This window comes from Scyliorhinus torazame, chromosome 7, assembly GCF_047496885.1.
Source record: "Scyliorhinus torazame isolate Kashiwa2021f chromosome 7, sScyTor2.1, whole genome shotgun sequence".
NCBI classification, from domain to species: domain Eukaryota; kingdom Metazoa; phylum Chordata; class Chondrichthyes; order Carcharhiniformes; family Scyliorhinidae; genus Scyliorhinus; species Scyliorhinus torazame.
In genome coordinates, this window is record NC_092713.1 from 294,670,063 (window position 1) to 294,814,241 (window position 144,179).

Here is a 144,179-nt window from a genome sequence, read left to right on the forward strand (position 1 = left end):
TGCCAAGTGGGGTCCAGTCTGGGATATCTCACACATCTGCACACAGCTGCATCCAGGTGCCAAGTGGTGTCCTGTCTGGGATATCTCACACATCTGTACACAGCTGCATCCAGGTGCCAAGTGGGGTCCTATCTGGGATATCTCCACCATCTGCAAGCAGCTGCATTCAGGTGCCAAGTGGGGTCCTGTCTGGGATATCTCACACATCTGCCCACAAGTGCATCCAGGTGCCAAGTGGGGTCCTGTCTGGGATATCTCACACATCTGCACACAGGTGCATCCAGGTGCCAAGTGGAGTCCTGTCTGGGATATCTCACACATCTGCACACAGGTGCATCCAGGTGCCAAGTGGGGTCCTGTCTGGGATATCTCACAGATCTGCACACAGGTGCATCCAGGTGCCAAGTGGGGTCCTGTCTGGGATATCTCACACATCTGCACACAGGTGCATCCAGGTGCCAAGTGGGGACCTGTCTGGGATATCTCAAACATCTGCACACAGGTGCATCCAGGTGCCAAGTGGGGTCCTGTCTGGGATATCTCACACATCTGCACACAGTTGCATCCAGGTGCCAAGTGGAGTCCTGTCTGGGATATCTTACACATCTGGACACAGGTGCATCCAGGTCACAGGTGGGATCCTGTCTGGGATATCCCACACATCTGCACACAGGTGCATCCCGGTGCTAAGTGGCGTCCTGTCCAGGATATAGCACACATCTGCACACAGGTGCATTCAGGTGCCAAGTGGAGTCCTGTCTGGGATATCTTACACATCTGGACACAGGTGCATCCAGGTGCCAAGTGGGGTCCTGTCTGGGATATCTCACGCATCTGCACACAGGTGCATCCAGATGCCAAGTGGAGTCCTGTCTGGGATATCTCATACATCTGCACACAGGTGCATCCAGGTGCCAAGTGGGGTCCTGTCTGGGATATCTCACACATCTGCGCACAGGTGCATGCAGGTGCTAAGTGGGGTCCTGTCTGGGATATCTCACACATCTGTACACAGCTGCATCGAGGTGCCAAGTGGGGTCATATCTGGGATATCTCACACATCTGCACACAGCTGCATGCAGGTGCCAAGTGGGGTCCTGTCTGGGATATCTTACATATCTGTACCCAGCTGCATCCAGGTGCCAAGTGGGGTCCTATCTGGGATATCTCACCCATCTGCACGCAGCTGAATCCAGGTGCCAAGTGGGGTCCTGTCTGGGATATCTCACACATCTTCCCACAAGTGCATCCAGGTGCCAAGTGGGGTCCTGTCTGGGATATCTCATCAATCTGCACAAAGGTGCATCCAGGTGCCAAGTGGGGTCCTGTTTGGGATATCTCACACATCTGCACACAGGTGCATCCAGGTGCCAAGTGGGGCCCTGTCTGGGATATCTCACACATCTGCCCACAAGTGCATCCAGGTGCCAAGTGGGGTACTGTCTGGGATATCTCATAAAGCTGCACAAAGGTGCATCCAGGTGCCAAGTTGGGTCCTGTTTGGGATATCTCACACAACTGCACACAGGCGCATCCAGGTGCCAAGTGGGGTCCTGTCTGGGATAGCTCAGACATCTGCACACAGCTGCATCCAGGTGCCAAGTGGGGTCCTGTCTGGGATATCTCACATATCTGCCCACAAGTGCATCCAGGTGCCAAGTGGGGTCCTGTCTGGGGTATCTCACACATCTGCCCACATGTGCATCGAGGTGCCAAGTGGGGTCCTGTCTGGGATATCTCATAAATCTGCACACAGGTGCATCCAGGTGCCAAGTGGAGTCCTGTCTGGGATATCTCACACATCTGCACACAGGTGCATCCAGGTGCCAAGTGGGGCCCTTTCTGGATATCTCACACATCTGTACACAGGTGCATCTAGGTGCCAAGTGGGGTCCTGTCTGTGATATCTCACACATCTGCACACAGGTGCATCCAGGTGACAAGTGGGGTCCTGTCTGGGATATCTCAGACATTTGCACACAGCTGCATCGAGGTGCCAAGCGGGGACCTGTCTGGGACATCTCACACATCTGTACACAGCTGCATCCAGGTGCCAAGTGGGGTCCTGTCTGGGATATCTCACACATATGCATCCAGGTACCAAGTGGAGTCCTGTCTGGGATATCTCACACATCTGCACACAGGTGCATGCAGGTGCCAAGTGGGGTCCTGTCTGGGATATCTCACACATCTGCCCACAAGTGCATCCAGGTGCCAAGTGGGGTCCTGTCTGGGATATCTCACACATCTGTACACAGCTGCATCCAGGAGCCAAGTGGGGTACTATCTGGGATATCTCACCCATTTGCACGCAGCTGCATCCAGGTGCCAAGTGGGGTCCTGTCTGGGATATCTCACACATCTGCACACAGGTGCATCCAGGTGCCAAGTGAGGTCCTGTCTGGGATATCTCACACATCTCAAGTGGGGTCCTGTCTGGGATATCTCACACATCTGCACACAGGTGCATCCAGGTGCCAAGTGGGGTCCTGTCTGGGATATCTCGCACATCTCAAGTGGGCTCCTGTCTGGGATATCTCACACATCTCAAGTGGGGTCCTGTCTCGGATATCTCACACATCTCAAATGGGGACCTGTCTGGGATATCTCACACAACTGCACACAGGTGCATCCAGGTGCCAAATGGGGTCCTGTCTGGGATATCTCAGACATCTGCACACAGCTGCATCCAGGTGCCAAGTGGGGTTCTGTCTGGGATATCTCACACATCTGCGCACAAGTGCATCCAGGTGCCAAGTGGGGTCCTGTCTGGGATATCTCATAAATCTGCACAAAGGTGCATCCAGGTGCCAAGTGGGGTCCTGTCTGGGATATCTCACACATCTGCACACAGGTGCGTCCAGGTGCCAATTGGGGCCCTGTCTGGGATATCTCACACATCTGCACACAGGTGCATCCAGGTGCCAAGTGGGGTCCTGTCTGGGATATCTCACACATCTGCACACAGCTGCATCCAGGTGCCAATTGGAGTCCTGTCTGGGATATCTCACACATCTGCCCACATGTGCATCCAGGTGCCAAGTGGGGTCCTGTCTGGGATATCTCACACATCTGCCCACAAGTGCATCCAGGTGCCAAGTGGGGTCCTGTCTGGGATATCTCACACATCTGTACACAGATGCATCCAGGTGCCAAGTGGGGTACTATCTGGGATATCTCACCCATTTGCACGCAGCTGCATCCAGGTGCCAAGTGGGGTCCTGTCTGGGATATCTCACACATCTGCACACAGGTGCATCCAGGTGCCAAGTGAGGTCCTGTCTGGGATATCTCACACATCTCAAGTGGGGTCCTGTCTGGGATATCTCACACATCTGCACACAGGTGCATCCAGGTGCCAAGTGGGGTCCTGTCTGGGATATCTCGCACATCTCAAGTGGGCTCCTGTCTGGGATATCTCACACATCTCAAGTGGGGTCCTGTCTCGGATATCTCACACATCTCAAATGGGGACCTGTCTGGGATATCTCACACAACTGCACACAGGTGCATCCAGGTGCCAAGTGGGGTACTGTCTGGGATATCTCAGACATCTGCACACAGCTGCATCCAGGTGCCAAGTGGGGTTCTGTCTGGGATATCTCACACATCTGCGCACAAGTGCATCCAGGTGCCAAGTGGGGTCCTGTCTGGGATATCTCATAAATCTGCACAAAGGTGCATCCAGGTGCCAAGTGGGGTCCTGTCTGGGATATCTCACACATCTGCACACAGGTGCGTCCAGGTGCCAAGTTGGGCCCTGTCTGGGATATCTCACACATCTGCACACAGGTGCATCCAGGTGCCAAGTGGGGTCCTGTCTGGGATATCTCACACATCTGCACACAGCTGCATCCAGGTGCCAATTGGAGTCCTGTCTGGGATATCTCACACATCTGCCCACATGTGCATCCAGGTGCCAAGTGGGGTCCTGTCTGGGATATCTCATAAATTTGCACACAGGTGCATCCAGGTGCCAAGTGGGGTCTTGTCTGGGATATCTCAAAAATCTGCACAAAGGTGCATCCAGGTGCCAAGTGGGGTCCTGTCTGGGATATCTCATACATCGGCACACAGGTGCATCCAGGTGCCAAGTGGGGTCCGGTCTGGTATATCTCACACATCTGCACACAGGTGCATCCAGGTGCCAAGTGGGGTCCTGTCTGGGATATCTCACACATCTGCACACAGGTGCATCCAGGTGCCAAGTGGGGTCCTGTCCGGGATATCTCACACATCTGCACACAGGTGCAGTCCGGTGCCAAGTGGGATCCTGTCTGGGGTATCTCACACATCTGCACATAGGTGCATCCAGGTGCCAAGTCGGGTCCTGTCTGGGATATCTCACACATCTGCACACAGGTGCATCTAGGTGCCAAGTGGGGTCCTGTCTGGGATATCTCACACATCTGCACACAGGTGCATCCAGGTGCCAAGTGGAGTCCTGTCTGGGATATCTCACACATCTGCCCACAAGTGCATCCAGGTGCCAAGTGGGGTCCTGCCTGGGATATCTCATAAATCTGCACAAAGGTGCATCCAGGTGCCAAGTGGAGTCCTGTCTGGGATATGTCACACATCTGCACACAGGTGCGTCCAGGTGCCAAGTGGGGCCCTGTCTGGGATATCTCACACATCTGCACACAGGTGCATCCAGGTGCCAAGTGGGGTCCTGACTGGGATATCTCACACATCTGCACACAGCTGCATCCAGGTGCCAAGTGGGGTCCTGTCTGGGATATCTCACACATCTGCCCACAAGTGCATCCAGGTGCCAAGTGGGGTCCTATCTGGGATAGCGCATACATCTGCACACAGGTGCATCAAGGTGCCAAGTGGAGTCCTGTCTGGGATATCTCATACATCTGCACACAGGTGCATCCAGGTGCCAAGTGGGGTCCTGTCTGGTATATCTCACACATCTGCACACAGGTGCATCCAGGTGCCAAGTGGGGTCCTGTCTGGGATATCTCACACATCTGCACACAGGTGCATCCAGGTGCCAAGTAGGGTCCTGTCTGGGATATCTCACACATCTGTACACAGCTGCATCCAGGTGCCAAGTGGGGTACTATCTGGGATATCTCACCCATCTGTACACAGGTGAATCCAGGTGCCAAGTGAGGTCCTGTCTGGGATGTCTCACACATCTCAGGTGGGGTCCTGTCTGGGATATCTCACACATCTGCACACAGGTGCATCCAGGTGCCAAGTGGGGTCCTTTCTGGGATATCTCGCACATCTCAAGTCGGGTCCTGTCTGGGATATCTCACACATCTCAAATGGGGACCTGTCTGGGATATCTCACACAACTGCACACAGGTGCATCCAGGTGCCAAGTGGGGTCCTGTCTGGGATATCTCACACATCTGCACACAGGTGCATCCAGGTACCAAGTGGGGTCCTATCTGGGATATCTCACCTTTCTGCAAGCAGCTGCATCCAGGTGCCAAGTGGGGTCCTGTCTAGGATATCTCACGCATCTGCCCACAAGTGCATCCAAGTGCCATGTGGGGTCCTGTCTGGGATATCTCATAAATCTGCACAAAGGTGCATCCAGGTGCCAAGTGGAGTCCTGTCTGGGATATCTCACACATCTGCACATAGGTGCATCCAGGTGCCAAGTGGGGCCCTCTCTGGGATATCTCACACATCTGTACACAGGTGCATCTAGGTGCCAAGTGGGGTCCTGTCTGGGGTATATCACACATCTGCACACAGGTGCATCCAGGTGCCAAGTGGGGTCCTGTCTGGGATATCTCAGACATCTGCACACATCTGCATCCAGGTGCCAAGCGGGGACCTGTCTGGGATATCTCACACATCTGTAAACAGCTGCATCCAGGTGCCAAGTGGGGTCCTGTCTGGGATATCTCACACATCTGCACACAGCTGCAACCAGGTGTCAAGTGGGGTCCTGTCTGGGATATCTCACACATCTGCCCACAAGTACATCCAGGTGCCAAGTGGGGTCCTGTCTGGGATATCTCATACATCTGCACACAGGTGCATCCAGGTGCCAAGTGGAGTCCCGTCTGGAATATCTCATACATCTGCACACAGGTGCATCCAGGTGCCAAGTGGGGCCCTGTCTGGTATATCTCACACATCTGCACACAGGTGCATCCAGGTGCCAAGTGGGGTCCTGTCTGGGATATCTCACACATCTGCACACAGGTGCATCCATGTGCCAAGTTGGGTCCTGTCCGGGATATCTCACACATCTGCACACAGGTGCATTCAGGTGCCAAGTGGGGTCCTGTCTGGGATATCTCACACATCTGCACACAGGTGCATCCAGGTGCCAAGTGGAATTCTGTCTGGGATATCTCACACAACTGCACACAGGTGCATCCAGGTGCCAAGTGATGTCCTGTCTGGGATATCTCACAGATCTGCACACAGGTGCATCCAGATGCCAAGTGGGGTCCTGTCTCGGATATCTCACACATCTGTATACAGCTGCATTGAGGTGCCACGTGGGGTCCTATCTGGGATATCTCACAGATCTGCACACAGCTGCATCCAGGTGCCAAGTGGGGTCCTGTCTGGGATATCTCACACATCTGTACACAGCTGCATCCAGGTGCCAAGTGGGGTCCTATCTGGGATATCTCACCCATCTGCACACAGGTGCATTCAGGTGCCAAGTGGGATAATGTCTGGGGTATCTCACACATCTGCACACAGGTGCATCCAAGTGCCAAGTGGGGTCCAGTCTGGGATATCTCACACATCTGCACACAGGTTCATCCAGGTGCCAAGTGGGGTCCTGTCTTGGATATCTCACACATCTGCACTCAGGTGCATCCAGGTGCGAAGTGGGGTCCTGTCTGGGATATCACGCACATCTCAAGTGGGGTCCTGTCTGGGATATCTCACACATCTCAAGTGGGGTCCTGTCTGGGATATCTCACACATCTCAAATGGGGACCTGTCTGGGATATCTCACACAACTGCACACAGGTGCATCCAGGTGCCAAGTGGGGTCCTGTCTGGGATATCTCACACATCTGCACACAGGTGCATCTAGGTGCCAAGTGGGGTCCTGTCTGTGATATCTCACACATCTGCACACAGGTGCATCCAGGTAACAAGTGGAGTCCTGTCTGGGATATCTCATACATCTGCACACAGGTGCATCCAGGTGCCAAGTGGGGTCCTGTCTGGTATATCTCACACATCTGCACACAGGTGCATCCAGGTGCCAAGTGGGGTCCTGTCTGGTATATCTCACACATCTGCACACAGGTGCATTCAGGTGCCAAGTGGGGTCCTGTCCGGGATATCTCACACATCTGCACACAGGTGCACCCAGGTGCCAAGTGGAGTCCTGTCTTGGATATCTCATACATCGGCACACAGGTGCATCCAGGTGCCAAGTGGGGTCCTGTCTGGTATATCTCACACATCTGCACACAGGTGCATCCAGGTGCCAAGTGGGGTCCTGTCTGGGATATCTCACACATCTGCACACAGGTGCATCCAGGTGCCAAGTGGTGTCCTGTCCGGGATATCTCACACATCTGCACACAGGTGCCAAGTGGGATCCTGTTTGGGGTATCTCACACATCTGCACACAGGTGCATCCAGGTGCCAAGTGGGGCCCTGTCTGGGATATCTCACACATCTGCACACAGGTGCATCTAGGTGCCAAGTGGGATCCTGTCTGTGATATCTCACACATCTGCACACAGGTGCATCCAGGTGACAAGTGGAGTCCTGTCTGGGATATCTCATACATCTGCACACAGGTGCATCCAGGTGCCAAGTGGGGTCCTGTCTGTGATATCTCACACATCTGCACACAGGTGCATTCAGGTGCCAAGTGGGGTCCTGTCCGGGATATCTCACACATCTGCACACAGGTGCACCCAGGTGCCAAGTGGAGTCCTGTCTGGGATATCTCATACATCGGCACACAGGTGCATCCAGGTGCCAAGTGGGGTCCTGTCTGGTATATCTCACACATCTGCACACAGGTGCATCCAGGTGCCAAGTGGGGTCCTGTCTGGGATATCTCACACATCTGCACACAGGTGCATCCAGGTGCCAAGTGGTGTCCTGTCCGGGATATCTCACACATCTGCACACAGGTGCCAAGTGGGATCCTGTTTGGGGTATCTCACACATCTGCACACAGGTGCATCCAGGTGCCAAGTGGGGCCCTGTCTGGGATATCTCACACATCTGCACACAGGTGCATCCAGGTGCCAAGTGGAGTCCTGTCTGGGATATCTCACACATCTGCAAACAGGTGCATCCACGTGCCAAGTGGGGTCCTGTCTGGGATATCTCACACATCTGCACACAGCTGCATCCAGGTGCCAAGTGGGGTCCAGTCTGGGATATCTCACACATCAGCACACAGCTGCATCCAGGTGCCAAGTGGTGTCCTGTCTGGGATATCTCACACATCTGTACACAGCTGCATCCAGGTGCCAAGTGGGGTCCTATCTGGGATATCTCACCCATCTGCAAGCAGCTGCATCCAGGTGCAAAGTGGGGTCCTGTCTGGGATATCTCACACATCTGCCCACAAGTGCATCCAGGTGCCAAGTGGGGTCCTGTCTGGGATATCTCACACATCTGCACACAGGTGCATCCAGGTGCCAAGTGGAGTCCTGTCTGGGATATCTCACACATCTGCACACAGGTGCATCCAGGTGCCAAGTGGGGTCCTGTCTGGGATATCTCACACATCTGCACACAGGTGCATCCAGGTGCCAAGTGGGGACCTGTCTGGGATATCTCAAACATCTGCACACAGCTGCATCCAGGTGCCAAGTGGGGTCCTGTCTGGGATATCTCACACATCTGCACACAGTTGCATCCAGGTGCCAAGTGGAGTCCTGTCTGGGATATCTTACACATCTGGACACAGGTGCATCCAGGTGACAGGTGGGATCCTGTCTGGGATATCCCACACATCTGCACACAGGTGCATCCCGGTGCTAAGTGGGGTCCTGTCCAGGATATAGCACACATCTGCACACAGGTGCATTCAGGTGCCAAGTGGGATCCTGTCTGGGCTATCTAACACATCTGCACACAGGTGCATCCAGGTGCCAAGTGAGGTCCTGTCTGGGATGTCTCACACATCTCAGGTGGGGTCCTGTCTGGGATATCTCACACATCTGCACACAGGTGCATCCAGGTGCCAAGTGGGGTCCTTTCTGGGATATCTCGCACATCTCAAGTCGGGTCCTGTCTGGGATATCTCACACATCTCAAATGGGGACCTGTCTGGGATATCTCACACAACTGCACACAGGTGCATCCAGGTGCCAAGTGGGGTCCTGTCTGGGATATCTCACACATCTGCACACAGGTGCATCCAGGTACCAAGTGGGGTCCTATCTGGGATATCTCACCTTTCTGCAAGCAGCTGCATCCAGGTGCCAAGTGGGGTCCTGTCTAGGATATCTCACGCATCTGCCCACAAGTGCATCCAAGTGCCATGTGGGGTCCTGTCTGGGATATCTCATAAATCTGCACAAAGGTGCATCCAGGTGCCAAGTGGAGTCTTGTCTGGGATATCTCACACATCTGCACATAGGTGCATCCAGGTGCCAAGTGGGGCCCTCTCTGGGATATCTCACACATCTGTACACAGGTGCATCCAGGTGCCAAGTGGGGTCCTGTCTGGGATATCTCAGACATCTGCACACAGCTGCATCCAGGTGCCAAGCGGTGACCTGTCTGGGATATCTCACACATCTGTAAACAGCTGCATCCAGGTGCCAAGTGGGGTCCTGTCTGGGATATCTCACACATCTGCACACAGCTGCAACCAGGTGCCAAGTGGGGTCCTGTCTGGGATATCTCACACATCTGCCCACAAGTACATCCAGGTGCCAAGTGGGGTCCTGTCTGGGATATCTCATACATCTGCACACAGGTGCATCCAGGTGCCAAGTGGAGTCCCGTCTGGAATATCTCATACATCTGCACACAGGTGCATCCAGGTGCCAAGTGGGGCCCTGTCTGGTATATCTCACACATCTGCACACAGGTGCATCCAGGTGCCAAGTGGGGTCCTGTCTGGGATATCTCACACATCTGCACATAGGTGCATCCATGTGCCAAGTTGGGTCCTGTCCGGGATATCTCACACATCTGCACACAGGTGCATTCAGGTGCCAAGTGGGGTCCTGTCTGGGATATCTCACACATCTGCACACAGGTGCATCCAGGTGCCAAGTGGAATTCTGTCTGGGATATCTCACACAACTGCACACAGGTGCATCCAGGTGCCAAGTGAGGTCCTGTCTGGGATATCTCACAGATCTGCACACAGGTGCATCCAGATGCCAAGTGCGGTCCTGTCTCGGATATCTCACACATCTGTATACAGCTGCATTGAGGTGCCACGTGGGGTCCTATCTGGGATATCTCACAGATCTGCACACAGCTGCATCCAGGTGCCAAGTGGGGTCCTGTCTGGGATATCTCACACATCTGTACACAGCTGCATCCAGGTGCCAAGTGGGGTCCTATCTGGGATATCTCACCCATCTGCACACAGGTGCATTCAGGTGCCAAGTGGGATAATGTCTGGGGTATCTCACACATCTGCACACAGGTGCATCCAAGTGCCAAGTGGGGTCCAGTCTGGGATATCTCACACATCTGCACACAGGTTCATCCAGGTGCCAAGTGGGGTCCTGTCTTGGATATCTCACACATCTGCACTCAGGTGCATCCAGGTGCGAAGTGGGGTCCTGTCTGGGATATCACGCACATCTCAAGTGGGGTCCTGTCTGGGATATCTCACACATCTCAAGTGGGGTCCTGTCTGGGATATCTCACACATCTCAAATGGGGACCTGTCTGGGATATCTCACACAACTGCACACAGGTGCATCCAGGTGCCAAGTGGGGTCCTGTCTGGGATATCTCACACATCTGCACACAGGTGCATCTAGGTGCCAAGTGGGGTCCTGTCTGTGATATCTCACACATCTGCACACAGGTGCATCCAGGTGACAAGTGGAGTCCTGTCTGGGATATCTCATACATCTGCACACAGGTGCATCCAGGTGCCAAGTGGGGTCCTGTCTGGGATGTCTCACACATCTGCACACAGTTGCATCCAGGTGCCAAGTGGAGTCCTGTCTGGGATATCTTACACATCTGGACACAGGTGCATCCAGGTGACAGGTGGGATCCTGTCTGGGATATCCCACACATCTGCACACAGGTGCATCCCGGTGCTAAGTGGGGTCCTGTCCAGGATATAGCACACATCTGCACACAGGTGCATTCAGGTGCCAAGTGGGATCCTGTCTGGGCTATCTAACACATCAGCACACAGGTGCATCCAGGTGCCAAGTGAGGTCCTGTCTGGGATGTCTCACACATCTCAGGTGGGGTCCTGTCTGGGATATCTCACACATCTGAACACAGGTGCATCCAGGTGCCAAGTGGGGTCCTTTCTGGGATATCTCGCACATCTCAAGTCGGGTCCTGTCTGGGATATCTCACACATCTCAAATGGGGACCTGTCTGGGATATCTCACACAACTGCACACAGGTGCATCCAGGTGCCAAGTGGGGTCCTGTCTGGGATATCTCACACATCTGCACACAGGTGCATCCAGGTACCAAGTGGGGTCCTATCTGGGATATCTCACCTTTCTGCAAGCAGCTGCATCCAGGTGCCAAGTGGGGTCCTGTCTAGGATATCTCACGCATCTGCCCACAAGTGCATCCAAGTGCCATGTGGGGTCCTGTCTGGGATATCTCATAAATCTGCACAAAGGTGCATCCAGGTGCCAAGTGGAGTCCTGTCTGGGATATCTCACACATCTGCACATAGGTGCATCCAGGTGCCAAGTGGGGCCCTCTCTGGGATATCTCACACATCTGTACACAGGTGCATCCAGGTGCCAAGTGGGGTCCTGTCTGGGATATCTCAGACATCTGCACACAGCTGCATCCAGGTGCCAAGCGGGGACCTGTCTGGGATATCTCACACATCTGTAAACAGCTGCATCCAGGTGCCAAGTGGGGTCCTGTCTGGGATATCTCACACATCTGCACACAGCTGCAACCAGGTGCCAAGTGGGGTCCTGTCTGGGATATCTCACACATCTGCCCACAAGTACATCCAGGTGCCAAGTGGGGTCCTGTCTGGGATATCTCATACATCTGCACACAGGTGCATCCAGGTGCCAAGTGGAGTCCCGTCTGGAATATCACATACATCTGCACACAGGTGCATCCAGGTGCCAAGTGGGGCCCTGTCTGGTATATCTCACACATCTGCACACAGGTGCATCCAGGTGCCAAGTGGGGTCCTGTCTGGGATATCTCACACATCTGCACACAGGTGCATCCATGTGCCAAGTTGGGTCCTGTCCGGGATATCTCACACATCTGCACACAGGTGCATTCAGGTGCCAAGTGGGGTCCTGTCTGGGATATCTCACACATCTGCACACAGGTGCATCCAGGTGCCAAGTGGAATTCTGTCTGGGATATCTCACACAACTGCACACAGGTGCATCCAGGTGCCAAGTGAGGTCCTGTCTGGGATATCTCACAGATCTGCACACAGGTGCATCCAGATGCCAAGTGGGGTCCTGTCTCGGATATCTCACACATCTGTATACAGCTGCATTGAGGTGCCACGTGGGGTCCTATCTGGGATATCTCACAGATCTGCACACAGCTGCATCCAGGTGCCAAGTGGGGTCCTGTCTGGGATATCTCACACATCTGTACACAGCTGCATCCAGGTGCCAAGTGGGGTCCTATCTGGGATATCTCACCCATCTGCACACAGGTGCATTCAGGTGCCAAGTGGGATAATGCCTGGGGTATCTCACACATCTGCACACAGGTGCATCCAAGTGCCAAGTGGGGTCCAGTCTGGGATATCTCACACATCTGCACACAGGTTCATCCAGGTGCCAAGTGGGGTCCTGTCTTGGATATCTCACACATCTGCACTCAGGTGCATCCAGGTGCGAAGTGGGGTCCTGTCTGGGATATCACGCACATCTCAAGTGGGGTCCTGTCTGGGATATCTCACACATCTCAAGTGGGGTCCTGTCTGGGATATCTCACACATCTCAAATGGGGACCTGTCTGGGATATCTCACACAACTGCACACAGGTGAATCCAGGTGCCAAGTGGGGTCCTGTCTGGGATATCTCACACATCTGCACACAGGTGCATCTAGGTGCCAAGTGGGGTCCTGTCTGTGATATCTCACACATCTGCACACAGGTGCATCCAGGTGACAAGTGGAGTCCTGTCTGGGATATCTCATACATCTGCACACAGGTGCATCCAGGTGCCAAGTGGGGTCCTGTCTGGTATATCTCACACATCTGCACACAGGTGCATCCAGGTGCCAAGTGGGGTCCTGTCTGGTATATCTCACACATCTGCACACAGGTGCATTCAGGTGCCAAGTGGGGTCCTGTCCGGGATATCTCACACATCTGCACACAGGTGCACCCAGGTGCCAAGTGGAGTCCTGTCTTGGATATCTCATACATCGGCACACAGGTGCATCCAGGTGCCAAGTGGGGTCCTGTCTGGTATATCTCACACATCTGCACACAGGTGCATCCAGGTGCCAAGTGGGGTCCTGTCTGGGATATCTCACACATCTGCACACAGGTGCATCCAGGTGCCAAGTGGTGTCCTGTCCGGGATATCTCACACATCTGCACACAGGTGCCAAGTGGGATCCTGTTTGGGGTATCTCACACATCTGCACACAGGTGCATCCAGGTGCCAAGTGGGGCCCTGTCTGGGATATCTCACACATCTGCACACAGGTGCATCTAGGTGCCAAGTGGGGTCCTGTCTGTGATATCTCACACATCTGCACACAGGTGCATCCAGGTGACAAGTGGAGTCCTGTCTGGGATATCTCATACATCTGCACACAGGTGCATCCAGGTGCCAAGTGGGGTCCTGTCTGTGATATCTCACACATCTGCACACAGGTGCATTCAGGTGCCAAGTGGGGTCCTGTCCGGGATATCTCACACATCTGCACACAGGTGCACCCAGGTGCCAAGTGGAGTCCTGTCTGGGATATCTCATACATCGGCACACAGGTGCATCCAGGTGCCAAGTGGGGTCCTGTCTGGTATATCTCACACATCTGCACACAGGTGCATCCAGGTGCCAAGTGGGGTCCTGTCTGGGATATCTCACACATCTGCACACAGGTGCATCCAGGTGCCAAGTGGTGTCCTGTCCGGGATATCTCACACATCTGCACACAGGTGCCAAGTGGGATCCTGTTTGGGGTATCTCACACATCTGCACACAGGTGCATCCAGGTGCCAAGTGGGGCCCTGTCTGGGATATCTCACACATCTGCACACAGGTGCATCCAGGTGCCAAGTGGAGTCCTGTCTGGGATATCTCACACATCTGCAAACAGGTGCATCCACGTGCCAAGTGGGGTCCTGTCTGGGATATCTCACACATCTGCACACAGCTGCATCCAGGTGCCAAGTGGGGTCCAGTCTGGGATATCTCACACATCAGCACACAGCTGCATCCAGGTGCCAAGTGGTGTCCTGTCTGGGATATCTCACACATCTGTACACAGCTGCATCCAGGTGCCAAGTGGGGTCCTATCTGGGATATCTCACCCATCTGCAAGCAGCTGCATCCAGGTGCAAAGTGGGGTCCTGTCTGGGATATCTCACACATCTGCCCAAATGTGCATCCAGGTGCCAAGTGGGGTCCTGTCTGGGATATCTCACACATCTGCACACAGGTGCATCCAGGTGCCAAGTGGAGTCCTGTCTGGGATATCTCACACATCTGCACACAGGTGCATCCAGGTGCCAAGTGGGGTCCTGTCTGGGATATCTCACACATCTGCACACAGGTGCATCCAGGTGCCTAGTGGGGACCTGTCTGGGATATCTCAAACATCTGCACACAGCTGCATCCAGGTGCCAAGTGGGGTCCTGTCTGAGATATCTCACACATCTGCACACAGTTGCATCCAGGTGCCAAGTGGAGTCCTGTCTGGGATATCTTACACATCTGGACACAGGTGCATCCAGGTGACAGGTGGGATCCTGTCTGGGATATCCCACACATCTGCACACAGGTGCATCCCGGTGCTAAGTGGGGTCCTGTCCAGGATATAGCACACATCTGCACACAGGTGCATTCAGGTGCCAAGTGGGATCCTGTCTGGGCTATCTAACACATCTGCACACAGGTGCATCTAGGTGCCAAGTGGGGTCCTGTCTGGGATATCTCACGCATCTGCACACAGGTGCATCCAGATGCCAAGTGGAGTCCTGTCTGGGATATCTCATACATCTGCACACAGGTGCATCCAGGTGCCAAGTGGGGTCCTGTCTGGGATATCTCACACATCTGCGCACAGGTGCATGCAGGTGCTAAGTGGGGTCCTGTCTGGGATATCTCACACATCTGTACACAGCTGCATCGAGGTGCCAAATGGGGTCATATCTGGGATATCTCACACATCTGCACACAGCTGCATCCAGGTGCCAAGTGGGGTCCTGTCTGGGATATCTTACATATCTGTACCCAGCTGCATCCAGGTGCCAAGTGGGGTCCTATCTGGGATATCTCACCCATCTGCACGCAGCTGAATCCAGGTGCCAAGTGGGGTCCTGTCTGGGATATCTCACACATCTGCCCACAAGTGCATCCAGGTGCCAAGTGGGGTCCTGTCTGGGATATCTCATAAATCTGCACAAAGGTGCATCCAGGTGCCAAGTGGGGTCCTGTTTGGGATATCTCACACATCTGCACACAGGTGCATCCAGGTGCCAAGTGGGGCCCTGTCTGGGATATCTCACACATCTGCCCACAAGTGCATACAGGTGCCAAGTGGGGTACTGTCTGGGATATCTCATAAATCTGCACAAAGTGCATCCAGGTGCCAAGTTGGGTCCTGTTTGGGATATCTCACACAACTGCACACAGGTGCATCCAGGTGCCAAGTGGCGTCCTGTCTGGGATAGCTCAGACATCTGCACACAGCTGCATCCAGGTGCAAAGTGGGGTCCTGTCTGGGATATCTCACATATCTGCCCACAAGTGCATCCAGGTGCCAAGTGGGGTCCTGTCTGGGGTATCTCACACATCTGCCCACATGTGCATCGAGGTGCCAAGTGGGGTCCTGTCTGGGATATCTCATACATCTGCACACAGGTGCATCCAGGTGCCAAGTGGAGTCCTGTCTGGGATATCTCACACATCTGCACACAGGTGCATCCAGGTGCCAAGTGTGGCCCTGTCTGGGATATCTCACACATCTGTACACAGGTGCATCTAGGTGCCAAGTGGGGTCCTGTCTGTGATATCTCACACATCTGCACACAGGTGCATCCATGTGCCAAGTTGGGTCCTGTCCGGGATATCTCACACATCTGCACACAGGTGCATTCAGGTGCCAAGTGGGGTCCTGTCTGGGATATCTCACACATCTGTACACAGCTGCATCCAGGTGCCAAGTGGGGTCCTGTCTGGGATATCTCACACATCTGCACACAGCTGCATCCAGGTGCGAAGCGGGGTCCTGTCTGGGATATCTCACACATCTGCCCACAAGTGCATCCAGATGCCAAGTGGGGTCCTGTCTCGGATATCTCACACATCTGTATACAGCTGCATTGAGGTGCCACGTGGGGTCCTATCTGGGATATCTCACAGATCTGCACACAGCTGCATCCAGGTGCCAAGTGGGGTCCTGTCTGGGATATCTCACACATCTGTACACAGCTGCATCCAGGTGCCAAGTGGGGTCCTGTCTGGGATATCTCACCCATCTGCACACAGGTGCATTCAGGTGCCAAGTGGGATAATGTCTGGGGTATCTCACACATCTGCACACAGGTGCATCCAAGTGCCAAGTGGGGTCCAGTCTGGGATATCTCACACATCTGCACACAGGTTCATCCAGGTGCCAAGTGGGGTCCTGTCTTGGATATCTCACACATCTGCACTCAGGTGCATCCAGGTGCGAAGTGGGGTCCTGTCTGGGATATCACGCACATCTCAAGTGGGGTCCTGTCTGGGATATCTCACACATCTCAAGTGGGGTCCTGTCTGGGATATCTCACACATCTCAAATGGGGACCTGTCTGGGATATCTCACACAACTGCACACAGGTGAATCCAGGTGCCAAGTGGGGTCCTGTCTGGGATATCTCACACATCTGCACACAGGTGCATCTAGGTGCCAAGTGGGGTCCTGTCTGTGATATCTCACACATCTGCACACAGGTGCATCCAGGTGACAAGTGGAGTCCTGTCTGGGATATCTCACCCATCTGCAAGCAGCTGCATCCAGGTGCAAAGTGGGGTCCTGTCTGGGATATCTCACACATCTGCCCAAATGTGCATCCAGGTGCCAAGTGGGGTCCTGTCTGGGATATCTCACACATCTGCACACAGGTGCATCCAGGTGACAAGTGGAGTCCTGTCTGGGATATCTCACACATCTCAAGTGGGGTCCTGTCTGGGATATCTCACACATCTCAAATGGGGACCTGTCTGGGATATCTCACACAACTGCACACAGGTGAATCCAGGTGCCAAGTGGGGTCCTGTCTGGGATATCTCACACATCTGCACACAGGTGCATCTAGGTGCCAAGTGGGGTCCTGTCTGTGATATCTCACACATCTGCACACAGGTGCATCCAGGTGACAAGTGGGGTCCTATCTGGGATATCTCACCCATCTGCAAGCAGCTGCATCCAGGTGCAAAGTGGGGTCCTGTCTGGGATATCTCACACATCTGCCCAAATGTGCATCCAGGTGCCAAGTGGGGTCCTGTCTGGGATATCTCACACATCTGCACACAGGTGCATCCAGGTGACAAGTGGAGTCCTGTCTGGGATATCTCATACATCTGCACACAGGTGCATCCAGGTGCCAAGTGGGGTCCTGTCTGTGATATCTCACACATCTGCACACAGGTGCATTCAGGTGCCAAGTGGGGTCCTGTCCGGGATATCTCACACATCTGCACACAGGTGCACCCAGGTGCCAAGTGGAGTCCTGTCTGGGATATCTCATACATCGGCACACAGGTGCATCCAGGTGCCAAGTGGGGTCCTGTCTGGTATATCTCACACATCTGCACACAGGTGCATCCAGGTGCCAAGTGGGGTCCTGTCTGGGATATCTCACACATCTGCACACAGGTGCATCCAGGTGCCAAGTGGTGTCCTGTCCGGGATATCTCACACATCTGCACACAGGTGCCAAGTGGGATCCTGTTTGGGGTATCTCACACATCTGCACACAGGTGCATCCAGGTGCCAAGTGGGGCCCTGTCTGGGATATCTCACACATCTGCACACAGGTGCATCCAGGTGCCAAGTGGAGTCCTGTCTGGGATATCTCACACATCTGCAAACAGGTGCATCCACGTGCCAAGTGGGGTCCTGTCTGGGATATCTCACACATCTGCACACAGCTGCATCCAGGTGCCAAGTGGGGTCCAGTCTGGGATATCTCACACATCAGCACACAGCTGCATCCAGGTGCCAAGTGGTGTCCTGTCTGGGATATCTCACACATCTGTACACAGCTGCATCCAGGTGCCAAGTGGGGTCCTATCTGGGATATCTCACCCATCTGCAAGCAGCTGAATCCAGGTGCAAAGTGGGGTCCTGTCTGGGATATCTCACACATCTGCCCAAATGTGCATCCAGGTGCCAAGTGGGGTCCTGTCTGGGATATCTCACACATCTGCACACAGGTGCATCCAGGTGCCAAGTGGAGTCCTGTCTGGGATATCTCACACATCTGCACACAGGTGCATCCAGGTGCCAAGTGGGGTCCTGTCTGGGATATCTCACACATCTGCACACAGGTGCATCCAGGTGCCTAGTGGGGACCTGTCTGGGATATCTCAAACATCTGCACACAGCTGCATCCAGGTGCCAAGTGGGGTCCTGTCTGAGATATCTCACACATCTGCACACAGTTGCATCCAGGTGCCAAGTGGAGTCCTGTCTGGGATATCTTACACATCTGGACACAGGTGCATCCAGGTGACAGGTGGGATCCTGTCTGGGATATCCCACACATCTGCACACAGGTGCATCCCGGTGCTAAGTGGGGTCCTGTCCAGGATATAGCACACATCTGCACACAGGTGCATTCAGGTGCCAAGTGGGATCCTGTCTGGGCTATCTAACACATCTGCACACAGGTGCATCTAGGTGCCAAGTGGGGTCCTGTCTGGGATATCTCACGCATCTGCACACAGGAGCATCCAGATGCCAAGTGGAGTCCTGTCTGGGATATCTCATACATCTGCACACAGGTGCATCCAGGTGCCAAGTGGGGTCCTGTCTGGGATATCTCACACATCTGCGCACAGGTGCATGCAGGTGCTAAGTGGGGTCCTGTCTGGGATATCTCACACATCTGTACACAGCTGCATCGAGGTGCCAAATGGGGTCATATCTGGGATATCTCACACATCTGCACACAGCTGCATCCAGGTGCCAAGTGGGGTCCTGTCTGGGATATCTTACATATCTGTACCCAGCTGCATCCAGGTGCCAAGTGGGGTCCTATCTGGGATATCTCACCCATCTGCACGCAGCTGAATCCAGGTGCCAAGTGGGGTCCTGTCTGGGATATCTCACACATCTGCCCACAAGTGCATCCAGGTGCCAAGTGGGGTCCTGTCTGGGATATCTCATAAATCTGCACAAAGGTGCATCCAGGTGCCAAGTGGGGTCCTGTTTGGGATATCTCACACATCTGCACACAGGTGCATCCAGGTGCCAAGTGGGGCCCTGTCTGGGATATCTCACACATCTGCCCACAAGTGCATACAGGTGCCAAGTGGGGTACTGTCTGGGATATCTCATAAATCTGCACAAAGTGCATCCAGGTGCCAAGTTGGGTCCTGTTTGGGATATCTCACACAACTGCACACAGGTGCATCCAGGTGCCAAGTGGCGTCCTGTCTGGGATAGCTCAGACATCTGCACACAGCTGCATCCAGGTGCAAAGTGGGGTCCTGTCTGGGATATCTCACATTTCTGCCCACAAGTGCATCCAGGTGCCAAGTGGGGTCCTGTCTGGGGTATCTCACACATCTGCCCACATGTGCATCGAGGTGCCAAGTGGGGTCCTGTCTGGGATATCTCATACATCTGCACACAGGTGCATCCAGGTGCCAAGTGGAGTCCTGTCTGGGATATCTCACACATCTGCACACAGGTGCATCCAGGTGCCAAGTGTGGCCCTGTCTGGGATATCTCACACATCTGTACACAGGTGCATCTAGGTGCCAAGTGGGGTCCTGTCTGTGATATCTCACACATCTGCACACAGGTGCATCCATGTGCCAAGTTGGGTCCTGTCCGGGATATCTCACACATCTGCACACAGGTGCATTCAGGTGCCAAGTGGGGTCCTGTCTGGGATATCTCACACATCTGTACACAGCTGCATCCAGGTGCCAAGTGGGGTCCTGTCTGGGATATCTCACACATCTGCACACAGCTGCATCCAGGTGCGAAGCGGGGTCCTGTCTGGGATATCTCACACATCTGCCCACAAGTGCATCCAGATGCCAAGTGGGGTCCTGTCTCGGATATCTCACACATCTGTATACAGCTGCATTGAGGTGCCACGTGGGGTCCTATCTGGGATATCTCACAGATCTGCACACAGCTGCATCCAGGTGCCAAGTGGGGTCCTGTCTGGGATATCTCACACATCTGTACACAGCTGCATCCAGGTGCCAAGTGGGGTCCTGTCTGGGATATCTCACCCATCTGCACACAGGTGCATTCAGGTGCCAAGTGGGATAATGTCTGGGGTATCTCACACATCTGCACACAGGTGCATCCAAGTGCCAAGTGGGGTCCAGTCTGGGATATCTCACACATCTGCACACAGGTTCATCCAGGTGCCAAGTGGGGTCCTGTCTTGGATATCTCACACATCTGCACTCAGGTGCATCCAGGTGCGAAGTGGGGTCCTGTCTGGGATATCACGCACATCTCAAGTGGGGTCCTGTCTGGGATATCTCACACATCTCAAGTGGGGTCCTGTCTGGGATATCTCACACATCTCAAATGGGGACCTGTCTGGGATATCTCACACAACTGCACACAGGTGAATCCAGGTGCCAAGTGGGGTCCTGTCTGGGATATCTCACACATCTGCACACAGGTGCATCTAGGTGCCAAGTGGGGTCCTGTCTGTGATATCTCACACATCTGCACACAGGTGCATCCAGGTGACAAGTGGAGTCCTGTCTGGGATATCTCATACATCTGCACACAGGTGCATCCAGGTGCCAAGTGGGGTCCTGTCTGGTATATCTCACACATCTGCACACAGGTGCATCCAGGTGCCAAGTGGGGTCCTGTCTGGTATATCTCACACATCTGCACACAGGTGCATTCAGGTGCCAAGTGGGGTCCTGTCCGGGATATCTCACACATCTGCACACAGGTGCACCCAGGTGCCAAGTGGAGTCCTGTCTTGGATATCTCATACATCGGCACACAGGTGCATCCAGGTGCCAAGTGGGGTCCTGTCTGGTATATCTCACACATCTGCACACAGGTGCATCCAGGTGCCAAGTGGGGTCCTGTCTGGGATATCTCACACATCTGCACACAGGTGCATCCAGGTGCCAAGTGGTGTCCTGTCCGGGATATCTCACACATCTGCACACAGGTGCCAAGTGGGATCCTGTTTGGGGTATCTCACACATCTGCACACAGGTGCATCCAGGTGCCAAGTGGGGCCCTGTCTGGGATATCTCACACATCTGCACACAGGTGCATCTAGGTGCCAAGTGGGGTCCTGTCTGTGATATCTCACACATCTGCACACAGGTGCATCCAGGTGACAAGTGGAGTCCTGTCTGGGATATCTCATACATCTGCACACAGGTGCATCCAGGTGCCAAGTGGGGTCCTGTCTGTGATATCTCACACATCTGCACACAGGTGCATTCAGGTGCCAAGTGGGGTCCTGTCCGGGATATCTCACACATCTGCACACAGGTGCACCCAGGTGCCAAGTGGAGTCCTGTCTGGGATATCTCATACATCGGCACACAGGTGCATCCAGGTGCCAAGTGGGGTCCTGTCTGGTATATCTCACACATCTGCACACAGGTGCATCCAGGTGCCAAGTGGGGTCCTGTCTGGGATATCTCACACATCTGCACACAGGTGCATCCAGGTACCAAGTGGTGTCCTGTCCGGGATATCTCACACATCTGCACACAGGTGCCAAGTGGGATCCTGTTTGGGGTATCTCACACATCTGCACACAGGTGCATCCAGGTGCCAAGTGGGGCCCTGTCTGGGATATCTCACACATCTGCACACAGGTGCATCCAGGTGCCAAGTGGAGTCCTGTCTGGGATATCTCACACATCTGCAAACAGGTGCATCCACGTGCCAAGTGGGGTCCTGTCCGGGATATCTCACACATCTGCACACAGCTGCATCCAGGTGCCAAGTGGGGTCCAGTCTGGGATATCTCACACATCAGCACACAGCTGCATCCAGGTGCCAAGTGGTGTCCTGTCTGGGATATCTCACACATCTGTACACAGCTGCATCCAGGTGCCAAGTGGGGTCCTATCTGGGATATCTCACCCATCTGCAAGCAGCTGCATCCAGGTGCAAAGTGGGGTCCTGTCTGGGATATCTCACACATCTGCCCAAATGTGCATCCAGGTGCCAAGTGGGGTCCTGTCTGGGATATCTCACACATCTGCACACAGGTGCATCCAGGTGCCAAGTGGAGTCCTGTCTGGGATATCTCACACATCTGCACACAGGTGCATCCAGGTGCCAAGTGGGGTCCTGTCTGGGATATCTCACACATCTGCACACAGGTGCATCCAGGTGCCTAGTGGGGACCTGTCTGGGATATCTCAAACATCTGCACACAGCTGCATCCAGGTGCCAAGTGGGGTCCTGTCTGAGATATCTCACACATCTGCACACAGTTGCATCCAGGTGCCAAGTGGAGTCCTGTCTGGGATATCTTACACATCTGGACACAGGTGCATCCAGGTGACAGGTGGGATCCTGTCTGGGATATCCCACACATCTGCACACAGGTGCATCCCGGTGCTAAGTGGGGTCCTGTCCAGGATATAGCACACATCTGCACACAGGTGCATTCAGGTGCCAAGTGGGATCCTGTCTGGGCTATCTAACACATCTGCACACAGGTGCATCTAGGTGCCAAGTGGGGTCCTGTCTGGGATATCTCACGCATCTGCACACAGGTGCATCCAGATGCCAAGTGGAGTCCTGTCTGGGATATCTCATACATCTGCACACAGGTGCATCCAGGTGCCAAGTGGGGTCCTGTCTGGGATATCTCACACATCTGCGCACAGGTGCATGCAGGTGCTAAGTGGGGTCCTGTCTGGGATATCTCACACATCTGTACACAGCTGCATCGAGGTGCCAAATGGGGTCATATCTGGGATATCTCACACATCTGCACACAGCTGCATCCAGGTGCCAAGTGGGGTCCTGTCTGGGATATCTTACATATCTGTACCCAGCTGCATCCAGGTGCCAAGTGGGGTCCTGTCTGGGATATCTCTCACATCTGCACACAGTTGCATCCAGGTGCCAAGTGGAGTCCTGTCTGGGATATCTTACACATCTGGACACAGGTGCATCCAGGTGACAGGTGGGATCCTGTCTGGGATATCCCACACATCTGCACACAGGTGCATCCCGGTGCTAAGTGGGGTCCTCTCCAGGATATAGCACACATCTGCACACAGGTGCATTCAGGTGCCAAGTGGGATCCTGTCTGGGCTATCTCACACATCTGCACACAGGTGCATCTAGGTGCCAAGTGGGGTCCTGTCTGGGATATCTCACGCATCTGCACACAGGTGCATCCAGATGCCAAGTGGAGTCCTGTCTGGGATATCTCATACATCTGCACACAGGTGCATCCAGGTGCCAAGTGGGATCCTGTCTGGGATATCTCACACATCTGCGCACAGGTGCATGCAGGTGCTAAGTGGGGTCCTGTCTGGGATATCTCACACATCTGTACACAGCTGCATCGAGGTGCCAAATGGGGTCATATCTGGGATATCTCACACATCTGCACACAGCTGCATCCAGGTGCCAAGTGGGGTCCTGTCTGGGATATCTTACATATCTGTACCCAGCTGCATCCAGGTGCCAAGTGGGGTCCTATCTGGGATATCTCACCCATCTGCACGCAGCTGAATCCAGGTGCCAAGTGGGGTCCTGTCTGGGATATCTCACACATCTGCCCACAAGTGCATCCAGGTGCCAAGTGGGGTCCTGTCTGGGATATCTCATAAATCTGCACAAAGGTGCATCCAGGTGCCAAGTGGGGTCCTGTTTGGGATATCTCACACATCTGCACACAGGTGCATCCAGGTGCCAAGTGGGGCCCTGTCTGGGATATCTCACACATCTGCCCACAAGTGCATCCCGGTGCCAAGTGGGGTACTGTCTGGGATATCTCATAAATCTGCACAAAGTGCATCCAGGTGCCAAGTTGGGTCCTGTTTGGGATATCTCACACAACTGCACACAGGTGCATCCAGGTGCCAAGTGGCGTCCTGTCTGGGATAGCTCAGACATCTGCACACAGCTGCATCCAGGTGCCAAGTGGGGTCCTGTCTGGGATATCTCACATATCTGCCCACAAGTGCATCCAGGTGCCAAGTGGGGTCCTGTCTGGGGTATCTCACACATCTGCCCACATGTGCATCGAGGTGCCAAGTGGGGTCCTGTCTGGGATATCTCATAAATCTGCACACAGGTGCATCCAGGTGCCAAGTGGAGTCCTGTCTGGGATATCTCACACATCTGCACACAGGTGCATCCAGGTGCCAAGTGTGGCCCTGTCTGGGATATCTCACACATCTGTACACAGGTGCATCTAGGTGCCAAGTGGGGTCCTGTCTGTGATATCTCACACATCTGCACACAGGTGCATCCAGGTGACAAGTGGGGTCCTGTCTGGGATATCTCAGACATTTGCACACAGCTGCATCGAGGTGCCAAGCGGGGACCTGTCTGGGATATCTCACACATCTGTACACAGCTGCATCCAGGTGCCAAGTGGGGTCCTGTCTGGGATATCTCACACATCTGCACACAGCTGCATCCAGGTGCGAAGCGGGGTCCTGTCTGGGATATCTCACACATCTGCCCACAAGTGCATCCAGATGCCAAGTGGGGTCCTGTCTGGGATATCTCAGACATCTGCACACAGGTGCACCCAGGTGCCAAGTGGAGTCCTGTCTGGGATATCTCATACATCTGCACACAGGTGCATCCAGGTGCCAATTGGGGTCCTGTCTGCTATATCTCACACATCTGCACACAGGTGCATCCAGGTGCCAAGTGGGGTCCTGTTTGGGATATCTCACACATCTGCACACAGGTGCATTCAGGTGCCAAGTGGGGTCCTGTCCAGGATATCTCACACATCTGCACACAGGTGCATTCAGGTGCCAAGTGGCATCCTGTCTGGGCTATCTCACACATCTGCACACAGGTGCATCGAGGTGCCAAGTGGGGTCCTGTCTGGGATATCTCACACATCTGCACACAGGTGCATCCAGGTGCCAAGTGGAGTCCTGTCTGGGATATCTCACACATCTGCACAAAGATGCATCCAGGTGCCAAGTGTGGTCCTGTCTGGGATATCTCACACATCTGCACACAGGTGCATCCAGGTGCCAAGTGGGGTCCTGTCTGGGATATCTCACACATCTGTACACAGCTGCATCCAGGTGCCAAGTGGGGTCCTATCTGGGATATCTCACACATCTGCACACAGCTGCATCCAGGTGCCAAGTGGGTACCTGTCTGGGATATCTCACATATCTGTACACAGCTGCATCCAGGTGCCAAGTGGGGTCCTATCTGGGATATCTCACCCATCTGCACGCAGCTGCATCCAGGTGCCAAGTGGGGTCCTGTCTGGGATATCTCACACATCTGCCCACAAGTGCATCCAGGTGCCAAGTGGGGTCCTGTCTGGGATATCTCATAAATCTGCACACTGGTGCATCTAGGTGCCAAGTGGGGTCCTGTCTGGGATATCTCACACATCTGCACAAAGCTGCATCCAAGTGCCAAGTGGGGTCCTGTCTGGGATATCTCACACATCTGCCCACAAGTGCATCCAGGTGCCAAGTGGGGTCCTATCTGGGATATCTCACCCATCTGCACGCAGCTGCATCCAGGTGCCAAGTGGTGTCCTGTCTGGGATATCTCACACATCTGCCCACAAGTGCATCCAGGTGCCAAGTGGGGTCCTGTCTCGGATATCTCATAAATCTGCACAAAGGTGCATCCAGGTGCCAAGTGGAGTCCTGTCTGAGATATCTCACACATCTGCACACAGGTGCATCTAGGTGCCAAGTGGGGTCCTGTCTGGGATATCTCACACATCTGCACACAGGTGCATCTAGGTGCCAAGTGCGGTCCTGTCTGGGATATCTCACACATCTGCACACAGGTGCATCCAGGTGCCAAGTGGGGTCCTGTCTGGGATATCACAGACATCTGCACACAGGTGCATCCAGGTGCCAAGCGGGGACCTGTGTGGGATATCTCACACATCTGTACACAGCTGCATTCAGGTGCCAAGTGGGGTCCTGTCTGGGATATCTCATACATCTGCACACAGGTGCACCCAGGTGCCAAGTGGAGTCCTGTCTGGGATATCTCATACATCTGCACACAGGTGCATCCAGGTGCCAAGTGGGGTCCTGTCTGGTATATCTCACACATCTGCACAAAGGTGCATCCAGGTGCCAAGTGGGGTCCTGTCTGGGATATCTCACATATCTGCACACAGGTGCATCCAGGTGCCAAGTGGGGTCCTGTCCGGGATATCTCACACATCTGCACGCAGCTGAATCCAGGTGCCAAGTGGGGTCCTGTCTGGGATATCTCACATATCTGCCCACAAGTGCATCCAGGTGCCAAGTGGGGTCCTGTCTGGGATATCTCATAAATCTGCACAAAGGTGCATCCAGGTGCCAAGTGGGGTCCTGTTTGGGATATCTCACACATCTGCACACAGGTGCATCCAGGTGCTAAGTGGGGCCCTGTCTGGGATATCTCACACATCTGCCCACAAGTGCATCCAGGTGCCAAGTGGCGTCCTGTCTGGGATATCTCATAAATCTGCACACAGGTGCATCCAGGTGCCAAGTGTGGCCCTGTCTGGGATATCTCACACATCTGTACACAGGTGCATCTAGGTGCCAAGTGGGGTCCTGTCTGTGATATCTCACACATCTGCACACAGGTGCATCCAGGTGCCAAGTGGGGTCCTGTCTGGGATATCTCAGACATTTGCACACAGCTGCATCGAGGTGCCAAGCGGGGACCTGTCTGGGATATCTCACACATCTGTACACAGCTGCATCCAGGTGCCAAGTGGGGTCCTGTCTGGGATATCTCACACATCTGCACACAGCTGCATCCAGGTGTGAAGCGGGGTCCTGTCTGGGATATCTCACACATCTGCCCACAAGTGCATCCAGATGCCAAGTGGGGTCCTGTCTGGGATATCTCAGACATCTGCACACAGGTGCACCCAGGTGCCAAGTGGAGTCCTGTCTGGGATATCTCATACATCTGCACACAGGTGCATCCAGGTGCCAATTGGGGTCCTGTCTGCTATATCTCACACATCTGCACACAGGTGCATCCAGGTGCCAAGTGGGGTCCTGTTTAGGATATCTCACACATCTGCACACAGGTGCATTCAGGTGCCAAGTGGGGTCCTGTCCAGGATATCTCACACATCTGCACACAGGTGCATTCAGGTGCCAAGTGGCATCCTGTCTGGGCTATCTCACACATCTGCACACAGGTGCATCGAGGTGCCAAGTGGGGTCCTGTCTGGGATATCTCACACATCTGCACACAGGTGCATCCAGGTGCCAAGTGGAGTCCTGTCTGGGATATCTCACACATCTGCACAAAGGTGCATCCAGGTGCCAAGTGGGGTCCTGTCTGGGATATCTCACACATCTGCACACAGGTGCATCCAGGTGCCAAGTGGGGTCCTGTCTGGGATATCTCACACATCTGTACACAGCTGCATCCAGGTGCCAAGTGGGGTCCTATCTGGGATATCTCACACATCTGCACACAGCTGCATCCAGGTGCCAAGTGGGTACCTGTCTGGGATATCTCACATATCTGTACACAGCTGCATCCAGGTGCCAAGTGGGGTCCTATCTGGGATATCTCACCCATCTGCACGCAGCTGCATCCAGGTGCCAAGTGGGGTCCTGTCTGGGATATCTCACACATCTGCCCACAAGTGCATCCAGGTGCCAAGTGGGGTCCTGTCTGGGATATCTCATAAATCTGCACACTGGTGCATCTAGGTGCCAAGTGGGGTCCTGTCTGGGATATCTCACACATCTGCCCACAAGTGCATCCAGGTGCCAAGTGGGGTCCTATCTGGGATATCTCACCCATCTGCACGCAGCTGCATCCAGGTGCCAAGTGGTGTCCTGTCTGGGATATCTCACACATCTGCCCACAAGTGCATCCAGGTGCCAAGTGGGGTCCTGTCTCGGATATCTCATAAATCTGCACAAAGGTGCATCCAGGTGCCAAGTGGAGTCCTGTCTGAGATATCTCACACATCTGCACACAGGTGCATCTAGATGCCAAGTGGGGTCCTGTCTGGGATATCTCACACATCTGCACACAGGTGCATCTAGGTGCCAAGTGCGGTCCTGTCTGGGATATCTCACACATCTGCACACAGGTGCATCCAGGTGCCAAGTGGGGTCCTGTCTGGGATATCACAGACATCTGCACACAGGTGCATCCAGGTGCCAAGCGGGGACCTGTGTGGGATATCTCACACATCTGTACACAGCTGCATTCAGGTGCCAAGTGGGGTCCTGTCTGGGATATCTCATACATCTGCACACAGGTGCATCTAGGTGCCAAGTGCGGTCCTGTCTGGGATATCTCACACATCTGCACACAGGTGCATCTAGGTGCCAAGTGCGGTCCTGTCTGGGATATCTCACACATCTGCACACAGGTGCATCCAGGTGCCAAGTGGGGTCCTGTCTGGGATATCACAGACATCTGCACACAGGTGCATCCAGGTGCCAAGCGGGGACCTGTGTGGGATATCTCACACATCTGTACACAGCTGCATTCAGGTGCCAAGTGGGGTCCTGTCTGGGATATCTCATACATCTGCACACAGGTGCACCCAGGTGCCAAGTGGAGTCCTGTCTGGGATATCTCATACATCTGCACACAGGTGCATCCAGGTGCCAAGTGGGGTCCTGTCTGGTATATCTCACACATCTGCACAAAGGTGCATCCAGGTGCCAAGTGGGGTCCTGTCTGGGATATCTCACATATCTGCACACAGGTGCATCCAGGTGCCAAGTGGGGTCCTGTCCGGGATATCTCACACATCTGCACGCAGCTGAATCCAGGTGCCAAGTGGGGTCCTGTCTGGGATATCTCACACATCTGCCCACAAGTGCATCCAGGTGCCAAGTGGGGTCCTGTCTGGGATATCTCATAAATCTGCACAAAGGTGCATCCAGGTGCCAAGTGGGGTCCTGTTTGGGATATCTCACACATCTGCACACAGGTGCATCCAGGTGCCAAATGGGGCCCTGTCTGGGATATCTCACACATCTGCCCACAAGTGCATCCAGGTGCCAAGTGGCGTCCTGTCTGGGATATCTCATAAATCTGCACACAGGTGCATCCAGGTGCCAAGTGTGGCCCTGTCTGGGATATCTCACACATCTGTACACAGGTGCATCTAGGTGCCAAGTGGGGTCCTGTCTGTGATATCTCACACATCTGCACACAGGTGCATCCAGGTGACAAGTGGGGTCCTGTCTGGGATATCTCAGACATTTGCACACAGCTGCATCGAGGTGCCAAGCGGGGACCTGCCTGGGATATCTCACACATCTGTACACAGCTGCATCCAGGTGCCAAGTGGGGTCCTGTCTGGGATATCTCACACATCTGCACACAGCTGCATCCAGGTGCGAAGCGGGGTCCTGTCTGGGATATCTCACACATCTGCCCACAAGTGCATCCAGATGCCAAGTGGGGTCCTGTCTGGGATATCTCAGACATCTGCACACAGGTGCACCCAGGTGCCAAGTGGAGTCCTGTCTGGGATATCTCATACATCTGCACACAGGTGCATCCAGGTGCCAATTGGGGTCCTGTCTGCTATATCTCACACATCTGCACACAGGTGCATCCAGGTGCCAAGTGGGGTCCTGTTTGGGATATCTCACACATCTGCACACAGGTGCATTCAGGTGCCAAGTGGGGTCCTGTCCAGGATATCTCACACATCTGCACACAGGTGCATTCAGGTGCCAAGTGGCATCCTGTCTGGGCTATCTCACACATCTGCACACAGGTGCATCGAGGTGCCAAGTGGGGTCCTGTCTGGGATATCTCACACATCTGCACACAGGTGCATCCAGGTGCCAAGTGGAGTCCTGTCTGGGATATCTCATAAATCTGCACAAAGGTGCATCCAGGTGCCAAGTGGGGTCCTGTTTGGGATATCTCACACATCTGCACACAGGTGCATCCAGGTGCTAAGTGGGGCCCTGTCTGGGATATCTCACACATCTGCCCACAAGTGCATCCAGGTGCCAAGTGGCGTCCTGTCTGGGATATCTCATAAATCTGCACACAGGTGCATCCAGGTGCCAAGTGTGGCCCTGTCTGGGATATCTCACACATCTGTACACAGGTGCATCTAGGTGCCAAGTGGGGTCCTGTCTGTGATATCTCACACATCTGCACACAGGTGCATCCAGGTGCCAAGTGGGGTCCTGTCTGGGATATCTCAGACATTTGCACACAGCTGCATCGAGGTGCCAAGCGGGGACCTGTCTGGGATATCTCACACATCTGTACACAGCTGCATCCAGGTGCCAAGTGGGGTCCTGTCTGGGATATCTCACACATCTGCACACAGCTGCATCCAGGTGTGAAGCGGGGTCCTGTCTGGGATATCCCACACATCTGCCCACAAGTGCATCCAGATGCCAAGTGGGGTCCTGTCTGGGATATCTCAGACATCTGCACACAGGTGCACCCAGGTGCCAAGTGGAGTCCTGTCTGGGATATCTCATACATCTGCGCACAGGTGCATCCAGGTGCCAATTGGGGTCCTGTCTGCTATATCTCACACATCTGCACACAGGTGCATCCAGGTGCCAAGTGGGGTCCTGTTTGGGATATCTCACACATCTGCACACAGGTGCATTCAGGTGCCAAGTGGGGTCCTGTCCAGGATATCTCACACATCTGCACACAGGTGCATTCAGGTGCCAAGTGGCATCCTGTCTGGGCTATCTCACACATCTGCACACAGGTGCATCGAGGTGCCAAGTGGGGTCCTGTCTGGGATATCTCACACATCTGCACACCGGTGCATCCAGGTGCCAAGTGGAGTCCTGTCTGGGATATCTCACACATCTGCACAAAGGTGCATCCAGGTGCCAAGTGGGGTCCTGTCTGGGATATCTCACACATCTGCACACAGGTGCATCCAGGTGCCAAGTGGGGTCCTGTCTGGGATATCTCACACATCTGTACACAGCTGCATCCAGGTGCCAAGTGGGGTCCTATCTGGGATATCTCACACATCTGCACACAGCTGCATCCAGGTGCCAAGTGGGTACCTGTCTGGGATATCTCACATATCTGTACACAGCTGCATCCAGGTGCCAAGTGGGGTCCTATCTGGGATATCTCACCCATCTGCACGCAGCTGCATCCAGGTGCCAAGTGGGGTCCTGTCTGGGATATCTCACACATCTGCCCACAAGTGCATCCAGGTGCCAAGTGGGGTCCTGTCTGGGATATCTCATAAATCTGCACACTGGTGCATCTAGGTGCCAAGTGGGGTCCTGTCTGGGATATCTCACACATCTGCCCACAAGTGCATCCAGGTGCCAAGTGGGGTCCTATCTGGGATATCTCACCCATCTGCACGCAGCTGCATCCAGGTGCCAAGTGGTGTCCTGTCTGGGATATCTCACACATCTGCCCACAAGTGCATCCAGGTGCCAAGTGGGGTCCTGTCTCGGATATCTCATAAATCTGCACAAAGGTGCATCCAGGTGCCAAGTGGAGTCCTGTCTGAGATATCTCACACATCTGCACACAGGTGCATCTAGATGCCAAGTGGGGTCCTGTCTGGGATATCTCACACATCTGCACACAGGTGCATCTAGGTGCCAAGTGCGGTCCTGTCTGGGATATCTCACACATCTGCACACAGGTGCATCCAGGTGCCAAGTGGGGTCCTGTCTGGGATATCACAGACATCTGCACACAGGTGCATCCAGGTGCCAAGCGGGGACCTGTGTGGGATATCTCACACATCTGTACACAGCTGCATTCAGGTGCCAAGTGGGGTCCTGTCTGGGATATCTCATACATCTGCACACAGGTGCATCTAGGTGCCAAGTGCGGTCCTGTCTGGGATATCTCACACATCTGCACACAGGTGCATCTAGGTGCCAAGTGCGGTCCTGTCTGGGATATCTCACACATCTGCACACAGGTGCATCCAGGTGCCAAGTGGGGTCCTGTCTGGGATATCACAGACATCTGCACACAGGTGCATCCAGGTGCCAAGCGGGGACCTGTGTGGGATATCTCACACATCTGTACACAGCTGCATTCAGGTGCCAAGTGGGGTCCTGTCTGGGATATCTCATACATCTGCACACAGGTGCACCCAGGTGCCAAGTGGAGTCCTGTCTGGGATATCTCATACATCTGCACACAGGTGCATCCAGGTGCCAAGTGGGGTCCTGTCTGGTATATCTCACACATCTGCACAAAGGTGCATCCAGGTGCCAAGTGGGGTCCTGTCTGGGATATCTCACATATCTGCACACAGGTGCATCCAGGTGCCAAGTGGGGTCCTGTCCGGGATATCTCACACATCTGCACGCAGCTGAATCCAGGTGCCAAGTGGGGTCCTGTCTGGGATATCTCACACATCTGCCCACAAGTGCATCCAGGTGCCAAGTGGGGTCCTGTCTGGGATATCTCATAAATCTGCACAAAGGTGCATCCAGGTGCCAAGTGGGGTCCTGTTTGGGATATCTCACACATCTGCACACAGGTGCATCCAGGTGCCAAATGGGGCCCTGTCTGGGATATCTCACACATCTGCCCACAAGTGCATCCAGGTGCCAAGTGGCGTCCTGTCTGGGATATCTCATAAATCTGCACACAGGTGCATCCAGGTGCCAAGTGTGGCCCTGTCTGGGATATCTCACACATCTGTACACAGGTGCATCTAGGTGCCAAGTGGGGTCCTGTCTGTGATATCTCACACATCTGCACACAGGTGCATCCAGGTGACAAGTGGGGTCCTGTCTGGGATATCTCAGACATTTGCACACAGCTGCATCGAGGTGCCAAGCGGGGACCTGCCTGGGATATCTCACACATCTGTACACAGCTGCATCCAGGTGCCAAGTGGGGTCCTGTCTGGGATATCTCACACATCTGCACACAGCTGCATCCAGGTGCGAAGCGGGGTCCTGTCTGGGATATCTCACACATCTGCCCACAAGTGCATCCAGATGCCAAGTGGGGTCCTGTCTGGGATATCTCAGACATCTGCACACAGGTGCACCCAGGTGCCAAGTGGAGTCCTGTCTGGGATATCTCATACATCTGCACACAGGTGCATCCAGGTGCCAATTGGGGTCCTGTCTGCTATATCTCACACATCTGCACACAGGTGCATCCAGGTGCCAAGTGGGGTCCTGTTTGGGATATCTCACACATCTGCACACAGGTGCATTCAGGTGCCAAGTGGGGTCCTGTCCAGGATATCTCACACATCTGCACACAGGTGCATTCAGGTGCCAAGTGGCATCCTGTCTGGGCTATCTCACACATCTGCACACAGGTGCATCGAGGTGCCAAGTGGGGTCCTGTCTGGGATATCTCACACATCTGCACACAGGTGCATCCAGGTGCCAAGTGGAGTCCTGTCTGGGATATCTCACACATCTGCACAAAGGTGCATCCAGGTGCCAAGTGGGGTCCTGTCTGGGATATCTCACACATCTGCACACAGGTGCATCCAGGTGCCAAGTGGGGTCCTGTCTGGGATATCTCACACATCTGTACACAGCTGCATCCTGGTGCCAAGTGGGGTCCTATCTGGGATATCTCACACATCTGCACACAGCTGCATCCAGGTGCCAAGTGGGTACCTGTCTGGGATATCTCACATATCTGTACACAGCTGCATCCAGGTGCCAAGTGGGGTCCTATCTGGGATATCTCACCCATCTGCACGCAGCTGCATCCAGGTGCCAAGTGGGGTCCTGTCTGGGATATCTCACACATCTGCCCACAAGTGCATCCAGGTGCCAAGTGGGGTCCTGTCTGGGATATCTCATAAATCTGCACACTGGTGCATCTAGGTGCCAAGTGGGGTCCTGTCTGGGATATCTCACACATCTGCCCACAAGTGCATCCAGGTGCCAAGTGGGGTCCTATCTGGGATATCTCACCCATCTGCACGCAGCTGCATCCAGGTGCCAAGTGGTGTCCTGTCTGGGATATCTCACACATCTGCCCACAAGTGCATCCAGGTGCCAAGTGGGGTCCTGTCTCGGATATCTCATGAATCTGCACAAAGGTGCATCCAGGTGCCAAGTGGAGTCCTGTCTGAGATATCTCACACATCTGCACACAGGTGCATCTAGGTGCCAAGTGCGGTCCTGTCTGGGATATCTCACACATCTGCACACAGGTGCATCCAGGTGCCAAGTGGGGTCCTGTCTGGGATATCACAGACATCTGCACACAGGTGCATCCAGGTGCCAAGCGGGGACCTGTGTGGGATATCTCACACATCTGTACACAGCTGCATTCAGGTGCCAAGTGGGGTCCTGTCTGGGATATCTCATACATCTGCACACAGGTGCACCCAGGTGCCAAGTGGAGTCCTGTCTGGGATATCTCATACATCTGCACACAGGTGCATCCAGGTGCCAAGTGGGGTCCTGTCTGGTATATCTCACACATCTGCACAAAGGTGCATCCAGGTGCCAAGTGGGGTCCTGTCTGGGATATCTCACATATCTGCACACAGGTGCATCCAGGTGCCAAGTGGGGTCCTGTCCGGGATATCTCACACATCTGCACGCAGCTGAATCCAGGTGCCAAGTGGGGTCCTGTCTGGGATATCTCACACATCTGCCCACAAGTGCATCCAGGTGCCAAGTGGGGTCCTGTCTGGGATATCTCATAAATCTGCACAAAGGTGCATCCAGGTGCCAAGTGGGGTCCTGTTTGGGATATCTCACACATCTGCACACAGGTGCATCCAGGTGCCAAGTGGGGCCCTGTCTGGGATATCTCACACATCTGCCCACAAGTGCATCCAGGTGCCAAGTGGGGTCCTGTCTCGGATATCTCATAAATCTGCACAAAGGTGCATCCAGGTGCCAAGTGGAGTCCTGTCTGAGATATCTCACACATCTGCACACAGGTGCATCTAGGTGCCAAGTGGGGTCCTGTCTGGGATATCTCACACATCTGCACACAGGTGCATCTAGGTGCCAAGTGCGGTCCTGTCTGGGATATCTCACACATCTGCACACAGGTGCATCCAGGTGCCAAGTGGGGTCCTGTCTGGGATATCACAGACATCTGCACACAGGTGCATCCAGGTGCCAAGCGGGGACCTGTGTGGGATATCTCACACATCTGTACACAGCTGCATTCAGGTGCCAAGTGGGGTCCTGTCTGGGATATCTCATACATCTGCACACAGGTGCACCCAGGTGCCAAGTGGAGTCCTGTCTGGGATATCTCATACATCTGCACACAGGTGCATCCAGGTGCCAAGTGGGGTCCTGTCTGGTATATCTCACACATCTGCACAAAGGTGCATCCAGGTGCCAAGTGGGGTCCTGTCTGGGATATCTCACATATCTGCACACAGGTGCATCCAGGTGCCAAGTGGGGTCCTGTCCGGGATATCTCACACATCTGCACGCAGCTGAATCCAGGTGCCAAGTGGGGTCCTGTCTGGGATATCTCACACATCTGCCCACAAGTGCATCCAGGTGCCAAGTGGGGTCCTGTCTGGGATATCTCGTAAATCTGCACAAAGGTGCATCCAGGTGCCAAGTGGGGTCCTGTTTGGGATATCTCACACATCTGCACACAGGTGCATCCAGGTGCCAAGTGGGGCCATGTCTGGGATATCTCACACATCTGCCCACAAGTGCATCCAGGTGCCAAGTGGGGTACTGTCTGGGATATCTCATAAATCTGCACAAAGCTGCATCCAGGTGCCAAGTTGGGTCCTGTTTGGGATATCTCACACAACTGCACACAGGTGCATCCAGGTGCCAAGTGGCGTCCTGTCTGGGATATCTCACATATCTGCCCACAAGTGCATCCAGGTGCCAAGTGGGGTCCTGTCTGGGGTATCTCACACATCTGCCCACATGTGCATCGAGGTGCCAAGTGGGGTCCTGTCTGGGATATCTCATAAATCTGCACACAGGTGCATCCAGGTGCCAAGTGGAGTCCTGTCTGGGATATCTCACACATCTGCACACAGGTGCATCCAGGTGCCAAGTGTGGCCCTGTCTGGGATGTCTCACACATCTGTACACAGGTGCATCTAGGTGCCAAGTGGGGTCCTGTCTGTGATATCTCACACATCTGCACACAGGTGCATCCAGGTGACAAGTGGGGTCCTGTCTGGGATATCTCAGACATTTGCACACAGCTGCATCGAGGTGCCAAGCGGGGACCTGTCTGGGATATCTCACACATCTGTACACAGCTGCATCCAGGTGCCAAGTGGGGTCCTGTCTGGGATATCTCACACATCTGCACACAGCTGCATCCAGGTGCGAAGCGGGGTCCTGTCTGGGATATCTCACACATCTGCCCACAAGTGCATCCAGATGCCAAGTGGGGTCCTGTCTGGGATATCTCAGACATCTGCACACAGGTGCACCCAGGTGCCAAGTGGAGTCCTGTCTGGGATATCTCATACATCTGCACACAGGTGCATCCAGGTGCCAATTGGGGTCCTGCCTGCTATATCTCACACATCTGCACACAGGTGCATCCAGGTGCCAAGTGGGGTCCTGTCTGGGATATCTCACACATCTGCACACAGGTGCATTCAGGTGCCAAGTGGGATCCTGTCTGGGCTATCTCACACATCTGCACACAGGTGCATCGAGGTGCCAAGTGGGGTCCTGTCTGGGATATCTCACACATCTGCACACAGGTGCATCCAGGTGCCAAGTGGAGTCCTGTCTGGGATATCTCACACATCTGCACAAAGGTGCATCCAGGTGCCAAGTGGGGTCCTGTCTGGGATATCTCACACATCTGCACACAGGTGCATCCAGGTGCCAAGTGGGGTCCTGTCTGGGATATCTCACACATCTGTACACAGCTGCATCCAGGTGCCAAGTGGGGTCCTATCTGGGATATCTCACACATCTGCACACAGCTGCATCCAGGTGCCAAGTGGGTACCTGTCTGGGATATCTCACATATCTGTACACAGCTGCATCCAGGTGCCAAGTGGGGTCCTATCTGGGATATCTCACCCATCTGCACGCAGCTGCATCCAGGTGCCAAGTGGGGTCCTGTCTGGGATATCTCACTCATCTGCCCACAAGTGCATCCAGGTGCCAAGTGGGGTCCTGTCTGGGATATCTCATAAATCTGCACACAGGTGCATCCAGGTGCCAAGTGGAGTCCTGTCTGGGATATCTCACACATCTGCACACAGGTGCATCCAGGTGCCAAGTGTGGCCCTGTCTGGGATGTCTCACACATCTGTACACAGGTGCATCTAGGTGCCAACTGGGGTCCTGTCTGTGATATCTCACACATCTGCACACAGGTGCATCCAGGTGCCAAGTGGGGTCCTATCTGGGATATCTCACACATCTGCACACAGCTGCATCCAGGTGCCAAGTGGGGACCTGTCTGGGATATCTCACATATCTGTACACAGCTGCATCCAGGTGCCAAGTGGGGTCCTATCTGGGATATCTCACCCATCTGCACGCAGCTGCATCCAGGTGCCAAGTGGAGTCCTGTCTGGGATATCTCACTCATCTGCCCACAAGTGCATCCAGGTGCCAAGTGGGGTCCTGTCTGGGATATCTCATAAATCTGCACACAGGTGCATCCAGGTGCCAAGTGGAGTCCTGTCTGGGATATCTCACACATCTGCACACAGGTGCATCCAGGTGCCAAGTGTGGCCCTGTCTGGGATGTCTCACACATCTGTACACAGGTGCATCTAGGTGCCAACTGGGGTCCTGTCTGTGATATCTCACACATCTGCACACAGGTGCATCCAGGTGACAAGTGGGGTCCTGTCTGGGATATCTCAGACATTTGCACACAGCTGCATCGAGGTGCCAAGCGGGGACCTGTCTGGGATATCTCACACATCTGTACACAGCTGCATCCAGGTGCCAAGTAGGGTCCTGTCTGGGATATCTCACACATCTGCACACAGCTGCATCCAGGTGCGAAGCGGAGTCCTGTCTGGGATATCTCACACATCTGCCCACAAGTGCATCCAGATGCCAAGTGGGGTCCTGTCTGGGATATCTCAGACATCTGCACACAGGTGCACCCAGGTGCCAAGTGGAGTCCTGTCTGGGATATCTCATACATCTGCACACAGGTGCATCCAGGTGCCAATTGGGGTCCTGTCTGCTATATCTCACACATCTGCACACAGGTGCATCCAGGTGCCAAGTGGGGTCCTGTCTGGGATATCTCACACATCTGCACACAGCTGCATCCAGGTGCCAAGTGGGTACCTGTCTGGGATATCTCACATATCTGTACACAGCTGCATCCAGGTGCCAAGTGGGGTCCTATCTGGGATATCTCACCCATCTGCACGCAGCTGCATCCAGGTGCCAAGTGGGGTCCTGTCTGGGATATCTCACTCATCTGCCCACAAGTGCATCCAGGTGCCAAGTGGGGTCCTGTCTGGGATATCTCATAAATCTGCACACAGGTGCATCTTGGTGCCAAGTGGGGTCCTGTCTGGGATATCTCACACATCTGCACAAAGCTGCATCCAAGTGCCAAGTGGGGTCCTGTCTGGGATATCTCACACATCTGCCCACAAGTGCATCCAGGTGCCAAGTGGGGTCCTATCTGGGATATCTCACCCATCTGCACGCAGCTGCATCCAGGTGCCAAGTGGGGTCCTGTCTGGGATATCTCACACATCTGCCCACAAGTGCATCCAGGTGCCAAGTGGGGTCCTGTCTGGGATATCTCATAAATCTGCACAAAGGTGCATCCAGGTGCCAAGTGGAGTCCTGTCTGAGATATCTCACACATCTGCACACAGGTGCATCTAGGTGCCAAGTGGGGTCCTGTCTGGGATATCTCACACATCTGCACACAGGTGCATCTAGGTGCCAAGTGCGGTCCTGTCTGGGATATCTCACACATCTGCACACAGGTGCATCCAGGTGCCAAGTGGGGTCCTGTCTGGGATATCACAGACATCTGCACACAGGTGCATCCAGGTGCCAAGCGGGGACCTGTGTGGGATATCTCACACATCTGTACACAGCTGCATTCAGGTGCCAAGTGGGGTCCTGTCTGGTATATCTCACACATCTGCACAAAGGTGCATCCAGGTGCCAAGTGCGGTCCTGTCTGGGATATCTCACATATCTGCACACAGGTGCATCCAGGTGCCAAGTGGGGTCCTGTCCGGGATATCTCACACATCTGCACACATGTGCATTCAGGTGCCAAGTGGGATCCTGTCTGGGGTATCTCACACATCTGCACACAGGTGCATCCAGGTGCCAAGTGGGGTACTGTCTGGGATATCTCACACATCTGCACACAGGTGCATCCAGGTGCCAAGTGGAGTCCTGTCTGGGATATCTCACACATCTGCACACAGGTGCATCCAGGTGCCAAGTGGGGTCCTGTCTGGGATATCTCACAGATCTGCACACAGGTGCATCCAGGTGCCAAGTGGGGTCCTGTCTGCGATATCTCATACATCTGCACACAGGTGCATCCAGGTGACAGGTGGGATCCCTTCTGGGATATCCCACACATCTGCACACAGGTGCATCCCGGTGCCAAGTGGGGCCCTGTCTGGGATATCTCACACATCTGCACACAGGTGCATCTAGTTGCCAAGTGAGGTCCTGTCTGGGATATCTCACACATCTGCACACAGGTGCATCCAGGTGCCAAGTGGGGTCCTGTCTGGGATATCTCAGACATCTGCACACAGCTGCATTCAGGTGCCAAGCGGGGACATGTCTGGAATATCTCACACATCTGTACACAGCTGCATCCAGGTGCACAGTGAGGTCCTGTCTGGGGTAGCTCACACTTCTGCACACAGCTGCATCCAGGTGCCAAGTGAGGTCCTGTCTGGGATATCTCATACATCTGCACACAGGTGCATCCAGGTGCCAAGTGGGGTCCTGTCTGGGATATCTCACACATCTGCACACAGGTGCATCCAGGTGCCAAGTGGGGTCCTGTCTGGGATATCACAGACATCTGCACACAGCTGCATCCAGGTGCCAAGCGGGGACCTGTCTGGGATATCTCACACATCTGTACACAGCTGCATTCAGGTGCCAAGTGGGGTCCTGTTTGGGATATCTCACACATCTGCACACAGCTGCAACCAGGTGCCAAGTGGGGTCCTGTCTGGGATATCACACACATCTGCCCACAAGTGCATCCAGGTGCCAAGTGGGGTCCTGTCTGGGATATCTCATACATCTGCACACAGGTGCACCCAGGTGCCACGTGGAGTCCTGTCTGGGATATCTCATACATCTGCACACAGGTGCATCCAGGTGCCAAGTGGGGTCCTGTCTGGTATATCTCACACACCTGCACACAGCTGCATCCAGGTGCGAATCGGGGTCCTGTCTGGGATATCTCACACATCTGCCCACAAGTGCATCCAGATGCCAAGTGGGGTCCTGTCTGGGATATCTCAGACATCTGCACACAGGTGCACCCAGGTGCCAAGTGGAGTCCTGTCTGGGATATCTCATACATCTGCACACAGGTGCATCCAGGTGCCAATTGGGGTCCTGTCTGCTATATCTCACACATCTGCACACAGGTGCATCCAGGTGCCAAGTGGGGTCCTGTCTGGGATATCTCACACATCTGCACACAGCTGCATCCAGGTGCCAAGTGGGTACCTGTCTGGGATATCTCACATATCTGTACACAGCTGCATCCAGGTGCCAAGTGGGGTCCTATCTGGGATATCTCACCCATCTGCACGCAGCTGCATCCAGGTGCCAAGTGGGGTCCTGTCTGGGATATCTCACTCATCTGCCCACAAGTGCATCCAGGTGCCAAGTGGGGTCCTGTCTGGGATATCTCATAAATCTGCACACAGGTGCATCTTGGTGCCAAGTGGGGTCCTGTCTGGGATATCTCACACATCTGCACAAAGCTGCATCCAAGTGCCAAGTGGGGTCCTGTCTGGGATATCTCACACATCTGCCCACAAGTGCATCCAGGTGCCAAGTGGGGTCCTATCTGGGATATCTCACCCATCTGCACGCAGCTGCATCCAGGTGCCAAGTGGGGTCCTGTCTGGGATATCTCACACATCTGCCCACAAGTGCATCCAGGTGCCAAGTGGGGTCCTGTCTGGGATATCTCATAAATCTGCACAAAGGTGCAACCAGGTGCCAAGTGGAGTCCTGTCTGAGATATCTCACACATCTGCACACAGGTGCATCTAGATGCCAAGTGGGGTCCTGTCTGGGATATCTCACACATCTGCACACAGGTGCATCTAGGTGCCAAGTGCGGTCCTGTCTGGGATATCTCACACATCTGCACACAGGTGCATCCAGGTGCCAAGTGGGGTCCTGTCTGGGATATCACAGACATCTGCACACAGGTGCATCCAGGTGCCAAGCGGGGACCTGTGTGGGATATCTCACACATCTGTACACAGCTGCATTCAGGTGCCAAGTGGGGTCCTGTCTGGTATATCTCACACATCTGCACAAAGGTGCATCCAGGTGCCAAGTGGGGTCCTGTCTGGGATATCTCACATATCTGCACACAGGTGCATCCAGGTGCCAAGTGGGGTCCTGTCCGGGATATCTCACACATCTGCACACATGTGCATTCAGGTGCCAAGTGGGATCCTGTCTGGGGTATCTCACACATCTGCACACAGGTGCATCCAGGTGCCAAGTGGGGTACTGTCTGGGATATCTCACACATCTGCACACAGGTGCATCCAGGTGCCAAGTGGAGTCCTGTCTGGGATATCTCACACATCTGCACACAGGTGCATCCAGGTGCCAAGTGGGGTCCTGTCTGGGATATCTCACAGATCTGCACACAGGTGCATCCAGGTGCCAAGTGGGGTCCTGTCTGCGATATCTCATACATCTGCACACAGGTGCATCCAGGTGACAGGTGGGATCCCTTCTGGGATATCCCACACATCTGCACACAGGTGCATCCCGGTGCCAAGTGGGGCCCTGTCTGGGATATCTCACACATCTGCACACAGGTGCATCTAGGTGCCAAGTGAGGTCCTGTCTGGGATATCTCACACATCTGCACACAGGTGCATCCAGGTGCCAAGTGGGGTCCTGTCTGGGATATCTCAGACATCTGCACACAGCTGCATTCAGGTGCCAAGCGGGGACATGTCTGGAATATCTCACACATCTGTACACAGCTGCATCCAGGTGCACAGTGAGGTCCTGTCTGGGGTAGCTCACACTTCTGCACACAGCTGCATCCAGGTGCCAAGTGAGGTCCTGTCTGGGATATCTCATACATCTGCACACAGGTGCATCCAGGTGCCAAGTGGGGTCCTGTCTGGGATATCTCACACATCTGCACACAGGTGCATCCAGGTGCCAAGTGGGGTCCTGTCTGGGATATCACAGACATCTGCACACAGCTGCATCCAGGTGCCAAGCGGGGACCTGTCTGGGATATCTCACACATCTGTACACAGCTGCATTCAGGTGCCAAGTGGGGTCCTGTTTGGGATATCTCACACATCTGCACACAGCTGCAACCAGGTGCCAAGTGGGGTCCTGTCTGGGATATCACACACATCTGCCCACAAGTGCATCCAGGTGCCAAGTGGGGTCCTGTCTGGGATATCTCATACATCTGCACACAGGTGCACCCAGGTGCCACGTGGAGTCCTGTCTGGGATATCTCATACATCTGCACACAGGTGCATCCAGGTGCCAAGTGGGGTCCTGTCTGGTATATCTCACACATCTGCACACAGGTGCATCCAGGTGTTAAGTGGGGTCCTGTCTGGGATATCTCACACATCTGCACACATGTGCATCCGGGTGCCAAGCGGGGTCCTGTCATGGATATCTCACACATCTGCACACAGGTGCATTCAGGTGCCAAGTGGGATCCTGTCTGGGGTATATCACACATCTGCACACAGGTGCATCCAGGTGCCAAGTGGGGTACTGTCTGGGATATCTCACACATCTGCACACAGGTGCATCCAGGTGCCAAGTGGAGTCCTGTCTGGGATATCTCACACATCTGCACACAGGTGCATCCAGGTGCCAAGTGGGGTCCTGTCTGGGATATCTCACAGATCTGCACACAGGTGCATCCAGGTGCCAAGTGGAGACCTGTCTGGGATATCTCAAACATCTGCACACAGCTGCATCCAGGTGCCAAGTGGGGTCCTGTCTGGGATATCTCACACATCTGCACACAGTTGCATCCAGGTGCCAAGTGGAGTCCTGTCTGGGATATCTTACACATCTGGACACAGGTGCATCCAGGTGACAGGTGGGATCCTGTCTGGGATATCCCACACATCTGCACACAGGTGCATCCCGGTGCTAAGTGGGGTCCTGTCCAGGATATAGCACACATCTGCACACAGGTGCATTCAGGTGCCAAGTGGGATCCTGTCTGGGCTATCTCACACATCTGCACACAGGTGCATCTAGGTGCCAAGTGGGGTCCTGTCTGGGATATCTCACGCATCTGCACACAGGTGTATCCAGATGCCAAGTGGAGTCCTGTCTGGGATATCTCAAACATCTGCACACAGGTGCATCCAGGTGCCAAGTGGGGTCCTGTCTGGGATATCTCACACATCTGCGCACAGGTGCATGCAGGTGCTAAGTGGGGTCCTGTCTGGGATATCTCACACATCTGTACACAGCTGCATCAAGGTGCCAAGTGGGGTCATATCTGGGATATCTCACACATCTGCACACAGCTGCATCCAGGTGCCAAGCGGGGTCCTGTCTGGGATATCTTACATATCTGTACCCAGCTGCATCCAGGTGCCAAGTGGGGTCCTATCTGGGATATCTCACCCATCTGCACGCAGCTGAATCCAGGTGCCAAGTGGGGTCCTGTCTGGGATATCTCACACATCTGCCCACAAGTGCATCCAGGTGCCAAGTGGGGTCCTGTCTGGGATATCTCATAAATCTGCACAAAGGTGCATCCAGGTGCCAAGTGGGGTTCTGTTTGGGATATCTCACACATCTGCACACAGGTGCATCCAGGTGCCAAGTGGGGCACTGTCTGGGATATCTCACACATCTGCCCACAAGTGCATCCAGGTGCCAAGTGGGGTACTGTCTGGGATATCTCATAAATCTGCACAAAGGTGCATCCAGGTGCCAAGTTGGGTCCTGTTTGGGATATCTCACACATCTGCACACAGGTGCATCCAGGTGCCAAGTGGGGCCCTGTCTGGGATATCTCACACATCTGCACACAGGTGCATCTAGGTGCCAAGTGGGGTCCTGTCTGGGATATCTCACACATCTGCACACAGCTGCATCCAGGTGCCAAGTGGGGTCCTGTCTGGGGTATCTCACACATCTGCCCATGAGTGCATCCAGGTGCCAAGTGGGGTCCTATCTGGGATATCTCACCCATCTGCACGCAGCTGCATCCAGGTGCCAAGTGGGGTCCTGTCTGAGATATCTCACACATCTTCCCACAAGTGCATCCAGGTGCCAAGTGGGGTCCTGTCTGGGATATCTCATAAATCTGCACAAAGCTGCATCCAGGTGCCAAGTGGAGTCCTGTCTGAGATATCTCACACATCTGCACACAGGTGCATCTAGGTGCCAAGTTGGGTCCTGTCTGGGATATCTCACACATCTGCACACAGCTGCATCCAGGTGCCAAGTGGAGTCCTGTCTGGGATATCTTATGCATCTGGACACAGGTGCATCCAGGTGACAGGTGGGATCCTGTCTGGGATATCCCACACATCTGCACACAGGTGCATCCCGGTGCCAAGTGGGGCCCTGTCTGGGATATCTCGCACATCTGCACACATGTGCATCTAGGTGCCAAGTGAGGTCCTGTCTGGGATATCTCACACATCTGCACACATGTGCATCCAGGTGCCAAGTGGGGTCCTGTCTGGGATATCTCAGACATCTGCACACAGCTGCATTCAGGTGCCAAGCGGGGACCTGTCTGGAATATCTCACACATCTGTACACAGCTGCATCCAGGTGCACAGTGAGGTCCTGTCTGGGATATCTCACACTTCTGCACACAGCTGCATCCAGGTGCCAAGTGGGGTCCTGTCTGGGATATCTCATACATCTGCACACAGGTGCATCCAGGTGCCAAGTGGGGTCCTGCCTGGGATATCTCACACATCTGCACACAGGTGCATCCAGGTGCCAAGTGCGGTCCTGTCTGGGATATCACAGACATCTGCACACAGGTGCATCCAGGTGCCAAGTGGGGTCCTGTCTGGGATATCACAGACATCTGCACACAGGTGCATCCAGGTGCCAAGCGGGGACCTGTGTGGGATATCTCACACATCTGTACACAGCTGCATTCAGGTGCCAAGTGGGGTCCTGTCTGGGATATCTCATACATCTGCACACAGGTGCACCCAGGTGCCAAGTGGAGTCCTGTCTGGGATATCTCATACATCTGCACACAGGTGCATCCAGGTGCCAAGTGGGGTACTGTCTGGGATATCACACACATCTGCCCACAAGTGCATCCAGGTGCCAAGTGGGGTCCTGTCTGGGATATCTCATAGATCTGCACACAGGTGCACCCAGGTGCCACGTGGAGTCCTGTCTGGGATATCTCATACATCTGCACACAGGTGCATCCAGGTGCCAAGTGGGGTCCTGTCTGGTATATCTCACACATCTGCACACAGGTGCATCCAGGTGTTAAGTGGGGTCCTGTCTGGGATATCTCACACATCTGCACACATGTGCATCCGGGTGCCAAGCGGGGTCCTGTCATGGATATCTCACACATCTGCACACAGGTGCATTCAGGTGCCAAGTGGGATCCTGTCTGGGGTATATCACACATCTGCACACAGGTGCATCCAGGTGCCAAGTGGGGTACTGTCTGGGATATCTCACACATCTGCACACAGGTGCATCCAGGTGCCAAGTGGAGTCCTGTCTGGGATATCTCACACATCTGCACACAGGTGCATCCAGGTGCCAAGTGGGGTCCTGTCTGGGATATCTCACAGATCTGCACACAGGTGCATCCAGGTGCCAAGTGGGGACCTGTCTGGGATATCTCAAACATCTGCACACAGCTGCATCCAGGTGCCAAGTGGGGTCCTGTCTGGGATATCTCACACATCTGCACACAGTTGCATCCAGGTGCCAAGTGGAGTCCTGTCTGGGATATCTTACACATCTGGACACAGGTGCATCCAGGTGACAGGTGGGATCCTGTCTGGGATATCCCACACATCTGCACACAGGTGCATCCCGGTGCTAAGTGGGGTCCTGTCCAGGATATAGCACACATCTGCACACAGGTGCATTCAGGTGCCAAGTGGGATCCTGTCTGGGCTATCTCACACATCTGCACACAGGTGCATCTAGGTGCCAAGTGGGGTCCTGTCTGGGATATCTCACGCATCTGCACACAGGTGTATCCAGATGCCAAGTGGAGTCCTGTCTGGGATATCTCAAACATCTGCACACAGGTGCATCCAGGTGCCAAGTGGGGTCCTGTCTGGGATATCTCACACATCTGCGCACAGGTGCATGCAGGTGCTAAGTGGGGTCCTGTCTGGGATATCTCACACATCTGTACAAAGCTGCATCAAGGTGCCAAGTGGGGTCATATCTGGGATATCTCACACATCTGCACACAGCTGCATCCAGGTGCCAAGCGGGGTCCTGTCTGGGATATCTTACATATCTGTACCCAGCTGCATCCAGGTGCCAAGTGGGGTCCTATCTGGGATATCTCACCCATCTGCACGCAGCTGAATCCAGGTGCCAAGTGGGGTCCTGTCTGGGATATCTCACACATCTGCCCACAAGTGCATCCAGGTGCCAAGTGGGGTCCTGTCTGGGATATCTCATAAATCTGCACAAAGGTGCATCCAGGTGCCAAGTGGGGTTCTGTTTGGGATATCTCACACATCTGCACACAGGTGCATCCAGGTGCCAAGTGGGGCACTGTCTGGGATATCTCACACATCTGCCCACAAGTGCATCCAGGTGCCAAGTGGGGTACTGTCTGGGATATCTCATAAATCTGCACAAAGGTGCATCCAGGTGCCAAGTTGGGTCCTGTTTGGGATATCTCACACATCTGCACACAGGTGCATCCAGGTGCCAAGTGGGGCCCTGTCTGGGATATCTCACACATCTGCACACAGGTGCATCTAGGTGCCAAGTGGGGTCCTGTCTGGGATATCTCACACATCTGCACACAGCTGCATCCAGGTGCCAAGTGGGGTCCTGTCTGGGATATCTCACACATCTGCCCATGAGTGCATCCAGGTGCCAAGTGGGGTCCTATCTGGGATATCTCACCCATCTGCACGCAGCTGCATCCAGGTGCCAAGTGGGGTCCTGTCTGAGATATCTCACACATCTGCCCACAAGTGCATCCAGGTGCCAAGTGGGGTCCTGTCTGGGATATCTCATAAATCTGCACAAAGGTGCATCCAGGTGCCAAGTGGAGTCCTGTCTGAGATATCTCACACATCTGCACACAGGTGCATCTAGGTGCCAAGTTGGGTCCTGTCTGGGATATCTCACACATCTGCACACAGCTGCATCCAGGTGCCAAGTGGAGTCCTGTCTGGGATATCTTATGCATCTGGACACAGGTGCATCCAGGTGACAGGTGGGATCCTGTCTGGGATATCCCACACATCTGCACACAGGTGCATCCCGGTGCCAAGTGGGGCCCTGTCTGGGATATCTCGCACATCTGCACACATGTGCATCTAGGTGCCAAGTGAGGTCCTGTCTGGGATATCTCACACATCTGCACACATGTGCATCCAGGTGCCAAGTGGGGTCCTGTCTGGGATATCTCAGACATCTGCACACAGCTGCATTCAGGTGCCAAGCGGGGACCTGTCTGGAATATCTCACACATCTGTACACAGCTGCATCCAGGTGCACAGTGAGGTCCTGTCTGGGATATCTCACACTTCTGCACACAGCTGCATCCAGGTGCCAAGTGGGGTCCTGTCTGGGATATCTCATACATCTGCACACAGGTGCATCCAGGTGCCAAGTGGGGTCCTGTCTGGGATATCTCACACATCTGCACACAGGTGCATCCAGGTGCCAAGTGCGGTCCTGTCTGGGATATCACAGACATCTGCACACAGGTGCATCCAGGTGCCAAGTGGGGTCCTGTCTGGGATATCACAGACATCTGCACACAGGTGCATCCAGGTGCCAAGCGGGGGCCTGTGTGGGATATCTCACTCATCTGTACACAGCTGCATTCAGGTGCCAAGTGGGGTCCTGTCTGGGATATCTCATACATCTGCACACAGGTGCACCCAGGTGCCAAGTGGAGTCCTGTCTGGGATATCTCATACATCTGCACACAGGTGCATCCAGGTGCCAAGTGGGGTCCTGTCTGGTATATCTCACACATCTGCACAAAGGTGCATCCAGGTGCCAAGTGGGGTCCTGTCTGGGATATCTCACACATCTGCACACAGGTGCATCCAGGTGCCAAGTGGGGTCCTGTCCGGGATATCTCACACATCTGCACACATGTGCATTCAGGTGCCAAGTGGGATCCTGTCTGGGGTATCTCACACATCTGCACACAGGTGCATCCAGGTGCCAAGTGGGGTACTGTCTGGGATATCTCACACATCTGCACACAGGTGCATCCAGTTGCCAAGTGGAGTCCTGTCTGGGATATCTCACACATCTGCACACAGGTGCATCCAGGTGCCAAGTGGGGTCCTGTCTGGGATATCTCACAGATCTGCACACAGGTGCATCCAGGTGCCAAGTGGGGTCCTGTCTGCGATATCTCATACATCTGCACACAGGTGCATCCAGGTGCCAAGTGGGGACATGTCTGGGATATCTCAAACATCTGCACAAAGCTGCATCCAGGTGCCAAGTGGGGTCCTGTCTGGGATATCTCACACATCTGCACACAGGTGCATCCAGGTGCCAAGTGGAGTCCTGTCTGGGATATCTTACACATCTGGACACAGGTGCATCCAGGTGACAGGTGGGATCCCTTCTGGGATATCCCACACATCTGCACACAGGTGCATCCCGGTGCCAAGTGGGGCCCTGTCTGGGCTATCTCACACATCTGCACACAGGTGCATCTAGGTGCCAAGTGAGGTCCTGTCTGGGATATCTCACACATCTGCACACAGGTGCATCCAGGTGCCAAGTGGGGTCCTGTCTGGGATATCTCAGACATCTGCACACAGCTGCATTCAGGTGCCAAGCGGGGACCTGTCTGGAATATCTCACACATCTGTACACAGCTGCATCCAGGTGCACAGTGAGGTCCTGTCTGGGGTATCTCACACTTCTGCACACAGCTGCATCCAGGTGCCAAGTGGGGTCCTGTCTGGGATATCTCATACATCTGCACACAGGTGCATCCAGGTGCCAAGTGGGGTCCTGTCTGGGATATCTCAGACATCTGCACACAGGTGCATCCAGGTGCCAAGTGGGGTCCTGTCTGGGATATCCCAGACATCTGCACACAGCTGCATCCAGGTGCCAAGCGGGACCTGTCTGGGATATCTCACACATCTGTACACAGCTGCATTCAGGTGCCAAGTGGGGTCCTGTTTGGGATATCTCACACATCTGCACACAGCTGCAACCAGGTGCCAAGTGGGGTCCTGTCTGGGATATCACACACATCTGCCCACAAGTGCATCCAGGTGCCAAGTGGGGTCCTGTCTGGGATATCTCATACATCTGCACACAGGTGCACCCAGGTGCCACGTGGAGTCCTGTCTGGGATATCTCATACATCTGCACACAGGTGCATCCAGGTGCCAAGTGGGGTCCTGTCTGGTATATCTAACACATCTGCACACAGGTGCATCCAGGTGTTAAGTGGGGTCCTGTCTGGGATATCTCACACATCTGCACACAAGTGCATCCGGGTGCCAAGTGGGGTCCTGTCCGGGATATCTCACACATCTGCACACAGGTGCATTCAGGTGCCAAGTGGGATCCTGTCTGGGGTATCTCACACATCTGCACACAGGTGCATCCAGGTGCCAAGTGGGGTACTGTCTGGGATATCTCACACATCTGCACACAGGTGCATCCAGGTGCCAAGTGGGGTCCTGTCTGGGATATCTCACACATCTGCACACAGTTGCATCCAGGTGCCAAGTGGAGTCCTGTCTGGGATATCTTACACATCTGGACACAGGTGCATCCAGGTGACAGGTGGGATCCTGTCTGGGACATCCCACACGTCTGCACACAGGTGTATCCCGCTGCTAAGTGGGGTCCTGTCCAGGATATAGCACACATCTGCACACAGATGCATTCAGGTGCCAAGTGGGATCCTGTCTGGGCTATCTCACACATCTGCACACAGGTGCATCTAGGTGCCAAGTGGGGTCCTGTCTGGGATATCACACGCATCTGCACACAGGTGCATCCAGATGCCAAGTGGAGTCCTGTCTGGGATATCTCATACATCTGCACACAGGTGCATCCAGGTGCCAAGTGTGGTCCTGTCTGGGATATCTCACACATCTGCGCACAGGTGCATGCAGGTGCTAAGTGGGGTCCTGTCTGGGATATCTCACACATCTGTACACAGCTGCATCGAGGTGCCAAGTGGGGTCATATCTGGGATATCTCACACATCTGCACACAGCTGCATCCAGGTGCCAAGTGGGGTCCTGTCTGGGATATCTTACATATCTGTACCCAGCTGCATCCAGGTGCCAAGTGGGGTCCTATCTGGGATATCTCACCCATCTGCACGCAGCTGAATCCAGGTGCCAAGTGGGGTCCTGTCTGGGATATCTCACACATCTGCCCACAAGTGCATCCAGGTGCCAAGTGGGGTCCTGTCTGGGATATCTCATAAATCTGCACAAAGGTGCATCCAGGTGTCAAGTGGGGTCCTGTTTGGGATATCTCACACACCTGCACACAGGTGCATCCAGGTGCCAAGTGGGGCCCTGTCTGGGATATCTCACACATCTGCCCACAAGTGCACCCAGGTGCCAAGTGGGGTACTGTCTGGGATATCTCATAAATCTGCACAAAGGTGCATCCAGGTGCCAAGTTGGGTCCTGTTTGGGATATCTCACACATCTGCACACAGGTGCATCCAGGTGCCAAGTGGGGCCCTGTCTGGGATATCTCACACATCTGCACACAGGTGCATCTAGGTGCCAAGTGGGGTCCTGTCTGGGATATCTCACACATCTGCACGCAGCTGCATCCAGGTGCCAAGTGGGGTCCTGTCTGGGATATCTCACACATCTGCCCATGAGTGCATCCAGGTGCCAAGTGGGGTCCTATCTGGGATATCTCACCCATCTGCACGCAGCTGCATCCAGGTGCCAAGTGGGGTCCTGTCTGGGATATCTCACACATCTGCCCACAGGTGCATCTAGGTGCCAAGTTGGGTCCTGTCCGGGATATCTCACACATCTGCACACAGCTGCATCCAGGTGCCAAGTGGGGTCCAGTCTGGGATATCTCACACATCTGCGCACAGCTGCATCCAGGTGCCAAGTGGGGTCTTGTCTGGGATATCTCACACATCTGCACACAGGTGCATCCAGGTGCCAAGTGGAGTCCTGTCTGGGGTATCTTACGCATCTGGACACAGGTGCATCCAGGTGACAGGTGGGATCCTGTCTGGGATATCCCACACATCTGCACACAGGTGCATCCCGGTGCCAAGTGGGGCCCTGTCTGGGATATCTCACACATCTGCACACAGGTGCATCTAGGTGCCAAGTGAGGTCCTGTCTGGGATATCTCACACATCTGCACACATGTGCATCCAGGTGCCAAGTGGGGTCCTGTCTGGGATATCTCAGACATCTGCACACAGCTGCATTCAGGTGCCAAGCGGGGACCTGTCTGGAATATCTCACACATCTGTACACAGCTGCATCCAGGTGCACAGTGAGGTCCTGTCTGGGATATCTTACACTTCTGCACACAGCTGCATCCAGGTGCCAAGTGGGGTCCTGTCTGGTATATCTCATACATCTGCACACAGGTGCATCCAGGTGCCAAGTGGGGTCCTGTCTGGGATATCTCACACATCTGCACACAGGTGCATCCAGGTGACAGGTGGGATCCTGTCTGGGACATCCCACACGTCTGCACACAGGTGCATCCCGCTGCTAAGTGGGGTCCTGTCCAGGATATAGCACACATCTGCACACAGATGCATTCAGGTGCCAAGTGGGATCCTGTCTGGGCTATCTCACACATCTGCACACAGGTGCATCTAGGTGCCAAGTGGGGTCCTGTCTGGGATATCACACGCATCTGCACACAGGTGCATCCAGATGCCAAGTGGAGTCCTGTCTGGGATATCTCATACATCTGCACACAGGTGCATCCAGGTGCCAAGTGTGGTCCTGTCTGGGATATCTCACACATCTGCGCACAGGTGCATGCAGGTGCTAAGTGGGGTCCTGTCTGGGATATCTCACACATCTGTACACAGCTGCATCGAGGTGCCAAGTGGGGTCATATCTGGGATATCTCACACATCTGCACACAGCTGCATCCAGGTGCCAAGTGGGGTCCTGTCTGGGATATCTTACATATCTGTACCCAGCTGCATCCAGGTGCCAAGTGGGGTCCTATCTGGGATATCTCACCCATCTGCACGCAGCTGAATCCAGGTGCCAAGTGGGGTCCTGTCTGGGATATCTCACACATCTGCCCACAAGTGCATCCAGGTGCCAAGTGGGGTCCTGTCTGGGATATCTCATAAATCTGCACAAAGGTGCATCCAGGTGCCAAGTGGGGTCCTGTTTGGGATATCTCACACACCTGCACACAGGTGCATCCAGGTGCCAAGTGGGGCCCTGTCTGGGATATCTCACACATCTGCCCACAAGTGCACCCAGGTGCCAAGTGGGGTACTGTCTGGGATATCTCATAAATCTGCACAAAGGTGCATCCAGGTGCCAAGTTGGGTCCTGTTTGGGATATCTCACACATCTGCACACAGGTGCATCCAGGTGCCAAGTGGGGCCCTGTCTGGGATATCTCACACATCTGCACACAGGTGCATCTAGGTGCCAAGTGGGGTCCTGTCTGGGATATCTCACACATCTGCACGCAGCTGCATCCAGGTGCCAAGTGGGGTCCTGTCTGGGATATCTCACACATCTGCCCATGAGTGCATCCAGGTGCCAAGTGGGGTCCTATCTGGGATATCTCACCCATCTGCACGCAGCTGCATCCAGGTGCCAAGTGGGGTCCTGTCTGGGATATCTCACACATCTGCCCACAGGTGCATCTAGGTGCCAAGTTGGGTCCTGTCCGGGATATCTCACACATCTGCACAAAGCTGCATCCAGTGCCAAGTGGGGTCCAGTCTGGGATATCTCACACATCTGCGCACAGCTGCATCCAGGTGCCAAGTGGGGTCTTGTCTGGGATATCTCACACATCTGCACACAGGTGCATCCAGGTGCCAAGTGGAGTCCTGTCTGGGGTATCTTACGCATCTGGACACAGGTGCATCCAGGTGACAGGTGGGATCCTGTCTGGGATATCCCACACATCTGCACACAGGTGCATCCCGGTGCCAAGTGGGGCCCTGTCTGGGATATCTCACACATCTGCACACAGGTGCATCTAGGTGCCAAGTGAGGTCCTGTCTGGGATATCTCACACATCTGCACACATGTGCATCCAGGTGCCAAGTGGGGTCCTGTCTGAGATATCTCAGACATCTGCACACAGCTGCATTCAGGTGCCAAGCGGGGACCTGTCTGGAATATCTCACACATCTGTACACAGCTGCATCCAGGTGCACAGTGAGGTCCTGTCTGGGATATCTCACACTTCTGCACACAGCTGCATCCAGGTGCCAAGTGGGGTCCTGTCTGGTATATCTCATACATCTGCACACAGGTGCATCCAGGTGCCAAGTGGGGTCCTGTCTGGGATATCTCACACATCTGCACACAGGTGCATCCAGGTGCCTAGTGGGGTCCTGTCTGGGATATCACAGACATCTGCACACAGCTGCATCCCGGTGCCAAGCGGGGACCTGTCTGGGATATCTCACACATCTGTACACATCTGCATTCAGATGCCATGTGGGGTCCTGTTTGGGATATCTCACACATCTGAACACAGCTGCAACCAGGTGCCAAGTGGGGTCCTGTCTGGGATATCACACGCATCTGCCCACAAGTGCATCCAGGTGCCAAGTGGGGTCCTGTCTGGGATATCTCATACATCTGCACACAGGTGCACCCAGGTGCCACGTGGAGTCCTGTCTGGGATATCTCATACATCTGCACACAGATGCATCCAGGTGCCAAGTGGGGTCCTGTCTGGTATATCTCACACATCTGCACACAGGTGCATCCAGGTGCCAAGTGGGGTCCTGTCTGGGATATCTCACACATCTGCACACATGTGCATCCGGGTGCCAAGTGGGGTCCTGTCCGGGATATCTCACACGTCTGCACACAGGTGCATCCAGGTGCCAAGTGGGGTCCTGTCTGGGATATCTCACAGATCTGCACACAGGTGCATCCAGGTGCCAAGTGGGGTCCTGTCTGGGATATCTCACACATCTGCACACAGGTGCATCCAGGGGCCAAGTCGGGACCTGTCTGGGATACCTCAAACATCTGCACACAGCTGCCTCCAGGTGCCAAGTGGGGTCCTGTCTGGGATACCTCACACATCTGCACACAGGTGCATCCAGGTGCCAAGTGGAGTCCTGTCTGGGATATCTTACACATCTGGACACAGGTGCATCCAGGTGACAGGTGGGATCCTGTCTGGGATATCCCACACATCTGCACACAGGTGCATCCCTGTGCTAAGTGGGGTCCTGTCCAGGATATAGCACACATCTGCACACAGTTGCATTCAGGTGCCAAGTGGGACCCTGTCTGGGCTATCTCACACATCTGCACACAGGTGCATCTAGGTGCCAAGTGGGGTCCAGTCTGGGATATCTCACACATCTGCACATAGGTGCATCCAGATGCCAAGTGGAGTCCTGTCTGGGATATCTCATACATCTGCACACAGGTGCATCCAGGTGCCAAGTGGGGTCCTGTCTGGGATATCTCACACATCTGCGCACAGGTGCATGCAGGTGCTAAGTGGGGTCCTGTCTGGGATATCTCACACATCTGTACACAGCTGCATCGAGGTGCCAAGTGGGGTCATATCTGGGATATCTCACACATCTGCACACAGCTGCATCCAGGTGCCAAGTGGGGTCCTGTCTGGGATATCTTACATATCTGTACCCAGCTGCATCCAGGTGCCAAGTGGGGTCCTATCTGGGATATCTCACCCATCTGCACGCAGCTGCATCCAGGTGCCAAGTGGGGTCCTGTCTGGGATATCTCACACATCTGCCCACAAGTGCATCCAGGTGCCAAGTGGGGTCCTGTCTGGGATAACTCATAAATCTGCACAAAAGTGCATCCAGGTGCCAAGTGGGGTCCTGTTTGGGATATCTCACACATCTGCACCCAGGTGCATCCAGGTGCCAAGTGGGGCCCTGTCTGGGATATCTCACACATCTGCACACAGGTGCATCTAGGTGCCAAGTGGGGTCCTGTCTGGGATATCTCACACATCTGCACACAGCTGCATCCAGGTGCCAAGTGGGGTCCTCTCTGGGATATCTCACACATCTGCCCACAAGTGCATCCAGGTGCCAAGTGGGGTCCTATCTGGGATATCTCACCCATCTGCACGCAGCTGCATCCAGGTGCCAAGTGGGGTCCTGTCAGGGATATCTCACACATCTGCCCACAAGTGCATCCAGGTGCCAAGTGAGGTCCTGTCTGGGATATCTCATAAATCTGCACAAAGGTGCATCCAGGTGCCAAGTGGAGTCCTGTCTGAGATATCTCACACATCTGCACACAGGTGCATCTAGGTGCCAAGTTGGGTCCTCTCTGGGATATCTCACACATCTGCACACAGCTGCATCCAGGTGCCAAGTGGGGTCCAGTCTGGGATATCTCACACATCTGCACACAGGTGCATCCAGGTGCCAAGTGGGGTCCTGTCTGGGATATCTCACAGATCTGCACACAGGTGCATCCAGGTGCCAAATGGGGTCCTGTCTGGGATATCTCACACATCTGCACACAGGTGCATCCATGTGCCAAGTGGAGTCCTGTCTGGGATATCTTACACATCTGGACACAGGTGCATCCAGGTGACAGGTGGGATCCTGTCTGGGATATCCCACACATCTGCACACAGGTGCATCCCGGTGCCAAGTGGGGCCCTGTCTGGGATATCTCACACATCTGCACACAGGTGCATCTAGGTGCCAAGTGAGGTCCTGTCTGGGATATCTCACACATCTGCACACAGGTGCATCCAGGTGCCAAGTGGGGTCCTGTCTGGGCTATCTCAGACATCTGCACACAGCTGCATTCAAGTGCCAAGCGGGGACCTGTCTGGAATATCTCACACACCTGTACACAGCTGCATCCAGGAGCAAAGTGAGGTCCTGTCTGGGATATCTCACACATCTGCACACAGGTGCATCCAGGTGCCAAGTGGGGTCCTGTCTGGGATATCACAGACATCTGCACACAGCTGCATCCAGGTGCCAAGCGGGGACCTGTCTGGGATATCTCACACATCTGCACACAGCTGCATCCAGGTGCCAAGTGGGGTCCTGTCTGGGATATCTTACATATCTGTACCCAGTTGCATCCAGGTGCCAAGTGGGGTCCTATCTGGGATATCTCACCCATCTGCACGCAGCTGCATCCAGGTGACAAGTGGGGTCCTGTCTGGGATATCTCACACATCTGCCCACAAGTGCATCCAGGTGCCAAGTGGGGTCCTGTCTGGGATATCTCATAAATCTGCACAAAGGTGCATCCAGGTGCCAAGTGGGGTCCTGTTTGGGATATCTCACACATCTGCACCCAGGTGCATCCAGGTGCCAAGTGGGGCCCTGTCTGGGATATCTCACACATCTGCACACAGGTGCATCTAGGTGCCAAGTGGGGACCTGTCTGGGATATCTCACACATCTCCACACAGCTGCATCCAGGTGCCAAGTGGGGTCCTCTCTGGGATATCTCACACATCTGCCCACAAGTGCATCCAGATGCCAAGTGGGGTCGTTTCTGGGATATCTCACCCATCTGCACGCAGCTGCATCCAGGTGCCAAGTGGGGTCCTGTCAGGGATATCTCACACATCTGCCCACAAGTGCATCCAGGTGCCAAGTGAGGTCCTGTCTGGGATATCTCATAAATCTGCACAAAGGTGCATCCAGGTGCCAAGTGGAGTCCTGTCTGAGATATCTCACACATCTGCACACAGGTGCATCTAGGTGCCAAGTTGGGTCCTGTCTGGGATATCTCACACATCTGCACACAGCTGCATCCAGGTGCCAAGTGGGGTCCAGTCTGGGATATCTCACACATCTGCACACAGGTGCATCCAGGTGCCAAGTGGGGTCCTGTCTGGGATATCTCACAGATCTGCACACAGGTGCATCCAGGTGTCAAATGGGGTCCTGTCTGGGATATCTCACACAACTGCACACAGGTGCATCCATGTGCCAAGTGGAGTCCTGTCTGGGATATCTTACACATCTGGACACAGGTGCATCCAGGTGACAGGTGGGATCCTGTCTGGGATATCCCACACATCTGCACTCAGGTGCATCTAGGTGCCAAGTGAGGTCCTGTCTGGGATATCTCACACATCTGCACACAGGTGCATCCAGGTGCCAAGTGGGGTCCTGTCTGGGCTATCTCAGACATCTGCACACAGCTGCATTCAGGTGCCAAGCGGGGACCTGTCTGGAATATCTCACACACCTGTACACAGCTGCATCCAGGAGCAAAGTGAGGTCCTGTCTGGGATATCTCACACATCTGCACACAGCTGCATCCAGGTGCCAAGTGGGGTCCTGTCTGGGATATTTCATACATCTGCACACAGGCGCATCCTGGTGCCAAGTGGTGTCCTGTCTGGGATATCTCACACATCTGCACACAGGTGCATCCAGGTGCCAAGTGGGGTCCTGTCTGGGATATCACAGACATCTGCACACAGCTGCATTCAGGTGCCAAGTGGGGTCCTGTCTGGGATATCTCACACATCTGCACACAGCTGCAACCAGGTGCCAAGTGGGGTCCTGTCTGGGATATCACACACATCTGCCCACAAGTGCATCCAGGTGCCAAGTGGGGTCCTATCTGGGATATCTCATACATCTGCACACAGGTGCACCCAGGTGCCAAGTGGAGTCCTGTCTGGGATGTCTCATACATCTGCACACAGTTGCATCCAGGTGCCAAGTGGGGTCCTGTCTGGTATATCTCATACATCTGCACACAGGTGCATCCAGGTGCCAAGTGGGGTCCTGTCTGGGATATCTCACACATCTGCACACAGGTGCATCCAGGTGCCTAGTGGGGTCCTGTCTGGGATATCACAGACATCTGCACACAGCTGCATCCCGGTGCCAAGCGGGGACCTGTCTGGGATATCTCACACATCTGAACACAGCTGCAACCAGGTGCCAAGTGGGGTCCTGTCTGGGATATCACACGCATCTGCCCACAAGTGCATCCAGGTGCCAAGTGGGGTCCTGTCTGGGATATCTCATACATCTGCACACAGGTGCACCCAGGTGCCACGTGGAGTCCTGTCTGGGATATCTCATACATCTGCACACAGATGCATCCAGGTGCCAAGTGGGGTCCTGTCTGGTATATCTCACACATCTGCACACAGGTGCATCCAGGTGCCAAGTGGGGTCCTGTCTGGGATATCTCACACATCTGCACACATGTGCATCCGGGTGCCAAGTGGGGTCCTGTCCGGGATATCTCACACGTCTGCACACAGGTGCATCCAGGTGCCAAGTGGGGTCCTGTCTGGGATTTCTCACAGATCTGCACACAGGTGCATCCAGGTGCCAAGTGGGGTCCTGTCTGGGATATCTCACACATCTGCACACAGGTGCATCCAGGTGCCAAGTCGGGACCTGTCTGGGATACCTCAAACATCTGCACACAGCTGCCTCCAGGTGCCAAGTGGGGTCCTGTCTGGGATACCTCACACATCTGCACACAGGTGCATCCAGGTGCCAAGTGGAGTCCTGTCTGGGATATCTTACACATCTGGACACAGGTGCATCCAGGTGACAGGTGGGATCCTGTCTGGGATATCCCACACATCTGCACACAGGTGCATCCCGGTGCTAAGTGGGGTCCTGTCCAGGATATAGCACACATCTGCACACAGTTGCATTCAGGTGCCAAGTGGGATCCTGTCTGGGCTATCTCACACATCTGCACACAGGTGCATCTAGGTGCCAAGTGGGGTCCAGTCTGGGATATCTCACACATCTGCACATAGGTGCATCCAGATGCCAAGTGGAGTCCTGTCTGGGATATCTCATACATCTGCACACAGGTGCATCCAGGTGCCAAGTGGGGTCCTGTCTGGGATATCTCACACATCTGCGCACAGGTGCATGCAGGTGCTAAGTGGGGTCCTGTCTGGGATATCTCACACATCTGTACACAGCTGCATCGAGGTGCCAAGTGGGGTCATATCTGGGATATCTCACACATCTGCACACAGCTGCAACCAGGTGCCAAGTGGGGTCCTGTCTGGGATATCTTACATATCTGTACCCAGCTGCATCCAGGTGCCAAGTGGGGTCCTATCTGGGATATCTCACCCATCTGCACGCAGCTGCATCCAGGTGCCAAGTGGGGTCCTGTCTGGGATATCTCACACATCTGCCCACAAGTGCATCCAGGTGCCAAGTGGGGTCCTGTCTGGGATAACTCATAAATCTGCACAAAAGTGCATCCAGGTGCCAAGTGGGGTCCTGTTTGGGATATCTCACACATCTGCACCCAGGTGCATCCAGGTGCCAAGTGGGGCCCTGTCTGGGATATCTCACACATCTGCACACAGGTGCATCTAGGTGCCAAGTGGGGTCCTGTCTGGGATATCTCACACATCTGCACACAGCTGCATCCAGGTGCCAAGTGGGGTCCTCTCTGGGATATCTCACACATCTGCCCACAAGTGCATCCAGGTGCCAAGTGGGGTCCTATCTGGGATATCTCACCCATCTGCACGCAGCTGCATCCAGGTGCCAAGTGGGGTCCTGTCAGGGATATCTCACACATCTGCCCACAAGTGCATCCAGGTGCCAAGTGAGGTCCTGTCTGGGATATCTCATAAATCTGCACAAAGGTGCATCCAGGTGCCAAGTGGAGTCCTGTCTGAGATATCTCACACATCTGCACACAGGTGCATCTAGGTGCCAAGTTGGGTCCTCTCTGGGATATCTCACACATCTGCACACAGCTGCATCCAGGTGCCAAGTGGGGTCCAGTCTGGGATATCTCACACATCTGCACACAGGTGCATCCAGGTGCCAAGTGGGGTCCTGTCTGGGATATCTCACAGATCTGCACACAGGTGCATCCAGGTGCCAAATGGGGTCCTGTCTGGGATATCTCACACATCTGCACACAGGTGCATCCAGGTGCCAAGTGGGGTCCTGTCTGGGCTATCTCAGACATCTGCACACAGCTGCATTCAAGTGCCAAGCGGGGACCTGTCTGGAATATCTCACACACCTGTACACAGCTGCATCCAGGAGCAAAGTGAGGTCCTGTCTGGGATATCTCACACATCTGCACACAGGTGCATCCAGGTGCCAAGTGGGGTCCTGTCTGGGATATCACAGACATCTGCACACAGCTGCATCCAGGTGCCAAGCGGGGACCTATCTGGGATATCTCACCCATCTGCACGCAGCTGCATCCAGGTGACAAGTGGGGTCCTGTCTGGGATATCTCACACATCTGCCCACAAGTGCATCCAGGTGCCAAGTGGGGTCCTGTCTGGGATATCTCATAAATCTGCACAAAGGTGCATCCAGGTGCCAAGTGGGGTCCTGTTTGGGATATCACACATCTGCACCCAGGTGCATCCAGGTGCCAAGTGGGGCCCTGTCTGGGATATCTCACACATCTGCACACAGGTGCATCTAGGTGCCAAGTGGGGACCTGTCTGGGATATCTCACACATCTCCACACAGCTGCATCCAGGTGCCAAGTGGGGTCCTCTCTGGGATATCTCACACATCTGCCCACAAGTGCATCCAGGTGCCAAGTGGGGTCGTTTCTGGGATATCTCACCCATCTGCACGCAGCTGCATCCAGGTGCCAAGTGGGGTCCTGTCAGGGATATCTCACACATCTGCCCACAAGTGCATCCAGGTGCCAAGTGAGGTCCTGTCTGGGATATCTCATAAATCTGCACAAAGGTGCATCCAGGTGCCAAGTGGAGTCCTGTCTGAGATATCTCACACATCTGCACACAGGTGCATCTAGGTGCCAAGTTGGGTCCTGTCTGGGATATCTCACACATCTGCACACAGCTGCATCCAGGTGCCAAGTGGGGTCCAGTCTGGGATATCTCGCACATCTGCACACAGGTGCATCCAGGTGCCAAGTGGGGTCCTGTCTGGGATATCTCACAGATCTGCACACAGGTGCATCCAGGTGTCAAATGGGGTCCTGTCTGGGATATCTCACACAACTGCACACAGGTGCATCCATGTGCCAAGTGGAGTCCTGTCTGGGATATCTTACACATCTGGACACAGGTGCATCCAGGTGACAGGTGGGATCCTGTCTGGGATATCCCACACATCTGCACTCAGGTGCATCTAGGTGCCAAGTGAGGTCCTGTCTGGGATATCTCACACATCTGCACACAGGTGCATCCAGGTGCCAAGTGGGGTCCTGTCTGGGCTATCTCAGACATCTGCACACAGCTGCATTCAGGTGCCAAGCGGGGACCTGTCTGGAATATCTCACACACCTGTACACAGCTGCATCCAGGAGCAAAGTGAGGTCCTGTCTGGGATATCTCACACATCTGCACACAGCTGCATCCAGGTGCCAAGTGGGGTCCTGTCTGGGATATATCATACATCTGCACACAGGCGCATCCTGGTGCCAAGTGGTGTCCTGTCTGGGATATCTCACACATCTGCACACAGGTGCATCCAGGTGCCAAGTGGGGTCCTGTCTGGGATATCACAGACATCTGCACACAGCTGCATTCAGGTGCCAAGTGGGGTCCTGTCTGGGATATCTCACACATCTGCACACAGCTGCAACCAGGTGCCAAGTGGGGTCCTGTCTGGGATATCACACACATCTGCCCACAAGTGCATCCAGGTGCCAAGTGGGGTCCTGTCTGGGATATCTCATACATCTGCACACAGGTGCACCCAGGTGCCAAGTGGAGTCCTGTCTGGGATGTCTCATACATCTGCACACAGGTGCATCCAGGTGCCAAGTGGGGTCCTGTCTGGTATAAATCACACATCTGCACACAGGTGCATCCAGGTGCCAAGTGGGGTCCTGTCTGGGATATCTCACAGATCTGCACACAGGTGCATCCAGGTGCCAAGTGGGGTCCTGTCTGGGATATCTCACACATCTGCACACAGGTGCATCCAGGTGCCAAGTGGGGATTGTCTGGGATATCTCAAACATCTGCACACAGCTGCATCCAGGTGCCAAGTGGGGTCCTGTCTGGGATATATCATACATCTGCACACAGGTGCATCCAGGTGCCAAGTGGTGTCCTGTCTGGGATATCTCACACATCTGCACACAGGTGCATCCAGGTGCCAAGTGGGGTACTGTCTGGGATTTCACAGACATCTGCACACAGCTGCATCCAGTTGCCAAGCGGGGACCTGTCTGAGATATCTCACACATCTGTACACAGCTGCATTCAGGTGCCAAGTGGGGTCCTGTCTGGGATATCTCACACATCTGCACACAGCTGCAACCAGGTGCCAAGTGGGGTCCTGTCTGGGATATCACACACATCTGCCCACAAGTGCATCCAGGTGCCAAGTGGGGTCCTGTCTGGGATATCTCATACATCTGCACACATGTGCACCCAGGTGCCTGGTGGAGTCCTGTCTGGGATATCTCATACATCTGCACACAGGTGCATCCAGGTGCCAAGTGGGGTCCTGTCTGGTATATCTCACACATCTGCACACAGGTGCATCCAGGTGCCAAGTGGGGTCATGTCTGGGATATCTCACACATCTGCACACAGGTGCATCCAGGTGCCAAGTGGGCTCCTGTCCGGGATATCTCACACATCTGCACACAGGTGCATTCAGGTGCCAAGTGGGATCCTGTCAGGGGTATCTCACACATCTGCACACAGGTGCATCCAGGTGCCAAGTGGGGTACTGTCTGGGATATCTCACACATCTGCACACAGCTGCATCCAGGTGCCAAGTGGGGACCTGTCTGGGATATCTTACATATCTGTACCCAGCTGCATCCAGGTGCGAAGTGGGGTCCTGTCTGGGATATCTCACAGATCTGCACACAGGTGCATCCAGGTGCCAAATGGGGTCCTGTCTGGGATATCTCACACATCTGCACACAGGTGCATCCATGTGCCAAGTGGAGTCCTGTCTAGGATATCTTACACATCTGGACACAGGTGCATCCAGGTGACAGGTGGGATCCTGTCTGGGATATCCCACACATCTGCACACAGGTGCATCCCGGTGCCAAGTGGGGCCCTGTCTGGGATATCTCACACATCTGCACACAGGTGCATCTAGGTGCCAAGTGAGGTCCTGTCTGGGATATCTCACACATCTGCACACAGGTGCATCCAGGTGCCAAGTGGGGTCCTGTCTGGGCTATCTCAGACATCTGCACACAGCTGCATTCAAGTGCCAAGCGGGGACCTGTCTGGAATATCTCACACACCTGTACACAGCTGCATCCAGGAGCAAAGTGAGGTCCTGTCTGGGATATCTCACACATCTGCACACAGGTGCATCCAGGTGCCAAGTGGGGTCCTGTCTGGGATATCACAGACATCTGCACACAGCTGCATCCAGGTGCCAAGCGGGGACCTATCTGGGATATCTCACCCATCTGCACGCAGCTGCATCCAGGTGACAAGTGGGGTCCTGTCTGGGATATCTCACACATCTGCCCACAAGTGCATCCAGGTGCCAAGTGGGGTCCTGTCTGGGATATCTCATAAATCTGCTCAAAGGTGCATCCAGGTGCCAAGTGGGGTCCTGTTTGGGATATCACACATCTGCACCCAGGTGCATCCAGGTGCCAAGTGGGGCCCTGTCTGGGATATCTCACACATCTGCACACAGGTGCATCTAGGTGCCAAGTGGGGACCTGTCTGGGATATCTCACACATCTCCACACAGCTGCATCCAGGTGCCAAGTGGGGTCCTCTCTGGGATATCTCACACATCTGCCCACAAGTGCATCCAGGTGCCAAGTGGGGTCGTTTCTGGGATATCTCACCCATCTGCACGCAGCTGCATCCAGGTGCCAAGTGGGGTCCTGTCAGGGATATCTCACACATCTGCCCACAAGTGCATCCAGGTGCCAAGTGAGGTCCTGTCTGGGATATCTCATAAATCTGCACAAAGGTGCATCCAGGTGCCAAGTGGAGTCCTGTCTGAGATATCTCACACATCTGCACACAGGTGTATCTAGGTGCCAAGTTGGGTCCTGTCTGGGATATCTCACACATCTGCACACAGCTGCATCCAGGTGCCAAGTGGGGTCCAGTCTGGGATATCTCACACATCTGCACACAGGTGCATCCAGGTGCCAAGTGGGGTCCTGTCTGGGATATCTCACAGATCTGCACACAGGTGCATCCAGGTGTCAAATGGGGTCCTGTCTGGGATATCTCACACAACTGCACACAGGTGCATCCATGTGCCAAGTGGAGTCCTGTCTGGGATATCTTACACATCTGGACACAGGTGCATCCAGGTGACAGGTGGGATCCTGTCTGGGATATCCAACACATCTGCACTCAGGTGCATCTAGGTGCCAAGTGAGGTCCTGTCTGGGATATCTCACACATCTGCACACAGGTGCATCCAGGTGCCAAGTGGGGTCCTGTCTGGGCTATCTCAGACATCTGCACACAGCTGCATTCAGGTGCCAAGCGGGGACCTGTCTGGAATATCTCACACACCTGTACACAGCTGCATCCAGGAGCAAAGTGAGGTCCTGTCTGGGATATCTCACACATCTGCACACAGCTGCATCCAGGTGCCAAGTGGGGTCCTGTCTGGGATATATCATACATCTGCACACAGGCGCATCCTGGTGCCAAGTGGTGTCCTGTCTGGGATATCTCACACATCTGCACACAGGTGCATCCAGGTGCCAAGTGGGGTCCTGTCTAGGATATCACAGACATCTGCACACAGCTGCATTCAGGTGCCAAGTGGGGTCCTGTCTGGGATATCTCACACATCTGCACACAGCTGCAACCAGGTGCCAAGTGGGGTCCTGTCTGGGATATCACACACATCTGCCCACAAGTGCATCCAGGTGCCAAGTGGGGTCCTGTCTGGGATATCTCATACATCTGCACACAGGTGCACCCAGGTGCCAAGTGGAGTCCTGTCTGGGATGTCTCATACATTTGCACACAGGTGCATCCAGGTGCCAAGTGGGGTCCTGTCTGGTATAAATCACACATCTGCACACAGGTGCATCCAGGTGCCAAGTGGGGTCCTGTCTGGGATATCTCACAGATCTGCACACAGGTGCATCCAGGTGCCAAGTGGGGTCCTGTCTGGGATATCTCACACATCTGCACACAGGTGCATCCAGGTGCCAAGTGGGGATTGTCTGGGATATCTCAAACATCTGCACACAGCTGCATCCAGGTGCCAAGTGGGGTCCTGTCTGGGATATATCATACATCTGCACACAGGTGCATCCAGGTGCCAAGTGGTGTCCTGTCTGGGATATCTCACACATCTGCACACAGGTGCATCCAGGTGCCAAGTGGGGTCCTGTCTGGGATTTCACAGACATCTGCACACAGCTGCATCCAGTTGCCAAGCGGGGACCTGTCTGAGATATCTCACACATCTGTACACAGCTGCATTCAGGTGCCAAGTGGGGTCCTGTCTGGGATATCTCACACATCTGCACACAGCTGCAACCAGGTGCCAAGTGGGGTCCTGTCTGGGATATCACACACATCTGCACACAAGTGCATCCAGGTGCCAAGTGGGGTCCTGTCTGGGATATCTCATACATCTGCACACATGTGCACCCAGGTGCCAGGTGGAGTCCTGTCTGGAATATCTCATACATCTGCACACAGGTGCATCCAGGTGCCAAGTGGGGTCCTGTCTGGTATATCTCACACATCTGCACACAGGTGCATCCAGGTGCCAAGTGGGGTCATGTCTGGGATATCTCACACATCTGCACACAGGTGCATCCAGGTGCCAAGTGGGCTCCTGTCCGGGATATCTCACACATCTGCACACAGGTGCATTCAGGTGCCAAGTGGGATCCTGTCAGGGGTATCTCACACATCTGCACACAGGTGCATCCAGGTGCCAAGTGGGGTACTGTCTGGGATATCTCACACATCTGCACACAGCTGCATCCAGGTGCCAAGTGGGGACCTGTCTGGGATATCTTACATATCTGTACCCAGCTGCATCCAGGTGCCAAGTGGGGTCCTATCTGGGATATCTCACCAATCTGCACGCAGCTGCATCCAGGTGCCAAATGGGGTCCTGTCTGGGATATCTCACACATCTGCCCACAAGTGCATCCAGGTGCCAAGTGGGGTCCTGTCTGGGATATCTCATAAATCTGCACAAAGGTGCATCCAGGTGCCAAGTGGGGTCCTGTCTGGGATATCTCACACATCTGCACACAGGTGCATCTAGGTGCCAAGTGGGGTCCTGTCTGGGATATCTCACACATCTGCACACAGCTGCATCCAGGTGCCAAGTGGGGTCCTCTCTGGGATATCTCACACATCTGCCCACAAGTGCATCCAGGTGCCAAGTGGGGTCCTATCTGGGATATCTCACCCATCTGCACGCAGCTGCATCCAGGTGCCAAGTGGGGTCCTGTCAGGGATATCTCACACATCTGCCCACAAGTGCATCCAGGTGCCAAGTGAGGTCCTGTCTGGGATATCTCATAAATCTGCACAAAGGCGCATCCAGGTGCCAAGTGGAGTCCTGTCTGAGATATCTCACACATCTGCACACAGGTGCATCTAGGTGCCAAGTTGGGTCCTGTCTGGGATATCTCACACATCTGCACACAGCTGCATCCAGGTGCCAAGTGGGGTCCAGTCTGGGATATCTCACACATCTGCACACAGGTGCATCCAGGTGCCAAGTGGGGTCCTGTCTGGGATATCTCACAGATCTGCACAGGTGCATCCAGGTGCCAAATGGGGTCCTGTCTGGGATATCTCACACATCTGCACACAGGTGCATCCAGGTGCCAAGTGGGGTCCTGTCTGGGATATCTCACAGATCTGCACACAGGTGCATCCAGGTGTCAAATGGGGTCCTGTCTGGGATATCTCACACAACTGCACACAGGTGCATCCATGTGCCAAGTGGAGTCCTGTCTGGGATATCTTACACATCTGGACACAGGTGCATCCAGGTGACAGGTGGGATCCTGTCTGGGATATCCCACACATCTGCACTCAGGTGCATCTAGGTGCCAAGTGAGGTCCTGTCTGGGATATCTCACACATCTGCACACAGGTGCATCCAGGTGCCAAGTGGGGTCCTGTCTGGGCTATCTCAGACATCTGCACACAGCTGCATTCAGGTGCCAAGCGGGGACCTGTCTGGAATATCTCACACACCTGTACACAGCTGCATCCAGGAGCAAAGTGAGGTCCTGTCTGGGATATCTCACACATCTGCACACAGCTGCATCCAGGTGCCATGTGGGGTCCTGTCTGGGATATATCATACATCTGCACACAGGCGCATCCTGGTGCCAAGTGGTGTCCTGTCTGGGATATCTCACACATCTGCACACAGGTGCATCCAGGTGCCAAGTGGGGTCCTGTCTAGGATATCACAGACATCTGCACACAGCTGCATTCAGGTGCCAAGTGGGGTCCTGTCTGGGATATCTCACACATCTGCACACAGCTGCAACCAGGTGCCAAGTGGGGTCCTGTCTGGGATATCACACACATCTGCCCACAAGTGCATCCAGGTGCCAAGTGGGGTCCTGTCTGGGATATCTCATACATCTGCACACAGGTGCACCCAGGTGCCAAGTGGAGTCCTGTCTGGGTTGTCTCATACATCTGCACACAGGTGCATCCAGGTGCCAAGTGGGGTCCTGTCTGGTATAAATCACACATCTGCACACAGGTGCATCCAGGTGCCAAGTGGGGTCCTGTCTGGGATATCTCACAGATCTGCACACAGGTGCATCCAGGTGCCAAGTGGGGTCCTGTCTGGGATATCTCACACATCTGCACACAGGTGCATCCAGGTGCCAAGTGGGGATTGTCTGGGATATCTCAAACATCTGCACACAGCTGCATCCAGGTGCCAAGTGGGGTCCTGTCTGGGATATATCATACATCTGCACACAGGTGCATCCAGGTGCCAAGTGGTGTCCTGTCTGGGATATCTCACACATCTGCACACAGGTGCATCCAGGTGCCAAGTGGGGTCCTGTCTGGGATTTCACAGACATCTGCACACAGCTGCATCCAGTTGCCAAGCGGGGACCTGTCTGAGATATCTCACACATCTGTACACAGCTGCATTCAGGTGCCAAGTGGGGTCCTGTCTGGGATATCTCACACATCTGCACACAGCTGCAACCAGGTGCCAAGTGGGGTCCTGTCTGGGATATCACACACATCTGCCCACAAGTGCATCCAGGTGCCAAGTGGGGTCCTGTCTGGGATATCTCATACATCTGCACACATGTGCACCCAGGTGCCAGGTGGAGTCCTGTCTGGGATATCTCATACATCTGCACACAGGTGCATCCAGGTGCCAAGTGGGGTCCTGTCTGGTATATCTCACACATCTGCACACAGGTGCATCCAGGTGCCAAGTGGGGTCATGTCTGGGATATCTCACACATCTGCACACAGGTGCATCCAGGTGCCAAGTGGGCTCCTGTCCGGGATATCTCACACATCTGCACACAGGTGCATTCAGGTGCCAAGTGGGATCCTGTCAGGGGTATCTCACACATCTGCACACAGGTGCATCCAGGTGCCAAGTGGGGTACTGTCTGGGATATCTCACACATCTGCACACAGCTGCATCCAGGTGCCAAGTGGGGACCTGTCTGGGATATCTTACATATCTGTACCCAGCTGCATCCAGGTGCCAAGTGGGGTCCTATCTGGGATATCTCACCCATCTGCACGCAGCTGCATCCAGGTGCCAAATGGGGTCCTGTCTGGGATATCTCACACATCTGCCCACAAGTGCATCCAGGTGCCAAGTGGGGTCCTGTCTGGGATATCTCATAAATCTGCACAAAGGTGCATCCAGGTGCCAAGTGGGGTCCTGTCTGGGATATCTCACACATCTGCACACAGGTGCATCTAGGTGCCAAGTGGGGTCCTGTCTGGGATATCTCACACATCTGCACACAGCTGCATCCAGGTGCCAAGTGGGGTCCTCTCTGGGATATCTCACACATCTGCCCACAAGTGCATCCAGGTGCCAAGTGGGGTCCTATCTGGGATATCTCACCCATCTGCACGCAGCTGCATCCAGGTGCCAAGTGGGGTCCTGTCAGGGATATCTCACACATCTGCCCACAAGTGCATCCAGGTGCCAAGTGAGGTCCTGTCTGGGATATCTCATAAATCTGCACAAAGGCGCATCCAGGTGCCAAGTGGAGTCCTGTCTGAGATATCTCACACATCTGCACACAGGTGCATCTAGGTGCCAAGTTGGGTCCTGTCTGGGATATCTCACACATCTGCACACAGCTGCATCCAGGTGCCAAGTGGGGTCCAGTCTGGGATATCTCACACATCTGCACACAGGTGCATCCAGGTGCCAAGTGGGGTCCTGTCTGGGATATCTCACAGATCTGCACAGGTGCATCCAGGTGCCAAATGGGGTCCTGTCTGGGATATCTCACACATCTGCACACAGGTGCATCCATGTGCCAAGTGGAGTCCTGTCTGGGATATCTTACACATCTGGACACAGGTGCATCCAGGTGACAGGTGGGATCCTGTCTGGGATATCCCACACATCTGCACACAGGTGCATCCCGGTGCCAAGTGGGGCCCTGTCTGGGATATCTCACACATCTGCACACAGGTGCATCTAGGTGCCAAGTGAGGTCCTGTCTGGGATATCTCACACATCTGCACACAGGTGCATCCAGGTGCCAAGTGGGGTCCTGTCTGGGCTATCTCAGACATCTGCACACAGCTGCATTCAGGTGCCAAGCGGGGACCTGTCTGGAATATCTCACACACCTGTACACAGCTGCATCCAGGAGCAAAGTGGTGTCCTGTCTGGGATATCTCACACATCTGCACACAGGTGCATCCAGGTGCCAAGTGGGGTCCTGTCTGGGATATCACAGACATCTGCACACAGCTGCATCCAGGTGCCAAGCGGGGACCTGTCTGGGATATCTCTCACATCTGTACACAGCTGCATTCAGGTGCCAAGTGGGGTCCTGTCTCGGATATCTCACACATCTGCACACAGCTGCAACCAGGTACCAAGTGCGGTCCTGTCTGGGATATCACACACATCTGCCCACAAGTGCATCCAGGTGCCAAGTGGGGTCCTGTCTGGGATATCTCAGACATCTGCACACAGGTGCACCCAGGTGCCAAGTGGAGTCCTGTCTGGGATATCTCATACATCTGCACACAGGTGCATCCCGGTGCCAAGTGGGGTCCTGTCTGGTATATATCACACATCTGCACACAGGTGCATCCAGGGGCCAAGTGGGGTCCTGTCTGGGATATCTCACACATCTGCACACAGGTGCATCCAGGTGCCAAGTGGGGTCCTGTCCGGGATATCTCACACATCTGCACACAGGTGCATTCTGGTGCCAAGTGGGATCCTGTCTGGGGTATCTCACACATCTGCACACAGGTGCATCCAGGTGCCAAGTGGGGTACTGTCTGGGATATCTCACACATCTGCACACAGGTGCATCCAGGTGCCAAGTGGAGTCCTGTCTGGAATATCTCACACAGCTGCACACAGGTGCATCCAGGTGCCAAGTGGGGTCCTGTCTGGGATATCTCACAGATCTGCACACAGGTGCATCCAGGTGCCAAGTGGGGTCCTGTCTGGGATATCTCACACATCTGCACACAGGTGCATCCAGGTGCCAAGTGGGGATTGTCTGGGATATCTCAAACATCTGCACACAAGTGCATCCAGGTGCCAAGCGGGGACCTGTCTGGAATATCTCACACACCTGTACACAGCTGCATCCAGGAGCAAAGTGAGGTCCTGTCTGGGATATCTCACACATCTGCACACAGCTGCATCCAGGTGCCAAGTGGGGTCCTGTCTGGGATATATCATACATCTGCACACAGGCGCATCCTGGTGCCAAGTGGTGTCCTGTCTGGGATATCTCACACATCTGCACACAGGTGCATCCAGGTGCCAAGTGGGTACCTGTCTGGGATATCACAGACATCTGCACACAGCTGCATCCAGGTGCCAAGCGGGGACCTGTCTGGGATATCTCACACATCTGTACACAGCTGCATTCAGGTGCCAAGTGGGGTCCTGTCTGGGATATCTCACACATATGCACACAGCTGTAACCAGGTGCCAAGTGGGGTCCTGTCTGGGATATCACACACATCTGCCCACAAGTGCATCCAGGTGCCAAGTGGGGTCCTGTCTGGGATATCTCATACATCTGCACACAGGTGCACCCAGGTGCCAAGTGGAGTCCTGTCTGGGCTATCTCATACATCTGCACACAGGTGCATCCAGGTGCCAAGTGGGGTCCTGTCTGGTATATATCACACATCTGCACACAGGTGCATCCAGGTGCCAAGTGGGGTCCTGTCTGGGATATCTCACACATCTGCACACAGGTGCATCCAGGTGCCAAGTGGGGTCCTGTCCGGGATATCTCACACATCTGCACGAAGGTGCATTCAGGTGCCAAGTGGGATCCTGTCTGGGGTATCTCACACATCTGCACACAGGTGCATCCAGGTGCCAAGTGGGGTACTGTCTGGGATATCTCACACATCTGCACACAGGTGCATCCAGGTGCCAAGTGGAGTCCTGTCTGGAATATCTCACACATCTGCACACAGGTGCATCCAGGTGCCAAGTGGGGTCCTGTCTGGGATATCTCACAGATCTGCACACAGGTGCATCCAGGTGCCAAGTGGGGTCCTGTCTGGGATATCTCACACATCTGCACACAGGTGCATCCAGGTGCCAAGTGGGGATTGTCTGGGATATCTCAAACATCTGCACACAGCTGCATCCAGGTGCCAAGTGGGGTCCTGGCTGGGATATCTCAAACATCTGCACACAGCTGCATCCAGGTGCCAAGTGGGGTCCTGTCTGGGATATATCATACATCTCCACACAGGTGCATCCAGGTGCCAAGTGGTGTCCTGTCTGGGATATCTCACACATCTGCACACAGGTGCATCCAGGTGCCAAGTGGGGTCCTGTCTGGGATTTCACAGACATCTGCACACAGCTGCATCCAGGTGCCAAGCGGGGACCTGTCTGGGATATCTCACACATCTGTACACAGCTGCATTCAGGAGCCAAGTGGGGTCCTGTCTGGGATATCTCACACATCTGCACACAGCTGCAACCAGGTGCCAAGTGGGATCCTGTCTGGGATATCACACACATCTGCCCACAAGTGCATCCAGGTGCCAAGTGGGGTCCTGTCTGGGATATCTCATACATCTGCACACATGTGCACCCAGGTGCCAAGTGGAGTCCTGTCTGGGATATCTCATACATCTGCACACAGGTGCATCCAGGTGCCAAGTGGGGTCCTGTCTGGTATATCTCACACATCTGCACACAGGTGCATCCATGTGCCAAGCGGGGTCCTGTCTGGGATATCTCACACATCTGCACACAGGTGCATCCAGGTGCCAAGTGGGCTCCTGTCCGGGATATCTCACACATCTGCACACAGGTGCATTCAGGTGCCAAGTGGGATCCTGTCAGGGGTATCTCACACATCTGCACACAGGTGCATCCAGGTGCCAAGTGGGGTACTGTCTGGGATATCTCACACATCTGCACACAGGTGCATCCAGGGGCCAAGTGGGGTCCTGTCTGGGATATCTCACACATCTGCACACAGGTGCATCCAGGTGCCAAGTGGGGTCCTGTCCGGGATATCTCACACATCTGCACACAGGTGCATTCAGGTGCCAAGTGGGATCCTGTCTGGGGTATCTCACACATCTGCACACAGGTGCATCCAGGTGCCAAGTGGGGTACTGTCTGGGATATCTCACACATCTGCACACAGGTGCATCCAGGTGCCAAGTGGAGTCCTGTCTGGAATATCTCACACAGCTGCACACAGGTGCATCCAGGTGCCAAGTGGGGTCCTGTCTGGGATATCTCACAGATCTGCACACAGGTGCATCCAGGTGCCAAGTGGGGTCCTGTCTGGGATATCTTACACATCTGCACACAGGTGCATCCAGGTGCCAAGTGGGGATTGTCTGGGATATCTCAAACATCTGCACACAAGTGCATCCAGGTGCCAAGCGGGGACCTGTCTGGAATATCTCACACACCTGTACACAGCTGCATCCAGGAGCAAAGTGAGGTCCTGTCTGGGATATCTCACACATCTGCACACAGCTGCATCCAGGTGCCAAGTGGGGTCCTGTCTGGGATATATCATACATCTGCACACAGGCGCATCCTGGTGCCAAGTGGTGTCCTGTCTGGGATATCTCACACATCTGCACACAGGTGCATCCAGGTGCCAAGTGGGTACCTGTCTGGGATATCACAGACATCTGCACACAGCTGCATCCAGGTGCCAAGCGGGGACCTGTCTGGGATATCTCACACATCTGTACACAGCTGCATTCAGGTGCCAAGTGGGGTCCTGTCTGGGATATCTCACACATCTGCACACAGCTGTAACCAGGTGCCAAGTGGGGTCCTGTCTGGGATATCACACACATCTGCCCACAAGTGCATCCAGGTGCCAAGTGGGGTCCTGTCTGGGATATCTCATACATCTGCACACAGGTGCACCCAGGTGCCAAGTGGAGTCCTGTCTGGGCTATCTCATACATCTGCACACAGGTGCATCCAGGTGCCAAGTGGGGTCCTGTCTGGTATATATCACACATCTGCACACAGGTGCATCCAGGTGCCAAGTGGGGTCCTGTCTGGGATATCTCACACATCTGCACACAGGTGCATCCAGGTGCCAAGTGGGGTCCTGTCCGGGATATCTCACACATCTGCACGAAGGTGCATTCAGGTGCCAAGTGGGATCCTGTCTGGGGTATCTCACACATCTGCACACAGGTGCATCCAGGTGCCAAGTGGGGTACTGTCTGGGATATCTCACACATCTGCACACAGGTGCATCCAGGTGCCAAGTGGAGTCCTGTCTGGAATATCTCACACATCTGCACACAGGTGCATCCAGGTGCCAAGTGGGGTCCTGTCTGGGATATCTCATACATCTGCACACATGTGCACCCAGGTGCCAAGTGGAGTCCTGTCTGGGATATCTCATACATCTGCACACAGGTGCATCCAGGTGCCAAGTGGGGTCCTGTCTGGTATATCTCACACATCTGCACACAGGTGCATCCATGTGCCAAGCGGGGTCCTGTCTGGGATATCTCACACATCTGCACACAGGTGCATCCAGGTGCCAAGTGGGCTCCTGTCCGGGATATCTCACACATCTGCACACAGGTGCATTCAGGTGCCAAGTGGGATCCTGTCAGGGGTATCTCACACATCTGCACACAGGTGCATCCAGGTGCCAAGTGGGGTACTGTCTGGGATATCTCACACATCTGCACACAGGTGCATCCAGGCGCCAAGTGGAGTCCTGTCTGGGATATCTCACACATTTGCACACAGGTGCATCCAGGTGCCAAGTGGGGTCCTGTCTGGGATATCTCACAGATCTTCACTCAGGTGCATCCAGGTGCCAAGTGGGGTCCTGTCTGGGATATCTCACACATCTGCACACAGCTGCATCCAGGTGCCAAGTGGGGTCCTGTCTGGGATATCTCACACATCTGCACACAAGTGCATCCAGGTGCCAAGTGGAGTCTGTCTGGGATACCCTACACATCTGGACACAGGTGCATCCAGGTGACAGGTGGGATCCTGCCTGGGATATCCCACACATCTGCACACAGGTGCATCCTGGTGCCAAGTGGGGCCCTGTCTGGGATATCTCACACATCTGCACACAGGTGCATCCAGGTTCCAAGTGGGGTCCAGTCTGGGATATCTCACACATCTGCACACAGGTGCATCCAGGTGCCAAGTGGGGTCCTGTCTTGGATATCTCACACATCTGTACACAGCTGCATCCAGGTGCAAAGTGAGGTCCTGTCTGGGATATCTCACACATCTGCACACAGCTGCATCCAGGTGCCAAGTGGGATCCTGCCTGGGATATCCCACACATCTGCACACAGGTGCATCCTGGTGCCAAGTGGAGTCCTGTCTGGGATATCTCACCCATCTGCACGCAGCTGCATCCAGGTGCCAAGTGGGATCCTGTCCGGGATATCTCACACATCTGCACACAGGTGCATTCAGGTGCCAAGTGGGATCCTGTCTGGGGTATCTCACACATCTGCACACAGGTGTATCCAGATGCCAAGTGGGGTCCAGACTGGGATATCTCACACATCTGCACACAGGTGCATCCAGGTGCCAAGTGGGGTCCTGTCTTGGTTATCTCACACATCTGCACACAGGTGCATCCAGATGCCAAGTGGGATCCTGTCTGGGATATCACGCACATCTCAAGTGGGGTCCTGTCTGGGATATCTCACACATCTCAAGTGGGGTCCTGTCTGGGATATCTCACACATCTCAAATGGGGCCCTGTCTCGGATATCTCACACAACTGCACACAGGTGCATCCAGGTGCCAAGTGGAGTCCTGTCTGGGATATCTCATACATCTGCACACAGGTGCATCCAGGTGCCAAGTGGGGTCCTGTCTGGTATATCTCACACATCTGCACACAGGTGCATCCAGGTGCCAAGTGGGGTCCTGTCTGGGATATCTCACACATCTGCACACAGGTGCATCCAGGTGCCAAGTGGGGTCCTGTCCGGGATATCTCACACATCTGCACACAGGTGCATTCAGGTGCCAAGTGGGATCCTGTCTGGGGTATCTCACACATCTGCACACAGGTGCATCCAGGTGCCAAGTGGGGTACTGTCTGGGATATCTCACACATCTGCACACAGCTGCAGCCAGGTGCCAAGTGGAGTCCTGTCTGGGATATCTCACACATCTGCACACAGGTGCATCCAGGTGCCAAGTGGGGTCCTGTCTGGGATATCTCACAGATCTGCACACAGGTGCATCCAAGTGCCAAGTGGGGTCCTGTCTGGTATATCTCAAACATCTGCACACAACTGCATCCAGGTGCCAAGTGGCGTCCTGTCTGGGATATATCATACATCTGCACACAGGTGCATCCAGGTGCCAAGTGGTGTCCTGTCTGGGATATCTCACACATCTGCACACAGGTGCATCCAGGTGCCAAGTGGGGTCGTGTCTGGGATATCACAGACATCTGCACACAGCTGCATCCAGGTGCCAAGCGGGGACCTGTCTGGGATATCTCACACATCTGTACACAGCTGCATTCAGGTGGCAAGTGGGGTCCTGTCTGGGATATCTCTCACATCTGCACACAGCTGCAACCAGGTGCCAAGTGGGGTCCTGTCTGGGATATCACACACATCTGCCCACAAGTGCATCCAGGTGCCAATTGGGGTCCTGTCTGGGATATCTCATACATCTGCACACATGTGCACCCAGGTGCCAAGTGGAGTCCTGTCTGGGATATCTCATACATCTGCACACAGGTGCATCCAGGTACCAAGTGGGGTCCTGTCTGGTATATCTCACACATCTGCACACAGGTGCATCCAGGTGCCAAGTGGGGTCCTGTCTGGGATATCTCACACATCTGCACACAGGTGCATCCAGGTGCCAAGTGGGCTCCTGTCCGGGATATCTCACACATCTGCACACAGGTGCATTCAGGTGCCAAGTGGGATCCTGTCTGGGGTATCTCACACATCTGCACACAGGTGCATCCAGGTGCCAAGTGGGGTACTGTCTGGCATATCTCACACATCTGCACACAGGTGCATCCAGGTGCCTAGTGGAGCCCTGTCTGGGATATCTCACACATCTGCACACAGGTGCATCAAGGTGCCAATTGGGGTCCTGTCTGGGATATCTCACAGATCTTCACACAGGTGCATCCGGGTGCCAAGTGGGGTGCTGTCTGGGATATCTCACACATCTGTACACAGGTGCATCCAGGTGCCAAGTGGGGACCTGTCTGGGATATCTCAAACATCTGCACACAGCTGCATCCATGTGCCAAGTGGGGTCCTGTCTGGGATATCTCACACATCTGCACACAGGTGCATCCAGGTGCCAAGTGGAGTCCTGTCTGGGATATCCTACACATCTGGACACAGGTGCATCCAGGTGACAGGTGGGATCCTGTCTGGTATATCCCACACATCTGCACACAGGTGCATCCCGGTGCCAAGTGGGGCCCTGTCTGGGATAGCTCACACATCTGCCCACATGTGCATCCAGGTGCCGAGTGGGGTCCTGTCTGGGATATCTCATAAATCTGCACACAGGTGCATCCAGGTGCCAAGTAGAGTCCTGTCTGGGATATCTCACACATCTGCACACAGGTGCATCTAGGTGCCAAGTGGGGTCCTGTCTGGGATATCTCACACATCTGCACACAGGTGCATCCAGGTGCCAAGTCGGGTCCTGTCTGGGATATCTCAGACATCTGCACAGAGATGCATCCAGGTGCCAAGCGGGGACCTGTCTGGGATATCTCACACATCTGTACACAGCTGCATCCAGGTGCCAAGTGGGGTCCTGTCTGGGATATCTCACACATCTGCACACAGCTGCAACCAGGTGCCAAGTGGGGTCCTGCCTGCGATATCACACACATCTGCCCACAAGTGCATCCAGGTGCCAAGTGGGGTCCTGTCTGAGATATCTCACACATCTGCACACAGGTGCATCCAGGTGCCAAGTGGGGTCCTGTCTGGGATATCTCACACATCTGCACACAGGTGCATCCAGGTGCCAAGTGGGGTCCTGTCTGGGATAACACAGACATCTGCACACAGCAGCATTCAGGTGCCAAGCGGGGACCTGTCTGGAATATCCCACACATCTGTACACAGCTGCATCCAGGTGCACAGTGAGGTCCTGTCTGGGATATCTCACACATCTGCACACAGCTGCATCCAGGTGCCAAGTGCGGTCCTGTCTGGGATATCTCATACATCTGCACACAGGTGCATCCAGGTGCCAAGTGGGGTCCAGTCTGGGATATCTCACACATCTGCACACAGGTGCATCCACGTGCCAAGTGGGATCCTGTCCAGGATATCTCACACATCTGCACACAGGTGCATTCAGGTGCCAAGTGGGATCCTGTCTGGGGTATCTCACACATCTGCACACAGGTGCATCCAGGTGCCAAGTGGGGTCCAGTCTGGGATATCTCACACATCTGCACACAGGTGCATCCAGGTGCCAAGTGGGGTCCTGTCTGGGATATCACGCACATCTCAAGTGGGGTCCTGTCTGGGATATCTCACACATCTCAAGTGGGGTCCTATCTGGGATATCTCACACATCTCAAATGCGGACCTGTCTGGGATATCTCACACAACTGCACACAGGCGCATCCAGGTGCCAAGTGGGGTCCTGTCTGGGATATCTCAGACATCTGCACACAGCTGCATTCAGGTGCCAAGTGGGGTCCTCTCTGGGATTTCTCACATATCTGCCCACAAGTGCATCCAGGTGCCAAGTGGGGTCCTGTCTGGGATATCTCACACATCTGCCCACATGTGCATCCAGGTGCCAAGTGGGGTCATGTCTGGGATATCTCATCAATCTGCACACAGGTGCATCCAGGTGCCAAGTAGAGTCCTGTCTGGGATATCTCACACATCTGCACACAGGTGCATCCAGATGCCAAGTTGGGCCCTGTCTGGGATATCTCACACATCTGCACACAGGTGCATCTAGGTGCCAAGGGGGGTCCTGTCTGGGATATCTCACACATCTGCACACAGGTGCATCCAGGTGCCAAGTAGGGTCCTGTCTGGGATATCTCAGACATCTGCCCACAGCTGCATCCAGGTACAAGCGGGGACCTGCCAGGGATATCTCACACATCTGTACACAGCTGCATCCAGGTGCCAAGTGGGGTCCTGTCTGGGATATCTCACACATCTGCACACAGCTGCATCCAGGTGCCAAGTGGGGTCCTGTCAGGGATATCTCACACATCTGCCCATAAGTGCATCCAGGTGCCAAGTGGGGTCCTATCTGGGATATCTCACACATCTGCACACAGGTGCATCCAGGTGCCAAGTGGGGTCCAGTCTGGGATATCTCACACATCTGCACACAGGTGCATCCAGGTGCCAAGTGGGGTCCTGTCTGGGATATCACGCACATCTCAAGTGGGGTCCTGTCTGGGATATCTCACACATCTCAAGTGGGGTCCTATCTGGGATATCTCACACATCTGAAATGGGGACCTGTCTGGGATATCTCACACAACTGCACACAGGCGCATCCAGGTGCCAAGTGGGGTCCTGTCTGGGATATCTCAGACATCTGCACACAGCTGCATCCAGGTGCCAAGTGGGGTCCTCTCTGGTATATCTCACATATCTGCCCACAAGTGCATCCAGGTGCCAAGTGGGGTCCTGTCTGGGATATCTCACACATCTGCCCACATGTGCATCCAGGTGCCAAGTGGGGTCATGTCTGGGATATCTCATCAATCTGCACACAGGTGCATCCAGGTGCCAAGTAGAGTCCTGTCTGGGATATCTCACACATCTGCACACAGGTGCATCCAGATGCCAAGTTGGGCCCTGTCTGGGATATCTCACACATCTGCACACAGGTACATCTAGGTGCCAAGTGGGGTCCTGTCTGGGATATCTCACACATCTGCACACAGGTGCATCCAGGTGCCAAGTAGGGTCCTGTCTGGGATATCTCACAAATCTGCACACAGCTGCATCCAGGTACAAGCGGGGACCTGCCAGGGATATCTCACACATCTGTACACAGCTGCATCCAGGTGCCAAGTGGGGTCCTGTCTGGGATATCTCACACATCTGCACACAGCTGCATCCAGGTGCCAAGTGGGGTCCTGTCAGGGATATCTCACACATCTGCCCATAAGTGCATCCAGGTGCCAAGTGGGGTCCTGTCTGGGATATCTCACACATCTGCACACAGGTGCATCCAGGTGCCAAGTGGGGTCCTATCTGGGATATCTCACACATCTGTACACAGCTGCATCCAGGTGCCAAGTGGGGTCCTGTCTGGGATATCTCACACATCTGCCCACAAGTGCATCCAGGTGCCAAGTGGGGTCCTGTCTGGGATATCTCACACATCTGCACACAGGTGCATCTAGGTGCCAAGTGGGGTCCTGTCTGGGATATCTCACACATCTGCACACAGCTGCATCCAGGTGCCAACTGGGGTCCTGTCTGGGATATCTCACACATCTGCACACAGCTGCATCCAGGTGCCAAGTGGGGTCCTGTCTGGGATATCTCACACATCTGCACAAAGGTGCATCCATGTGCCAAGTGGGGTCCTGTCTGGGATATCTCATAAATCTGCACAACGGTGTATCCAGGTGCCAAGTGGAGTCCTGTCTGGGATATCTCACACATCTGCACACAGGTGCATCTCGGTGCCAAGTGGGGTCCTGTCTGGGATATCTCACACATCTGCACACAGCTGCATCCAGGTGCCAACTGGGGTCCTGTCTGGGATATCTCACACATCTGCACACAGCTGCATCCAGGTGCCAAGTGGGGTTCTGTCTGGGATAACTCACACATCTGCACACAGGTGCATCTAGGTGCCAAGTGGGGTCCTCTCTGGGATATCTCACACATCTGCACACAGGTGCATCCAGGTGCCAAGTGGGGTCCTGTCTGGGATATCTCAGACATCTGCACAGAGCTGCATCCAGGTGCCAAGCCGTGACCTGTCTGGGATATCTCACACATCTGCACACAGCTGCAACCAGGTGCCAAGTGGGGTCCTGCCTGGGATATCACACACATCTGCCCACAAGTGCATCCAGGTGCCAAGTGGGGTCCTGTCTGAGATATCTCACACATCTGCACACAGGTGCATCCAGTTGCCAAGTGGGGTCCTGTCTGGTATATCTCACACATCTGCACACAGGTGCATCCAGGTGCCAAGTGGGGTCCTGTCTCGGATATCTCACACATCTGCACACAGGTGCATCCAGGTGCCAAGTGGGGTCCTGTCTGGGATATCTCACACATCTGCACACAGGTGCATCCAGGTGCCAAGTGGGGACGTGTCTGGGATATCTCAAACATCTGCACACAGCTGCATCCAGGTTCCAAGTGGGGTCCTGTCTGGGATATCTCACACATCTGCATACAGGTGCATCCAGGTGCCAAGTGGAGTCCTGTCTGGGCTATCTCACACATCTGCACACAGGTGCATCCAGGTGCCAAGTGGGGTCCTGTCTGGGATATCTCACAGATCTGCACACAGGTGCATCCAGGTGCCAAGTGGGGTCCTGTCTGGGATATCTCACACATCTGCACACAGGTGCATCCAGGTGCCAAGTGGGGACCTGTCTGGAATATCCCACACATCTGTACACAGCTGCATCCAGGTGCAAAGTGAGGTCCTGTCTGGGAGATCTCACACATCTGCACACAGCTGCATCCAGGTGCCAAGTGGGGTCCTGTCTGGGATATCTCATACATCTATCTGCACACAGGTGCCAAGTGGAGTCCTGTCTGGGATATCTCACACATCTGCACACAGGTGCATCCAGGTGCCAATTGGGATCCTGTCCGGGTTATCTAACACATCTGCACACAGGTGCATTCAGGTGGCAAGTGGGATCCTGTCTGGCGTATCTCACACATCTGCACACAGGTGCATCCAGGTGCCAAGTGGGGTCCTGTCTTGGATATCTCACACATCTGCACACAGATGCATCAGGTGCCAAGTGGGGTCCTGTCTGGGATATCACGCACATCTCAAGTGGGGTCCTGTCTGGGATATCTCACACATCTCAAGTGGGGTCCTGTCTGGGATATCTCACACATCTCAAATGGGGACCTGTCTGGGATATCTCACACAACTGCACACAGGTGCATCCAGATGCCAAGTGGGGTCCTGTCTGGGATATCTCAGACATCTGCACACAGCTGCATCCAGGTGACAAGTGGGGTCCTGTCTGGGATATCTCACATATCTGCCCACAAGTGGATCCAGGTGCCAAGTGGGGTCCTGTCTGGGATATCTCACACATCTGCCCACATGTGCATCCAGGTGCCAAGAGGGGTCCTGTCTGGGATATCTCATAAATCTGCACACAGGTGCATCCAGGTGCCAAGTAGAGTTCTGTCTGGGATATCTCACATATCTGCACACAGGTGTATCCAGATGCCAAGTGGGGCCCTGTCTGGGTTATCTCACACATCAGCACACAGGTGCATCTAGGTGCCAAGTGGGGTCCTGCCTGGGATATCTCACACATCTGCACACAGGTGCATCCAGGTGCCAAGTGGGGTCCTGTCTGGGATATCTCAGACATCTGCACACAGCTGCATCCAGGTACAAGCGGGGACCTGTCTGGGATATCTCACACATCTGTACACAGCTGCATCCAGGTGCCAAGTGGGGTCCTGTCTGGGATATCTCACACATCTGCACACAGCTGCATCCAGGTGCCAAGTGGGGTCCTGTCTGGGATATCTCACACATCTGCCCACAAGTGCATCCAGGTGCCAAATGGGGTCCTGTCTGGGATATCTCATACATCTGCACACAGGTGCACCCAGGTGCCAAGTGGAGTCCTGTCTGGAATATCTCATACATCTGCACACAGGTGCATCCAGGTGCCAAGTGGGTAACTGTCTGGTATATCTCACACATCTGCACACAGGTGCATCCAGGTGCCAAGTGGGGTCCTGTCTGGGATATCTCACACATCTGCACACAGGTGCATCCAGGTGCCAAGTGGGGTCCTGTCCGGGATATCTCACACATCTGCACACAGGTGCTTTCAGGTGCCAAGTGGGATCCTGTCTGGGATATCTCACACATCTGCACCCAGGTGCATCTAGGTGCCAAGTGGGGTCCTGTCTGGGATATCTCACACATCTGCACACAGGTGCATCCAGGTGCCAAGTGGAGTCCTGTCTGGGATATCTCACACATCTGCACACAGGTGCATCCAGGTGCCAGGTGGGGTCCTGTCTGGGATATCTCACACATGTGCACACAGGTGCATCCAGGTGCCAAGTGGGGTCCTGTCTGGGATATCTCACACATCTGTACACAGCTGCATCGAGTTGCCAAGTGGGGTCCTGTCTGGGATATCTCACACATCTGCACACAGGTGCATCTAGGTGCCAAGTGGGGTCCTATCTGGGATATCTCACACATCTGCACACAGCTGCATCCAGATGCCAACTGGGGTCCTGTCTGGGATATCTCACACATCTGCACACAGGTGCATCCAGGTGCCAAGTGGGGTCCTGTCTGGGATATCTCACACATCTGCACACAGGTGCATCTAGGTGCCAAGTGGGGTCCTGTCTGGGATATCTCACACATCTGCACACAGGTGCATCCATGTGCCAAGTGGGGTCCTGTCTGGGATATCTCAGACATCTGCACAGAGCTGCATCCAGGTGCCAAGCCGGGACCTGTCTGGGATATCTCACACATCTGCACACAGCTGCAACCAGGTGCCAAGTGGGGTCCGGCCTGGGATATCACACACATCTGCCCACAAGTGCATCCAGGTGCCAAGTGGGGTCCTGTCTGAGATATCTCACACATCTGCACACAGGTGCATCCAGTTGCCAAGTGGGGTCCTGTCTGGTATATCTCACACATCTGCACACAGGTCCATCCAGGTGCCAAGTGGGGTCCTGTCTCGGATATCTCACACATCTGCACACAGGTGCATCCAGGTGCCAAGTGGGGTCCTGTCTGGGATATCTCACACATCTGCACACAGCTGCATCCAGGTGCCAAGTGGGGACGTGTCTGGGATATCTCAAACATCTGCACACAGCTGCATCCAGGTTCCAAGTGGGGTCCTGTCTGGGATATCTCACACATCTGCACACAGGTGCATCCAGGTGCCAAGTGGAGTCCTGTCTTGGCTATCTCACACATCTGCACACAGGTGCATCCAGCTGACAAGTGGGGTCCTGTCTGGGATATCTCACAGATCTGCACACAGGTGCATCCAGGTGCCAAGTGGGGTCCTGTCTGGGATATCTCACACATCTGCACAAAGGTGCACCCAGGTGCCAAGTGGGGACCTGTCTGGGATATCTCAAACATCTGCACACAGCTGCATCCAGGTTCCAAGTGGGGTCCTGTCCGGGATATCTCACACATCTGCACACAGGTGCATCCTGGTGCCAAGTGGCGTCCTGTCTGGGATATCTTACACATCTGGACACAGGTGCATCCAGGTGACAGGTGGGATCCTGTCTGGGTATCTCACACATCTGCACACAGGTGCATCCCGGTGCCAAGTGGGGCCCTGTCTGGGATATCTCACACATCTGCACACAGGTGCATCTAGGTGCCAAGTGAGGTCCTGTCTGGGATATCTCACACATCTGCACACAGGTGCATCCAGGTGCCAAGTGGGGTCCTGTCTGGGATATCTGAGACATCTGCACACAGCAGCATTCAGGTGCCAAGCGGGGACCTGTCTGGAAATCCCACACATCTGTACACAGCTGCATCCAGTTGCAAAGTGAGGTCCTGTCTGGGAGATCTCACACATCTGCACACAGCTGCATCCAGGTGCCAAGTGGGGTCCTGTCTGGGATATCTCATACATCTGCACACAGGTGCCAAGTGGAGTCCTGTCTGGGATATCTCACACATCTGCACACAGGTGCATCCAGGTGCCAAGTGGGGTCCTGTCTGGGATATCTCAGACATCTGCACACAGCTGCATCAGGTGACAAGCGGGGACCTGTCTGGGATATCTCACACATCTGCACACAGGTGCATCCAGGTGCCAAGTGGGGTCCTGTCTGGGATATCTCACACATCTGCACACAGGTGCATCCAGGTGCCAAGTGGGGTCCTGTCTGGGATATCTCACACATCTGTACACAGCTGCATCGAGGTGCCAAGTGGGGTCCTATCTGGGATATCTCACACATCTGCACACAGCTGCATCCAGGTGCCAAGTGGGGTCCTGTCTGGGATATCTCACACATCTGTACACAGCTGCATCCAGGTGCCAAGTGGGGTCCTATCTGTGATATCTCACCCATCTGCACACAGCTGCATCCAGGTGCCAAGTGGGGTCCTGTCTGGGATATCTCACACATCTGCCCACAAGTGCATCCAGGTGCCAAGTGGGGTCCTGACTGGGATATCTCATAAATCTGCACAAAGGTGCATCCAGGTGCCAAGTGGGGACATGTCTGGGATATCTCACACATCTGCACACAGGTGCATCCAGGTGCCAAGTAGGGTCCTGTCTGGGATATCTCAGACATCTGCACACAGCTGCATTCAGGTACAAGCGGGGACCTGTCTGGGATATCTCACACATTTGTACACAGCTGCATCCAGGTGCCAAGTGGGGTCCTGTCTGGGATATCTCACACATCTGCACACAGGTGCATCTAGGTGCCAAGTGGGGTCCTGTCTGGGATATCTCACACATCTGCACACAGCTGCATCCAGGTGCCAACTGGGGTCCTGTCTGGGTTATCTCACACATCTGCACACAGCTGCATCCAGGTGCCAAGTGGGGTCCTGTCTGGGATATCTCACACATCTGCACACAGGTGCATCTAGGTGCCAAGTTGGGTCCTGTCTGTGATATCTCACACATCTGCACACAGGTGCATCCAGGTGCCAAGTGGGGTCCTGTCTGGGATATCTCAGACATCTGCACAGAGCTGCATCCAGTTGCCAAGTGGGGTTCTTTCTGGTATATCTCACACATCTGCACACAGCTGCATCCAGGTGCCAAGTGGGTTCCTGTCTGGGATATCTCACACATCTGCACACAGGTGCATCCTGGTGCCAAGTGGGGTCCTGTCTGGGATATCTCACACATCTGCACACAGGTGCATACAGGTGCCAAGTGGGGACGTGTCTGGGATATCTCAAACATCTGCACACAGCTGCATCCAGGTTCCAAGTGGGGTCCTGTCTGGGATATCTCACACATCTGCATACAGGTGCATCCAGGTGCCAAGTGGAGTCCTGTCTGGGCTATCTCACACATCTGCACACAGGTGCATCCAGGTGCCAAGTGGGGTCCAGTCTGGGATATCTCACAGATCTGCACACAGGTGCATCCAGGTGCCAAGTGGGGTCCTGTCTGGGATATCTCACACATCTGCACACAGGTGCATCCAGGTACCAAGTGGGGACCTGTCTGGGATATCTCAATCATCTGCACACAGCTGCATCCAGGTTCCAAGTGGGGTCCTTTCCGGGATATCTCACACATCTGCACACAGGTGCATCCAGGTGCCAAGTGGAGTCCTGTCTGGGATATCTTACACATCTGGACACAGGTGCATCCAGGTGACAGGTGGGATCCTGTCTGGGATATCTCACACATCTGCACACAGGTGCATCCCGGTGCCAAGTGGGGCCCTGTCTGGGATATCTCACACATCTGCACACAGGTGCATCTAGGTGCCAAGTGAGGTCCTGTCTGGGATATCTCACACATCTGCACACAGGTGCATCCAGGTGCCAAGTGGGGTCCTGTCTGGGATATCTGAGACATCTGCACACAGCAGCATTCAGGTGCCAAGCGGGGACCTTTCTTGAATATCCCACACATCTGTACACAGCTGCATCCAGGTGCAAAGTGAGGTTCTGTCTGGGATATCTCACACTTCTGCACACATCTGCATCCAGGTGCCAAGTGGGGTCCTGTCTGGGATATCTCATACATCTGCACGCAGGTGCCAAGTGGAGTCCTGTCTGGGATATCTCACACATCTGCACACAGGTGCATCCAGGTGCCAAGTGGGATCCTGTCCGGGATATCTAACACATCAGCACACAGGTGCATTCAGGTGCCAAGTGGGATCCTGTCTGGGGTATCTCACACATCTGCACACAGGTGCATCCAGGTGCCAAGTGGGGTCCTGTCTTGGATATCTCACACATCTGCACACAGGTGCATCCAGGTGCCAAGTGGGGTCCTGTCTGGGATATCACGCACATCTCAAGTGGGGTCCTGTCTGGGATATCTCACACATCTCAAGTGGGGTCCTGTCTGGGATATCTCACACATCTCAAATGGGGACCTGTCTTGGATAACTCACACAACTGCACACAGGTGCATCCAGATGCCAAGTGGGGTCCTGTCTGGGATATCTCACACATCTGCCCACAAGTGCATCCAGGTGCCAAGTGGGGTCCTGTCTGGAATATCTCACACATCTGCCCACATGTGCATCCAGGTGCCAAGTGGGGTCCTGTCTGGGATATCTCATAAATCTGCACACAGGTGCATCCAGGTGCCAAGTAGAGTCCTGTCTGGGATATCTCACACAGCTGCACACAGGTGCATCCAGATGCCAAGTGGGGCCCTGTCTGGGATATCTCACACATCTACACACAGGTGCATCCAGGTGCCAAGTAGGGTCCTGTCTGGGATATCTCAGACATCTGCACACAGTTGCATCCAGGTACAAGCGGGGACCTGTCTGGGATATCTCACACATCTATACACAGCTGCATCCAGGTGCCAAGTGGGGTCCTGTCTGGGGTATCTCACACATCTGCATCCAGGTGCCAAGTGGGGTCCTTTCTGGAATATCTCACACATCTGCCCACAAGTGCATCCAGGTGCCAAGTGGGGTCCTGTCTGGGATATCTCATACATCTGCATACATGTGCACCCAGGTGCCAAGTGGAGTCCTGTCTGGGATATCTCACACATCTGCACACAGGTGCATCCAGGTGCCAAGTGGGGTCCTGTCTGGGATATCTCACACATCTGCACACAGGTGCATCCAGGTGCCAAGTGGGGTCCTGTCCGGGATATCTCACACATCTGCACACAGGTGCATTCAGGTGCCAAGTGGGATCCTGTCTGGGGTATCTCACACATCTGCACACAGGTGCATCTAGGTGCCAAGTGGGGTCCTGTCGGGGATATCTCACACATCTGCACACAGGTGCATCCAGGTACCAAGTGGAGTCCTGTCTGGGATATCTCACACATCTGCACACAGGTGCATCCAGGTGCCAAGTGGGGTCCTGTCTGGGATATCTCACTCATGTGCACACAGGTGCATCCAGGTGCCAAGTGGGGTCCTGTCTGGGATATCTCACACATCTGCACACAGCTGCATCCAGTTGCCAAGTGGGGTCCTATCTGGGATATCTCACCCATCTGCACGCAGCTGCATCCATGTGCCAATTGGGGTCGTGTCTGGGATATCTCACACATCTGCCCACAAGTGCATCAAGGTGCCAAGTGGGGTCCTGTCTGGGATATCTCATAAATCTGCACAAAGGTGCATCCAGGTGACGAGTGGAGTCCTGTCTGGGATATCTCACACATCTGCACACAGGTGCATCCAGGTGCCAAGTGGGGTCCTGTCTGGGATATCTCACACATCTGCACACAGCTGCATCTAGGTGCCAAGTGGGGTCCTGTCTGGGATATCTCACACATCTGCACACAGCTGCATCCAGGTGCCAAGTGGGGTCCAGTCTGGGATATCTCACACATCTGCCCACAAGTGCATCCAGGTGCCAAGTGGGGTCCTGTCTGGGATATCTCACACATCTGCCCACATGTGCATCCAGGTGCCAAGTGGGGTCCTGTCTGGGATATCTCATAAATTTGCACACAGGCGCATCCAGGTGCGAAGTGGGGTCCTGTCTGGGATATCTCACACATCTGCACACAGGTGCATCCAGGTGCCAAGTGGGGCCCTGTCTGGGATATTTCACACATCTGCACACAGGTGCATCTAGGTGCCAAGTGGGGTCCTGTCGGGGATATCTCACACATCTGCACACAGGTGCATCCAGGTGCCAAGTGGGGTCCTGTCTGGGATATCTCAGACATCTGCACACAGCTGCATCCAGGTGCCAACCGGGGACCTGTCTGGGATATCTCACATATCTGCACACAGGTGCATCCAGGTGCCAAGTGGGGTCCTGTCTGGGATATCTCACACATCTGCACACAGGTGCATCCAGGTGCTAAGTGGGGTCCTGTCTGGGAAATCTCACACATCTGTACACAGCTGCATCGAGGTGCCAAGTGGGGTCCTATCTGGGATATCTCACACATCTGCACACAGCTAGATCCAGGTGCCAAGTGGGGTCCTGTCTGGGATATCTCACACATCTGTACACAGCTGCATCCAGGTGCCAAGTGGGGTCCTGTCTGGGATATCTCACACATCTGCCCACAAGTGCATCCAAGTGCCAAGTGGGGTCCTGTCTGGGATATCTCATAAATCTGCACAAAGGTGCATCCAGGTGCCAAGTGGAGTCCTGTCTGGGATATCTCACACATCTGCACACAGGTGCATCCAGGAGCCAAGTGGGACCCTGTCTGGGATATCTCACACATCTGCACACAGGTGCATCTAGGTGCCAAGTGGGGTCCTGTCTGGGATATCTCACACATCTGCACACAGCTGCATCCAGGTGCCAAGTGTGGTCCTGTCTGGGATATCTCACACATCTGCCCACAAGTGCATCCAGGTGCCAAGTGTGGTCCTGTCTGGGATATCTCACACATCTGCCCACATGTGCATCCAGGTGCCATGTGGGGTCCTGTCTGGGATATGTCATAAATCTGCACACAGGTGCATCCAACTGCCAACTGGAGTCCTGTCTGGGATATCTCACACATCTGCACACAGGTGCATCCAGGTGCCAAGTGGGGCCCTGTCTGGGATATCTCACACATCTGCACACAGGTGCATCTAGGTGCTAAGTGGGGTCCTGTCTGGGATATCTCACACATCTGCACACAGGTGCATCCAGGTGCCCAGTGGGGTCCTGTCGGGGATATCTCAGACATCTGCACACAACTGCATCACGGTGACAAGCGGGGACCTGTCTGGGATATCTCACACATCTGCACACAGCTGCATCCAGGTGCCAAGTGGGGTCCTATCTGGGATATCTCACACATCTGCACACAGCTGCATCCAGGTGCCAAGTGGGGTCCTGTCCGGGATATCTCACACATCTGTACACAGCTGCATCGAGGTGCCAAGTGGGGTCCTATCTGGGATATCTCACACATCTGCACACAGCTGCATCCAGGTGCCAAGTGGGGTCATGTCCGGGATATCTCACACATCTGTACACAGCTGCAGCCAGGTGCCAAGTGAGGTCCTATCTGGGATATCTCACCCATCTGCACGCAGCTGCATCCAGGTGCCAAGTGGGGTCCTGTCTGGGATATCTCACACATCTGCCCACAAGTGCATCCAGGTGCCAAGTGGGGTCCTGACTGGGATATCTCATAAATCTGCACAAAGGTGCATCCAGGTGCCAAGTGGGGACCTCTCCTGGATATCTCACACATCTGCACACAGGTGCATCCAGGTGCCAAGTGGGATCCTGTCCGGGATATCTAACACATCTGCACACAGGTGCATTCAGGTGCCAAGTGGGATCCTGTCTGGGGTATCTCACACATCTGCACACAGGTGCATCCAGGTGCCAAGTGGGGTCCTGTCTTGGATATCTCACACATCTGCACACAGGTGCATCCAGGTGCCAAGTGGGGTCCTGTCTGGGATATCACGCACATCTCAAGTGGGGTCCTGTCTGGGATATCTCACACATCTCAAGTGGGGTCCTGTCTGGGATATCTCACACATCTCAAATGGGGACCTGTCTTGGATAACTCACACAACTGCACACAGGTGCATCCAGATGCCAAGTGGGGTCCTGTCTGGGATATCTCACACATCTGCCCACAAGTGCATCCAGGTGCCAAGTGGGGACGTGTCTGGGATATCTCAAACATCTGCACACAGCTGCATCCAGGTTCCAAGTGGGGTCCTGTCTGGGATATCTCACACATCTGCACACAGGTGCATCCAGGTGCCAAGTGGAGTCCTGTCTGGGCTATCTCACACATCTGCACACAGGTGCATCCAGGTGCCAAGTGGGGTCCTGTCTGGGATATCTCACAGATCTGCACACAGGTGCATCCAGGTGCCAAGTGGGGTCCTGTCTGGGATATCTCACACATCTGCACACAGGTGCATCCAGGTACCAAGTGGGGACCTGTCTGGGATATCTCAAACATCTGCACACAGCTGCATCCAGGTTCCAAGTGGGGTCCTGTCCGGGACATCTCACACATCTGCACACAGGTGCATCCAGGTGCCAAGTGGAGTCCTGTCTGGGATATCTTACACATCTGGACACAGGTGCATCCAGGTGACAGGTGGGATCCTGTCTGGGATATCTCACACATCTGCACACAGGTGCATCCCGGTGCCAAGTGGGGCCCTGTCTGGGATATCTCACACATCTGCACACAGGTGCATCTAGGTGCCAAGTGAGGTCCTGTCTGGGATATCTCACACATCTGCACACAGGTGCATCCAGGTGCCAAGTGGGGTCCTGTCTGGGATATCTGAGACATCTGCACACAGCAGCATTCAGGTGCCAAGCTGGGACCTTTCTGGAATATCCCACACATCTGTACACAGCTGCATCCAGGTGCAAAGTGAGGTCCTGTCTGGGATATCTCACACATCTGCACACAGCTGCATCCAGGTGCCAAGTGGGGTCCTGTCTGGGATATCTCATACATCTGCACGCAGGTGCCAAGTGGAGTCCTGTCTGGGATATCTCACACATCTGCACACAGGTGCATCCAGGTGCCAAGTGGGATCCTGTCCGGGATATCTAACACATCTGCACACAGGTGCATTCAGGTGCCAAGTGGGATCCTGTCTGGGGTATCTCACACATCTGCACACAGGTGCATCCAGGTGCCAAGTGGGGTCCTGTCTTGGATATCTCACACATCTGCACACAGGTGCATCCAGGTGCCAAGTGGGGTCCTGTCTGGGATATGACACACATCTCAAGTGGGGTCCTGTCTGGGATATCTCACACATCTCAAGTGGGGTCCTGTCTGGGATATCTCACACATCTCAAATGGGGACCTGTCTTGGATAACTCACACAACTGCACACAGGTGCATCCAGATGCCAAGTGGGGTCCTGTCTGGGATATCTCACACATCTGCCCACAAATGCATCCAGGTGCCAAGTGGGGTCCTGTCTGGAATATCTGACACATCTGCCCACATGTGCATCCAGGTGCCAACTGGGGTCCTGTCTGGGATATCTCATAAATCTGCACACAGGTGCATCCAGGTGCCAAGTAGAGTCCTGTCTGGGATATCTCACACAGCTGCACACAGGTGCATCCAGATGCCAAGTGGGGCCCTGTCTGGGATATCTCACACATCTACACACAGGTGCATCCAGGTGCCAAGTAGGGTCCTGTCTGGGATATCTCAGACATCTGCACACAGTTGCATCCAGGTACAAGCGGGGACCTGTCTGGGATATCTCACACATCTGTACACAGCTGCATCCAGGTGCCAAGTGGGGTCCTGTCTGGGATATCTCACACATCTGCATCCAGGTGCCAAGTGGGGTCCTGTCTGGGATATCGCACACATCTGCCCACAAGTGCATCCAGGTGCCAAGTGGGGTCCTGTCTGGGATATCTCATACATCTGCACACATGTGCGCCCAGGTGCCAAGTGGAGTCCTGTCTGGGATATCTCACACATCTGCACACAGGTGCATCCAGGTGCCAAGTGGGGTCCTGTCTGGGATATCTCACACATCTGCACACAGGTGCATCCAGGTGCCAAGTGGGGTCCTGTCCGGGATATCTCACACATCTGCACACAGGTGCATTCAGGTGCCAAGTGGGATCCTGTCTGGGGTATCTCACACATCTGCACACAGGTGCATCTAGGTGCCAAGTGGGGTCCTGTCTAGGATATCTCACACATCTGCACACAGGTGCATCCAGGTGCCAAGTGGAGTCCTGTCTGGGATATCTCACACATCTGCACACAGGTGCATCCAGGTGCCAAGTGGGGTCCTGTCTGGGATATCTCACACATCTGTACACAGCTGCATCGAGTTGCCAAGTGGGGTCCTGTCTGGGATATCTCACACATCTGCACACAGCTGCATCCAGTTGCCAAGTGGGGTCCTATCTGGGATATCTCACCCATCTGCACGCAGCTGCATCCATGTGCCAAGTGGGGTCGTGTCTGGGATATCTCACACATCTGCCCACAAGTGCATCAAGGTGCCAAGTGGGGTCCTGTCTGGGATATCTCATAAATCTGCACAAAGGTGCATCCAGGTGCCAAGTGGAGTCCTGTCTGGGATATCTCACACATCTGCACACAGGTGCATCCATGTGCCAAGTGGGCACCTGTCTGGGATATCTCACACATCTGCACACAGCTGCATCTAGGTGCCAAGTGGGGTCCTGTCTGGGATATCTCACACATCTGCACACAGCTGCATCCAGGTGCCAAGTGGCGTCCTGTCTGGGATATCTCACACATCTGCCCACAAGTGCATCCAGGTGCCAAGTGGGGTCCTGTCTGGGATATCTCACACATCTGCCCACATGTGCATCCAGGTGCCAAGTGGGGTCCTGTCTGGGATATCTCATAAATTTGCACACAGGTGCATCCAGGTGCGAAGTGGGGTCCTGTCTGGGATATCTCACACATCTGCACACAGGTGCATCCAGGTGCCAAGTGGGGCCCTGTCTGGGATATTTCACACATCTGCACACAGGTGCATCTAGGTGCCAAGTGGGGTCCTGTCGGGGATATCTCACACATCTGCACACAGGTGCATCCAGGTGCCAAGTGGGGTCCTGTCTGGGATATCTCAGACATCTGCACACAGCTGCATCCAGGTGCCAACCGGGGACCTGTCTGGGATATCTCACACATCTGCACACAGGTGCATCCAGGTGCCAAGTGGGGTCCTGTCTGGGATATCTCACACATCTGCACACAGGTGCATCCAGGTGCTAAGTGGGGTCCTGTCTGGGACATCTCACACATCTGTACACAGCTGCATCGAGGTGCCAAGTGGGGTCCTATCTGGGATATCTCACACATCTGCACACAGCTGCATCCAGGTGCCAAGTGGGGTCCTGTCTGGGATATCTCACACATCTGTACACAGCTGCATCCAGGTGCCAAGTGGGGTCCTGTCTGGGATATCTCACACATCTGCCCACAAGTGCATCCAGGTGCCAAGTGGGGTCCTGTCTGGGATATCTCATAAATCTGCACAAAGGTGCATCCAGGTGCCAAGTGGGGTACTTTCTGGGATATCTCACACATCTGCACACAGCTGCATCCAGGTGCCAAGTGTGGTCCTGTCTGGGATATCTCACACATCTGCCCACAAGTGCATCCAGGTGCCAAGTGGGGTCCTGTCTGGGATATCTCACAAATTTGCCCACACGTGCATCCAGGTGCCATGTGGGGTCCTGTCTGTGATATGTCATAAATCTGCACACAGGTGCATCCAACTGCCAACTGGAGTCCTGTCTGGGATATCTCACACATCTGCACACAGGTGCATTCAGGTGCCAAGTGGGGCCCTGTCTGGGATATCTCACACATCTGCACACAGGTGCATCCAGGTGCCCAGTGGGGTCCTGTCGGGGATATCTCAGACATCTGCACACAGCTGCATCACGGTGACCAGCGGGGACCTGTCTGGGATATATCACACATCTGCACACAGCTGCATCCAGGTGCCAAGAGGGGTCCTGTCTGGGATATCTCACACATCTGCACACAGGTGCATCCAGGTGCCAAGTGGGGTCCTGTCTGGGATATCTCACACATCTGTACACAGCTGCATCGAGGTGCCAAGTGGGGTCCTATCTGGGATATCTCACACATCTGCACACAGCTGCATCCAGGTGCCAAGTGGGGTCCTGTCCGGGATATCTCACACATCTGTACACAGCTGCATCCAGGTGCCAAGTGGGGTCCTATCTGGGATATCTCACCCATCTGCACGCAGCTGCATCCAGGTGCCAAATGGGGTCCTGTCTGGGATATCTCACACATCTGCCCACAAGTGCATCCAGGTGCCAAGTGGGGTCCTGACTGGGATATCTCATAAATCTGCACAAAGGTGCATCCAGGTGCCAAGTGGGGACCTGTCTGGGATATCTCACACATCTGTACACAGCTGCATCCAGGTGTCAAGTGGGGTCCTGACTGGGATATCTCACACATCTGCACACAGGTGCATCCAGGTGCCAAGTGGAGTCCTGTCTGGGATATCTCACACATCTGGACACAGGTGCATCCAGGTGCCAAGTGGGGTCCTGTCTGGGATATCTCATACATCTGCACACAGGTGCATCCAGGTGCCAAGTGGAGCCTTGTCTGGGATATCTCACACATCTGCACACAGGTGCATCCAGGTGCCAAGTGGGGTCCTGTCTGGGATATCTCACACACCTGCACACAGGTGCCTCCAGGTGCCAAGTGGGGTCCTGTCTGGGATATCTCACACATCTGCACATAGGTGCATCCAGGTGCCAAGTGGGGTCCTGTCCGGGATATCTCACACATCTGCACACAGATGCATTCAGGTGCCAAGTGGGGTCCTGTCTGGGATATCTCATACATCTGCACACAGGTGCCAAGTGGAGTCCTGTCTGGGATATCTCACATATCTGCACACAGGTGCATCCAGGTGCCAAGTGGGGTCCAGTCTGGGATATCTCACACATCTGCACACAGGTGCATCCAGGTGCCAAGTGGGGTCCTGTCTTGGATATATCACACATCTGCACACAGGTGCATCCAGGTGCCAAGTGGGGTCCTGTCTGGGATATCACGCACATTTCAAGTAGGATCCTGTCTGGGATATCTCACACATCTCAAGTGGGGTCCTGTCTGGGATATCTCACACATCTCAAATGGGGACCTGTCTGGGATATCTCAGACATCTGCACACAGCTGCATCCAGGTGCCAAGTGGGGTCCTGTCTGGGATATCTCAGACATCTGCACACAGCTGCATCCAGGTGCCAAGTGGGGTCCTGTCTGGGATATCTCATAAAGCTGCACACAGTGCATCCAGGTGCCTTAAGTAGAGTCCTGTCTGGGATATCTCACACATCTGCACACAGGTGCATCCAGATGCCAAGTGGGGCCCTGTCTGGGATATCTCACACATCTGCACACAGGTGTATCTAGGTGCCAAGTGGGGTCCTGTCTGGGATATCTCACACATCTGCACACAGGTGCATCCAGGTGCCAAGTAGGGTCCTGTCTGGGATATCTCAGACATCTGCACACAGCTGCATCCAGGTACAAGCGGGGACCTGTCTGGGATATCTCACACATCTGTACACAGCTGCATCCAGGTGCCAAGTGGGGTCCTGTCTGGGATATCTCACACATCTGCACACAGCTGCATCCAGGTGCCAAGTGGGGTCCTGTCTGGGATATCTCACACATCTGCCCACAAGTGCATCCAGGTGCCAAGTGGGGTCCTGTCTGGGATATCTCATACATCTGCACACAGGTGCACCCAGGTGCCAAGTGGAGTCCTGTCTGGGATATCTCACACATCTGCACACAGGTGCATCCAGGTGCCAAGTGGGGTGCTGTCTGGGATATCTCACACATCTGTACACAGCTGCATCGAGTTGCCAAGTGGGGCCCTGTCTGGGATATCGCACACATCTGCACACAGCTCCATCCAGGTGCCAAGTGGAGTCCTGTCTGGGATATCTCACACATCTGCACACAGGTGCATCCAGGTGCCAAGTGGGGTCCTGTCTGGGATATCTCACACATCTGTACACAGCTGCATCGAGTTGCCAAGTGGGGTCCTGTCTGGGATATCTCACACATCTGCACACAGCTGCATCCAGTTGCCAAGTGGGGTCCTATCTGGGATATCTCACCCATCTGCACGCAGCTGCATCCATGTGCCAAGTGGGGTCCTGTCTGGGATATCTCACACATCTGCCCACACGTGCATCCAGGTGCCAAGTGGGGTCCTGTCTGGGATATCTCATAAATCTGCACAAAGGTGCATCCAGGTGCCAAGTGGAGTCCTGTCTGGGATATCTCACACATCTGCACACAGGTGCGTCCAGGTGCCAAGTGGGGCCCTGTCTGGGATATCTCACACATCTGCACACAGGTGCATCTAGGTGCCAAGTGGGGTCCTGTCTGGGATATCTCACACATCTGCACACAGCTGCATCCAGGTGCCAAGTGGGGTCCTGTCTGGGATATCTCACAAATCTGCCCACAAGTGCATCCAGGTGCCAAGTGGGGTCCTGTCTGGGATATCTCACACATCTGCCCACATGTGCATCCAGTTGCCAAGTGGGGTCCTGTCTGGGATATCTCATAAATTTGCACACAGGTGCATCCAGGTGCGAAGTGGTGCCCTGTCTGGGATATCTCGCACATCTGCACACAGGTGCATCCAGGTGCCAAGTGGGGCCGTGTCTGGGATATTTCACACATCTGCACACAGGTGCATCTAGGTGCCAAGTGGGGTCCTGTCGGGGATATCTCACACATCTGCACACAGGTGCATCCAGGTGCCAAGTGGGGTCCTGTCTGGGATATCTCAGACATCTGCACACAGCTGCATCCAGGTGCCAAGCAGGGACCTGTCTGGGATATCTCACACATCTGCACACAGGTGCATCCAGGTGCCCAGTGGGGTCCTGTCTGGGATATCTCACACATCTGCACACAGGTGCATCCAGGTGCTAAGTGGGGTCCTATCTGGGACATCTCACACATCTGTACACAGCTGCATCGAGGTGCCAAGTGGGGTCCTATCTGGGATATCTCACACATCTGCACACAGCTGCATCCAGGTGCCAAGTGGGGTCCTGTCTGGGATATCTCACACATCTGTACACAGCTGCATCCAGGTGCCAACTGGGGTCCTGTCTGGGATATCTCACACATCTGCCCACAAGTGCAACCAGGTGCCAAGTGGGGTCCTGTCTGGGATATCTCATAAATCTGCACAAAGGTGCATCCAGGTGCCAAGTGGAGTCCTGTCTGGGATATCTCACACATCTGCACACAGGTGCATCCAGGAGCCAAGTGGGGCCCTGTCTGGGATATCTCACACATCTGTACACAGCTGCAGCCAGGTGCCAAGTGGGGTCCAATCTGGGATATCTCACCCATCTGCACGCAGCTGCATCCAGGTGCCAAGTGGGGTCCTGTCTGGGATATCTCACACATCTGCCCACAAGTGCATCCAGGTGCCAAGTGGGGTCCTGACTGGGATATCTCATAAATCTGCACAAAGGTGCATCCAGGTGCCAAGTGGGGACCTGTCTGGGATATCTCACACATCTGTACACAGCTGCATCCAGGTGCCAAGTGGGGTCCTGACTGGGATATCTCACACATCTGCACACAGGTGCATCCAGGTGCCAAGTGGAGTCCTGTCTGGGATATCTCACACATCTGGACCCAGGTGCATCCAGGTGCCAGGTGGGATCCTGTCTGGGATATCTCACACATCTGCACACAGTTGCATCCAGGTGCCAAGTGGGGCCCTGTCCTGGATATCTCACACATCTGTACACAGCTGCATCCAGGTGCCAAGTGAGGTCCTGTCTGGGATATCTCACACATCTGCACACAGCTGCATCCAGGTGCCAAGTGGGGTCCTGTCTGGGATATCTCACACATCTGCCCACAAGTGCATCCAGGTGCCAAGTGGGGTCCTGTCTGGGATATCTCATACATCTGCACACAGGTGCATCCAGGTGCCAAGCGGAGTCTTGTCTGGGATATCTCACACAACTGCACACAGGTGCATCCAGTTGCCAAGTGGGGTCCTGTCTGGGATATCTCACACACCTGCACACAGGTGCATCCAGGTGCCAAGTGGGGTCCTGTCTGGGATATCTCACACATCTGCACATAGGTGCATCCAGGTGCCAAGTGGGGTCCTGTCCGGGATATCTCACACATCTGCACACAGATGCATTCAGGTGCCAAGTGGGATCCTGTCTGGGGTATCTCACACATCTGCACACATGTGCATCCAGGTGCCAAGTGGGGTCCAGTCTGGGATATCTCACACATCTACATCCAGGTGTCAAGTGGGGCCCTGTCTGGGATATCTCACATATCTGCCCACTAGTGCATCCAGGTGCCAAGTGGGGTCCTGTCTGGGATATCTCACACATCTGCCCACATGTGCATCCAGGTGCCAAGTGGGGTCCTGTCTGGGATATCTCATAAATCTGCACACCGGTGCATCCAGGTGCCAAGTAGAGTCCTGTCTGGGATATCTCACACATCTGCACACAGGTGCATCCAGGTGCCAAGTGGGGCCCTGTCTGGGATATCTCACACATCTGCACACAGGTGCACCTAGGTGTCAAGTGGGGTCCTTTCTGTGATATCTCACACATCTGCACACAAGTGCATTCAGGTGCCAAGTGGGGTCCTGTCTGGGATATCTCACACATCTGCCCACAAGTGCATCAAGGTGCCAAGTGGGGTCCTGTCTGGGATATCTCATAAATCTGCACAAAGGTGCATCCAGGTGCCAAGTGGAGTCCTGTCTGGGATATCTCACACATCTGCACACAGGTGCATCCAGGTGCCAAGTGGGCACCTGTCTGGGATATCTCACACATCTGCACACAGCTGCATCTAGGTGCCAAGTGGGGTCCTGTCTGGGATATCTCACACATCTGCACACAGCTGCATCCAGGTGCCAAGTGGCGTCCTGTCTGGGATATCTCACACATCTGCCCACAAGTGCATCCAGGTGCCAAGTGGGGTCCTGTCTGGGATATCTCACACATCTGCCCACATGTGCATCCAGGTGCCAAGTGGGGTCCTGTCTGGGATATCTCATAAATTTGCACACAGGTGCATCCAGGTGCGAAGTGGGGTCCTGTCTGGCATATCTCACACATCTGCACACAGGTGCATCCAGGTGCCAAGTGGGGCCCTGTCTGGGATATTTCACACATCTGCACACAGGTGCATCTAGGTGCCAAGTGGGGTCCTGTCGGGGATATCTCACACATCTGCACACAGGTGCATCCAGGTGCCAAGTGGGGTCCTGTCTGGGATATCTCAGACATCTGCACACAGCTGCATCCAGGTGCCAACCGGGGACCTGTCTGGGATATCTCACACATCTGCACACAGGTGCATCCAGGTGCCAAGTGGGGTCCTGTCTGGGATATCTCACACATCTGTACACAGCTGCATCCAGGTGCCAAGTGGGGTCCTGTCTGGGATATCTCACACATCTGCCCACAAGTGCATCCAGGTGCCAAGTGGGGTCCTGTCTGGGATATCTCATAAATCTGCACAAAGGTGCATCCAGGTGCCAAGTGGGGTACTTTCTGGGATATCTCACACATCTGCACACAGCTGCATCCAGGTGCCAAGTGTGGTCCTGTCTGGGATATCTCACACATCTGCCCACAAGTGCATCCAGGTGCCAAGTTGGGTCCTGTCTGGGATATCTCACAAATTTGCCCACACGTGCATCCAGGTGCCATGTGGGGTCCTGTCTGTGATATGTCATAAATCTGCACACAGGTGCATCCAACTGCCAACTGGAGTCCTGACTGGGATATCTCATAAATCTGCACAAAGGTGCATCCAGGTGCCAAGTGGGGTCCTGTCTGGGATATCTCACACACCTGCACACAGGTGCCTCCAGGTGCCAAGTGGGGTCCTGTCTGGGATATCTCACACATCTGCACATAGGTGCATCCAGGTGCCAAGTGGGGTCCTGTCCGGGATATCTCACACATCTGCACACAGATGCATTCAGGTGCCAAGTGGGGTCCTGTCTGGGATATCTCATACATCTGCACACAGGTGCCAAGTGGAGTCCTGTCTGGGATATCTCACATATCTGCACACAGGTGCATCCAGGTGCCAAGTGGGGTCCAGTCTGGGATATCTCACACATCTGCACACAGGTGCATCCAGGTGCCAAGTGGGGTCCTGTCTTGGATATATCACACATCTGCACACAGGTGCATCCAAGTGCCAAGTGGGGTCCTGTCTGGGATATCACGCACATTTCAAGTAGGATCCTGTCTGGGATATCTCACACATCTCAAGTGGGGTCCTGTCTGGGATATCTCACACATCTCAAATGGGGACCTGTCTGGGATATCTCAGACATCTGCACACAGCTGCATCCAGGTGCCAAGTGGGGTCCTGTCTGGGATATCTCAGACATCTGCACACAGCTGCATCCAGGTGCCAAGTGGGGTCCTGTCTGGGATATCTCATAAAGCTGCACACAGTGCATCCAGGTGCCTTAAGTAGAGTCCTGTCTGGGATATCTCACACATCTGCACACAGGTGCATCCAGATGCCAAGTGGGGCCCTGTCTGGGATATCTCACACATCTGCACACAGGTGTATCTAGGTGCCAAGTGGGGTCCTGTCTGGGATATCTCACACATCTGCACACAGGTGCATCCAGGTGCCAAGTAGGGTCCTGCCTGGGATATCTCAGACATCTGCACACAGCTGCATCCAGGTACAAGCGGGGACCTGTCTGGGATATCTCACACATCTGTACACAGCTGCATCCAGGTGCCAAGTGGGGTCCTGTCTGGGATATCTCACACATCTGCACATAGCTGCATCCAGGTGCCAAGTGGGGTCCTGTCTGGGATATCTCACACATCTGCCCACAAGTGCATCCAGGTGCCAAGTGGGGTCCTGTCTGGGATATCTCATACATCTGCACACAGGTGCACCCAGGTGCCAAGTGGAGTCCTGTCTGGGATATCTCACACATCTGCACACAGGTGCATCCAGGTGCCAAGTGGGGTGCTGTCTGGGATATCTCACACATCTGTACACAGCTGCATCGAGTTGCCAAGTGGGGCCCTGTCTGGGATATCGCACACATCGGCACACAGCTCCATCCAGGTGCCAAGTGGAGTCCTGTCTGGGATATCTCACACATCTGCACACAGGTGCATCCAGGTGCCAAGTGGGGTCCTGTCTGGGATATCTCACACATCTGTACACAGCTGCATCGAGTTGCCAAGTGGGGTCCTGTCTGGGATATCTCACACATCTGCACACAGCTGCATCCAGTTGCCAAGTGGGGTCCTATCTGGGATATCTCACCCATCTGCACGCAGCTGCATCCATGTGCCAAGTGGGGTCCTGTCTGGGATATCTCACACATCTGCCCACACGTGCATCCAGGTGCCAAGTGGGGTCCTGTCTGGGATATCTCATAAATCTGCACAAAGGTGCATCCAGGTGCCAAGTGGAGTCCTGTCTGGGATATCTCACACATCTGCACACAGGTGCGTCCAGGTGCCAAGTGGGGCCCTGTCTGGGATATCTCACACATCTGCACACAGGTGCATCTAGGTGCCAAGTGGGGTCCTGTCTGGGATATCTCACACATCTGCACACAGCTGCATCCAGGTGCCAAGTGGGGTCCTGTCTGGGATATCTCACAAATCTGCCCACAAGTGCATCCAGGTGCCAAGTGGGGTCCTGTCTGGGATATCTCACACATCTGCCCACATGTGCATCCAGTTGCCAAGTGGGGTCCTGTCTGGGATATCTCATAAATTTGCACACAGGTGCATCCAGGTGCGAAGTGGTGCCCTGTCTGGGATATCTCGCACATCTGCACACAGGTGCATCCAGGTGCCAAGTGGGGCCGTGTCTGGGATATTTCACACATCAGCACACAGGTGCATCTAGGTGCCAAGTGGGGTCCTGTCGGGGATATCTCACACATCTGCACACAGGTGCATCCAGGTGCCAAGTGGGGTCCTGTCTGGGATATCTCAGACATCTGCACACAGCTGCATCCAGGTGCCAAGCAGGGACCTGTCTGGGATATCTCACAATATCTGCACACAGGTGCATCCAGGTGCCCAGTGGGGTCCTGTCTGGGATATCTCACACATCTGCACACAGGTGCATCCAGGTGCTAAGTGGGGTCCTGTCTGGGACATCTCACACATCTGTACACAGCTGCATCGAGGTGCCAAGTGGGGTCCTATCTGGGATATCTCACACATCTGCACACAGCTGCATCCAGGTGCCAAGTGGGGTCCTGTCTGGGATATCTCACACATCTGTACACAGCTGCATCCAGGTGCCAACTGGGGTCCTGTCTGGGATATCTCACACATCTGCCCACAAGTGCAACCAGGTGCCAAGTGGGGTCCTGTCTGGGATATCTCATAAATCTGCACAAAGGTGCATCCAGGTGCCAAGTGGAGTCCTGTCTGGGATATCTCACACATCTGCACACAGGTGCATCCAGGAGCCAAGTGGGGCCCTGTCTGGGATATCTCACACATCTGTACACAGCTGCAGCCAGGTGCCAAGTGGGGTCCAATCTGGGATATCTCACCCATCTGCACGCAGCTGCATCCAGGTGCCAAGTGGGGTCCTGTCTGGGATATCTCACACATCTGCCCACAAGTGCATCCAGGTGCCAAGTGGGGTCCTGACTGGGATATCTCATAAATCTGCACAAAGGTGCATCCAGGTGCCAAGTGGGGACCTGTCTGGGATATCTCACACATCTGTACACAGCTGCATCCAGGTGCCAAGTGGGGTCCTGACTGGGATATCTCACACATCTGCACACAGGTGCATCCAGGTGCCAAGTGGAGTCCTGTCTGGGATATCTCACACATCTGGACCCAGGTGCATCCAGGTGCCAGGTGGGATCCTGTCTGGGATATCTCACACATCTGCACACAGTTGCATCCAGGTGCCAAGTGGGGCCCTGTCCTGGATATCTCACACATCTGTACACAGCTGCATCCAGGTGCCAAGTGAGGTCCTGTCTGGGATATCTCACACATCTGCACACAGCTGCATCCAGGTGCCAAGTGGGGTCCTGTCTGGGATATCTCACACATCTGCCCACAAGTGCATCCAGGTGCCAAGTGGGGTCCTGTCTGGGATATCTCATACATCTGCACACAGGTGCATCCAGGTGCCAAGCGGAGTCTTGTCTGGGATATCTCACACAACTGCACACAGGTGCATCCAGTTGCCAAGTGGGGTCCTGTCTGGGATATCTCACACACCTGCACACAGGTGCATCCAGGTGCCAAGTGGGGTCCTGTCTGGGATATCTCACACATCTGCACATAGGTGCATCCAGGTGCCAAGTGGGGTCCTGTCCGGGATATCTCACACATCTGCACACAGATGCATTCAGGTGCCAAGTGGGATCCTGTCTGGGGTATCTCACACATCTGCACACATGTGCATCCAGGTGCCAAGTGGGGTCCAGTCTGGGATATCTCACACATCTACATCCAGGTGTCAAGTGGGGCCCTGTCTGGGATATCTCACATATCTGCCCACTAGTGCATCCAGGTGCCAAGTGGGGTCCTGTCTGGGATATCTCACACATCTGCCCACATGTGCATCCAGGTGCCAAGTGGGGTCCTGTCTGGGATATCTCATAAATCTGCACACCGGTGCATCCAGGTGCCAAGTAGAGTCCTGTCTGGGATATCTCACACATCTGCACACAGGTGCATCCAGGTGCCAAGTGGGGCCCTGTCTGGGATATCTCACACATCTGCACACAGGTGCACCTAGGTGTCAAGTGGGGTCCTTTCTGTGATATCTCACACATCTGCACACAGGTGCATTCAGGTGCCAAGTGGGGTCCTGTCTGGGATATCTCAGGCATCTGCATACAGCTGCGTCCAGGTTCCAAGCGGGGACCTCTCTGGGATATCTCACACATCTGTACACAGCTGCATCCAGGTGCCAAGTGGCGTCCTGTCTGGGATATCTCACACATCTGCACACAGCTGCATTCAGGTGCCATGTGGGGTCCTGTCTGGGATATCTCATTCATCTGCCCACAAGTGCATCCAGGTGCCAAGGGGGTTCCTGTCTGGGATATCTCATACATCTGCACACAGGTGCACCCAGGTGCCAAGTGGAGTCCTGTCTGGGATATCTGTTACATCTGCACACAGGTGCATCCAGGTGCCAAGTGGGGTCCTGTCTGGTATATCTCACACATCTGCACACAGGTGCATCCAGGTGCCAAGTGGGGTCCTGTCTGGGATATCTCACACATCTGCACACAGGTGCATCCAGGTGCCAAGTGGGGTCCTGTCCGGGATATCTCACACATCTGCACACAGTTGCATTCAGGTGCCAAGTGGGATCCTGTCTGGGGTATCTCACACATCTGCACACAGGTGCATCTAGGTGCCAAGTGGGGTCTTGTCTGGGATATCTCACACATCTGCACACAGGTGCATCCAGGTGCCAAGTGGGGCCCTGTCTGGGATATCTCACACATCTGCACACAGGTGCATCTAGGTGTCAAGTGGGGTCCTTTCTGTGATATCTCACACATCTGCACACAGGTGCATTCAGGTGCCAAGTGGGGTCCTGTCTGGGATATCTCAGGCATCTGCATACAGCTGCATCCAGGTTCCAAGCAGGGACCTCTCTGGGATATCTCACACATCTGTACACAGCTGCATCCAGGTGCCAAGTGGCGTCCTGTCTGGGATATCTCACACATCTGCACACAGCTGCATCCAGGTGCTATGTGGGGTCCTGTCTGGGATATCTCATTCATCTGCCCACAAGTGCATCCAGGTGCTAAGGGGGTTCCTGTCAGGGATATCTCATACATCTGCACACAGGTGCACCCAGGTGCCAAGTGGAGTCCTGTCTGGGATATCTCATACATCTGCACACAGGTGCATCCAGGTGCCAAGTGGGGTCCTGTCTGGTATATCTCACACATCTGCACACAGGTGCATCCAGGTGCCAAGTGGGGTCCTGTCTGGGATATCTCACACATCTGCACACAGGTGCATCCAGGTGCCAAGTGGGGTCCTGTCCGGGATATCTCACACATCTGCACACAGTTGCATTCAGGTGCCAAGTGGGATCCTGTCTGGGGTATCTCACACATCTGCACACAGGTGCATCTAGGTGCCAAGTGGGGTCGTGTCTGGGATATCTCACACATCTGCACACAGGTGCATCCAGGTGCTAAGTGGAGTCCTGTCTGGGATATCTCACACATCTGCACACAGGTGCATCCAGGTGCCAAGTGGGGTCCTGTCTGGGATATCTCACACATCTGCACACAGGTGCATCCAGGTGCTAAGTGGGGTCCTGTCTGGGATATCTCACACATCTGCACACAGCTGCATCCAGGTGCCAAGTGGGGTCCTGTCTGGGATATCTCACAAATCTGCCCACAAGTGCATCCAGGTGCCAAGTGGGGTCCTGTCTGGGATATCTCACACATCTGCCCACATGTGCATCCAGTTGCCAAGTGGGGTCCTGTCTGGGATATCTCATAAATTTGCACACAGGTGCATCCAGGTGCGAAGTGGTGCCCTGTCTGGGATATCTCGCACATCTGCACACAGGTGCATCCAGGTGCCAAGTGGGGCCGTGTCTGGGATATTTCACACATCTGCACACAGGTGCATCTAGGTGCCAAGTGGGGTCCTGTCGGGGATATCTCACACATCTGCACACAGGTGCATCCAGGTGCCAAGTGGGGTCCTGTCTGGGATATCTCAGACATCTGCACACAGCTGCATCCAGGTGCCAAGCAGGGACCTGTCTGGGATATCTCACAATATCTGCACACAGGTGCATCCAGGTGCCCAGTGGGGTCCTGTCTGGGATATCTCACACATCTGCACACAGGTGCATCCAGGTGCTAAGTGGGGTCCTGTCTGGGACATCTCACACATCTGTACACAGCTGCATCGAGGTGCCAAGTGGGGTCCTATCTGGGATATCTCACACATCTGCACACAGCTGCATCCAGGTGCCAAGTGGGGTCCTGTCTGGGATATCTCACACATCTGTACACAGCTGCAGCCAGGTGCCAAGTGGGGTCCAATCTGGGATATCTCACCCATCTGCACGCAGCTGCATCCAGGTGCCAAGTGGGGTCCTGTCTGGGATATCTCACACATCTGCCCACAAGTGCATCCAGGTGCCAAGTGGGGTCCTGACTGGGATATCTCATAAATCTGCACAAAGGTGCATCCAGGTGCCAAGTGGGGACCTGTCTGGGATATCTCACACATCTGTACACAGCTGCATCCAGGTGCCAAGTGGGGTCCTGACTGGGATATCTCACACATCTGCACACAGGTGCATCCAGGTGCCAAGTGGAGTCCTGTCTGGGATATCTCACACATCTGGACCCAGGTGCATCCAGGTGCCAGGTGGGATCCTGTCTGGGATATCTCACACATCTGCACACAGTTGCATCCAGGTGCCAAGTGGGGCCCTGTCCTGGATATCTCACACATCTGTACACAGCTGCATCCAGGTGCCAAGTGAGGTCCTGTCTGGGATATCTCACACATCTGCACACAGCTGCATCCAGGTGCCAAGTGGGGTCCTGTCTGGGATATCTCACACATCTGCCCACAAGTGCATCCAGGTGCCAAGTGGGGTCCTGTCTGGGATATCTCATACATCTGCACACAGGTGCATCCAGGTGCCAAGCGGAGTCTTGTCTGGGATATCTCACACAACTGCACACAGGTGCATCCAGTTGCCAAGTGGGGTCCTGTCTGGGATATCTCACACACCTGCACACAGGTGCATCCAGGTGCCAAGTGGGGTCCTGTCTGGGATATCTCACACATCTGCACATAGGTGCATCCAGGTGCCAAGTGGGGTCCTGTCCGGGATATCTCACACATCTGCACACAGATGCATTCAGGTGCCAAGTGGGATCCTGTCTGGGGTATCTCACACATCTGCACACATGTGCATCCAGGTGCCAAGTGGGGTCCAGTCTGGGATATCTCACACATCTACATCCAGGTGTCAAGTGGGGCCCTGTCTGGGATATCTCACATATCTGCCCACTAGTGCATCCAGGTGCCAAGTGGGGTCCTGTCTGGGATATCTCACACATCTGCCCACATGTGCATCCAGGTGCCAAGTGGGGTCCTGTCTGGGATATCTCATAAATCTGCACACCGGTGCATCCAGGTGCCAAGTAGAGTCCTGTCTGGGATATCTCACACATCTGCACACAGGTGCATCCAGGTGCCAAGTGGGGCCCTGTCTGGGATATCTCACACATCTGCACACAGGTGCACCTAGGTGTCAAGTGGGGTCCTTTCTGTGATATCTCACACATCTGCACACAGGTGCATTCAGGTGCCAAGTGGGGTCCTGTCTGGGATATCTCAGGCATCTGCATACAGCTGCGTCCAGGTTCCAAGCGGGGACCTCTCTGGGATATCTCACACATCTGTACACAGCTGCATCCAGGTGCCAAGTGGCGTCCTGTCTGGGATATCTCACACATCTGCACACAGCTGCATTCAGGTGCCATGTGGGGTCCTGTCTGGGATATCTCATTCATCTGCCCACAAGTGCATCCAGGTGCCAAGGGGGTTCCTGTCTGGGATATCTCATACATCTGCACACAGGTGCACCCAGGTGCCAAGTGGAGTCCTGTCTGGGATATCTGTTACATCTGCACACAGGTGCATCCAGGTGCCAAGTGGGGTCCTGTCTGGTATATCTCACACATCTGCACACAGGTGCATCCAGGTGCCAAGTGGGGTCCTGTCTGGGATATCTCACACATCTGCACACAGGTGCATCCAGGTGCCAAGTGGGGTCCTGTCCGGGATATCTCACACATCTGCACACAGTTGCATTCAGGTGCCAAGTGGGATCCTGTCTGGGGTATCTCACACATCTGCACACAGGTGCATCTAGGTGCCAAGTGGGGTCTTGTCTGGGATATCTCACACATCTGCACACAGGTGCATCCAGGTGCCAAGTGGGGCCCTGTCTGGGATATCTCACACATCTGCACACAGGTGCATCTAGGTGTCAAGTGGGGTCCTTTCTGTGATATCTCACACATCTGCACACAGGTGCATTCAGGTGCCAAGTGGGGTCCTGTCTGGGATATCTCAGGCATCTGCATACAGCTGCATCCAGGTTCCAAGCAGGGACCTCTCTGGGATATCTCACACATCTGTACACAGCTGCATCCAGGTGCCAAGTGGCGTCCTGTCTGGGATATCTCACACATCTGCACACAGCTGCATCCAGGTGCTATGTGGGGTCCTGTCTGGGATATCTCATTCATCTGCCCACAAGTGCATCCAGGTGCTAAGGGGGTTCCTGTCAGGGATATCTCATACATCTGCACACAGGTGCACCCAGGTGCCAAGTGGAGTCCTGTCTGGGATATCTCATACATCTGCACACAGGTGCATCCAGGTGCCAAGTGGGGTCCTGTCTGGTATATCTCACACATCTGCACACAGGTGCATCCAGGTGCCAAGTGGGGTCCTGCCTGGGATATCTCACACATCTGCACACAGGTGCATCCAGGTGCCAAGTGGGGTCCTGTCCGGGATATCTCACACATCTGCACACAGTTGCATTCAGGTGCCAAGTGGGATCCTGTCTGGGGTATCTCACACATCTGCACACAGGTGCATCTAGGTGCCAAGTGGGGTCGTGTCTGGGATATCTCACACATCTGCACACAGGTGCATCCAGGTGCTAAGTGGAGTCCTGTCTGGGATATCTCACACATCTGCACACAGGTGCATCCAGGTGCCAAGTGGGGTCCTGTCTGGGATATCTCACACATCTGCACACAGGTGCATCCAGGTGCTAAGTGGGGTCCTGTCTGGGATATCTCACACATCTGCACAAAGATGCATCCAGGTGCCAAGTGGGGCCCTGTCTGGGATATCTCACAAATCTGCACACAGGTGCATCCAGGTGCCAAGTGGGGTCCTGTCTGGGATATCTCACACATCTGCACACAGGTGCATCCAGGTGCCAAGTGGGGTCCTGTCCGGGATATCTCACACATCTGCACACAGTTGCATTCAGGTGCCAAGTGGGATCCTGTCTGGGGTATCTCACACATCTGCACACAGGTGCATCTAGGTGCCAAGTGGGGTCTTGTCTGGGATATCTCACACATCTGCACACAGGTACATCCAGGTGCCAAGTGGGGCCCTGTCTGGGATATCTCACACATCTGCACACAGGTGCATCTATGTGTCAAGTGGGGTCCTTTCTGTGATATCTCACACATCTGCACACAGGTGCATTCAGGTGCCAAGTGGGGTCCTGTCTGGGATATCTCAGGCATCTGCATACAGCTGCATCCAGGTTCCAAGCAGGGACCTCTCTGGGATATCTCACACATCTGTACACAGCTGCATCCAGGTGCCAAGTGGCGTCCTGTCTGGGATATCTCACACATCTGCACACAGCTGCATCCAGGTGCTATGTGGGGTCCTGTCTGGGATATCTCATTCATCTGCCCACAAGTGCATCCAGGTGCTAAGGGGGTTCCTGTCAGGGATATCTCATACATCTGCACACAGGTGCACCCAGGTGCCAAGTGGAGTCCTGTCTGGGATATCTCATACATCTGCACACAGGTGCATCCAGGTGCCAAGTGCGGTCCTGTCTGGTATATCTCACACATCTGCACACAGGTGCATCCAGGTGCCAAGTGGGGTCCTGTCTGGGATATCTCACACATCTGCACACAGGTGCATCCAGGTGCCAAGTGGGGTCCTGTCCGGGATATCTCACACATCTGCACACAGTTGCATTCAGGTGCCAAGTGGGATCCTGTCTGGGGTATCTCACACATCTGCACACAGGTGCATCTAGGTGCCAAGTGGGGTCATGTCTGGGATATCTCACACATCTGCACACAGGTGCATCCAGGTGCTAAGTGGAGTCCTGTCTGGGATATCTCACACATCTGCACATAGGTGCATCCAGGTGCCAAGTGGGGTCCTGTCTGGGATATCTCACACATCTGCACACAGGTGCATCCAGGTGCTAAGTGGGGTCCTGTCTGGGATATCTCACACATCTGTACACAGCTGCATCGAGGTGCCAAGTGGGGTCCTATCTGGGATATCTCACACATCTGCATCCAGGTGCCAAGTGGGGTCCTGTCTGGGGTCTCTCACACATCTGTACACAGCTGCATCCAGGTGCCAAGTGAGGTCCTGTCTGGGATATCTCACACATCTGCCCACAAGTGCATCCAGGTGCCAAGTGGGGTCCTGTCAGGGATATCTCACAAATCTGCACAAAGATGCATCCAGGTGCCAAGTGGGGCCCTGTCTGGGATATCTCACAAATCTGCACACAGGTGCATCCAGGTGCCAAGTGGGGCCCTGTCTGGGATATCTCACACATTTGCACACAGGTGCATCTAGGTGCCAAGTGGGGTCCTGTCTGGGATATCTCACACATCTGCACACAGCTGCATCCAGGTGCCAAGTGGGGTCCTGTCTGGGATATCTCACACATCTGCCCACAAGTGCACCCAGGTGCCAAGTGGGGTCCTGTCTGGGATATCTCACACATCTGTACACAGCTGCATCGAGGTGCCAAGTGGGGTCATGTCTGGGATATCTCACACATCTGCACACAGCTGCATCCAGGTGCCAAGTGGGGTCCTGTCTGGGATATCTCACACAGCTGTACACAGCTGCATCCAGGTGCCAAGTGGGGCCCAGTCTGGGATATCTCACACATCTGCACACAGGTGCATCCAGGTGCCAAGTGGGGTCCTGTCTTGGATATCTCACACATCTGCACACAGGTGCATCCAGGTGCCAAGTGGGGTCCTGTCTGGGATATCTCACATATCTGTACACAGCTGCATCGAGGTGCCAAGTGGGGTCCTATCTGGGATATCTCACACATCTGCAAACAGCTGCGTCCAGGTGCCGAGTGGGGTCCTGTCTTGGATATCTCACACATCTGTACACAGCTGCATCCAGGTGCCAAGTCGGGTCCTATCTGGGATATCACACCAATCAGCACACAGCTGCATCCAGGTGCCAAGTGAGGTCCTGTCTGGGATATCTCACACATCTGCCCACAAGTGCATCCAGGTGCCAAGTGGAGTCCTGTCTGGGATATCTCACACATCTGCACACAGGTGCATCCAGGTGCCAAGTGAGGCCCTGTCTGGGATATCTCACACATCTGCACGCAGGTGCATCCAGGTGCCAAGTGGAGTCCTGTCTGTGATATCTCACAAATCTGCACACAGGTGCATCCAGGTGCCAAGTGGGGCCCTGTCTGGGATATCTCACACATTTGCACACAGGTGCATCTAGGTGCCAAGTGGGGTCCTGTCTGGGATATCTCACACATCTGCCCACAGCTGCATCCAGGTGCCAAGTGGGGTCCTGTCTGGGATATCTCACACATCTGCCCACAAGTGCATCCAGGTGCCAAGTGGGGTCCTGTCTGGGATATCTCGCGCATCTGTACACAGCTGCATCGAGGTGCCAAGTGGGGTCCTATCTGGGATATCTCACACATCTGCACACAGCTGCATCCAGGTGCCAAGTGGGGACCTGTCTGGGATATCTCACACAGCTGTACACAGCTGCATCCAGGTGCCAAGTGGGGTCCTATCTGGGATATCTCACACATCTGCACGCAGCTGCATCCAGGTGCCAAGTGGGGTCCAGCCTGGGATATCTCACACATCTGCACACAGGTGCATCCAGGTGCCAAGTGGGGTCCTGTCTTGGATATCTCACACATCTGCACACAGGTGCATCCAGGTGCCAAGTGGGGTCCTGTCTGGGATATCTCACACATCTGCACACAGCTGCATCCAGGTGCCAAGTGGGGACCTGTCTGGGATATCTCACACAGCTGTACACAGCTGCATCCAGGTGCCAAGTGGGGTCCTATCTGGGATATCTCACACATCTGCACGCAGCTGCATCCAGGTGCCAAGTGGGGTCCAGTCTGGGATATCTCACACATCTGCACACAGGTGCATCCAGGTGCCAAGTGGGGTCCTGTCTTGGATATCTCACACATCTGCACACAGGTGCATCCAGGTGCCAAGTGGGGTCCTGTCTGGGATATCTCACACATCTGTACACAGCTGCATCGAGGTGCCAAGTGGGGTCCTATCTGGGATATCTCACACATCTGCACACAGCTGCATCCAGGTGCCGAGTGGGGTCCTGTCTGGGATATCTCACACATCTGTACACAGCTGCATCCAGGTGCCAAGTGGGGTCCTATCTGGGATACCACACCCATCTGCACACAGCTGCATCCAGGTGCCAAGTGAGGTCCTGTCTGGGATATCTCACACATCTGCCCACAAGTGCATCCAGGTGCCAAGTGGGGTCCTGTCTGGGATATCTCATAAATCTGCACAAAGGTGCATCCAGGTGCCAAGTGGAGTCCTGTCTGGGATATCTCACACATCTGCACACAGGTGCATCCAGGTGCCAAGTGAGGCCCTGTCTGGGATATCTCACACATCTGCACACAGGTGCATCCAGGTGCCAAGTGGGGCCCTGTCTGGGATATCTCACACATCTGCACACAGGTGCATCTAGGTGCCAAATGGGGTCCTGTCTGGGATATCTCACACATCTGTCCACAAGTGCGTCCAGGTGCCAGGCGGGGACCTATCTGGGATATCTCACACATCTGCACACAGGTGCATCGAGGTGCCAAGTGGAGTCCTGTCTGGGATATCTCACACATCTGGACACAGGTGCATCCAGGTGCCAAGTGGTATCCTGTCTGGGATATCTCACACATCTGCACACTGGTGCATCCATGTGCCAAGTGGGGCCCTGTCTGGGATATCTCACACATCTGCACACAGGTGCATCTAGGTGCCAAGTGAGGTCCTGTCTGGGATATCTTGCACATCTGCACCCAGGTGCATCCAGATGCCAAGTGGGGCCCTGTCTGGGATATCTCAGACATCTGCACACAGCTTCATCCAGGTGCCAAGCGGGACCTGTCTGGAATATCTCACACATCTGTACACAGCTGCATCCAGGTGCCAAGTGGGGTCCTGTCCGGGATATTTCACACATCTGCACACAGGTGCATTCAGGTGCCAAGTGGGATCCTGTCTGGGGTATCTCACACATCTGCACACAGGTGCATCTAGGTGCCAAGTGGGGTCTTGTCTGGGATATCTCACACATCTGCACACAGGTGCATCCAGGTGCCAAGTGGAGTCCTGTCTGGGATATCTCACACATCTGCACACAGGTGCATCCAGGTGCCAAGTGGGGTCCTGTCTGGCATATCTCACATATCTGTACACAGCTGCATCGAGGTGCCAAGTGGGGCCCTATCTGGGATATCTCACACATCTGCACACAGCTGCATCCAGGTGCCGAGTGGGGTCCTGTCTTGGATATCTCACACATCTGTACACAGCTGCATCCAGGTGCCAAGTGGGGTCCTATCTGGGATATCACACCAATCTGCACACAGCTGCATCCAGGTGCCAAGTGAGGTCCTGTCTGGGATATCTCACACATCTGCCCACAAGTGCATCCAGGTGCCAAGTGGAGTCCTGTCTGGGATATCTCACACATCTGCACACAGGTGCATCCAGGTGCCAAGTGAGGCCCTGTCTGGGATATCTCACACATCTGCACACAGGTGCATCCAGGTGCCAAGTGGGGCCCTGTCTGGGATATCTCACACATCTGCACACAGGTGCATCTAGGTGCCAAATGGGGGCCTGTCTGGGATATCTCACACATCTGCCCACAAGTGCGTCCAGGTGCCAAGCGGGGACCTATCTGGGATATCTCACCCATCTGCACGCAGCTGCATTCAGGTGCCAAGTGGGGTCCTGTCTGGGATATCTCACACATCTGCCCACAAGTGCATCCAGGTGCCAAGTGGAGTCCTGTCTGGGATATCTCACAAATCTGCACACAGGTGCATCCAGGTGCCAAGTGGGGCCCTGTCTGGGATATCTCACACATTTGCACACAGGTGCATCTAGGTGCCAAATGGGGTCCTGTCTGGGATATCTCACACATCTGCACACAGCTGCATCCAGGTGCCAAATGGGGTCCTGTCTGGGATATCTCACACATCTGCCCACAAGTGCATCCAGGTGCCAAGTGGGGTCCTGTCTGGGATATCTCACGCATCTGTACACAGCTGCATCGAGGTGCCAAGTGGGGTCCTATCTGGGATATCTCACACATCTGCACACAGCTGCATCCAGGTGCCAAGTGGGGACCTGTCTGGGATATCTCACACAGCTGTACACAGCTGCATCCAGGTGCCAAGTGGGGTCCTATCTGGGATATCTCACACATCTGCACGCAGCTGCATCCAGGTGCCAAGTGGGGTCCAGTCTGGGATATCTCACACATCTGCACACAGGTGCATTCAGGTGCCAAGTGGGGTCCTGTCTTGGATATCTCACACATCTGCACACAGGTGCATCCAGGTGCCAAGTGGGGTCCTGTCTGGGATATCTCACACATCTGTACACAGCTGCATCGAGGTGCCAAGTGGGGTCCTATCTGGGATATCTCACACATCTGCACACAGCTGCATCCAGGTGCCGAGTGGGGTCCTGTCTGGGATATCTCACACATCTGTACACAGCTGCATCCAGGTGCCAAGTGGGGTCCTATCTGGGATATCTCACCCATCTGCACGCAGCTGCATCCAGGTGCCAAGTGGGGTCCTGTCTGGGATATCTCACACATCTGCCCACAAGTTCATCCAGGTGTCAAGTGGGGTCCTGTCTGGGATATCTCATAAATCTGCACAAAGATGCATCCAGGTGCCAAGTGGGGTCCTGTCTGGGATATCTCACACATCTGCCCACAAGTGCATCCAGGTGCCAAGTGGGGTCCTGTCTGGGATATCTCATAAATCTGCACAAAGATGCATCCAGGTGCCAAGTGGGGTCCTGTCTGGGATATCTCACACATCTGTACACAGCTGCATCGAGGTGCCAAGTGGGGTCCTATCTGGGATATCTCACACATCTGCACACAGCTGCATCCCGGTGCCAAGTGGGGTCCTGTCTGGGATATCTCACACAGCTGTACACAGCTGCATCCAGGTGCCAAGTGGGGTCCTATCTGGGATATCTCACACATCTGCACGCAGCTGCATCCAGGTGCCAAGTGGGGTCCAGTCTGGGATATCGCACACATCTGCACACAGGTGCATCTAGGTGCCAAATGGGGTCCTGTCCGGGATATCTCACACATCTGCACACAGGTGCATTCAGGTGCCAAGTGGGATCCTGTCTGGGGTATCTCACACATCTGCACACAGGTGCATCGAGGTGCCAAGTGGGGTCCTATCTGGGATATCTCACACATCTGCATCCAGGTGCCAAGTGGGGTCCTGTCTGGGATATCTCACACATCTGTACACAGCTGCATCCAGGTGCCAAGTGGGGTCCTATCTGGGATATTTCACCCATCTGCACGCAGCTGCATCCAGCTGCCAAGTGGGGTCCTGTCTGGGATATCTCACACATCTGCCCACAAGTGCATCCAGGTGCCAAGTGGAGTCCTGTCTGGGATAACTCACAAATCTGCACACAGGTGCATCCAGGTGCCAAGTGGGGCCCTGTCTGGGATATCTCACACATTTGCACACAGCTGCATCCAGGTGCCAAGTGGGGTCCTGTCTGGGATATCTCACACATCTGCCCACAAGTGCATCCAGGTGCCAAGTGGGGTCCTGTCTGGGATGTCTCACACATCTGTACACAGCTGCATCGAGGTGCCAAGTGGGGTCCTATCTGGGATATCTCACACATCTGCACACAGCTGCATCCAGGTGCCAAGTTGGGTCCTGTCTGGGATATCTCACACAGCTGTACACAGCTACATCCAGGTGCCAAGTGGGGTCCTATCTGGGATATCTCACATATCTGCACGCAGCTGCATCCAGGTGCCAAGTGTGGTCCAGTCTGGGATATCTCACACATCTGCACACAGGTGCATCCAGGTGCCAAGTGGGGTCCTGTCTTGGATATCTCACACATCTGCACACAGGTGCATCCAGGTGCCAAGTGGGGTCCTGTCTGGGATATCTCACATATCTGTACACAGCTGCATCGAGGTGCCAAGTGGGGTCCTATCTGGGATATCTCACACATCTGCACACAGGTGCATCCAGGTGCCAAGTGGAGTCCTGTCTGGGATATCTCACACATCTGTCCACAAGTGCGTCCAGGTGCCAAGCGGGGACCTATCTGGGATATCTCACACATCTGCACACAGGTGCATCCAGGTGCCAAGTGGAGTCCTGTCTGGGATATCTCACACATCTGGACACAGGTGCATCCAGGTGCCAGGTGGTATCCTGTCTGGGATATCTCACACATCTGCACACTGGTGCATCCATGTGCCAAGTGGGGCCCTGTCTGGGATATCTCACACATCTGCACACAGGTGCATCTAGGTGCCAAGTGAGGTCCTGTCTGGGATATCTCGCACATCTGCACCCAGGTGCATCCAGATGCCAAGTGGGGTCCTGTCTGGGATATCTCAGACATCTGCACACAGCTTCATCCAGGTGCCAAGCGGGACCTGTCTGGAATATCTCACACATCTGTACACAGCTGCATCCAGGTGCCAAGTGAGGTCCTGTCTGGGATATCTCACACATCTGCACACAGCTGCATCCAGGTGCCAAGTGGGTTCCTGTCTGGGATATTTCACACATTTGCCCACAAGTGCATCCAGGTGCCAAGTGTGGTCCTGTCTGGGATATCTCATACATCTGCACACAGGTGCATCCAGGTGCCAAGTGGAGTCCTGTCTGGGATATCTCACACATCAGCACACAGGTGCATCCAGGTGCAAAGTGGGGTCCTGTCTAGGATATCTCACACACCTACACACAGGTGCATCCAGGTGCCAAGTGGGGTCCTGTCTGGGATATCGCACACATCTGCACAGAGGTGCATCCAGGTGCCAAGTGGGGTCCTGTCCGGGATATCTCGCACATCTGCACACAGGTGCATTCAGGTGCCAAGTGGGATCCTGTCTGGGGTATCTCACACATTTGCACACAGGTGCATCCAGGTGCCAAGTGGGGTCCAGTCTGGGATATCTCACACATCTGCATACAGGTGCATCCAGGTGCCATGTGGGGTCCTGTCTTGGATATCTCACACATCTGCACACAGGTGCATCCAGGTGCCAAGTGGGGTCCTGTCTGGGATATCTCACACATCTGTACACAGCTGCATCGAGGTGCCAAGTGGGGTCCTGTCTGGGATATCTCATACATCTGCACACAGGTGCATCCAGGTGCCAAGTGGAGTCCTGTCTGGGATATCTCACACATCTGCACACAGGTGCATCCAGGTGCCAAGTGGGGTCCTGTCTGGGATATCTCACACACCTACACACAGGTGCATCCAGGTGCCAAGTGGGGTCCTGTCTGGGATACCGCACACATCTGCACAGAGGTGCATCGAGGTGCCAAGTGGGGTCCTGTCCGGGATATCTCACACATCTACCCACAAGTGCATCCAGGTGCCAAGTGGGGTCCTGTCTGGGATATCTCATACATCTGCACACAGGTGCATCCAGGTGCCAAGTGGAGTCCTGTCTGGGATATCTCACACATCTGCACACAGCTGCATCCAGGTGCCAAGTGGTGTCCTGTCTGGGATATCTCACACATCTGCACGCAGCTGCATCCAGGTGCCAAGTGGAGTCCTGTCTGGGATATCTCACACATCTCAAGTGGGGCCCTGTCTGGGATATCTCACACATCTGCCCACAAGTGCATCCAGGTGCCAAGTGGGATCCTGTCTCGGGTATCTCACACATCTGCACACACAGGTTTTTCCAGGTGCCAAGTGGGGTCCTGTCTGGGATATCTCACACATCTGTACACAGCTGCATCGAGGTGCCAAGTGGGGTCCTATCTGGGATATCTCACACATCTCAAGTGGGGTCCTGTCTGGGATATCTCACACATCTCAAGTGGGGTCCTTTCTGGGATATCTTACACATCTCAAGTGGAGACCTGTCTGGGATATCTCACACAACTGCACACAGGTGCATCCAGGTGCCAAGTGAGTTCCTGTCTGGGATATCTCAGACATCTGCACACAGCTGCATCCAGGTGCCAAGTGGGGTCCGGTCTCCGATATCTCACACACCTCAAGTGGGGTCCTGTCTGGGATATCTCACACATCTGCACACAGGTGCATCCAGGTGCCAAGTGGGGTCCTGCCTGGGATATCTCACACATCTCAAGTGTGGTCCTGTCTGGGATATCTCACACATCTCAAGTGGGGTCCTTTCTGGGATATCTTACACATCTCAAGTGGAGACCTGTCTGGGATATCTCACACAACTTCACACAGGTACATCCAGGTGCCAAGTGGGGTCCTGTCTGGGATATCTCAGACATCTATACACAGCTGCATCCAGGTGCCAAGTGGTGTCCTGTCTGGGATATCTCACACATCTGCCCACAAGTGCATCCAAGTGCCTAGTGGGGTCCTGTCTGGGATATCTCACACATCGGCACACAGATGCATCCAGGTGCCAAGTGGGGTCCTGTCGGGGATATCTCATACATCTGCACACAGGTGCATCCAGGTGCCAAGTGGGATGCTCTCTGGGATATCTCACACATCTGCACACAGGTGCATCCAGGTGCCAAGTGGGGTCCTGTCTGGGATATCTCACACATCTGCACACACAGGTGCATCCAGGTTCCAAGTGGGGTCCTGTCTGGGATATCTCACACATCTGCACACACAAGTGCATCCAGGTGCCAAGTGGGATCCTGTCTGGGATATCTCACACATCTGCACACACGGGTGCATCCAGGTGCCAAGTGGGATTCCTGTCTGGGATATCTCACACATCTGCACACAGTTGCATCCAGGTGCCAAGTGGCGTCCTGTCTGGGATATCTCACACATCTGCTCACAGGTGCATCCAGGTGCCAAGAGGGGTCCTGTCTGGGATGTTTCACACATCTGCATACAGCTGCATCCAGCAGGTGCCCTTCATCAATTTTTTACAGATGTCCTATCTACTCGGGCAGTGGACTATATAACCATCCATCTCGACCAAATCCACCAGGATGCCCAAGCAGAGGGATCCACTGCCTTTGCTGTCATGCCCCTGCTCCAGGGGGTGATAGATGGGACACATGTCCCCCTCCGGGCACCGGATCATCAGGAGGTGCCCTTCGTGAATTAAAAAAAATTTTTTTTTAGAATATCCCATTCATTTCTTTCCAATTAAGGGGCAATTTAGCGTGGCCAATCCACCTACCCTGCACATTTTTGGGTTGTGGGGGTGAAACCCACGCAAACACGCGGAGAATGTGCAAACTCCCACGGACAGTGACCCAGAGCCGGGATCGAACCTGGGACCTCGGCGCCGTGAAACAGCAGTGCTACTCACTGCGCCACCGTGCTACCCACTGCGCCACCGTGCTGCCCTGTAGCAATAGGAAGGGCTTCCAGTCCCTCAATGTGCAGTTGGTGTGCGACCACTGCTGAATATTATGCATGTCTGCGCCTGATACCCAGGCAATGGGCACGACGCATACGTCGTAGCACCTTCAAGGTGCTCCCTCGGGTGAGGGGTTGGCTCTTGGATGACAAGGGTTAGTCGCTGAGATCGTGGCTAATTATGCCTGTCCAGGGGCCCCAGCTCGATGCGGCGAACTGTTAAAATGATGCCTATGCAGCAACCAGAAGCAACACAGTAGCACAGTGGTTAGCACTGTGGCTTCACAGCGCCAGGGTCCCAGGTTCGATTCCCCATGGGTCACTGTCTGTGTGGAGTCTGTATGTTCTCCCCGTGTCTGCATGGGTTTCCTCCGGGTGCTCCGGTTTCCAACCCACAGTCCAAAGACGTGTAAGTTAGGTGGATCGGCCATGATAAATTGCCATTAATGATCAAAAGGTTAGAAGGAGTTATTGGGTTACTGGGATAGGGTGGAAGTGAGGGTTTAAGTGGATCGGTGCTGACTCGATGGGCCGAATGGCCTCCTTCTGCACTGTATCTTCTATGTACTTAAGCTTCCTTGTAAGCATCACTGAGCGGTGCATCGGTGTCCTCAAGATGCGGCTCAGATGCCTGGACCACTCTGGTGCGGCCCTCCAATATTGCCAGGGGAGGGTCTTGCACATCATGCTGGCCTGCGGCGTCCTGTACATATTGCACAGCAGAGCAGGGACATTATCGAGGAGGAGGAAGTACAACAGGCCTGATCTGACGAGGAGGATGTGGGGGGATGGCGAGAGTGGATTTGGGGTTGGGGAGGTGGGGGTGAGTGGAGCGGTTATGAAGATGGTGTCACTCACTGGGTAAGCTGTCCTACATGGTGCCTGCACAATTCCCTGCTGCCACTGAGGCTGACCCCAGATGAAATGCCAGCTTGTCCTGGGCACCCTGCCCCATGCCATCCACCAACACCCACACCATCAACATCCCACACACCCCACCTGGCACGCCCTCTGAGCCCAGGCCTGCCCATCCCTCCCAGCCTTCAGACAGAGGATTAGGGCCAGTGTCACAAGTAGGCTTACATTAACACTGCAATGAAGTTACTGTGAAAATCCCCTAGTCGCCACACTCCAGCGCCTGTTCGGGTACACGGAGGGAGAATTCAGAATGTCCAAATTACCTAACTTCATGTCTTTTGGGGCTTGTGAGAGGAAACTGGAGCAGCCAGAGGAAACCCACGCAGACACAGGGAGAATGTGCAGACTCCGCACAGACAGTGACCCAAGCCGGGAATCGAACCCGGAACCCCAGAGCTGTGAAACAACAGTGCTAACCACTGTGCTATCGTGTTGGTGAAAAGATGTTTAATGAAATGAAATGAAATGAAATGAAAATCGCTTATTGTCACAAGTAGGCTTCAAATGAAGTTACTGTGAAAAGCCCCTAGTCGCCACATTCCAGCGCCTGTTCGGGGATGCTGGTACGGGAATTGAACCGTGCTTAACAGTGATACAAGTGATTGTACATTATTGTGCCGTGACCCCTAACTCTAACCTGTGTGCTGCATCCGTGCCAAGTTAACTGATGTCTAACTTCTTCAATTTATGTGGCCAACCGTTCCTTCTCTATGTGTTTCCCCAGATAGCATGTCACACATGAAGGTGGCCTCTGCGCATCGTGCCCTGTAACCTGAGGTGCCTTTGGCAGCCGGCCCCTGGAGGGCCTGGATCTGGATGGGCATGTCCGACTTTCGGGTGTCACAGGTGACAAGTGCCACCCTGCTGCCAATTAATAATTTTTAATTAATAATCACTTATTGTCACAAGTAGGCTTCAATTAAGTTACTGGGAAAAGCCCCTAGTCGCCACATTCCGGCGCCTGTTCGGGGAGGCCGGTACGGGAATTGAACCCTAGCTGCTGCCTTGTTCTGCATTACAAGCCAGCTGTTTAGCCCACTGTGCTAAACCAGCCCCTATGCGCCAGTCTCAGGTGGGGAGATTCAGAAGCATTGCGGTGTTCCAGCTCCTCGCCTGCAGGAAGCACCACCACGGACTCCATCACTTCTCCATCCCCCGGAGTGCTCGATGGCCCACGGGATAGCCCATGGGACGGAGCTGAGGCCGGAGTGAACTCCGGAGGCTCCACCGTCACCTGGCACTGCCAGTCCTGGAGGTCCGCTCTCATCTCAGCCAAGGTCTCGATGCCCTCAGCCATGGAGCACAGAGACTGGGCGACATCCCTTTGCAACTCTGCCATGTCCCTCTGCGACTGGGTCAAAGTCTGGAGCACCGCTGCAATGTCCCTGTGGGACTGGTGCACGGCTGCTTGTGACTGGACTCCCCTGTCCCGCGTCTCAGCTGACGACCACACAGTGTCCCCCAAACCTTGGACGGCTTGGCCCATGGCTGCAACTTTCTAACCCAAGGCTTCCAACGGGGACGTCACCCATTCGGTGTTGACCTGGGTACCACGCTTTATCGGCACAATCTCCTGCACCTGAAGGTGGTTGGATTCCTCCAACTGCACCTGCAGGCGCTGGAAGGTTGCTGACACCCCCTCCTGACTCTGCATCTGCATCCCCACCAGTCATGGGATTAATCTTTCCAGAAGAGCGGGATCTCTCTGGGCTACAGCTAATTCCTGGGATTGGCAGCCTTCCAACTGTCAGCTCCCTCCGGGGTTCCCACCTCCACCTGTGTGTCTTGCGCACCAGAAAGCATCCCAGGAGCCCCTTCACTAACATGACCCACTGAGGTGATAGTCTCTGGGATGGTGGAGGGTGCAGGTGAGCGTAATGGCGAGAAATTAGTGGCACCCCCAGTCTGGGCCTGTGGGATGTTCTGGGCTACGGGTAGGCGTAGCCCAGATGGGCGGGGTTCGTAAAATGGTGATCCTGCAAGACAAAGCCAAGGCACATGGTGAGATTTCGGGAGGGTTATGTGGGGGAGAGGGGTGGCTCACTTGCTGTCGGGACATCACTCTGCATTAGGGGCCCTCTCTGCCTTCTCCCCGGCCTGCTCCATCACCCTCTGCTCGGCAGTGGTCAGGATCTGTATTTCCAGCGGCCCCCCTCCAGTCTGCTCCTGCTCCCGACGATTATGAGCCACATTCTCCTGGGGGACAGGTAATCAACATTGTGAGGCATTTGGGTGGGAGTTACAGGGGGTTTGTAGCTGGTGACCTGTGTACAAGGCACCTGGCAAAGAGGACAATACAGGTGTTCGGGTTAGTGCAGGGTGGGATGTGAGGGAGATGCTGGCAGGTGGGTTTTGATTGGCCTCTAAGGAGAGGAGTGAGGGATGGGAGGGATGCCAGGGGCACTGATGTGATGACTCACCCGGGCTGATCTAAGGAGGTCATTCATCTTTTTACAGCCTTGAAGATCGATCCGCCTGGTGTGACCTAAGGTGCTCACCGCCTCTGCCACCTCTGCCCTGGCCCAGTTGACATCGGCGGGTGATAGCCTCCTGCCCACCCTGGGGGAGAGTGGGTCCTGCCTCTGCTCCACCGCATCCAGCACCCTCACGAGCTCCACGTCCGCAAACCGTGGGGCAGTTCTTCTTGGGGCCATCATGCTGGAATGATGATGTATGTGGAGTGGAGCAGCTCCAGCTTGTCAAGTTCTCCAGTGCCAATTTTGGCCCCAGTGAATCCGATGCCAGCACTAGCTTCACGTGGGCAGAGTGCTGGCCCATTAGCATGTCCTGAATATCTCCAGGGATAGCGCCCCCAAGGTACTGAAAGACAACAGAACATCATTCACATGGGGCCAAAGCTCAGACAATTCAGTCCCAGCGTCAACACTTAGGGCACAATTCAATCGCCACACTGCGCCGGAAAAGCAGCTCACCCCACGCAGCTCAGCTGATAAAAGCCGGGAGATTCCGCTCCCGGGATCTACCCGGCGCCAACACCTCATGAGGACCAACACGATCTCATGAGACGGTGCAATGTAAATCCTACCCATTGTGGGCGGGATCACTTTTTGGCAAATCTGCATTGTAGAACGAGACATGTGCTAATTTCTAATGTGCCGATTTCGGTGGTACCTGAGGCTTTGGGATTCTTCCCCTTTGCCTCGGAGACTTTGGGCAAGCGCCATTCAGCACTGGTCCCCAAAAACAAGGACCAGAAGGAATGGCCTTCATGGGGGTCTCCCAGGGAATACGAGGCCCCCAGCTGCACGGTCTTTGGCAGCGTGGTGCCCTGGCATTGCTGGTGCCACCTGGGTATCCTGCCAGTGCCACCTGTGTGCCAACCTGGCACTGCCAAGGTGCCTGGGTGGCACTGCTAGATGGTATTGGCACTGCCAGGGTGCCAGGTTGGCACTGTGAAGGTGCAAAGCTGGCATTTTCAGCACGTGCGTGATCAGGCCAGAGGTGTGGGTGTTGCCCCATTGTGCGTTCAGCTTGGGGTGGGGAGGTGGGGGATCGCTTCAGGGACCTCGTAGATGGGACACCAATTAAAAATGGTGACCCGATCTCCCGCTACACCGGAAAGTTCCGGCATTGAATATCCAGAAAGGATATTCAGAATTGAATGAAGCAGAAAGGTTTGGGTAAAGCGTGCTGGAATTTACGGTGTGGACAGCTGCCAGTAATGGAGTAAAGGAAATCCGAACATTGCAAGAGGCCAGGATTGGCGGAATACGAATCCTGTTGATTTAATTTCCATATTTTAGATTACTCCAGTAGGTGAGTTCATTCTCCCCATCGCGTTGAACTTGATATCTAGGTTATGCTGTTGGTAACCAATAGAGAACCCTTTATCAATTATCCTAGTAAGAAGTTTTACAACACCAGGTTAAAGTCCAACAGGTTTGTTTCGATGTCACTAGCTTTCGGAGCGCTGCTCCTTCCTCAGGTGAAGGAGCAGCGCTCCGAAAGCTAGTGACATCGAAACAAACCTGTTGGACTTTAACCTGGTGTTGTAAAACTTCTTACTGTGCTCACTGCAGTCCAACGCCAGCATCTCCACATCACAATTATCCTAGTCACTGATTTCATCCCAAGCCTCCAGAGGATCCTCTCTATGTTTGAAAGGCAACAGAATATCATTCACATGGGGCCAAGTGCATTTATTAAACAGTTGCTGCATCTACAAGATGCTCCCCGGAAATCCCCACTGCTCCTCCAACAGCACCTTCCAAACCTGTGACATCTACCACCTAGAAGGATAAAGACAACAGACACATGGGAACACCGTCACTTGGAAGTTCTCCCCCAAGCCACACACACCATCCTGACTAGTAAATCTATCGCTGTTCATTCAATGTCACTGGGTCAAAATCCTGGAACTTCCCCCCCCCCCGCCGCCCCCCCCCCCCCCTACAGCACCTACACCACGTGGACTGCAGCGGTTCAAGAAGGTGGCTCGTCACCACTTTCTCAAGGGCAATTAGGGCTGGGCACATCTTGCAGAATAACTTTCTAAAAAGGAATAAGCAAATATTCACAATAAACAAAATATTTCTGGAGAAAGTTTTTCTTTCAAATGTGGCTGAAGAATGCTCAATGCCAATGAATAGAGAACACGAGGAGGTACAGAAATCTGACCCGGGGGCGGAGTGGGGGTGCTGGGGGGAATTGATCAATGCCAGACGCACAAAACAAGCCGATAGTTGCCGATTTTGTCAGCAGTCAATCACTATCGGACCACTTTATGTGATTGGCACTGAATAATTTCCCGCACAGCCACCGGTGCCAGTTTCTGCATCTTCTTTTCATCTTTGTGGCTGCAGAACTGAGCATTCTCCAGGTGCAGTATTGCTTCTTGTGACCACTTGCTTATTCATTGACTTAATGATCAGGATGTTTGGTGCTGTGTGAAGGATATTCGGTTGCTTTTGAAAAGCAAAGAAGATCCTTTGAAGGCTCGGGATAAATCCAGTGGCTCTGTTGTAATCTACAAAGGCGATATTATAGCCATTGGTCAAGTCAGTCTGCTACACCAACACTGCCATTACATTGATTTTTGGCTGAGGCAGGAACAGGGAGATGGCTGGATGCCTAAGCTTCCAATACGAGAAGGCTGCCATATGATTGAGGCATCTAAGAGAATCTCCAGCCCTTCTGTCCCCATTTTGCTCCGGGAAGGTAAGGTACCAATTTTAAGAGGTGTCCATTGGAGAATTCCATTGGAGGATTGGAGATGAGTAGGCAGGAGAGGCAGAATGGGCTAAAAAGAGACACTGGATTAGGGGTAAAGTTCAGCAGCTTCATGCAATACACAAGTAGCTATTATTGCAAGCAAAATAATACTTGATGCACATTTAAAGTATTCCATTGGTTGAAAATCACTTTAAGATGTCTAGAGATCGTGAAAGGCACTATATGGCGAATGGAGGGCTGGCAAATGGAGACGACGCAAGTACTTCAAAGGAGAAGGTCACTGGTAGATATTGGCTCTGCGGTTTCCCTGTTGAGAATAGTGAAACGTATTGGCTGAATACCTAACAATGAAAATGCCTGAGAGAATTGATTGTCTAGTTTAGCAATGAATATTTTATGCTTTATCAGAGGTGGCCTCACCTAGTTTTGTTGAATCAGAATTCTGAGTTTCTGGAGTAAAACAAACTGTAAAAGAAGGTTGCTTTAAAATATAGTGAGCGTATCCTGTGCTATTGATGGGAAATTGTACATTTGTAACCCAAAATCGAAGAATATTACAATATTGTAATCCAAAAATGATTCCCTTGTGTGAATCCTGAGTTGCCGAGATACTGTACTAGATCACATGAAGAGGTACAAACTGGGGCTCGTAGAAAATTTAAAAATAAACAAATATTCCTGATTTTTGTGACTTTTCCCTAATTTTCCTTGAAGTTGCAGACTCGTGTTGGGTTATTGTTCCATAGCCACCTGTCAACCGCCGTTACTACTGACATTGTTGATCTGGACTATGCATGGTGAGAAGATTATTTGGTTATCACCAATTCAATGCCGTTCCAGTCCTGCCCTCACCTGATAGATAAAATATTGCTGACTGCTCAATAACCGGGAATTTTGGCCAATTACAATAACAGCTCAGGTGTGCTAAAATTAATTTGAAATCACAGAATGATACATTGCTGAATGAGACCATTTGGGCCTATTGTGTACTGTGCCAGGTGCATGAAAGAGTTATCTGAAGCAGTGTTTGGAAACAGGACCCGAATTGTAACAAGGCTCCACAACTCACTCACACCACTTACCAAAAGGGGTTACTTTCTCTCTGGTATGTGGGCCTGGCTGTTCACAGCTCCAGGTAGATGACAGGTATGCTGCAATTTATAGAGCTTCAATTTTCAGCATTATCACCTGGATCTTGCGGGAACACCGCCGCGACCCTCAGCTTCCTTCTGACACCAGCCCACGACCCACCCACTGGTCGCAACCCACACTTTGAAAAACCCTAATCTAAATTGTTCATAGAATCATAGTATTTGCAATGCAGAAAGAGGCCATTCGGCCCATTGAGTCTGCACCAGCCCTTGGAAAGAGCACCCTACCTACGCCCATGTCTCCAGCCTATCCCTGTAACCCAATGACCTCACCCAATCTGTTTTGGACACGAAGGAACAATTTTAGCATGGCCAATCCACTTAACCTGCACATGTTTAGACTGGGATCGAATCCGGAGCACCCGGAAGAAACTCACGCAGGCACAGGGAGAAAGTGCAAATTCCACACAGGCAGTCACCAGAATTGAAACCGGGACCCTGGCACTGTGAGGCAGCAGTGCTAACCACTGTGCCACCTGTTCTTTTCCCCACAGCCTTGCAATTCTCCTTTAGGTATTTATCCAATTCCCTTTTGAAAGTTATTCTTGAACCTTCCACCGAAAACACATACACCAAGGATACCCATTTCTACCCCAGCACCAGCTTTCATGAACCCTTCACACTCTCTAAATTGTTCAACGGCTTTTTCAACATCTAATTCAGGGATGAGCAGAAGTATCCCCCAACTAAATATTAGAAAGACCAAATTTATTATCTTTGATTCTCGATGCCGCTCTGTTCCCCTGGGCACTGACTCCATCCCCCTCCCTGGCAACTAACTGAGACTGAGCCAGTGTTCATGCCCTTGGTGTCAGATTAAGAGCTTCCGTGCATATCCATGCAATCACTAAGACCATCTATTCCTTCCTCCATAACGTTGCCTGACTTCATCCCGACAGTTAAACAGAACTTAATGGGGGGCGGGATCAGATTGGGGTGATGCACAGTGGTTAGCACTGCTGCCTCGCAGCTCCAGGGACCAAGTATGGCGAGTGCTGGCTGGCACCTGAAGTGCACTGTGTATATAATTTACTTTACAATAAAGCAGTTGTCCATATGCCTCCTGTTTTGACTCCTCCATGGCCACTGAAGGGGCCTTGAAGAGTGTGGAGGTAGGAGGTAAGGGGGATGATGCTGCACCTTCTGCGATTGCAGGGACGTGGGTGGGGAGTTTGGTATGATGGAGGAGTGGACAAGGGTGGAGGGAGTGGTCCCTGCGGAATGCTGATGTGGGGGGGGGGGGGGGGGGGTAGGGGGACCAGATTGTAACCTTGGGTTCCAAAATTGACAGAAATCATGACACTTGCCCCATTCGTGCGGCCTGAAGACGACAGTGAACATGGGGGATGATCATAGAATTTACAGTGCACCAGCTCTTGGAAAGAGCACCCTACCCAAGGTCAACACCTCCACCCTATCCCCATAACCCAGTAACCTCACCCAACACGAAGGGCAATTTTGGACACTAAGGGCAATTTATCATGGCCAATCCACCTAACCTGCACATCTTTCGACTGTGGGAGGAAACCGGAGCACCGGGAGGAAACCCACGCAGACACGGGGAGGATGTGCAGACTCCACACAGACTGTGACCCAAGCCGGAATCGAACCTGGGACCCTGGAGCTGTGAAGCAATTGTGCTATCCACAATGCTACCGTGCTGCCCACCAATGGAACCAATGAAGATAAAACTGGACCGAAATCAAAAGAGAACAGCAATAAAGAGAGTTAGTTATCTTTGACTGACTTTCATTTTTGCTTAAACAATTCAAGCACTGGCAAAATCACAAAGGAGAAGATAGAGTTTCAGTTAATTATTCCGGTTTCCCTGTGCATTCTGTTCATGAAAAGGTGCCGATGGGAAAGTACTAAGGCAAAGTTAGGTCCAAAGTTTTTATTTGTTTGCGCCGTGCATGGTTATCATTAAGATTTAATAAAGTTTAATCCAAGGTCTTAAAATGAGCCCCAAAAAGTGAATGCTAACTATTGATACAGCGAGCTCACGCTGCCCAACACACTTCCAGCATATCCTGCTTTCATTGCAGAGGGTAAATTGCCCGCATGATAGCCTGCGTACCTTACTGCGAAAGCCTGTGCACACAAGGGCTGCCTCCCACACACCATCTGTTTCAGATGGATGTTCGCGTCTCTTCTTTGTAAGTAGTTAAACCATGGGGCTGTTCTTTTGAACATTTTCCATCTTTTCAGACCCGCGCCTAAGGAAATCCATAAATACCCACTCATTCAGAAATTCCTTATGATGTTTGTGGAATTGTAAACAGAGCGGGAGAATTTCCCCCGTGAGCTTATCTCAAGTCAAATCAGACTTTTTTTTCCCATTCTTTTATGATTTTGCTTGAAATACTGAACATAGGAAAGCTTCCCACTGTGCTTATAATGTCAAAACACAGACAAAATATTTGATTAATGACACCCATCAAAACACATAATTAATAATAATTCCTTAATTTCTGTCTCAAAATTTCTGACCTTCCCCGTCCCCCTCAAAGCTTTGGATTGGGAGTAGAACTATTCAGTGCACATAAAGGGGAACTGTCAAATCATTGCCCTAATTTGAGGGCTTCTTAATTCCCCTTTCCTCCTCTCCTCTTGTGAACCTAATAATTCATCCTGGGATATAAAACCAAGGATAGACAGATCCTCTTGCATCCCACCAAAACCCCATTCTTTATCTGAGTGCCTGGACAGTGAATTTTAGCAGGCTAATTGACCGTGTGTTCTATCAAGCAGAGGTCCCTGGGTGGTAGCCAAAAGCAGGAAACCAGGGCAGCACGGTGGCGCAGTGGCAGCACTGCAGTCTCACGGCGCCGAGGTCCCAGGTTCGATCCTGGCTCTGGGTCGCTGTCCGTGTGGAGTTTGCACATTCTCCTGTGTTTGTGTGGGTTTCGCCCCCACAACCCAAAGATGTGCAAGGTAGGTGAATTGAACATGCCAAATTGCCCCTTAATTCGAAAAAATGAATTGGGTACTCTAAATTTATTTTTAAAAAGCAGGAAACCTGGCTCTTACACTCTTCTCAATAGCTTATGGATGCCGAGGCCAATTGTGGTGTACCAATACCTTGGCTGAGATGGGTTAACTCAGAGCTGGTGACTTTCCTGGACTGTTTATTACTTAGTCCCACTATGAGTGATGAATGCATTCCCCAACTACTCGAGAATTCCAACTTCCTGACGTTTAGTTTAAACATTTAAGTCATATTGACTATTAATAGTAATAAAAGGTTAAAAAAAGCACTAAAATGCTCTGGTACAGTATAGTCCTTTTGTGACTTGGAAAATTCTGAAAATATTATTTCAACCAGATAAAAATCAGAGAAAGAACATAAACATGTATTCGTCCAACAGTTATCAGTGGAAACAGGAAATCCTGTGCAACACCCATTATACAAATAACATCATCCATTCAGCCTGGCCAGCCAACAAACAGAATGTCATTATTGGACCTTTGACCGTAATGTTTGATTAAAAACAGCCTTATTTAACTTCTGGTGTGTTTTGCACTTCCTCGAGCATCAGCAGATTTAAATGGAAAATGTAGTGTTGAATAACTAAGTAAAACCAATGAAAGCATTCACTTACTGTTAATGGTTAATGCCTGCAATCATCGTCTCATGGTTATTGAAAAAGCATGAGGATGCTGTACAAAGGGGTCGAGGAAAGAGAGGCAACTCAGTCAGAGGAGAAATTATCACTGATTGTGCTAGCTATTGCTAATACTACACATCGATACTAAGTCACTTCACTGCTGGAGGGACAGCCAGTAAGGATGGAAGTTGACACTGGAGTAGCATCTCGTTGGTGCCAGAGACTATCTACAAGGAGAAACGTCCATATATTTCCTTAAGACCGTCAAGGATATTGCTGAAGACACACAGAAGAAATGGTTGCACTGAAAGGCCATAAGACCATAAGACATTGGAGCAGAATTAGGCCATTCGGCCCATTGAGTCTGCTCCGCTATTCAATCATGGCTGATATGTTTCTCATCCCCATTCTCCTGGCTTCCCCCCATAACCCCTGATCCCCCCATTGAAGTAGCTGTTCAACTTAATGAGCAAACAGCAGATTTGTTTCTACCTGTAGTAAAGGGAAGCTATCCAGCATTGATGGGTCAAACATGGGGCTGGAGAAGATTCAACTGAACAGGGCCAAAGTCAACATGATGATCAATGGAGGACTGGCCTCACAAACATTTTAAAGAAGCAGAATGTTGTGTTTGATCAGGGAACATGAAAGATATTACAGTTAAACTGAAGATCAAAGAAGGATGCCAAACAAAATGCTTGACGCCAAGGTCTGTACTATATGCTATTACACCAAAGGCAGAACTTGACTTTGAGCGACTTGTGAAGAACCTGTCAGCATCAGTGAATAGGCCACGCCAATAGTTCCAGTCATCAAAAAAGATGGATTTGCAAGGACTTCAAGGTCACTATAAATCCAGTGTTAGATGCTCACATTGATGATTTTCTTACTGTATTGGCGGAAGCCAACATTTCAGCAAAATTGATTTGAGCCAAGCTTACTTACAGATGAATGTGGATAAGAGGTCACAGGAATGTCTGACAATTGCGACACATAAAGGTTTACTTTGACACCAAAGGTTTGTTTTGGTACCACACCAGCTCCTGCACTGTTTCAAAGAGCAATGGATCAGATCCTGAGTGGACTGAGCAGAGTCCAGTGTTATCTGGAAGACATCTTAGTCACTGGGAGAGATGAAGAGCAACACCTTCGAAATCTGGATGCCACACTCCAAAGATTTGGAAACAATGGTCTGAGAGTCCGTAAGGACAAATGTGAGTTCTTCCAATCCTCCAGTGAGTATTTGGGACATGTGATTGACACCACTGGCCTTCACAAATCTCCTTCAAAGGTGAAGGCCATGATAGAGGTGCCTGCACCTCAGAATATCAACCAGTTACGTTCCTTCCTGGGATTGTTTAATTACTGTGCAAGATTTGTCCCAAACTTGGCAACAATTCTGGATCCATTACATAACCTCTTGTACCACCAGCACAAGAGGTGGAAGTGGTCGGATCATTGCAATAAGCACTTTCATGAGAGCCAAAGAAGCATTACTTAAATCAGAAGCTCTTACGCACTTTGATCCTACTTTACCTTTACAGTTAACTTGCGATGCATCTCTTTATGCTGTAGGAGCGATGGTCTCCCACATCATGCTGTAGAGGAAGAAAGACCCATTGCATTTGCTTCCCAAACCTTGGATAAATCTGAAAGTAACTATGCCCAGATTTAAACAGAAGCATTCAGGATAATTTTTGAAATAAAGAAATTCTATCAATTCCTGTACAGGAGAAAGACAGTCATCCATTAACCACCATTTATGGATCACACAGAAGAATTCTGTCACTTTCTGCAAAGTAGAATGCAAAGATGGGCATTGTTTTTGGCTGCACAGACTGATGCCATTAAATATTGACAGTCAAGTCTACTTGGTAATGCAAATGGACTTTCAAGATTGTCACTGCCAGGTAGTTCGCCAAACTGTTTAAAAAGGAATATCTTCTACTTTGAACAAGTGGGCAACACAACAGTCACTGCTAAGCAAGTGTGGAAACACACTCGGAGTGATCCATTACTCTGAGGAGTGATGTATTATGAGGGAAAACTTCAGAACTAGCACCTAACCTGAAAACGTACTGTTCCAGGAGATTGGAGTGGTCAGTATAGTCAGGATGTCTTCTATGGGGCCTCAGTGATCATTCCGCCACCATCGTGGAAACAGGTGTTAGTGAAGCTACATGAGGGCCATTGTGGAGTCTATGCATGAAAGAAATAGCGAGAAGTTATCTCTGGTGGCCTGGACTGGACACGGAAATTGGAAAATAATCTATAACATGTTCTTCCTGTGAAAAGGTAAGAAACCTGAAAACCTTAGCACCGCTGCCTCCATGGGAATGGCCTGAAGAGGCTTGGCAACATGTGTATGTGTGTTTTGCAGGAACGTTTGAACATATATGTTCTTGGTAATGGTTGATGCCCACACCATGTGGCCAGATGTCGTTGTGATGAAACCTACCTCCTCGGGGAAGACTATTGAGAAGCTAGGAAAAGTGTTCAGTCCTTTTGGATTCCCTGAACAACTGGTGAGTGACAATGGACCTCAATTTGCCTCACAAGAATTCGGTAGTTTCTCACAAGTAAATGAAATATTAAATCTGTACCATACCACCCTGCTACTAATGGACTAGCAGAACGCTTTGTCCAAAGTATGAAACAAACCTTGAGAGAAAACAGGGAACAAGGTTCGCTCATCAAACGTCTTAAGAAGTTCCTACTGGTGTAGAGGAATACCACACATTCCACGACTAGGACCTCTCCTGCATTACTAATGAACATTCCACATTCAATCTGTTGAAACCTCCGAAAACAAGTACAAATGGAACGGCAGGAAAGCAAGGTGAAGCACCAAATATTTCCATCAAGAACAAGGAGCTTCAACGAGGAATTACTCCACAGGGGAGAAATGGGTTCCTCCCATGATCCTTGCACAGACTTGACCCATCTCTTACACAGACCAGAGATGATGTTATCTGGAGGAGACATGCAGACCAGTTGTTGGCTGGAAGAGTGGAATCAGGGCCTGTGGAAAACCCAGGTTTAAACTTACAAAGTCATGACTTGACCTTTCCTACAACACCAACACTAACAGGCACTGTTGGAGAAAGCAATACCTAATTTTCTGATCAGACACAGACAACCTCTACGTCCTACGTCAATGCCGGTTAAATCAAACACTGATAACGTTACTGCAAAGACGAAAACACCAGAGGTTACCACCAGCGTGAAGAAGACGCCAGAGGTTCCCCGTCAATCGCTCCGAGAGCAATGACCTCCAAGCCATCTGACCTATTGACTATTGTTCATATTGAATTTGTTTTGAACTTCTTGGGGGCGTTCAATTTAAGGGGGGGGGGAGAAAATGTTATGCATTTGCATAATTCTTACTCGCTCTAATGAAGCTCTGTTGTATTAATGTATTCACTGGAAGTGACATCATAAGTCCCAGCGTGGGAAACAGAGAGAGAAGAACAGCCATGTAAGAGATAAAACATTGTAAGTAAAGCTCCATTGTTTTAAACCTGTGTGGTTCCTAGTAACACACCTCTAAAACACAACTAATTTAATTGAAATTTTCTTCACAATTACTGATCAATTTATTTGCTCTATTGTTTCATCCACTTAGAATTTACAGCAGCAAAATTGGCCATTCAGCCCAGCCAGCTGTGCCAGTGTTTATGCTCCACATGATCATCCTCCCATTCTTTATCTCACCCATCAGCAGATTCTTCCATTTCCTTCTCCCTCATGTGCTTATATAGCTACCACTTAAATGCGTCTAGGGCTATTCACTCCAAATTTGCATGGTAACAAGATCCATAGTGTCACCATTTGTTTACATTTATTCTTTCCTCGGTTGTGGGCATTGAGAATTTGTTGCCCATAATTCCCCTTGATTGAGTGATTCCAAGGATGAAGGACTTGCTTTATGCAGAGATATTGAATAGTTCAGTCCTATACTCGCAAGTGTTTAGAAGAATAAGAGATCTGATTAAGGTATATAAGATGCTAAAGGGGATTGACAGGATAAACGTAGAGCAGATGTTTCCCCTTGTTGGGCATTTTAGAATGAGAGGCCGTTTAGGCCAAGGGGTGGCAGATTTAAAAGAGAAATGAGGAGGAATTACTTCACTCAAATTACTTCACACCCCAGAGTGCAATGAGACGCCAGAACGCTAAACAAGTTTAAGAAGGAGATAGCTAGGTCTTTAATTGGGTGGGCAGCACGGTAGCATTGCGGATAGCACAATTGCTTCACAGCTCCAGGGTCCCAGGTTCGATTCCGACTTGGGTCACTGTCTGTGCGGAGTCTGCACATCCTCCCCGTGTGTGCGTGGGTTTCCTCCGGGTGCTCCGGTTTCCTCCCACAGTCCAAAGATGTGCCGGTTATGCTAAATTGCCCATAATGTTGGGTGGGGTTGCTGGGTTATGGGGATAGGGTGCTCTTTCCAAGAGCCGGTGCAGACCCGATGGGCCGAATGGCCTCCTTCTGCACTGTAAATTCTATGAAATTGGTAGTGGGATGAGGGATTAAGGGGAGCGGGCAGTAAGGTGGACATGAGGCCGAGATGAGATCATACATGATTGTATTGAATAACAGAGCAGGCTCGAGGGGCTGAATTGCCTATTCCTGCTTCTTATGCTCTTGAACTGAGTGACTTGGCTATTTCAGAGGGGCGTTATTATGAGTTAACCACATTGCTGTGGGCCTGGAGTCACATGTCGGCCAGACCAGCAGATTTCCTTTCCTAAAGGTTAGTGGCGTCTATGATAACAGTATTGTGGTCACCATTATTGAAACTAACTTTCATTTATATAATTATTCATTAGTTTTAAATTCCAGCAGCTGCCATGGGGGTATGTGAACCCCCCTATTTCTGGATTACAGCAATCCAGTGATATTATCATCTCGCCACATCCCCCTTATTTTTTGAGTAAAGAAGTTTCTCTTGAATTTTGTGATCATATTGAACCCATTCATAATTTTTAAAACTTCGATTGGGTCGCTGCTCTGCCTTCTCTTTCTATTGTCTGTATGGTCCCAAAGCTTCATCAGTCTATCAAGCTCTATATTTAATGTTTTCCTGAGTATTTTTTTAATGGTCCCAAAGATCATTTCAATGTTTAGAGAGTATGGAAGCTCCTGTCTGTACTCTGATGATATTTATTTTAAGATGGGTGGAGCAGGTCTAAGGAATGCATGGCCAAGATTTTCCTGACATGATGTTAAGTCCTGCCGTTGGGAACAAATGTGGATCCTCGAGGCCACGTTCTGAGCAGCAGTACCAGGCTGGCAAATTTCCCGCTGGTGACCAATTTGGAGGCCGTCCGCCGCCAGGCTCCCTGTCCAATTAAGGATGACGGGTTTGTTCTCCACCTTGCTGGCCCAATCAGACAGTCTGCAACTCTGTAGCCTCGGCAACACCACTGGTAGAGGTGGCCACTGTGAGGCTGCAAGGAGAATGGACAGGCCTTCATTTTGTGATGCCCTTTAAGAGGAGGTAGAGAGTTTGTTGCTGTGCCAGTGCCAGGTAGGAAGGTCCCAGTGACTGGAGGGTTGACCTCGCCAGTGGCAACACGGGGCCACAGGACAGCCATTGTTACCCGGGGCCCCTCCTTGGGTCATGGAGCCTTAAGAAACCAACAGACCCTCCTCCATGCCACAGCCACACCAGGAAAATACCATCAAATAGTCTTCTCATTATTTAAATTTGCTCCCCGCGCCTGGTCGACAGGCGGCTGAGCCACTACAGTTACCGCCACTTGGAAAATAGCCCAACCATGGGGCTGCATTGGGGTACCAGCCTAGCCCACCATCCATTCTGATTTAAGCACTCATTTGCAGAATCTCTGGGCAGAAAAACTGCAGTTGTATTCAGGTGTCCAATTGGATCCAGTATGATAAATATTAATTACAAACTGGTGTAAGTACACTGTTATTCTCCTGTAATAACGTTCAACTGGAGTTTGAACACAATTAAGTAGGAAAGAAACAAAGGCCAAATCTTCACTGAAATTACATCTGTCTGCCATTCATTATCATCACAGGAATCCTTCTTTTCACTTACCTGTTTTCATACAAATTGATTATCCACCTGCCATTTTTTAACTTACCAGACAGAGCGGCCACCATTTTTATCCCAGCTGTTTTATAAAAGATGTAAAATAAAGACAAATATTCTTTAGGTTTTTTAATTGTCTTCCATCAGCTAAACTGTGGTCCCATTTGGACTCAATACCTTACCTGTATCCCCCTCAGACAGAATGAGGATTTCAACCCTTTGTTTACCTGAATATTGCTGAATAAACAGACATGCTGTCAAAGATTTTTGTCTTTCTCTCATCAGGACAGACCCACAAATGCAAAATTTCAAAAGGAACAACAATTTATATACTACATGAGAAAAGAGTGCTAATTGGTTAGCAAGCTAGTTCTGATTGGTCACGATGTTACCATGAAGAATGCACCAGTGACGAATTGTCCTCCAGGCTTTTGTTTAATTCAAAAAAGGTGCATTGCCTGGACGTGCTCCTTTTGCCTGCAGAGGAGAGGTACCTGCATATGAATATATGTAATACCAGCAAGCATAGGTGAACCACATTCCGAACCCAACTGGGAATCTTAAATTGGTTGCTAATGTAATTCTTAGCAAATTTGGGATTGTTCAGCAAATGCAGCCCAAGCACACAATCACATCTAATGTTAGATGTTATGTTTTGAGTTTTGCACGCATTGGCTGGCTGAGTATGGTCAGAACTCTGCAAACAACTGAAATGTTTTTGATATGATCTACCACTCTTATGGATATATGGCCTACATGCCTGGCCCAACACTGCTACTGAAATACATATATAAGCATCCTGTTAGTGCAAAATATCACCTGTGTTGCTGCTGCATAATAGTGTGAGACAGCTAGCTTCACCTGTTGCTCAAAGTTTTGACCTACTTCCCTTCAGAGTATTTTGAGGAATAGTGGGAATTTTTCATCCAGAAATAGTGGCCTGAGGTCCATTTGTAAGTACTTGCGATAAACAGCAAGTAATGATCTGATCAGTGTAGCCATTATCCCACAGGAAAACTTTGCTGCACCTTGGGCAAGATTCTCCATTTCCCGACGCCAATTTTATAATCGACAATCAGGCAGAGAATCCATTTTTACGACAGAATCGCGGGCGGTGCCTGTTTTACACAGGTTTCACATGCTCCGCCCCCTCCAAAGTGGCATCATTGCAGAGCGCCGCACGCCGTTGGGACGGCCTCAGGACATCACCTGAAGGCCGAGTTCACAATGGCGTGGTTGACGTGTGTTCCCAGCCGGGCAGGAACCCAGCGTGGTTGCTGCGGACTGTGTCCAGTGCAGCCACAGTCAGGTGGTAACCATGCTGCTCGCTGGGGGGGGGGGGGGGCTTCGGCGAGGGCTGGGGGGACTGGTGGGGGGTGGCCAGGGGAATGCAAGGGGGTGTCCGGGGGGCACTGCGCATGGCCAGTGACTTGTTGTACGGCGCGACCACTGTAGGATGTCGCCTTGTGCATGCACGGCTACGGACCACGCAATTCTCCGCCCATTTATCTCGTGGAGGCCGAGCGTTTTACGTGGCGTGGCTACTAGCCCTTCACCGGTCGCAGCATCTGTGAGGGGGCGCCGCCGAGTTTTTTCCACGTAAAATGCCACGGATCCTCCGCACTTAGCCTCAGAATCAGAGAATCTGGCCCCTTATTTCAATATCAAGCTTGCATGGTGAGAAAATGGTTCAGATCTAATTTACAGCAAAAGAAACATCCTAGGCAATGCATTTTTTTTGAATTAAAGAGAAGTGTAGGGGACAATTGAGCCCTGGTGCATTCTCCATGGCAATATCTTGACCAATCAGAGCCAACTTGCCAACCAATCAGCACCCTTTTCTCATTCAGAATAAACGGTTGCTCCTTTTGAAATTTGACATTCTTGCATCTGTCCTGATGGGTGCAAGACAAAAAGTTTCAATGGTATGTCTCTTTCTTCAACAATGCTCAGGATCTGTATTACCAAGAGAACGTTTGTCTACTGGTGGCTAAAATACTTGCACTCCAGATAAGGAATAGGATAGGCATGACCTCAATGTCTCACAGTGAACAGGAAGAGCTTGGTGAGAATGCGAATGGAGCAAGACTGTTTGTCCTGTGAAGCATTTAGGAACTATGTCACAGATGCTATGCCAATGTATGTTGGTGTTGTCACTGTAGCAGCAGAAGGCTGGCTCTTTGTGTCTTTCTTGTGTGCTGCACAAAACAAAATAGTCAACAAATGTTTATCCAATAACGCCCCTCTTTAGATGTTGTTCATGATTAACTCCACTGGAATTATTTGCGATAAACTTTCAGCTAATTGTTGCACATCTAAGTGACTCCATTCTTCCCCACCGTGACAATGTCTTGCAGGGGCTGCTCAGGATTTACAAAGCAATTACGTAAAAGTCTCGTGAAAGCATTACTCCAGATGCTCCTCGATATGATCCCGTTCCTCTCTGTGATCCCAATGCGGCTTGTATGGAAACATTTGTGCTGACACTAAAAGAAAATTGGCAGCAAATCACGTTAGGCTCATCGTGCCAGTTGTTCCAAACCTTTTAGAAGTTGTTGCAGCAAAGGGAAATGGCATCATGTCTTCCTGATGCACAAACAGTCCCTTCACTCAGCTCCGTGGTCACAGCACTTATTCCTTTCTGCCTCTGCCAAGCCTTTACTGCCCCTCAGTACACTTCGAGCATGTTTCTAAAAGAAACCAGCTATTTGAGGGGAAATAAACCTCCATCCAGTCTTGTTCCAAAATGAAATTGGTTGGCTAGCATTAACAGTGCAGTGTGGAGCTGGGTGGAATGAAACTTAAATTCAACATTAGGTGCAGAATTGCGATTTTGTTCCAAAGTTAAGAACGTCAGATGTTGATATATACACATATATATTTTACATATATATATTGGATAATGCTGGGATTTCTCTGTTTACATATATATATTGTAGATAAAATATATATATATGTGTAAACAAAGAGATACCCCAGCTTGAGTTTATCTTCTGAATGCAGGATTAAATATTGTAAAAGTTGGTCCTTATTCATTCATTCATTTCATTCATTCATTCATTCAATTTCACAGTTTCTGGCATCAGATGTTCTCAACACCATCCTTACACTGAGTCTGAAGAGTGCTATGCTCCACATAACCACAGATTTATATCCAGGCAGTAGTGCGTGAAAGTTATTGTATGAAGCTCTGGTGATGGTTCAACTGGTAAATGTACCACTTACTCTTGAAATAAACTGTCAGTGCTGCTTTCGCTTATCTGACTCAAGCTTTGGTTACAGATACAGAGGATGCAGAGTTAAGGCAAAGGATCAGAGGCGAGATGAGGAGAAGTCTTTCTATGCAGAGAGCTGTCATGAGTACAATAACAATAACCATTACTTGTATTTATATGGCACCTTGAATATGGCAAAACGTCCCAAGGTGTTTCAGAGGAGCATTACCAATCAAACCTTGACATCGAAACTCATAAGAAGATAATAGGGAAGATTACCAAAGAGATACGTTTCAAGGGGTGTATTAGGGGAGGACAGAGAGAGTTCAGGAGGGAATTCCCAAGGTTAGCATGAAGGCAGCCTAAATGTCAATCATTCTTTCACTAATGCCACCTATTTTTTCTATGTTTCTCCTATTTTTTCTATGTTTCTATAGCGAAGGGGTCCAAAGGATATGGGGGAAAGCGGGATTAGGCTGTTGAGTTGGATGATCAGCCCTGATCATAATGAGTGGGCTTGAAGGGCCGAATGGCCTCCTCCTGCTCCTATTTTTTCTATGTTTTTATGTTTCAATAGTGGAGCAATTAAAAGCTCAGAAGGCCAGAGTGCGAAGAGCGCAGAAAACGTAGTGGGTTGTAGGCCCTGGATGGGTTTGAAAATAAGGATGAGAAATTTAAAATCTAGGTTGTGCTTAACCAGGAGCCAATGCAGATGAGCGAGAATATGGATGATGTGTGAATAGGTCTTAAAATCATAGCATTTACAGCGCAGAAAGAGGCCATTCGGCCCATTGCATCGAGCTCTTGGAAAGAGCACCCTACCTGTCCACACCTCCACCCTGTCCCTGTAACCCTGTAACCCCACCTAACCTAAGGGCAATTTAGCATGGCCAATCCACCTATCCTGCATATCTTTGGACTGTGGGACGAAACCGGAGCACCCGGAGGAAACCCTCGGTGACACGGGGAGAACGGGGAGACTCCACACAGACAGTGACCCAAGCCGGGAATCGAACCTGGGTCCTTGGAGCTGCGAAGCAACTGTGCTAACCACTGTGCTACCGTGCCACCCATTGGTGTGCATGAGGGCACATGCAGTAGAGTTGGGATGACCTAAAGTTGGCAAAGGATAGATCATAGGAGGTTGGCCAGGAGTGCGTTGAAATAGTCACATCTATAAGGTAAAGAGAAAGCATAGCTGAGGGTTTCTGCAACAGATGAACTGAACAGCAGACAGCAGATTTTTTGAATCAGTGAGGGTGAGAGTGGGTTGGAGGTGGACTGGGGTAGGTGGTGGAGGTGGGGCGGGGTGGGGGGCGGTTGTGGAGGCAGTGGTTACAGGCTGTCTGTTAGTTATTTGTTTCTGTATAGCGGAGGAGACCCCAAGCTTTCCAGTAGTTCCAAAAATGAAATTTATGCTGCACCGGCGTGCAGACCAGAAGGCAAACAGCACTTTTTTTTGAGAAATGAAAGAAACACTTTGAAACTAAGGGGAATTGAAATACCTGTGAGCTGGAAATGTTAGCAGAAGGCGCCTGAGGTTTGGAGAGAACACAGTGGAGAATTAACCTGGGAGTTGAGGGGAATGCTGCAGCGCCACCAATGGAAAAATATGTAGATATAAGTGTGGTCATTTGACCACAAAAAGGTAGTCGAAGCGGTGTAGTGGAAGTTAACCTTCTTTAATATATAAAAATAACAAAGTTTGAAATACTGTATGGACTCAAAAATAGGAACAACTTGCTAAACATGGAAATAACAGTAACTGAATAGAATTAGAACTAATGGCAGTTAAATACGAATATACACAAGTAACAATAACACCAACTAATAGCATCACAGCACTGACTGATGACACCAGCAACGGATTTAAGTAAGAAGATGCATTATAATAACACGTCTCCCCCCCCCCCCCCTTAAATTTTAATCCCCCTTTAAGACAGAACTACAATGAAACGAATGCCTTAATTATACGTCAGTCTTTCAGGAGCTTTGCGACTACGCTGTCACCTGTGCAGTACCACTGGTGACTTTGTCAACTCCGATGATGTTTGACTTAGTTCAACTGAACTTGTAGACACAGGAGTAGCAGGTTGAGCATCGGTGCATGAGTGTCTCTCTCCTGAGTAGAATCCACTGCACATCCTGGTGCAACACAAACCACTTCTTATTAATTTTTTAAATAATAATAACCTTTATTCGTGTCACAAGTAGGCTTACATTAACACTGCAATGAAGTTACTATGAAAATCCCCTAGTCGCCACACTCCAGCGCCTGTTCAGATACACTGAGGGAGAATTCAGAATGTCCAATTCACCTAATAAGCACGTCTTTCGGGACTTGTGGGAGGAAACGGGAACGTCCGGAGGAAACCTACTCAGACACGGGGAGAACGTGCAGACTCCGCACAGACAGTGATCCAAACCGGGAATCGAACCTGGGTCTCTGGCGCTGTGAAGCAAAATTGCTAACCACGGTGCTACCATGCCACCCATACCTGCATTTTCTTCTATAGTGTTAGCTGGAGGTTTTGCTGTCTCTGAGTCATGGTGTGGACGAGTATGATCTTGGTACCTGCAAACAATCGTCTATTGTTCAATATCACTGCCAAAGATACTGGACCACTTTGGCTAAGAATAATTCCAGGTAGCCAACGCTGGTTATTGACAAAATTCCTGATATAAACACAATCATTCGGGTTAAAACATCTCTCCTTAGCACTATAATCATGTCTCTCCTGCTTTTCTTGTCTCCTTCCCACTTTTTTTTAATAAACATTTTATTGAGGTATTTTTTGGTATCATAAACACACAATAAACAAT